General features: G+C 39.3%; 6 protein-coding genes across 14 annotated transcripts; 3 read left to right on the top strand and 3 right to left on the bottom strand.

Moving 5' to 3' along the window:
- The first annotated feature begins 36,676 nt into the window (after window positions 1-36,676).
- gpr146 (G protein-coupled receptor 146) lies at window positions 36,677-48,469 on the top strand. 2 transcript variants are annotated; one of them, XM_086289653.1, is made up of 2 exons: window positions 36,677-36,975; window positions 44,361-48,468. In XM_086289653.1, exon 2 carries the CDS (start codon window positions 44,402-44,404, stop codon window positions 45,401-45,403), a length of 1,002 nt encoding a protein of 333 aa, XP_086145779.1. In that variant the 5' UTR covers window positions 36,677-36,975; window positions 44,361-44,401; the 3' UTR covers window positions 45,404-48,468. The 2 variants fall into 2 exon arrangements, with proteins under 2 accessions (XP_086145779.1, XP_086145780.1); XM_086289654.1 differs by lacking the exon at window positions 36,677-36,975 and adding an exon at window positions 37,300-37,405 and having other exon boundaries at window positions 44,361-48,469.
- A 9,138-nt stretch (window positions 48,470-57,607) lies between these two features.
- On the top strand, window positions 57,608-59,426 carry gper1 (G protein-coupled estrogen receptor 1). The gene has a single exon (XM_086290723.1). The coding sequence runs from the start codon at window positions 58,041-58,043 to the stop codon at window positions 59,103-59,105; it is 1,065 nt and encodes a 354-aa protein (XP_086146849.1). The 5' UTR covers window positions 57,608-58,040; the 3' UTR covers window positions 59,106-59,426.
- Window positions 59,427-66,026: 6,600 nt separating this feature from the next.
- On the top strand, window positions 66,027-82,764 carry unkl (unk like zinc finger). 5 transcript variants are annotated; one of them, XM_086289647.1, is made up of 16 exons: window positions 66,027-66,118; window positions 66,743-66,952; window positions 71,704-71,880; window positions 72,883-73,016; window positions 73,157-73,292; window positions 73,371-73,488; window positions 74,481-74,565; window positions 74,667-74,833; window positions 75,006-75,197; window positions 76,178-76,228; window positions 76,329-76,506; window positions 76,604-76,693; window positions 76,794-77,030; window positions 77,250-77,437; window positions 77,518-77,775; window positions 77,954-82,764. In XM_086289647.1, exons 1-16 carry the CDS (start codon window positions 66,054-66,056, stop codon window positions 78,107-78,109), a joined length of 2,442 nt encoding a protein of 813 aa, XP_086145773.1. In that variant the 5' UTR covers window positions 66,027-66,053; the 3' UTR covers window positions 78,110-82,764. The 5 variants fall into 5 exon arrangements, with proteins under 5 accessions (XP_086145773.1, XP_086145774.1, XP_086145772.1 ...); XM_086289648.1 differs by having other exon boundaries at window positions 76,583-76,693; window positions 77,319-77,437; XM_086289646.1 differs by having other exon boundaries at window positions 76,583-76,693.
- An 807-nt stretch (window positions 82,765-83,571) lies between these two features.
- On the bottom strand, window positions 83,572-92,609 carry LOC147332868 (dynein axonemal assembly factor 8). Of its 4 annotated transcripts, none has more exons than XM_086289643.1 (28): window positions 91,949-92,609; window positions 91,760-91,861; window positions 91,468-91,563; window positions 91,264-91,383; window positions 91,079-91,181; window positions 90,897-91,002; window positions 90,581-90,820; window positions 90,275-90,493; window positions 90,048-90,192; window positions 89,793-89,978; window positions 89,561-89,701; window positions 88,533-88,724; window positions 88,321-88,428; window positions 88,041-88,185; window positions 87,654-87,933; window positions 87,340-87,419; window positions 87,019-87,173; window positions 86,465-86,591; window positions 86,206-86,337; window positions 85,967-86,125; window positions 85,534-85,836; window positions 85,185-85,466; window positions 84,982-85,091; window positions 84,760-84,874; window positions 84,220-84,422; window positions 84,043-84,119; window positions 83,898-83,967; window positions 83,572-83,760 (listed from the first exon to the last, which is right to left on the bottom strand). In XM_086289643.1, the coding sequence occupies exons 1-28, from the start codon at window positions 92,033-92,035 to the stop codon at window positions 83,692-83,694; spliced, it is 4,152 nt and encodes a 1,383-aa protein (XP_086145769.1). In that variant the 5' UTR covers window positions 92,036-92,609; the 3' UTR covers window positions 83,572-83,691. The 4 variants fall into 4 exon arrangements, with proteins under 4 accessions (XP_086145769.1, XP_086145768.1, XP_086145770.1 ...); XM_086289642.1 differs by having other exon boundaries at window positions 87,340-87,422; window positions 91,949-92,607; XM_086289644.1 differs by having other exon boundaries at window positions 84,982-85,076; window positions 87,340-87,422; window positions 91,949-92,604.
- Window positions 92,610-93,146: 537 nt separating this feature from the next.
- On the bottom strand, window positions 93,147-95,592 carry igfals (insulin-like growth factor binding protein, acid labile subunit). The gene is made up of 2 exons (XM_086289651.1): window positions 95,517-95,592; window positions 93,147-95,379 (listed from the first exon to the last, which is right to left on the bottom strand). Exons 1-2 carry the CDS (start codon window positions 95,533-95,535, stop codon window positions 93,638-93,640), a joined length of 1,761 nt encoding a protein of 586 aa, XP_086145777.1. The 5' UTR covers window positions 95,536-95,592; the 3' UTR covers window positions 93,147-93,637.
- Window positions 95,593-110,237: 14,645 nt separating this feature from the next.
- shisa9b (shisa family member 9b) lies at window positions 110,238-131,962 on the bottom strand. The gene is made up of 4 exons (XM_086289641.1): window positions 131,145-131,962; window positions 128,859-128,965; window positions 116,367-116,498; window positions 110,238-114,760 (listed from the first exon to the last, which is right to left on the bottom strand). The coding sequence occupies exons 1-4, from the start codon at window positions 131,651-131,653 to the stop codon at window positions 114,381-114,383; spliced, it is 1,128 nt and encodes a 375-aa protein (XP_086145767.1). The 5' UTR covers window positions 131,654-131,962; the 3' UTR covers window positions 110,238-114,380.
- Between the last annotated feature and the right edge of the window lie 705 nt (window positions 131,963-132,667).

Raw genomic sequence — 132,667 nt, 5'->3', positions numbered from 1 at the left:
TTTATCCTTTTAAGGTTCTTCCTCTATCGAAAGGACTAGACAGCCTTCAGCTGGTGACGCTGGGTGTTGGGGCATGCATGCATGTTTTCAGACATACAGACATAAGCGCCTGCTGCTGTGACTAGTGATTTGATTCAGTCAAAACATAAAAAGCAAGTGTAATAATTGTGGGAAAATGCATGTTATTATTTCTTATCGTCATGTTTGTGTGGCAAATCTTAAATAAATCTTAATGGACCAAACAGAGAGACAGAAATGAGAGAAATAATGTTGCTCTTTGAGCTTTAGTGGTGTAGAAGTACATGAAGTACTAACAATGTAACAAATTGCTACAAAAAACCCAGGACGTTTTCTAAAATAATCTGCTATACTGCAAGATTGGTGGCCTTTATGGTAAAAGAAAATAAGAGCAAACTACTGTACTTTTTTAAAATACAATATATGTAGACTTTGTTGTGGAAGTGTGATGCAGTTTGCACTGTTTGTGTGACCAAGAGCAGTGTTAAAGTATAGCTGCCAATGTGAATGACATTTGCAATGAATACATTCAGACTTCTGTCCCCTTGCAATGCAAGTAATGGGCAACAGTTGCTGAGTACAGGGGGAGGGTGTGCAATTATATTTTACAGTAATAAACTTTGTGGAGATTACATCAATACACTTAATACCAACCAAACAGACAGCATCATAAAGTATAGTCCATATTCATTCATAGAATAGGCCTATAATACCATTTTTGTGATGTGTTTTCCTGCCAGTATTGTTCTTTATCAGGGGCATTTTTTACAGTGTAAGTATTTTCCATCAACAGAGTTTAGTTTTTTATTTTTGGACAGTAACCTGATTTAAAACAAAGCAATAGAGACATAAGAAGACAGTTTAGTGTGCTGGAAGCTCCAGTGAGCTCCATCTATCAGGTTTTCTTTAACTTCTGGCTGTGGAGGAGAGAGGTGGGAGCATTTAGCTCGTGTTGATCCCCAGGAATGTTGGCAGAGTCACTGCATTGCTGTAGCTCCTCTGCTGGCTCTGGCAGATACATTTAACAGCGCACTGATCCCACAATCTCTTATCTTCCCTCAAACAACCCTCCAACTCCACACAGTAATGTTACGCTGCAGAGGCCGTCTCCTCCCACTGCAGCAGGTCAGCCTGGATCCCCCACACAGACACTTTTGTTTTGTTTGTCTGAGATGTAAAATTTCACACCTGCAGATTTCCAGACATGGCACTGTATGGCTTTCTTAGACTGATATCACAGGTTTAGTTTTGTAGCTTGATACATGTGCTGAAGGAGGAGAGGGAGGTTATTAATTCAGCTTAACCAATCTGTCATGTATATCAGCATGCACTCGCTTGCTTGAGTTACTTAAAAAAATCTTTAAAAACTTCCACTTCAAACAATGAAAAGAATTCACATCTGAATCGCTTCCAGAGAAAGATCCACCTTTGAGGCTTCACGGAAAATGTGAATATATATAGACACAGCACACTGGCAGGACCTCAGAAGCTTTCCTCAGAATAAAGGAAGGCTCCTCGCAGGCTGAGGACAAAAACACCTGTTGACTGCAGGTGCATCCTTTGGTGTGGCGTCAGCATTATTAGAGAGGAGAGTCTGTCTGGACTCTCCTCTCCGGCAAATATGATGTGGGAAGAAGCCAACACAGCAAGTCCTTTGTGGTTTCAGGGGCCTGTGATGGAGTGAGTAGAGATAATATTGGACAGCTTGCCTATGAGGAATGCAAATAGGACAGTGTTTGGGCCAAAGCCAGTGAGCTTTTTAATGAGACCCATCGCAGAATCATCTTCACACAAAGTTGTATCGACTGATCTCTATAGAGTGAGAAGGCGAGTCTATTCCTGGTCCATCAATATAGACACATGGGTTTTGACATAGACATTACCTTTAACCCAATGTTCAAGCAATAAGTGCTTGAGGTCTCTCTGAAGTCTACAGTCCCACCAACACTTTTTAAAAGAATTACTGTGGAACTGTATATAGTATTATACTGCTAGCAGGTAGGGCTGTGCGATATGACCAAAATCTCATATCCCGATATAAAACATCTATCATCCGATAATGATATAAATCACAAAAATTTAACATTTTCTGTAAATTCTGTGAATTCTCGGGTAGCTGAAGTGTTTCCAGTGTGCACCTGGAGTCGAGTGTTTTATTGATGCACGAAACTACACATTTTTAGACATAGGTTGTAACGGCCGCCGTTTTCTTTGTGAGTATTTATTACGCGTGCTGCGGGGAAAAACCTGTTCTAACGTTTGAGTCTAAGGTTTATTTTTTAGCACCTGGCGGCTCTTTTTTGCTTCTCATGCATAAACTCTTTGCATACTATTTCACGCGATTCAGTTTATTTTGAAAAGTCTCAACAGGATCTTGAGCTTTATTGTGAAAGGCTTATGTGGAAAATAAACACGCAGGCACATGATGGTTTTACCATCGTTGTTGCTAACGACAACACATAAAAACAGGCGCTTGTCTGTTGGTAGTGTGGTTATATTAAATATAAGAGAAAGAGAGAACTTTAAGAAATTAATAGAGCCACTACAGTGACCATCAAAACGATGAAAAAATATTGCCGTAAACAGTTTCTTTTGCAACACCACAAAACAAGCGATAGCGTAAAATGAAACGATAGACGTTTTTATATCATCATCCGATACATATCGTTATATCGAACAGCCCTACTAGCAGGCCCCTTTGTAACTGCAGGAGCAAGTAGTTACAACATAAAACAGCATTATAGGAAAGAGTTCAGAAGCAGCATTACAGGAGTGGGTGAAAAGGGCAGCACTAACTGCCGTCTAACACATCTTGATAAGTATAGATCAAAAAAGTAGAACTAGGTAGAAAGCTTAGCTTATTTAGAGACCCTACATGCAGCACCCACGTGCATAGAAAATGAGGGCGTGCAGAGAAGGAGAGATGAATTCATGTAAGACTGTAAAAGGAAAAGATAAGAATGTTAAAGGAAGGAGGAGATGTTTTGATCAAAACTGTGTATGAAGGGTACAGGAACACAGAGTACTAAATAACAGGAAAAGTAGGCACTGAATGAGGAACTTTGAAAAAGTATAAATGTAACAGATCGAGGGACTTCGCGCTGTGCACATCTCCCCTTCATGGGTGAATAAAGAAGTTCTTGAACTGAGAAGTCCGCCTCGAGTCATGTGTTTCCACCAGGTCAGAATCCAAGAATCGGGAGCGACAGCTGGTCGGGACATTACCCATGATTCATAGCGTTATTAAATTATTAAAATGAACAACAAGGGAAACCCAAAGCCTGGATTTGACCCCAGATTTGGAAAGAACAAGTTTAGGCCTACAAGAATATAGCCAGGCACCATTGCAGTGAGTTCATCCAATAATAGCAAATTTCTAATGTTTATAGATGATCTCAGCCAATAACAATATGGCTTTATTATTATCCCCCCTTTTAGTAACACTCATTTAATGAGATACAAAACATGAGCCTCACTTCCCTGACCACAGAAATGCCTGTGCTCCGGTCACTATGAAGAGCAATATGCTATTTTGAGCTATTATCCTCATGCATTCATGTTATCCTGTCCGTGACGTTAGTGCAAGCATGTAGGTCACCACTCGTGGCAAAGGGTGACAAGTGCCAACCACCGTGGCTGACCAGCAAAACCAGCAAAGTTCATATACATTCCATTAAATACAGATTTTCTAAACTATTAAAGCTGTGCTATATTGTTTGATTACCAGTTTCTTGTGGCCTCACCTCAAACAAGTGAACTACCTTGAAACAACTACCAAGATACATCACTGTTCATTTCATTTCCCAAGAAACAGTGTTTTTAGAAAGTGAAAGAGATCCACACACATTTATTAATTCAGGTTTATTTTGCACAGGCTAAATACCCTCATTTCCTGAGAGGTTGCCACAATGGATGGATTTGCATGTTTGATTTGGCACAGACTTTTGCTCTGGATCAGAATCAGAATCAGAATCAGAATACTTTATTGATCCCTGGGGGAAATTATTTTTCCTTGCTCTTCTTGACGCAACCCCCAGGCTACATAATAAAACAGAAATATTTCAAAAGCTAGCGCGCATGTATTTACATAAATACAAATTACTACCGGTAGTGTTGCCACATCAGCCTCAGAGTACTGAGGTGATGACATATTTCCTTGATGTGTACTTGTCAGGGATGCATCCGGACCTATTCAAATTTAGACTGCAAATAATTAAGTAATCAAATGTGACCCAGATTGCTTCACAAGGGGTAAGTAAACTGTGTGGCGCTCGGCCCCCTGATGGGTCGCGAAGGTACTGCTGACATCATTTGAAATAAATAAATATAATAAAACTTGTTTGCTCAACAGTGATAAAAAATTTATTTTAAAAGAATGAAAACTATTGAAAGTTGTTTTTTTTAAATTACATTAAATTTTGTGCTTTTAAAAAAAGATATGTTTAATTGTCATAGAACTAAATCGATGGTGCTCGAAGAACAGTCATTAAAGTAGAATAGACTTTAAGAGGTAAATTATTTTTAGAATAAAATGAATTTTAAAAAAACCCCAAAGACTTTATTTTGGGTTTGCTTGATGATCAGAGGTGTTATCAAAGGTTTGGGTGGCCTGCAGAAGGTTTTTCAGATTAAAAGGAGCGTTGGGGCCTTAAAATTGTGAATGGCTGGTTGTCAATTTTCATCTAGCATTCAAAGTTTAAACCAGGTAACTGTTTGTTTGTTTTTTGTCCTGCTAAATTTCTCAGCCCTAGCAATGCAGAGCATTTAGATATTTATTCCTCTGAGACATTTGTGAGAGAGCAGGAAGGAATTTGCAATAAGTTACCTATGAATTTGAAAGATATTAAAATGCCAGTGGTTTGTTAAAGTTGCTCCCAAGTGGCCAGAAAATTCTTCAATTCAGTTACAAAAAGAAGTCAGAATATCAGTAACCTACACAACACTATTTGACACTTCAATACATTTGTGTTTAACCCTGTGTCTACACAATGCACTCGCACGCCACTGAACTCCCTTCTTCTCTCTGTGTTGTGCATTATGTTGTTGTTTTCTTTGTCCACAATTGCTCCACATGACATGACTCCCGGGTTGCAATAATAATTAACTTTTCCTCATTCTTCACTTGAAGGAGTGACAGTTGGAAGTAGTTTAAAGAACAAACTAATCAAGGAGACACCCCGCTGTCTCGCTCCTCCCCTGCTGGTGCCCTTGCAGAGTCTGCCTCAAAGCCTTCACTCCATCTTTCTGTTCATGCTCTTGTTCAAATGTCTCCATTGTGTTCACACAGTAATTGTGCTGTAAGCTTTGAAGAGCTGTAAATAATTAGTTATGACAGCTAAACAATAGATCGTATACACAAAAAATGTGCAGTGCCTCAGCACACATTCAGCATTCTGGCCTTTTTTGACTTATGATATCTGTAAAAGGTTATCAGAGGATTTTTTTCTAGTCATACTCCAGGAATTACTAGACAGCTTGCATGTGAATGACTCCTTTGCTGGTAGACTATGGACTGAGGAGGTCAGCTGCACAAACCCAGAACCTAAAAAGCAGAGACAGGAGCTCACAGTTGAGGCAGGCCAGCTCTGCGCTTTGATGTCGGTGAAGGATGTTCATTTTGGGACTTAAATAAAAACAGAACGGTTTTCTTTCTTCTTTCTGTGAAGAAGTCATTATTGTGGCAGGGCATGTCCACATGAATCCTCTGTTTATCCACTCAGTGCGGGGAGCACACTAACCGCAGTTCACTCAGTTGGTCTCAAACACGCACATCTATCCCCAGCTATTTCTGCAACATTATAAAAGACTTATACTTCCACAGCAGTATGTACTTACACAAAGCTCCCAAACAAATCACAACGCTGGAAGAAAAACATGTTGGCACAGTAATTATATGACTGAAAGTGAGCATTAAACATTGTTATCTCCCCCTGGTATTCTTTGTCTACAGTATGGGCATTCATGCTTGATTTTCTCTTGGCAGTGCGTCTTAATGGAGAGACTAACTGTTCCTAACTTTGCTTGTAGTCTTAAAATAAGCCCGTAGTTTAACAGGAGGCCAACATAATTTGCTGCTTGGCAGGACTTTACATGCAAGGCTGGCCTCAAGCTGCTGATTTCTTCGAGTCTTCATCAGTAAGATGCCGCTAAAATTTAACGTTCATCAGCGAACATATGGTTCAGAGCAGATGTAAAATGGTAAATGACGGAAAGTTTGAGATTAAAAACCTGAGCTAGACGCTAGACTGTGCACAACTCGCCACAATATAGCGCTTGGTAGAAAAACACATACCATAAATGGTCATTTCAGTTGAATGTGTGTGATTTTAATTTTGGATGTAAATGCAGGTTGTATTTAAGGTTTTGAATACATGAGAAAACATATCTCACCACAAGGATGTTTTTATTTTCTTAGTTTCATTTACAATCAGGGGGACTTGTTTATAGAGATGGACCGATCCGATATTACGTATCGGTATCGGTCCGATACTGACCTAAATTACTGGATCGGATATCGGAGAAAAATAAAAAATGTAATCCGATCCATTAAATATCACGAAAGCACCTCACAAAACTTGCAACACGCCGTAACTCACCTCAGAACGTTAGCACGTCGGAGCAGTATGCATCACGTGATAGAGCGGCTGTGGCATGCGGGACCTGTCGGTGGTCTGGATAGCATGTGGAGCTTCGCTAGCAACCCGGCATTTCATCTCTGACAAAGTTACCCCGAGAGAAGTAAAGCAAGTGTGTAAGTCCATCTCTGAATGTTTGTAAAGCATTCCTGCGTTAAGCTTAACGAGCGACTGCCTCTCGCTCTCCGGCTGCTACTTCAATCATGAAACTGCTTAATGATCAGCTGATCGGCTTTTCTGTCGCGAGTCCGTGTCTCTTGTTTGTTTTTGGCCCACTTTGCACCAGAAAGAGGAAACCAGCGGCTGAACAACAGCAGCACGTTTAAGCTTGATAAGCTGTTGTTAGAATTTATTTAATATTACTTTCTACACCAGGATCTTTTTCTACGTAGCTGACGCTGGTAACTGTGCAGGGGCGGATCTAGCAAAGTTTAGCCAGGGGGGCCGATAGGGCATGAACAGGGAAAAGGGGGCACAAAGACATACTTTTCTTTCTTATTCTCATTTAAAATGTCGAGCTTTTAATTATTTAATATTTATCTGAATCTTACACCCAAAGTTTTAATCTGATGTAAAATGTATAGAAGTCCATTATTGTATATAGTAACTGTTAAGTCTAATATATATACCCTAGTAAGCTATAGTACTTTTTCCTTTGGGAAGGTACCATCTGTGCAGTCTGCAATTTTGTTGAAGAAAGATGTTGAATCTATTTAATATTTCTTGAAAAATAATTGATTTCTGTGCATTTTTTTTCACACTGCATCAAATTAAGGTTGATTACGTCGATTAAGCATCATGAGGTGGAGCGTGAGGGGTGGTTCCCTATTTTTTATTTATTTATTTTTGTTGTTGCTGGGAGTTGGAACCCTATTAGTTAGGTTGCTTAATATTTATGCTAAGTACTCTTTAAAATACCAGAATAGGGAGGATGGTGCAGGTTTGAGTTTATTAGATTGATCAGTATTGCTGAACTATGAAATATTTTTTTTTGCATACAGGTATAACAGAATAGCTTTAGTGTAGTTGTTGTTTTAAACTTGAGTATGAACTTATACAAAATGCAGCAAGATATTTAAAAAACAGTTTTGTTGATTAAAAAACACTATATTGGATTCATATTGGTATCGGCAGATATCCAAATTTATGATATCGGTATCGGTATCGGACATAAAAAAGTGGTATCGTGCCATCTCTACTTGTTTATACTTCTGGTCTGCTTATTATAAGAGCAAAGCGAAATAAACGACTTTTTAATTGTTGCGTGTTTCCCTAATAGCTTTCGATACCTCACTCCTTATATGCAGTCAATAGCATTAATTAGAAAAACACACTATTTCAACACAATGTGCACTTATTCATGCTGTTTGCTTTGGCACTGAGAGAGAACATTGGCAGGCTTTAAGGAGAACTGAATTTAGGGATCGTGCCAGCAATCTGGCATTGATAAAACAGTTCAAAGTGAATAATTTTTATCCAGCACTAAATCTATTTTTCATCACATTAGTCATACGATGTGACGCAGCCTTACTTTTACTACAACTGCACAAGCAAACCTAAACCTTTCCTCTTTCTGGCTCATGCTGGCTGTGTTGATGGATGCAATGAAAGTTATTTCACTTCCTTTAAAAAATGGGGAAGAAAAAAAAATGCGCTCACTCTAATTTCACGAGAGAGCAAGAAGGTCACAAAAGGTGGGGACCGCATCCAAAAGAATGGATCTGTATCTCATGCATATCGAAGAATGCAAACCATTGCACCAATGCCTGGGGTGACATTAAAGATGACATTTTGACCAGAGTTGTTTAGACCTCTTGTTATTCATTCGTTGTCACCGCTGCCCTTTTCACAGGCAAGAAATAACAGAACCAAAGTCTGAATTCTTCAAAGTAGCCGCCGTGCCACCCAAAGTCAGGATTAATTGAATCTGAAGGACCACCACCCTAGTATTTATCTCTGAGTGCCCGGTGTATTCTTCTCGCTTCTTGTTGCAAAGGCTAATATCCTCTGGTGTAAAGCCTCTTTTTATCCCCTGACTGATTGTAGGCAGACTAATCTTCAGTTCATTTCCTATCACAGCTCTCCACGAGCAGGGCATCTGAGGGTCAAGTGGTCAGTCTTAAAGCCAAAGTGCCCACAGCTCCATCTTTGAAGTCTTTGAAGGTGACTAACTAATAAAGACAACTGTATCCATGGCCACCAGTGGTGAAAGAGGGAGAATGTGACCAGTCACTGCAGTTGAAATCTCCCAGTTCATTTCAAGGTCAGCAGACTTTTCACACTTCCCCAACTTTTTTTTGGACAAGATATAAATTGTGTACCAAACCTTTACCGCTCCTTTATAACTTTCATAGGCTTGTGATGATTCATACAGGAAACGCTGGCTGCCGAAGCAGACTCCACCACAATGTGTTTCCTCTCGCATCCCTTGGGGGCTTTTGTATGACTGCAAATTCATAAAGTATACGTGAGAGCTCTAAAGAGCTGTCTTGTTTTTCAGTGCCAGCTATTCCGTTTCCTTGGAAGATTTCCAGTCAGCTCACATGAAGGATCTCATGCCCTCTTTCACTGCATGCATTAGCAGGATGACTGAACAATGCAGTGTGCAAATGAAGTGTTGAAATATAACTGTATTGAACAGGGAAACGCATATCCTCAACAATTTCAGATGAAATAAAATAGCACACATTTCTTCGTGGACGATGAGGAGATTTGCAATAATGGGGGCTATTCCTGCAGCACTTCCTGAAAGTGCCATAAAGTCAAGGTTCACAAGGTAGAGGGTACAGCTGTAAACAGTGCCCCCCTTTCTCTTTCCTGACCGGACCTCTTGCATGGAGGCTGTGGGAATAGATTCAAAGAATCCTCCCAAAAGAGAATAAGGGTAAGAAACACAAATCTAACACAAATCTGCGGTTACTCGGCCTGTGGGTGTAGTGTATAAATGTCAGCCTCTCTCCCATGCCCCCAGACCTCCACATAAGCCAAATCAACTTTCCCTGGGTGGTGGAGAGTAGGTGGATGGGGTCTCAGTTATGGGGGTGTTGGCACTTTCAAATTGTGTGTTTTTTCATGGACGGGAGCAGCTGTTAAAATGTTATCCTAACACCCTGTCCAATCACACATATTTTACAGCCGGCTCAGCTGTCCCACGTTTTGTTTTGCAGTCTCCTGTGATCTTGACTTTAAACGCCTCTTAACAGATCATCAGAGCAGGTAGGAAATCTACCACGAAAGGCGGGAACAAAGGCACAGACCCTAGCTTGTCTTACTGGTGTTGAAACATGCAAATGATTTCACATGAGCCAAAGGGGAAAGCTGAGGCTGTCAGAAATAGTCCTGTTGTCTCCAAAACATTCTTCCAGCCATGCCATGTCTGCATAAATAAACAGCCTCAGTTAAACACAGTATGTGACCACAAAGCTGAAGAAATTCAAAAATTTAAAAAAGCTCTTTTCTCTGTATTGTAAGCAGTATATTATTTGAGTGTGTCACTGGAACAAAGATGCATACACAGAAGGAGACAAACGGCTCAAAGGTGACAGTTTAAGCAAACTATTTGGCCTCGACAAGTCAAAATGCTCTACAGTTAGACTTCAGCCAAAAACCCACATTCAGCCTATTTAGTTTGCTCAGAGCCCCAATGGATGCCATCATTGAGTCCCTGGGACCACCATGGCAGCTGCCAACACTCACAGTCTGCTCTCATCAGCTCCCACGCAGTTAAAAAACTCTGTGGCCACTGTGGGTAAGCAGTGCTCCGTATTTTCATATCATGTGGACATCATGTGGTGAGATTTAGAAAGAAAAAATTGCCATCCTGTATTCCAGTGGAAATGTAGCTCGGGCATCCCTCTCATGCTCAGTAGTATGCAGTTCTTTATGCTAATGTACTTGTTTGTTCTTGCTGGCATGCTTGACAAAGACCATTTGCCCCTAAATTCCCCTAAATCCTAAAGTAACATGCAAACAAATTTGTAGACTTTGTTCTTACCCAAAATGCCAGTAAAGGTTACAATCAGCACTCAAAGGTTCGCAATAAAGTGGACAGAAACAGAAAGACAATGCTGTTAATCAGTCACCACCAGCTTTTTACTGTAAATGAAGCTTCCCCTACCCTGATCACAGAGGCGTGTACGGCACTCACTTTCCTTACATGTTATTAAAACTGGCCTTTGGACAAGCATGCGTGAAATGTGTGCATATAAGTGAGAGGGCTGCCCCTCTGGTTCTAATCAGCGTTGCTTGTTTGGCGAGCACCATCTGCTGAGGACCAGGCCTCAGCGTGATGAAACTCAATCCAGATGCCTGCTATTTGGCAACACCAGCACTGTCTCATCCTATACCCCTGAGTGGATTCCACTAACAACATGGCTGATTCCTCACATAGCAGCGGAGCTTTGCTTTAACAGCAAATTTATCCAAAATCAGACAAAAACGTGAGCAGGTCTTCCACTTTTTCAAAGCTTAGTAATTGTCAGTAAATTGTCAGGATTCTCTATCAAAATAAGACAAAAAAAGAACAACGTATTATGTCATGAAATAACATTTATATAAGCTGAACAATTGACGTGAATGTAAACCGAGGTTATCCAGTCTTCGTTTATATGCACATCTCCCAAAGCTTCAATGGAAAATACCAAACAGCCTCGGTAATCAGTGCATGAGCAGACAGACTGTACTTTATCAGATCAAGTGCATACAAACATCCACACGCTCACACATATCAACCCAGCCAGCCAGACGCACGCACATACGCACACACACACACATACAGCTTCCCTTTCACTCAGATCCTAGAAACACCCCATGGTTGTTACACAACAGTAAAATCCTGCAGTTTGCCCCAGAATGCACTGCTCTCTTTGAAGTGAGGAGAGTGGGGAGTGGTTGTTTTTTTATCATCTGAGGATGAAACCCTACTGTAAAACCCTGCTCTGTCTGTTCATCTAACATTTATCTCGCCGTTATTGCAGGAGCAGATGTCTGAATGGAGATAACAAACAGGTTAGTCTGGCTTTGTGTTAATCTACATCTTCAGTTACCCAGGTGGATAGAGCACACAAAAAGTAGAAACCATTAAATGTTCAATGTTCTCAGTGAATTGAATTCAAAATAGTTCACGAGCCTCACGTACACATAGTTACCCCTCAGTTTAAAATCTTTTTTTTTGTCTTGTATGCACACACTTAGACAATAATCGGTGTCATAAATCTCTGTCCCGGCTAAACTGCAGTGTAGTGCACAACATTTAAAGAACCATACATCACACTCTTCGTCGAGCCAAAACTAGTAAACAAGCCATTAGACTTAATGAAATATTACTTAAGGAAAACTGAATGCTGCAAAAATAAACGCCAGCATAATGACATCAGATATTAATGGGATGGAAATACTTCATGATGACTTCATCCATCAGCAAAACTCGGGAGGTGTGTTACCGTAAACGGAAAAAGATTTACAGTTTTAACAGCAATTTGTGATGAAAGCTGGTTGACAACATAAGTGTGACTTTTGATTTGATGGACAGAAGATTTAGATGCAATGTATGAAAATCAGGAAGCAGGAGTCTAAAGGAAAAAGTTAGAACCTGCAATTATATGCAGACATTACCTAATAAGAAATTCTGACTAAAAAGAAAGATGTACTTTCTAGATACGAAAAGATGTTTTATGTTAATTTAGTTTTATTCTTTATTTGTTAGGGATTATGCACAAAAATATTGATCTCATGAGAAAAAAAATTTCTCATTCCAGATTTAGCTGCTAGTTAATTTCCATCTGTATTCCCTGCAGGTACACAAAATAGTAAAGTGATAAAACACAGGATACAAGATCGAAGTAATAAAGTGAACATATGGTAAAAATAACATAATCAAATGTGCAAGTGATCCTTATACTTTTACTGTAAAGTTGACTGCGCAGCAGGCTTGTTAAAGGCTGGATTGTGAGTGTTGCTGCTGACCCTTTCCATCCCTTCATGAACGCAGTGTACTCATCTTCTGATGGCTACCAGCGGGATAACGCACCACGTCAAAAAGTAATCTCAAACTGCTTTCACTTTCAAAATGTTTCGACTGCCTTGTTATTTCTAAATCATGAAACACTAAGGTAGTTCATAAGGAAAAAGGGGGTCCAGCCCAATGCTAGTGATATGTACCTAATCAAATTGCCAGATTATATTTCATCCTTTTCTTTGTGATTAAGAGATCCTAAAAGTCTTGGCAGGTAAGACTACATCTACCACAGAAATGTAAATGATCTTTTTTTTTACTTGTGCAGCATATTTTCTTTGAATTTAATGTAGCCAGGTGTCGGAAATTCAGAAATGCCCTAGAGGGCTTTGAATATAATGATAGTACTTCTCCCTGTGTCCCAGCAAAGAACATTAACCCCTTGTATCTCCAGCTGAATGCTACAGTGCAAAGCTCAAGATGAATTCGAACTTACATGTGCTGTCTGATGCAGTTTCTCAGACACACGAAAGGGAATCGTTATTGAAAGGTGAACAAAACATAAAATGTTGTACGTATATAATAATTATGTAAGTGCAGCTAAATTAAACTTTAAGTTGGTTATTTAATATGCAGATGCAGTACTGTCTCTCTGGAGTTTATATGGCATTTAATGCCACGTACAGCTGGGTGGCCCATTATCTACAGTAGATGTAGGCTCTAATCGCATCATCTTTCTGTGTGATCCAGTTAGGCACAAGCAGATAAAGCCTTTTGCATCTTAAAAACAGCACACATCTAACACTCCCAGTGAAATAGGGGCCACAGCTACGGAGGGAAGACAAAAGCCGTCTTGTGTAGCAGCACAGGAATGCTCAGAGACTTACTCTTATCTGATTGAAAGCACATGGAGGCCCATGCATTTATTCAGGCTTTCTTGTACAAGTCATTTAAGCTTGAAGTCTGCCTCTCCTGCACAGCTGCTCTGGAGTAACTCAAGTTCAAGATGTCACCCTGGAAAACCCAGGACTTTGGGAAGTCAAACTTTGCGGTGAGGGCAGTCAGTCTGCCTTTGAGTTTCTGGACAGAGCGGAGACATGCTCTTTGTTTGCACTACAGTCATGTGTTTTGGGGTGTGAAGGATATGTGGCTGATGTAAGCAAAACTGTGTAATGACACCCTTGCGGTTCAGTGGTCCTAGTCGCACCTATATAGCTTTACTTTCCCAACACGACTTTCCGGTCTTGCAGCTTAAGCATATAAATAATAAGAATTTTACAAACATGGGAACAATCCCTTATGTACCTGCATCGTGTAGATTCTAACTCTGCGTGCAGACAGAGAGGTAAGTCTGTCATCTGCTAAACTCTGCATGTCTCTAGAAAATCCTGTGCGGTGAACGCAGACCTCCCATAAAACAAACCTTCCAGACAAGGGCGGGCAGCCTTAACTCTACCTCCACACAAGCCTCCCACAATGCACTAAAAGGGCCAATAAAAGGGGCTGCTGGCAGGCAAAGGGTGGAGAATGTCCTGAGAGTGAGGAAAACTTGGTAAATGTGATGGATGCAGACAAATATGTCCTGCAGATTTGTCAACTAATTAGCTGTGTTTAATGTTATATTTGTTATTGCAGCTTTCGGGAGCCAGGCAGTTAGTGCGCAACGGGGGGAGAATTTGAGATGTTTATAAATAGGACAGTTGGAGCCTGTACAGATGATAAGAGAAAGCCTCAAACAAAGCACCAAACAGATGAACAATAGCGAGTAGGAGGGTTTTGGAGGGGAAGGAGGCCCAGAGAGGGGCAACTGAAAAGGCCCACAGTGTAGCCAGACAGAGAGAGACACACACACACAGCACCACTCTGAAAACAGCATAGCTAATGTGTTTTGCTTGCACTATTTCACAGATCAGCAACTACATTTCGTAACTCAGATACCAAAACCGGCCAATATTCCAACCGTAAGATCAGCTGATGAAAGGAACTGGTTTTAGGGAATGACTCTGGAGCTTGGAATAAATTAAAATACAAAGTTTGATGGGGTTTTTTTTTAAGTCTGTCATGTCATCATGTCACTAACATGGAGGCAACAGACTAGTACTGGGTGTATGTGTGTGTGTTGAGCAGACCTCTCATTAAAAAGGGGCTTTTGTGGAAGAATTTAAACAGTTATGTAGAAAAGAAATGTATTAACAGTTAAACTGAAACTGTAATATGTTTTGGGAAGAAAGGATGACATTTTCTAACTTAATTCATCAAGTAATTGTTAAGTTATTGCATCTTGCAGTACAATTACTTTTGTGGTGACTGCAACCCTCACAGCCTTGAGGTCAGGTTGGCAAAATATTGAAGTCTACACAAATAAAGTTTACAGTGACCTGAGAGACGATGTGTTTATTTCATTTAAACCGCATCTTTTCTCAACACCAACCAAGGTTAGATTCAAATACTGTGTGCGTTTCTTTTCTCTAGGAGACAAGAGTACTACTGAAAAGAGTCCATTTTATTTTCCATTTCAAATGATCTTCTAATTGAAGATTTTTTACCAAATGGGTACAAGATACAGACAGACCAACAGCTTATTGCACGGGTCAGTTCTATAGTGATCCAGCTAAAGTCAAAATAAGAAAGAGGTTGGATGAAAAGATTAATAGCATTCTTTTGCATGCTAAGAAGCATTTTGATTTAACTCCCTCTCAAGAAAACAACATCTGCCTACAAGCACATCTGGAAGCTCAGTGTGCACATTGATTAGTTTTTGCTGAAAACACAATTGGTTTTATTGGCTGTTCTTCAGAACAACCACAACCAAGGTTGTAGTTGACTCAGGTGGACTATTGGTGTATTTATTTTATTTTTCACTGTACAACTGAATAAGCTAGCTCAGACTTGTCTGTGAGAAACTTGGAAAAGTTCTCCTTTTTATACCAGCAGGCCACTTTATAAGGCAGACATAGCCACCTGACCTGCTGAATCAAAATAGGCTTAAAGATTAATTTAAGTGACTTTGAATGTGCCATGTGTGTTGCTGAAAATGCTGATCTGCTGGAATTTACAGAGAAAAACAGGAAATATCCAGTGAGCAAAAGGTCTTTGGGTGAAAATCCTTTGTTGATGCCAGGGGTCAGAGGAGAATGGTCAGACTGCTTTGAGATGTCAAGAAGGCAACTGTAACTCAAACAACCACGGGCTACAGCCAACATGAGTATCTCTGAAAATCCTGAAGCAGATGGCCAAGAGCAGTAGAAAACAACACTGGGTGTCACTCGTCTCAGAGTAAACTGAGGCTACAGCTCGAACAGGCTCATCAAAACTGTACAACAGAAGAAAGGGAAAAGCTGCTTTGGTATGATGAGTCTCGAGTTCTGCTGCAACATCTACATGGTATGATCAGAACTTCGGCGTTATCAGTATGATGGCATGTGTCCAGCCAGCCATGTTTCATTAGTTCAGGCTAGTAATAGTGGTGTAAGGTGTGGGGAACACTTTTTTGGTCCACTTCATCATGCTATGATGTTAATATGGACTAAAATATCTGAAAATATCTCGTTGAATGTATGCAACAAAGAATTAAGGCAGTTTAAAAGCAAAAGAGGGTCCAAACAAGTCCTAGAAAGCTGTAGTGAGTGTGTGTGTGTGTGTGTTTCTAAACAAGAAAAAAGGCACATTTCAAATTGTACAGCTTCAGCCCAGCCTTTACACGCCCAACTCTACTCATTATGACATCACTTATGAACTTGATTTTTTTTTTATAACAAAAATTATAGTGTTTTCTCAGGGCATCTGTGTAACATTAGTAAAACAACAGCAAGCTGCAAGATTTCACTTCCAGTTATATCATGTTTGCCAGCAGAATTTTAAAACAAAGGCAAGAACAGTACATGTTTACAGTGAATCTAAGACATGTTTCTGGCATTATGCACAAAACACAGCTGTTTTAGTCATTTACATGTTTGTAACTTGACGGCTTTGCTTCACAGTATTAAAGTGCCTATTACCACACAATACAGAAATATGACAGGTTTGAGTTATGATAATAGCCTTCAGATTTATTGCCTTTTCTCAACCACGCTATGTTGGGTAACTTTGTCCAGACCTCCCTAACTGTGGCTTGAGCCATGGTAACCAAAGATTTCCCTACAGTCAAGAAGATGTTTTAATCGTACAACTTAGTGTGCCAGAAAGGCTGATATTGTTTAACCTTCCTTTTTATCCCCACATGAGTCAAAGCAGAAATGTGTATTTTGTAAGGAAGCTAATGATTAATCTTTCGGGGGCTATTTCAACATGAACCCACCTCGTCTCTGATGAATACACTGTTTTTGCGCATGTTTTCACATCCATTCGCTTTCCTTCCTCTCCTTTAACAAAAGCATTCCCCTGCTTGGAAAAGCTCAAGTTGAGAAAAATAGACAAAAATAATACAAAATCAACTTTTGTGCAAGTGTAACCTGATCTGTATCTGCACTATTCATCAAGCTGGAACAGGTGCTACAGCCACTTAAACATCATGCACACAGCAGATGTTTTAATTTGGGTGCGCTAGCTTTTAACACTAAGAGATCTCATGGAGCCAGTCATCCATATAATGAGCATCAGCGCGAGATCAATGGACTTCATGCGTATGTAGTTTCATATAATTTGAGCTCTGAGAGAAAAAGCACTCTTTGAACTTGAATCCAGGAATGTGGATTATCAGCGTTTGAAGCTGGTTGTGCAAAAATGACAGCTGTATGTTTTGTGGCTTTAGAAATTTTAACAACTTGAAAAGAAGCTTAGGATAATGAATTCAGAATTTAAATAGTCCCACCTCATACACTGACTGTACTATCAGGTATATGGGGCTGAAAAACTGAAACACAAGTATAGGCAAGTGACACTAAGAGTGCTTTCATCTAGAAGTCTAGGCCTAACAGCTGAGGGTGATGAAAAGGAGGAAGCCGCATAAATAATGAATTTAAGGCTGGATTGCATTCATCTGCTAGCACAGTCAACTTCTCCCTGAAGTATATTATTACACAGTACATGTTCCCCATGTAGAAATCATTATTTGAGCTGTTTCATTCAAACACTTGCGAGCCAGCATGTACCTTATGGGACTGTGCATGAAACATGTGGTCTGATTCTGCGGCTTTTTTCCCAAAAAATGCATGGTTAATGTTAGATCACCCGCTGGTGGCTGTTTGGCACACCACAACGGTGTGAAAAGAGAAACGTCTTACAAATTATGGTTTCAGCCTGATCTCGTGTTAAAGCTACAACATTTGCCACAACCACAGCATGAAGTCATAAAACGTCTTGCTTTTTGGTTATTGTTATTAAATTACACAATAGAGCATATCTTTGCATGCAGAAATCACTAAGTAGTTAAAAAAAACTGGCAGGTTGATGAAACTAGTAGAAGGGTGAGATTACTTGTGTATTTGACTTTAGAATTTTATGAAATATGTGCCATTCTATCGCTTACTAGCTTACCCTAATATAGCTATAGTAGCTATGTTAACCCTAGACAGGGTGACGGTGTGACATGACATGTTTAGGAATGACACTAAACAGGTCACGTCTTGTTTGTTTAATTTGTACAAAAAAAGTGACTGCTATGGTATGTATGTTAAGCTAACTGGCTCCAGGAAGTAAAGCTTTTTTATTTCAGGCAGTAAATCATTCTTCTTTGGGAAAGGTATTTCTCACAGCTCTTAAACTTTATTTGACTTATTTATGCAGTTTGCAAATTAACACTAACATTTTCCAACACTATACAACAGTTGTAGCACAATCGCCTAAGCTACTGAAGAGGCTTTAAAGCTAATGTATGAACTAGAACCAGTTCTTTCCAAAGGAACTAATTGTGCAAAGAAGAAGCAAGTTCCAGCCGAGGAAGTGACTGTTGTTTAAATATTATGTTTTAGTAGTACTTATAATTTGACCATAAAGCCATTGGTGGTGCATCAGCAAGAAAGTTAGTACTATGTTTTTGAAGAAGTTCAAAATCAGTTGTATCTCTTCACCACTAATGGCGGCATAAGAGGCATAAGACTTATGCCACCATTAGTGGCACAGGCCTAGTGACCAATCAGCAGATTACCAGTGGTGGCCTTAACTTGCACGGAAGAGTAAGTAAAAACACTCACCAACTAACATTGGTGTCTTGCCAATGAAACCAACAAGTTTCAAAAGGCACATTTACTCTGAAGGCAAACTGTTTCTGGGGGTTTTTGTCACACTTTTCACCATTTGTTTACTACTTGGCAAGCAATTGGTGAGTGTGCACGAATAACCTATTTTCCTAGCATCTGGTGGATGACAAGCAGTCACCCACTGGTCTCTAGGCCTGTGTTACTGAGGCCTTGTAGAATTGGCACCAAGGAGTGTGCATACTGTGAAGTGTCCTACTAGTCTTCCCTTACCTTATTAAATAGTAAACCAGAGGTCAATAACTGGGATATACCAGAATGATCAATAATGTTACAACAAATGACACACACAGATGTAGTCGAAAGGTGACACATCAACGTTAGTAAGTCATTCATAGATTGAAAGTTGGGAAGTTGGGAAACTATTTTAAGACAGGAGGTGTTGCGAAATATGATGCTCAGAAGAACAGAAATGATCTAGAGTCAACAGCATGTCCTGGCAAAGAGCTTTTCAACTTCTGTGTTTTGTCATCTCTGCTTCACTAAAAAGCCAAAATGCCTTTTGACGTCATTCTTCCCCTGACACTCACTCAGTGGAACTAAATCACAGCAAAGTTTATTGTTTATTGCCCCATAAAGATCATTAGCATTTCCTCCCCTGCCATCATCCAGTCCCTTGTACAAATACCCACACCAATTCAATTCTTCACACTCAGAGAGGCTGCCCTGAGTCACAGCCAAAAGCTCATACAGCCAAGCAGCAGAGACAAACTCCTCATGCCGATCAAAAGTCATAAACACAGAGGTCCTCGATTGGACAAGATCCCGATCACTTTTTCTCGCTTCCAATCAGTCCTTGCAAAGTTCCTGTCTGTCTCTGCTTTAGTTATTCTAACAATGACTTCAGGGGGAACCCACCCTGGCATGCCCTAGGGCATTACATATTCACAATAAAAAGACACTTCTGTTTTAAAACAATGCATGTCCCTGTCAACAGGATTCCACACAGAAAATTTAAAAGCAGAAGTATGCGGTTTCATAAATCAATCCACTTGTGCTCAAATGGAACTTTTTCTTAGTTGCATGTTTACATAACACTTTAGTCATCATGAGGCCAATCCATTGTTGAAGTCTAGGCAGTGGAAAGCGGTGTATACTGAGATATGGCATAAAATATCAATAAAAACTGATTTATGCGTTGCACTCTCAAGTGGCACCACAATTTGTAGGCAGAATGAAACTGAACGCTGATAGAGAAAGCAAAGATGTTTGGGCTGATCACAGTTGGCGACTTCCCCCTCAGACAGATGAAGGTAGACTTGTGTATATATGAAAGACACTCAGTTTCCTAAATTTGTTATGTCAGTCCTGAATTTGCTATGACACAAAAAGAATTCAAATTAACATTTCTGTCCGACTACAACTTTGTAGATTTATAGATGTAAAAATGCTGTATGGGAAAGTTCATTAAACCTTGCAGGGATACTTTCTAGTTTGAGATATTGTTTATCAATTGCCACTTTATATTGCAATCGGTAGAAAATGCATAATTTAACTAAAAAAAAAAAATCCAAAACATGTCAAATGACAAAAGTTTAATTTTGGCAAGGAAACAGCACTAGAACTAATTCTAACACTGCCGTCTCATTGGCTGGTGACTTGTGATTGACAAGGCCTCAACCAACGAACCTTTTTTAAGTTCGTTGGTTCGTTGGTCAGCAGGGCAGCTGAGGGTTATTGTCCCCGTAGACATCGACAAATCTTGCTCACCACCTACAAGCTATTAGAAAGAGCTTTAAGACACTTCAGCACTTGGTCCACTTTTCAGACCTGGAAGCTGCGTCACATTTTTACACTGTCATTGCAATTAAAACATCTTTGAAAGGATGTCTAACCATCTGCTCAAACTGGTCTTAAAATAGGTTCTCCCTCAACATAAAACTAGGGTTCATTCAAAAATAGTTTGCAGACAATCATTTATAATAAATGATTGATTTACATCAGATAAAAAATATAAATAATACCATACTATAACGTTTGTGGCACATGTAAGTATCTATATCTCTATTTTGCCTCTCCCCCTTAACTGGTGGACCAACGTACATCATCCCAATCCAATCCAATTTTATTTATAAAGAACTTTAAAATACCCAGCACAGGACCAAAATGCTGTACAGAAAATAAGTTAAAAACAATAGAATAACAGAAAACAGCAAAAATAAATAAATAAATAAAACACATAATACGTAAACATTAAAACAGCCCTATATTAAAAAGAAAACACGATAAAACAGCATAAAATCAACTAAAAACAACTTTAAAAAAAATAAAAACCAACATCTCACGTGTTGCCAAAGGCCAGGGTAAAGAGGTGGGTTTTCAGGAGTGACTTAAAAACATGCAGAGAAGAGGCCTGTCTAATCTCTAAAGGTAGATCGTTCCACAGTTTGGGAGCTGCTACAGCAAAAGCACGATCTCCCCTAAGTTTACGCTCAGTCCTGGGTGCATTCAGGAGCAGCTGATCAGCTGACCTGAGAGAGCAGGTGGGTATATAAGGCTGCAGCAGATCAGAGAGATAAGATGGGGCTAGGCCATGGAGAGCTTTAAAAGCAAATAAAAGAATCAGTGGGGCTATCAAAAACCATCCCCTCAGTCTTTTTATCATTGAATTTTAAAAAGTTAAGAGACTATGTTTTTGAAGAAGTTCAAAATCAGTTGTATCTCTTCACCACTAATGGCGGCATAAGACTCATGCCACCATTAGTGGCACAGGCCTAGTGACCAATCAGCAGATTACCAGACTACACAGATGTAGTCGAAAGGTGACACATCAATGTTAGTAAGTCATTCATAGATTGAAAGTTGGGAAGTTGGGAAACTATTTTTAGACAGTAGGTGTTGCGAAATATGATGCTCAGAAGAACAGAAATGATCTATAGTCAACAGCATGTCCTGGCAAAGAGCTTTTCAACTTCTGTGTTTTGTCATCTCTGCTTCACTAAAAAGCCAAAATGCCTTTTGACGTCATTCTTCCCCTGACACTCACTCAGTGGAACTAAATCACAGCAAAGTTTATTGTTTATTGCCCCATAAAGATCATTAGCATTTCCTCCCCTGCCATCATCCAGTCCCTTGTACAAATACCCACACCAATTCAATTCTTCACACTCAGAGAGGCTGCCCTGATTCACAGCCAAAAGCTCATACAGCCGAGCAGCAGAGACAAACTCCTCATGCCGATCAAAAGTCATAAACACAGAGGTCCTCGATTGGACAAGATCCCGATCACTTTTTCTCTCTTCCAAATAAAAGAATCAGTGGGGCTATCAAAAACCATCCCCTCAGTCTTTTTATCATTGAATTTTAAAAAGTTAAGAGACATTCAGGCCTTAATGTCATGGCTGTGTGGAATATTTGCCTTGTTTCTTTAGAAAGGCACATATTCCGTACATAATTAACATTTCTTTGCAAGCTCCTTTGACTACATAATTAACAGTTACCACATTTTGCATTTGTGACAGAATTTTGTCACTTAAATTGTAAGAAATCAGTGCATGAACTATGTCTCTTAAAAGCCTGGTTAAGGCATACATTTTTTTCGTAATAATCACCAGCCATATCAACATTACAGTATTCTGCATAGACAGCAAACCCATTTTAAAGGTTGGGGGGTTTTTTGTCTTTAAAACTGAACGGATTTCTACGTGCCTTGACTATGCAGCTTGCAAAGACATTGAATAAATATATTTATGTGTATATTATCCTATATATATAAATTACTTCGCTTTTAAATGTTTATAAACAAACAAAGGTTTTGTTCATCTCACTGTGTACAGCTGTCTAACACAAATATTTGAAAAATAAGAACATGAGTTAACCACATCATGAAGTCATACAAGACAACAACCCACTCTGCAGGCAGTTCATGTTAGCATAAATAATGATATATTGGACAACGTTACTATTTCTTCCACAGTTACAAAGTTTGCATTTAGTAACGAATAAACAAGCTGTTCTTAGCACGAGTCATCATTTCCTATAAGTCAAAGTCTTTCTGTTTCTGCTTCTATTTAAGAATACATTTGGAATGGTATGTCTGCTGTTTAAGGAACTAAGGAAGTGTGACTAAAGTTAGTTTCCTGAAAAACTAAACGAAGAGCACTCTTAACCCTCTCGAGGCAGGCGTTGCCGATTTGCAACAGTTAAAAACTAACAACCTGATTACCCCACATACATATTTTATGAGGTTGTTTTTACTCAGAAGTACCACTGCAGGACTTGGTTGTGCATTAGCAACACAAAGTTGAATTTGAGCCTGAGAGGGTTAACAAGAGAGAATAGGCTCTGCACCTAAATGAGCAGTCTGCTCCGAGTCTGACCATGATTAAAGATGATGGATATCATTAAAAAGTAATGAGCATGTTCTATGTACACTCCTCATCCTCCCAATAATAGGATTATGAGATGACTGCAATACACTGCAACTAAATGATGAGCAGAGCTGGAAAAACATCAGCTGACTTGGGATTGGTTGTTGGGTGCTTGGCTGACAGCCAGGGGCTCTTCTTTATGGTTCACCTCCTCTGCTGGCTGAATAAGTGTGTTTTGCAGCAAGTACATACAGCATATAGGAGTGACAGTTTATTGTGAAATTTACAGTAGTGGTGCACAAGAAGAAATACTGTGTATACACACACACACACACACACACACACACATAGGCACACACACAAAGCAGGCAGTTGTTGTAGTGGATGGTAGACCACAGGGTGTAGGCAGACAGCCAGTGAGTCAAAATGAGGCCCAGAGTAACCACTCTGAAATGAACACTTTAGAGGACAGCCAAACCACGACATCAAACACACAGACACACACAGAGAGTGAGAGGAGAGACACACTGAATCCAAAAAATTGTTAGCAATGTTGTGTGCAGACCGAAGCCTTCTAGAAAAAGCTTAGAAGGACAGCATTTTCTCCTGACCACTCCACTTTCCAATTTATAGGGAAAGTCTTTGAGAAACAATGCAGGAATACAGCCTGTGTCAACAACACAAACTGTGGATCAGACACCTTTGAACCAGTGTTTCTTCTGGATATTGTTTCTAGGGCTGGTAAGGTCAGGTTGTGTCTTCCAAAAACTCTTAAACACACCCAGTTTTTCCGTTTCACATACCACAAATGTAAGAACACAGTTTTTTTCTCCAAAAGTGAAACCAATGTTTCTTTTTTGTGTCATGACACAACTTATTTGGAAAATGGTGGTCTCCAAAGCCCATGATAAATGTAAAACTGTGTTTAATATATTTTTCCACATCAGTGCGTTGTAGCTGTTTTTTTTCCCCAAAGACATTTATCATCTGACTCTTTTTTTTCTACGGGGATCGTTTTCTGAAAATAAAAGATGTCAGCTAACAGGGGCTGCTACAGGGAGGTGAAATATGACTATAGCAGCCAAAAGGATATAAAGTCACCCTTTTTTTCCTAAGACTACCAGCAAGGGTATCAGTTGGCAACCACTGGTCACTTGGAAAACTGACTGATTGGCGGGTGGATGCAAGTGGTTGGCAGCAGCTGCTAGGTGACATCCCAGTTTGCAGAACCCCTATTTGTCTGCAAACACTTGCCAACTACTTGCCGAATGGAAACTCTTTGCAATCAAAGCAAAAGTTCTTCCTTAATGCTGTAACCAGGAGCTTTTGAAGGCAAATGAAGGAATTTGAAGGCAATCAGTCTTCATCCTGCAAACATGGCAATTATTTGCAGACAAATCGATATTTTTCATGTGTGCAATGGAGGACTGCTGCGATCTGCTACTAACCAAAGAAATTACAAAGACACTTTTGGTATGCCACCTTCTTTGTTACCAGTTTCACCTGGTAACAGCCAGCAACCACTCACCAGTCAGTAAAAGTGTGTATGAATAAGCCCGTTTGCTTCCCCCCCCCCATTCACCCATAAGGCAGCTAATGGGCAGATGGATGTGCTAATGCAGAACTTACATAACTCAAGTTACTTAATAGTTTGATTCCTAACTCTGATGTGATTACTGAGTTTAGGAACAGTAATGTGCTTCTTAATGCATGCATTGCATTATCCTAAATGCTGTTTACATGTCTCCCCAAGATACTGCATTCTGAATATTTTTCATTTTAAATGCATGAGATGTTTTTACACAACACTATATAAATTTCTAGCAGTTGTGGCCATTAAAAAAAAAAAGAGACAACGCTGTCAGATGATGGTGTTTGTCTGAGCACTTCTCTCCCACAATACCTCAGGGAGAGTCTTGTTTCTCTAAAAGCTTTCATGCTGTTCCAGAAATTTAGGAGTTCCTGCTGTCTGCAGTCCGAGAGTTCCCTGAACTGTGAGGTCAGCGGGAGGGAGAAGTGGTTCAGGGTTGGAACCAAAGCCAGAGACAGACCAGAGGCCAGAGCATTATGAAACACAAAAATACACAGCTGTGTGTGGACAGCCTCCCAGTGTTCAACAGCTCACTAATCCCTCTTAGATCTGCTCATCAGCGCCAGACAGTGCCCATCCAGTTGTGCTGCTACATCTGGTGGAACCAAACAGTGCAATAATCTTGGCTTACGGCCACATCAGAGCAGGGGAGCCCAAGAGGCAGACGTCCTGGTCTCCTTCACTGAATCCCATTTTTGATCCTCTTTGTCATATGATGAAACCAAGGATAAAACTCACACATAGGTCTAAAAAGGCTTTCAGTTGATTTTTCCCTGTTTCGAAGGCATGTGGTCATAGGTAGAATCACATCAAACCATTAAGCAACTTAGCTATGTAAATTATTGTTTACCCAATTCTAATTATTCTCTCAAATTCAGCTAATTACTTCATTGAAGACACTGTAGTGCATTCCTAAATGTTATTTTCCTTAAATAAGCAACAAAAAGCTGTTGAAAACAAGGCTGTTGCACAATTAAAGTGTTTAAACCCAATAAATTCTTAACTAGATTAGGTGCAAGAGGATTTGCATGGCCTCCCCAGACTCAGCAGCTCTAATAAAAACAAACATCTGAAAACTACTTGCACTTCAATATGACATAACCCAAGCATATTGCATGCACACACTAATGACATTATTGGTTTGATTATTATTATTCTAAGAATTGATTCTGACTTGCAGTTTCAGAGTTATCCATTTAAATTTCCTTATCGCTATAGTTTTGCCCATGTTTTCAGAATATCTCAGCAATACCTGCTTGACACATCTTTTTTGTGTGTGTGTTCATCCACCCGTTTTTGTATTGTTTTCTCAGTATGACCTTAATGCAAGTTAATCTGGCAAGTTGTAAATAGGTCTTTTATGCTGGTGCCAAACAGCACCACCAGGGAGATGCTTAAGTACCACTAATAACCTATAAGCAATCCAAAACATGGCTGTTCATCCACATTACACCAAAAGAAGTGAATCGAAAACATAATGAATACATATCGAGGGGACATTTAAATGTGCTGCGCAGCAAAAGCTTGTGCAATAATGAATCTGCCAGCAAGAGAAAGTACATAATCAAGACCTATTTAATCACTCACATTCCTCATGGAGGTCACCCAAATCTTCTGGATTTTATTACCACTAAAAGCCTCACACAAGCTGGCCTCATTTGAACTGCTATACTGTGACAAAAGGCAACAATTAAATTTCCCATGAGATACAAGGAAAATTCAAGGAACGTGCCATAAAACTACCGCTAAAGCATACAGCTGAGGTGGATGTTATTGAAAAGGATAGATTACAAGGTTGATCTGAGGTCAGTACTCATTCTGTCACTGGGACAAGGTAACAGGAGAGCAGTGTATGGAAGCAGCTGTCTGTTTTCCTCCCTGAGCTCGAGCACCTCCTCGGTTACTCTGTAGTTTCTTCTCGAATACGCCCAGTCCCAAAACATCAGTCCTATTTAGTTACTCCAGGAATGTTAGGCCATGCAGCCATGTACTGTGCAATTTCACTACAACAGCACATTTAAAACAAAGGTATAACAAGTATTTCTGTTTAAAACTAAGTCAAGTGTGTATCAGATTACAAGCAATCAGTATTTGTTTATTTACATAGCTCAAAAAGCCGAGTATCAACGGAAAATGTGGAAAAAAAACAAACCAAAGAAGGAAATTGCATTTAACGGTTTCCTTTCATTGCTTCAAAGCAGATGTGTGCCTCAGCAGTTGAATTGTGAAATTCCCTGAAGAATGTCTTAAGAGGCTGTGTAAATATCTTTCAGTTCAAGAAAATGTGCAAAGAAAGAATTATTAGACTATATGAAACTGCCCAAAAAAAATGTTGCCTCAACTGATGATAAAATATTGGGCATTGTTTGATTGTCTTTGTACTTGCTATGTAACTGTGAGCAACACATCGTATATCTATTCTTGATTTTGTATCTAGAGTTAAAGTCAGTCAGATTAACTCTTTCCTTTGCCCTGTTCCTTATTGAAATATATGCAAACAGTCTTGAATTTTAATCTCTTTGTTATGCAGTTTTGCATTTCCTCAAGCACAACAAATTAAGAATTGACAATTGTATCGGTTCGAGTAAGCAAAAATGTCAAGCTAAGCTCCAATCCCAGCAGATCAGCTCTCTGTGTGCCAGCCTGTATCAGCTGACCGATCAGCTGATAATCTTCTATGCAGCTGATTGCCTAATCTAAAACAGGGCATGCTGTTTAAGCTTTTTCAGCCTGCATGCTGCAAGCCACTGAGCAACCCACCTCCACCTTAGCTCCTCATTTCATCGATGCCTCCCTGTTCCATTCCGAGAAACAGCTATCTGACTTTGATTATAATCATCCTGAATTAAACCAAATTAAATAGTTAATATGACTGCTGAATTGAAAAATAAATGGATGGACAGTATGTTGATATATATATGTAATAATGTCTCCCTACATTATACATGATTCATTTTACATGAGGAATATCTCCAAATGCATGGAGACATTGACTTTATTTTATAGGTTTAATTAGGAGATTTCCTGGTGAGTTATTATATCTTCCTAAAAACTCTCGGAGCAACTATGCTGCAACTATGTACTCACATACATATGTTATGTGGGTTGATATTCCTGTGCTGTGTAAACTTGATGGTTTGGATATAAATACATCAAATTTGCATGTGGCACAAGGCCGCAGTATAGCTCACCATGCTAATGTGTATCTCTGGTCCTGCCGTTATTAACGTGAACCGTTGGGTGACCTAGTGATATTACACAGGTGCTGAAAGTACACACACAAGGTTGATTATTTCTTTTTTATTGCAGATGCTGGGAACATGGGCAGCACAGGAATAGCACATAATTATTTTTTTTTCTGCTGCCGGTTGCAAAGTGTTCAGCTCCCTATCAGACAGTTACGTCTTTCCTGTTATAAAATATGACTCACTGCATGTGAAAAGTCGCACATAGTGGGTCATGGTCATGGTTAGCACAAATACAGTTTTTCTATGGCGTGAGAGGGAACAAATATATTGCGCCAATTTTGGAAACAGCTTTTATTGGACAAAAAGGAACATCAGATGTATTAGCCTTAATTAATTAGTCAGCTAATCAGTCCATTACTGGTATAACTAGTTAGTCTAATTAATAGCTGGTTATTGACTACACAACAGTTATTATATATGGTAAGAATATGGTGAGGGAAGTGTGAAGACATAAAAACAAACAAATGGATCCCAATAAGAAACCCGGAACTACAATTTATTAAGGCTTTCACAGCACAACTGTACATAGTATAATGAGTATAAACTTAGAGACAGTGTTGTACTGTTATACATATGAGCTACATGTCTTTAAAATATTCATGTCCATCCATCCATCTTCATCCGCTTTATCCGGGGCTGGGTCGCGGGGGCAGCAGCCTAAGCAAAGAGGCCCAGACCTCCCTCTCCCCAGCCACCTCCTCCAGCTTATCCGGGGGAATACCAAGGCGTTCCCAGGCCAGTCGAGAGATATAATCTCTCCAGCGTGTCCTGGGTCTGCCAGGACATGCCTAGAACACCTCACCCAGGAGGCGCCCAGGGGGCGTCCTTGTCAGATGCCCGAACCACCTCAGCTGGCTCCTTTCAATGTGGAGCAGCAGCTGCTCTACTCTGAGCCCCTCCCGGATGGCCAAACTTCTCACCCTATCTCTAAGGGAGAGGCCAGCCACCCTTCGGAGGAAGCTCATTTCTGCCGCTTGTATCCGCGATCTCGTTCTTTCGGTCACTACCCACAGCTCGTGGCCATAGGTGAGGGTAGGGACGTAGATCGACCGGTAAATTGAGAGCTTCGCTTTTACACTCAGCTCCCTCTTCACCACGACGGACCGGTGCAGCGTCCGCATCACTGCAGCTGCAGCCCCAATCCGTCTGTCGATCTCCGGCTCCCTTCTCCCATCACTCGAGAACAAGACCCCGAGATACTTGAACTCCTCCACTTGGGGCAGGAACTCATCCCCGACCCGGAGTGGGCACTCCACCCTTTTCCGGCTGAGAACCATGGCCTCAGATTTGGAGGTGCTGATCCTCATTCCCGCTGCTTCACACTCGGCTGCGAACCGTTCCAGTGCGAGCTGGAGGCCCTCACCCGATGAAGCCAACAGAACCACATCATCTGCAAAAATCAGAGATGAGATTCTGAGGCCACCAAAGCGAAAGCCCTCCGCCACTTGGCTGCGCCTAGAAATCCTGTCCATAAAAATTATGAACAGAACCGGAGACAAAGGGCAGCCCTGGCGAAGCCCATCACCCACCGGGAACGAGTCCGACTTATTGCCGGCAATGCGAACCAAGCTCTTGCAACGGCTATGTAGGGATCGAATGGCCTACACTGAAATCAGTCATGATGCATGTGTGCTCAGTCATTTAAGTACATGTACACACACTTTACGGGACTGTACATAAATTATAGTGCCTGACTTCTTCTCAAAGTGTTCTGTTATGGCCATTATACCTTTATCAGCACTGATTAGAGTAAGATGTTTCTTCAGACTGACAGATGTGCTATTTGCCATCTCCCTCCAAGGCATACTGCTCATTTCAGCATAAATATGAGGATGAGCCAGGACAACAAAAATATCACCGCTGCTCGTGACATTATTTGGCTCACAAAGCCCAAATGTTAATGAATCTTTGGAGAAAAATGGATGACACAAACAGATGGGAAGGGAGTACCAAAAAGTGACAGCAAAAATCTTTCCAAAGCATAATTTGTCCCAGCAGGGAAACACACGCAGACACCAGCTTAAAGGGATAAGCTTATGTCTTGTCATATTAATCCATTCTCCATTGGGATTCCTTCCTTTCGAGAAACACCATTGGTTATATGTATTCATCTATACCTGGTCCACCATTAAATATTTTAATACTGTATTTACATTCATATTTCTAGTAAGAAAACCCTGGCACACAGACACACACATACACAGAAACACAGGCAACGCTTCTATTAGTAAAAACTGTTGACACAAATGCATATTACCATATTAAAAGTCTTTTTCCAGGAAACTGTCTGACAAGATAACAGACCTCAGTGTGTTGCAAAACAAAAACAAGCTGCACAGAACATACTGTTGTTTAAATTATGAACTTGTCATGTTTTATGATGAGAGCTTGCTCTGTCCTCTGCCAGTAAATGTAAATATTATGCAAAGCTTTGCTCTAGTTTGTTCTTGGTGGTATGTTGTGTGCGACCATATTATACTTTTCCTCTATTAAGAAGTAAGAGCGTGTTTCTATTTTCTTGCTCTCTAATTGTATGTAATACAATACGGTTAGCCCTTTGTCTGAAACGGAAGTGTCAATAGTGAATAAGAAGAGCTCCTCCACTCTTTCCCCTGGCCTTTAAAAATGAGGAGATGTCCAAGCTGCTGGACAGCGCTGCCTGGTCTGCAGTAAACCATAATCTCCGCCACAGACTTAATGAGCTTAATGTGCACTCCCAGGCCTCTGAGCTTAAAAGGAGTGTGCACAACATAGTGCTATGCAGTTTGCCTCAATGTGTTTGTGAGGAGGCAGTTTCTCACATAAATATTTTTGTAAGTCAAATAAGTATTTAGCTGTGTCTGCTCCTGTGAAATATCTCAAATTTCTTTGAGCAACCTAATCATTGATTATTTAGGCAATTGTTCTGTGTAAAAGGACACAAAGTAAGACTAAAATCTGCTGAAATGCTTCATACTTTCAGAGTGTCCACAGACACTGTGTTTTTTCATTATCATTAGACTCACATTACGTGTCTGAGACCATCTGGTGCCAAAGTGACTGTGCAAACAGATGCATCCAGGGCTGAATGAAGCTGAGTGTAGATGAGCATTTGTAAACAACCCCTATGTCGTCATGCAGCCTAACATATTTAGGGGAAAGTAAATTCAGTCCAGAACCTTACAGTGGATTGAGGCTTCCAAGAAGAACAGATTTTTTTTTTAGCGTGATTAGGGATAAACTGTGTTTAGTCCTCAGACTCACGACACACTGTGCCCCTAACACTCACTTTCTCCCTGCTGGAGTAAATGCCAGCATCACATGCACTGCCACGCAAACAACGTTTTCCTTGTTTAAACCTGCCATTAAGACTTTAAAAGAATTCACTTTATTCTGATGACGCTCATTAATCTAAAATTGAAAAGGTGTTAGACTATACCTCTGATCTTTAACTGATATAAACACGGGAAATATGAGGTGTAAATTCAAGGTTTAAATTCTTGGTTAGAGTAACAGTGGTATGTAAAAGTGTCTGCCTCTTCCTGATTTCCTATTTGGTCATATGTTTGTCACATTTAAATGTTTCAGATCATCAAACAAATTCAAATACTAGACAAAGATAACATAAGTAAACACAAAATGCAGGTGTTTGTTATTAGGGGAAAAAAATCCAAACCTATTTCCTGTGTGAAAAAGGGATTGCCCCCTAAACCTAGTAACCGGTTGGGCCACTCTTAGCAGCAACAAGTGAAATCAAGTGTTTGCGATAACTGGCAATGAGTCTTTTGCTGCACTGTGGAGGAATTTTGGCCTACTCATCTTTGCAGAACTGTTGTAATTTAGCCACACTGGAGAGTTTTCGAGCATGAACCGCCTTTTTAAGGTCATGCCACAGCATCTCAATCCGATTCAGATCAGGACTTTGACTAGGCCACTCCAAAGTCTTTGTTTTGTTTTTCTTAAGCCATTCAGGGGTTGACTTGCTGGTTTGGTTTGGATAATTGTCCTGCTGCAGAACTCCAGTGCACTTCAACTTATGGTCACGAACAAATGGCTAGACATTCTCCTTCAGGATGTTTTGGTAGACAGCAGAATTCACAGTTCCATTTCCATTTCTTCCAGGTCCCCAGGTAGCAAAGCAGCCCCAGACCATCACACTACCACCATATTTTACTGTTGGTACAATGTTTCTTTCCTGAAATGCTGCGTTTGTTTCACGTCACATGTAACAGGACTCAAACCTTCCAAAAGGTTCCGCTTTAGTCTCATCATTCCACAGAATAAATTCCCAGAATATGTTATGTCTTGGGGATCATCAAGCTGTTTTTTGGCAAATGTGAGACAAGCCTTTGTGTACTTTTTGGTCAGCAATTGTTTTCTCCTTGAACTCTCCCATGGGTGGCATTTTTTCACAGTCTTTTTATTCTTCTCTTCTTCTTATTGTTGAATAATGAACTCTGACCTTAACTGAGGCAAGGGAGGCCTGCAGTTCTTTGGGTGTTGTTCTGGGGGTTTTTGTGACCTCTTGGATGAGTCATCGCTGCACGTTTGGGGTAATTTTGGTCAGCCGGCCACTCCTGGGAAGGTTCTCCACTGTTCCATGTTTTCGCCATTTGTCGATAATGTTTCTCATTGTAGTTTGCTGGAGTCCCAAAACTTTAGAAATTAGTTTGTGAAATTATGTTGTGATGCAGATATGGATGATGGAGAACATTCAACCAGGGTATGTGATAGTTTAAAATAAATTTTTGACAAGAGATTGTGTCTTGATTAGCTACAACAGATGTGCAGCATAGGTGAACCTGAAATATCTAAGCTGTCAGAATTGTTCATCCAACCTGGATAGCCTGTGCAGACCCAAGTTTACATGACAAAATGGTAAGTATAATACATAAAATCTCATTCTGTTTGTTTCTTTATCTGCAAACTCCTCTTAACACCATAGCAACCAAACCTTACCTGGCTAAAATGACCCATTTTTAAAAAACATTTATACACTTGTAAAATGTTACAGATGTATCAGATCATTTTTATTTTGCAACAGTGACATCAAATTTATAACCACAAAAACTGAATTGATATGATGATGCATTACGATGCAATCACTTTGCCTGCCAACATTCTAGCAACAGGCTAAAATTATTTTGACCTTTTTGCACCCATCACATCTTATAAAAGCATTCTAGTTTTAAAATACCTGGTTGCTTCTCATTTATGGTGATAACATTTTCATTATAACTGCCTAGCAACCATCTAGCAACATGTTAAAGCGACCTAATATTAGCACATAAATAACACCTACCACACATTTTCCCCCTCCAGTGTGATCAAGAAACACACAAATAGGCCAAACAATACTGTAGCATGGACATGTGGTAGTTAAATAAATAAAACTGGTTTCCTAGTAGCAGGTATCTGTTTTCTAGATCTCTGTGCATTAAAGGAAATGTGGGGGATTTGTTTTTTGTTTTTTTTTGCTTTTTAATGATCAATCATTTAAGTATATGATTCAGTGAATACCTGTGGGGTTGAACGTGCCCCTGCTTTTAATTGTTCCTTACTTAAAGTTCGCCTCAATGGCCTTAAACAATTGAATGCAATTTCATGATATAAAACAGACTGTCAATCTGCGAGACAGCGGGCTGTGAGATTAACGTAATACTGAAATTCACTGATTGTAAAGAAAACCAATCGTTCATGAATTTGATCAGTTTTTTTCAGAAGCAGAGGGGGTGGTTGCATGAATGAGCACTTTGTGTTCCAAGGACAATGTGACAAATTCTGAATGTCTTACCGGACAAAGGAACACAGTCAACGGTGTAATCACTGGAACAACATCTCTGTCTCTAGGGCAATGCTTTCACAAGAAGTGCAGCGAGTGTGTGCTGTTCTACTGCAGCACCTCAATTAGCTGAAAAGCAATGATAAAAGACTGAGACAAGCAGGAACAAGGAAAATAAACACTTTACAAGAACTCTGGGGATTGAAGTTATACTTAATTTACAGAGTGGCCACTTTCAATCTAGTTGTGAAACGGAACTACAACTGCTTCTGTTTTGTAAAGGTTAGACTCTTTTTCGTGATGCCTTTATGTTGCTAGATAGTTGTACTATTGTTGACATTTTTCTGCTTGGTCCAAGCCTTTTGTAACACTGACTAATAAACTAACACACTCATGCGATACTCAGTATCCCTGCCTTTTGCATGTATAGCACAGAGTTTTCAGTTCTTATTAGCTGACAGAGTCAATGATAACAAAGGAAATAGTGTAGCATACAGTTTCCTGTATTATGACTACTTATCTGATTAAACTTAATGTTCTTGAACATCACAGTTCTCAGTATCTTTGACTGGCTGTAAGTAACCACCAGAAATTGTGCCGATGTAGCTACTTTGTTTCTTTGAAAGTGGAACAAGAGACTAATGTTCAGCACTCTTAAAGGGCAGGAATACTAACTGAGACGACGAAGCACAAAAAGCACAGGTACTGTACTTCTACTTCTCTTAGATATTAATGAAGTATATGTTTTATGTCCTTGAATACTGTGTTTTACTTTGTTACTGTATTCCTCCTTCCCTCAGGTAAGCAGTAAATTCACACTCTATGTATGACTCCTGTATGGGCAAAAAGGTTTTTGTTGTAGGGTAATTTAAATACTTAAGATCACTGAGCTCCAGTTCAGCTATAAAATGATGATATCCCAATAATTGCATATTTCTTCTTGAAACACCATTGCTTTTAAATAAATGAGTTTCTAACTTGGCCCATTATCTTGTAACAATGTAATGTTTGGCAAAATGAGCTATTAGTTGCAATAATCCTATAGTGTTACTTTTTATGTTACTGACATGTCTCATAATCCGGATTTCTGCTTTAAACTGTAAACAATTTGCATTATAATGCTTAAGCTCCTTAACCAAACTCCCGCTGCTTTTTCAGAGTCCATTCAGCAGGACAATGCAAACGATTTTTATTGTACTGCATTTATTGTAATGTTTCCTCGAGCTAATTACAAGCTTTGTTATATTCCAATTTCTTCCTCGTGCGTGTAACAAAGTAGAAATCCACCAGTACGCTACGTTTGGGGTTATGAATGTAACCTTTGTTTTCTTTCTTTCTGAGAGACGGGAACATTGCATTTCATCTTCATTAAAGAAAACAGAAACGGAACGTTATCATTACTTTCTCATTTAATTTTCTCTTTAGTTTATAAAAATGTGTCAAAATGCATTAAAACACAATATTTTTCTCAGGAATCATACAAAGCCACAGCAGAAATTGTATATACAGGCATCTGTCTTCACCTCTATCAAGACTTCAATTGTTTCTGGTGTTGCTCTCAACAGTTACTGTTTAATCAGCTGGAGAAACACCAAAGCTACTTTGAACTTTGCAGGTGTTATGAAGGTCAGTAATGGGTTGAAAGCCAAATTCAAATTTCTGATCAGTTCTGATTGAAATGAATTGAGCAAGAGCGCCTAAAAATGTTGCATGTTAAACTCTTATTGAATCACAATAAGAGTTTAAGAGTAAAGCAAGTCATACAACTTGCAACATTAAGTTGGAAAGGAGGTTTGGAAACTTTCTTTGTACCCCAGAGTTTCAGCAATACAAACTCAGCTTTTGCCCTATTCTTTCACAACCTGATGTCTTTGACAGATTATACACTGATCCCAGACCAATCGACTTACCATCACTGGGTTGTCTGAACCCAACATTAAATTAGGTTATGGTTAGGGGTCCTTTGGCCTTTAAAAAAACGCATCTTTTAAAACAATGAGCTGGATTGTTTTAGATTGTGATGAGACAATAAACCAAACTGTGAAATACAGCTTAAGTAACAGACCCATGCATTTAAAGTTCAAAAATACTTTGCTCAGACAGGATACTACATCTCAGAAAAACATAACATTGGTAGCTGTTTTGTCTTTCACCCCAAAAACGAATCTAAAAATAATGCCGCCCAGTGATCCTGTTACAAACTGTGTGGAATGTAGAGGAGGAGGAATGCATGCCTATTTTGTGTGTGCATCATCATAAAAGCACTTTGTCTGTCCTGTGACAAAACTTTAGGTTACCTGTATATTTTTTTTCATGTTGTTTTGAACAGGTAAGTAAATTAAGGTAGAGGTTAGGTAAGTTAGGGACAACTAGTTATGTTGGGAATAGGTTTAGGTAGGATTAGGTTGATTGGATGGTTAAAATTAAGCATTGCATAAAAGGGTTAAGTTCCTGGTTGGAGTTAAGCAAAACAAAATTGGGGGACAGACTGCTACAAAAATGTTCTGTTTATTCATGATGAATGTTTTGAGATTTCGCCATTCACAGAGAAGTCCATAACAAATCGGGCTGTGTATTATGCCATTCTTCTGATGAATTACTATGTATATTTTGCACCATGATGTCCTGGAGATTCATTGGACTCCTTTTTGGGGGGTATACAAAATTAAGTCCACCAAACGTTCGTAACTGATTTTAGTATGAAGGCTTAGCTTGAGGTTTGGATAAGGTTTGGATTAAGTTGAACGTTAAGACAGGACTCCAGGAAACAAACATAAATCAAAGTAATGTCCTCTAAAGTGATGAAAACACGAGTTTGTGTGTGTGTTCGTGTGTGTGTGTGTGGGGGGGGGTGTCCCTCGCGCCCCACCTCCCTGTCCTCCATCCAATCAGAGCACAGAACGGCCACTCGGGCCTCGCGACCATGGAGCGGCAGCAGCAGCAGCGGGGAGCGGAGTGAGGAGACAGTGGGGGAGGGTCACGTGTGTACACACTGTAGAGCTCAGCAGCACTCCAGCAGTAGTAATGCCTGTAACGGTCGGCCCCCTTTCAGATCCAGCCTCGTCCGAAAAGTTGATAGATGCGAAGCGAAACAACTGAAATCCACTAAAACGTGATTTTTCCCTTCCCGCTGTTTTACTTTTCACGAGCGCAAGTCTTTTTTTTCCATACCCAAATGAAACGACTGAGAAATGCCAGTGGAAATGCTACATCAAAACCCAATGCCTCCCTAGGGTTGTCACCGATCCAAGCCTATACGTTTGTGGTGAGTTCTCTTCTCGTTTCCATTGTTTCATCTCGACAAATGCGAAAGGTATCGGTCTCTGGCTTTCACCTGAAAGTGGGAAGAAGTGAATTTGCACCGCTGGGGATGACTAGATGCGAGAGTGAGTAGTCGCAGTTGTGCCAACAAAGAAGGGGGTGTAATAAATAATGGTAAAGTCGTGACAGCTATCCTCGCTTTCATCTGCCTGGTCAAGTGTAATGACACGGCGTGAAGAAAAATAAATAAACCCCCCCTCCAACTCCATTAGCTGGTGTTTTCTTAGCTTTGTTCAGCTTCAGAAGTTCCACAATTTTAGCGACGGGCTTGTATTTGGAAAACAACACCTGACGAGGAGGTTTCTCACGGGATCAGCTTTCTGAGGTGCAGGGGAGAAAAAAAGTTGTATCATTTTGATCAAAAGGCCTCTCAGGTAATCTGCTCTTTATATGAATAATCATTTCCAATCTGTTGTTGATACCTTCTGTTGGGAGCTAAAACTAGTGGCTCTGTTAACTGTGAGGAATATGTATGTTATGACAAGCTGCAACATGAGCACAGCTTTGTTACCTAGGTCTGAATGCGCTCCCTTATATCCATGCCTACACATATACAGTCTTGTAGTGCTAAACCATTAAGATACACACAAAAAATAGTCTTAATCTTAATTTTAATGAGGTTTTACACCCAACTTTCGGTTTGTTTTGACAGATCGTGTGTCTTTGCTTTACCTACTTCAGTCCTTTTTTTACTTCATCATTGCTTTTAGCAGATGCAGGAAGGTTATTACTGGTAATTACTATATTTTATCATTCATTTTGAAATGGGTGCCACTTCATTGCGAAGTAGCTCTAGCCACTAGTCAGTGGTGCTTGTCACCCAAATGAAATGCTTCTTAAGACTCGGTCTTTGCACTTGTTGTCATCAACTTCATCCATGTGACCGGAGGGCAACTGGGCGTGTGTGGCTGTGGCTTAATGACAGTAAGCCTGCTTTGTGCTGACCATTGAACTCTTCACTTTGTTGAAGCCGCTGACAGTTCAGCAAGTTGCCGGAAAAGAAGCCGGGAAGTCTGCTGAGACTCAGACCGACCTATGTTTGACCAGACTCTGTTACACTAGAACTCAATAAGAGGAACTACTGTTTCCTCAAAGATAATCAGATGATGTTTGACACCCCTTTTGAAGTAGATAATCCATTAAAGCATCAGTGATGCGCTCATTAATCAAGGAAGCAGATCTCTATCGTTTGCAGGAAAATGTGCCGTTTAAAAGCTTTCAGACTCAAGCTATTTTGCCTCCACTGTACAAAAACTGATAACAATTTGTACAATTTGTGCATAGAACCTTTCCCCAGGGCTTGAATTGGAATGCAATGAGTTACTTTGTAGATTTGAGGGTTATTAAAGAAACGCATGTGCTGTATTGTGTCACCTGTCACGTCTGATGTTGCTGCATAGCAACAGTATCTGAGGCGAGTCTACTGGGGTGATGGCCACCCCTCAGAGTGTGGGTTATTTTGAATATAAAGATTGTACTTAATGTACCATTTTATATCAATGCTGTAGTTATACAATACATACATAACAATAAACCAATGTCCACATTAATAAATCAGTAGTTATGATTCAATAATATCCTATATATGATGATAAGAATAACGCTTGCTTTAATTTTAGATACTTGAAGCATATTTCTTTATATATTTTTAACAGTCTAAATATTGGAAAACAAATAGTCCATGCAAAAACAATCTTCAGTGTCCAATATATTCAAAGCCAATTTTCTACACTGTTTATTTCTAATCAAATATTATGATTTCCGTCCCGTGGACAGCCGTTTGAAAAAGCCCCGGAAACACCCTTGCACAAAAACGTGCAAAAACGAGTGGCGTAATCTTATTTTCTGGCTGTAGTACATTCTGCTGCTGCTGTGTTGCTGTAGACATGGCTACAGAATCATGTGACATCACTCGCAGCTTTCTGAGAAGGGCCTGTAAATTCCAGTAAGGCTATACGAGGGGTGTGCGCCCAGTATGTCACACTGCTCCCATCAGGCGGTGATATCTGGCTTCAGAACGCTGAGACGTCAAGCACGTGGGCGTCACTGTTACACGATCGTGTTTGGTGGGGCCGAAGCATGCCGAAGCAGGGCTGCCCCCTCTGGGGATAATAAACTTAACCACTTTTCACATGGCGTAGTGCAAAAAGTTCAGACAAGGTTTAACCAAGTGTACAACTGCAGTCAAAGTCACGTTCAAGAGTTTTCAGCTTAGGCTATAGAGCTCTCTCCTGGTTTGCATGCTTGTAGCAGTAGATGTAAATGAATGAATAGTTATATCTCCTGTTAGCACAGCTCATAATTAATGTAGCATAAAAGAAGGGAACCGTGATGGGCATGTTCTCTAAGGAACGGTCCTTGAAAGACTTTATTCAACAACCGTATGAAAGGAAAATAAAGTGACAAGTTACCATTCTCCTTGGAAATTAATAAAAGATAATATGCATACTTCAATGACTGCATGAGCTTAGCCCTGACCACAACTGCTCTGACAGCGCTCGTGCCGTAATAACAGCTGGGTGTAGTGTCTCTCTCTGACCTTCACTCAACCCCAACAACGTCACCTCCAGCTGTAGCCTTGACAGGCTCCAAAATGGGATAGAAAATGAAATGGCCCTCATTACACTGAATCAAAACAGACGTGGATCATGCAGCATGAAGCTGTTCTGCCTCCGAGTCAGGGGTGGACGTTTTCTTACACCCCGCTTGTTTTTCCCTCAGCTGAGTAGAAAACTAGTGATTTCATTATCGTGGGCTGCTGGCAAAACGCGCAGAGCTAAAGTGCACTGACTTTCACGACATGAGTGGTTGTTGCCTAGAGTGAATGAATGCTTTTGGTAAACAGCGAGCAGTCCACAAGGATTATACAAAAACATTCATTAGAATGTGGGCTTTTCCAATTTTACATAGCAGGTCATTTAAAGATTAATCTTTGCAAAAATAATATTAATAATGCAACTCTGATATACTCTGCACTGCATTGGTTGTTTGTAAGATTGGATTGGTAATTAAGACAATGCATGTCTTTTGGTCATATTTTTTAATGCATAATATTGTCTGAGAAAATCGGCAATGGTTGTTTTACTATGCATTTTCAGTGTGATCCCTCTAAAGCTTTGTTTATGGTCAGAGCATTGGTTTTTGTGCACTCCACAAGTCTCCACAGCCTCACAACTATTTGACACCGGCATTTGAGGTGTGCAGTCGTCGTGTCAGAGCTCAGAAAAAACAAACAAACCTCAGCATCAATGCTGGAAAAAGTCAAAACAGGAAGCAAAGGAGTTTTCTCCAGAAAGTCTAATTTTTTTCCAAACTGTTGCAGTGTCTCTCTGTGTATATCATCTGTGACTTTGTGTACTGATATATCACAGAAATGGCGGTTAAGACCAACACGATCGTGAAATCGTGTCTCCAACATGGTCACGCCAATCGCACCACAATGGCAAAAAGGCTGTTACTGTTGTCATTCACGAAGGCGATGACAGCAAGCATGAACGCTCCCGTTATTTTTCCTCTCGCATGACGTACAGCCTTTTTCCTACTGTTCAAAAAGAATAGAAGCAGAGAGAAAATGCGACCTTTAAGTGGAGAAAAATATCAATACGCCAGCATTGCTTCCTCTCGCAATGCAATTATTGATATGCCGCTGTCAGATATCGATATTTTAGTCAAATTACAGATTACAGATTCTGTAAGTGGATTTCCACAACAACAGCAGACAGCTCCTATTAACTCTGCTTTGGAGGGTTACAACAATACGGCTCCGATTCCCTATGGAGATTATTAATGGGGCTTTTTCTTCTGGAGTTGTTGAGCATCACTGCATCCTGAGTGACTTTGTGATTCCCACCATCTATGTGCCCGCAACAGGAAAGCACAACTTTGTCCTCATGGGGGGAGTACTGTCCAGAAGGTCACTAAATTTGTTCCTGAAAAGCAAACTAAGATCTGTTTTTGGCCCGATGAGCACTCCTTTGGATGGGAAGAGTGTCAGGGGAATAAACTGAGATGCGTATCAGGGATTTTCCTGAGGGTTTTTGGCATCCCACAGATGGTTTTAAGGGAAATGGAAAGAAAACTCACCAGCAGTGTTACAGAATTACACTTTTAACCTGTTTTCTTAACTTGGGATTCACATTCTCAAGCATAATAGACTTTTTTTAATAAGATAATTAGATAGAAATAAATTAGAAACCTACACAAAGTGCAAATGTTCGAGTCATACATACGAGAGAAAACAGTTGCCCTCTTTTTTTAACAACTCCTGCAGCTATCAGAAGCTGTAGAGTGAGCCAATGTGTTAATGACAGGGAGTTAGAAATGTCCGTATACAGCAGGTGCTAATTAATGAGGACTGCCAGCCACATTGCAGTGAGTCCTCTTTAATAATCACGAACTTCCCCTTAAGTCATTTTCTCTGTAAGTGATGAAAGGTTGTGGGAGGAAGTAAAGAGTGAATAAGCTTACTGTACTTCTTAGTATATGGAAGCATTGTGGTGGTGGTGGTGGTGGTGAGGGGGGTTTAGCACGAATCGATGAAAAGAGGAGCACTGGTTATAGTGTGCTTTTTTTTCAAGGTCTGCTTTCGTCAATGAGTCACCAAGCTGCCGGTGTTTGAGAGCAGTGTTTACAAGTGGGCTGACCAGTGCTCCCAACTCGGTGAAGATTGCCCTCCTCCCGATCCACTTCTTGTCCGTCTCTGTGCTCCAGCCCCCACTACAGCCCCGTTGCAGCCAATTGGAGCAGCACAGAGGAGAGACTGAGTGTATCTGTGTGTGTGTGAGAGGCTTAAGGCTAAAACAGCCTCTCTGTAGTGGTGTTACGTAAGCACACAGAAGAATGTTTCTCCTTTACTGGCATCGTTACTCATTCTCTGAAAACAAAACTGCCTTCCTACACTTTGTTTCAGGGTGTTCTCGGGGAGAAAATTTCCAGAAAATTCTGCACAGATTAGCGGGCGTACTGTTTCCATGTAAAAATGTTATCGTCCCTTCCCAAAAGCAGTTTTGCATGTGGAAACATATCTGTCAATTTAGTTCTGAGGAAAGGAAATATTGTGGGACCTGAGTTATTTACTTTAGCTTATAATAATAATCTTCCTAAGAATGACCCCAGTTAATTATGTAAGGAAACATCTAAATCATCCAGCCCCATCAGCTTCACTCCTAAATGTTCCTGACATCTACGCTGTCTCCCCCTTTCCTTTGTTTTTTGACCTTGTCCTGAACTCCAACCTACACCTCGTCCTTCGCTGACCCTTCACCAAAGCCTGCTTCACATTTCACTCTTTATAAATCTACCCATCGCCGCCTGCCCAGCCCCCAGGCAGCTTGGCAGTAACTTTGAACGGAAGATAAATGCTTTTGACTGGGCACCAAAGCTGTCTGTGAAATGTTCTTCTTTATCACGCTGCGTGTGAATGAAAAATATAAGGGCAGCTCTGCACAGTCAGCGGCGCTCTTGCATGCAACTGTAGGAGGGAGAACGAGGAGGCCGAGGCAGAGCGAGGGAGAGACGCCAAGGTGTCAAACAAATGCAGTTTTGTATTCTTCCACCAGAACAAAGGCCTCATTTGCTCTGGCCAGTGAGGAGCAACGGTGGGTTTTTGAGGCTGAGCTAGCAAATCAAACATATTGTGAGGCGTTTGTATTCAGTCAGTCAGATGCAGTGAAGTGAAATTAACAGTGTTACCCGTGGCATAATAGGCGAGACGTGGTGGACGTGTTTTTGTGTCGCGGCCTTGCTTAAAAAACTAATCATTTTAATAATATCAAGCAGGATAAACTCAGAGACCTTTTCATAAAAGCCATAAATATGACATAAAATAAAGATAGTTTTGGGTGATGTTAAAAATAAGTTTTAAAATGTTTTACAGTCATATATACTGCTGTACACGCATAGATGACAAATTAAAGGAAAAGCCTGAACTCAGTGGCTCCCTTAAGCTGTTGAGCGTATTTCGTTGTGCACATTGTTTAGGTGCACTTGTTCCCTAAAGCCCAGTCCGCATATAAAGGGATTTACCTCTGACGGTTGCCTAGGTAATCCACTAATGTATTTAGTCATATGTCAACAGCTGTATCCTTTACTTCCACGGATTGTTGCTTCAGTCTCTCACCTAAAGGTGAGGTACATTTACCTCAATATTCGCCCCCTTTGTGTCACCAGTGGTTATTTTTCCCCACCGTCACCACAAGTTGCTGAATTCATTGACATGTTATGGTCACTGCTAGGCTCTTCCTATGTCTGTGCCCCTTAAGAGGGAAATCCCTTTGCAAGACAAAATACAGTGACTGTTTTTATCCTATAATGAAACATTTCTGTCACGATGGTCGTCATCAAAGCCCCTCTAAAAGAAAGTCTGGCGACTTGACTGTTATTTTGACTCATGTCTGGGTTGTTATTTTAAAGCCCTTATCTAAATGAATGGGGAAACGAGAATGACTCACTTTAACGTAAAAATTAAATGTTTATAATCAACAGTCACATCCCAGGAAGAAAAGGTTTTAAAAGCTTCTTCCTCTTGAAAGCTGTATGCATCACGAGTGAGAAGGAGTTACTGTTCTTCTTCTACTGTAACCCTTCTACTCCAACAGGATTGGCTAATATGTTTCCTGTTTAAGCTGTTAATTGGCTCACCACTTATGCCCTCATTGGTGGCCACCATCATTAGCATTTCAGAGGTCCTTCACTGTTCCCTGTGTGTCACTAGAGTCGTCTTTTTTCAGGATTTCAATGCCCTGATTCAAAGGGCGCAAGAAGCCACTTAATGATTTGCTCTGTCTGAAAATGATGGAGAGTTCAAATAGCAAACGTGCTATTCAGCTTTCTCTGGTAACCGTTCGATTGTTATTCGAAGCTCGCATTCAGTCCTAAACCGCTCTCTGATGACTCTGCATAGTTGTGGTACATTTATGGCACGCTTTATCTTTATCTGTTCTAATTTGCACTGCACCGTGTTTGGATTTATTATTCAAAGGAATTCCAAACATTACTCTTTAACAGTTATTAACCTCAGACTTTGCGCGTTTGTCCTGTTTGTACAGTGGCACTTGGCAAAAGGCGTGTAGGTGCATTACCTCCAGCTTCTGACAGTGGAAGCACGTGATGAGGGAAATTCATATATGTTAAACAAACAAAAAGAAAACAAAAGCCACACAAACTTTAGGATGTTGTGAACTTTATGGTTTTTGAGAAGAATGGTAAACTAATCCTTATAGCAAAGCTTAAGAGTTTAATGAATCTACCAGGAATTCTATGTTATTTTTACCTTTATCATACACATATCTCATTAATGACTAATTCTTTTCTCCTTGACTCTGTCCACAGTCGACCTGTTGAGAGTGCTTGATCCGTGTCAGAGCCCAGCGATGTGGATCTGCATGGTTTACAATGAGACGGACACCAGCGTGGACTTCCGGCTCTGCCGGGACTTTGGCCTCATCCTGTCAATCCTCTCCCTCATCTACCTCCTGGTGTGTTTCCCACTGGGCCTGTGCTACAATATGCTGCTGGTCGTGGTCAACCTCTCAAACAAGGTGTCCATGACCATGCCTGATGTCTATTTTGTCAACATGGCCATTGCGGGTCTCGTGCTCAACCTGGTGGCGCCCGTGGAGCTGCTGAGCTCCACCTTCACCCGCTGGCATGTGTGGGAGTATAACAATGAGGTTTACATCACCCTACTCATCCTCTTCAACATCTCATCTCTGGTTATCATGTATTCCACCACGCTGCTCAGTCTGGACTACTACATAGAGCGCGCGCTGCCTCGCACGTACATGTCGAGTGTGTATAACACCAAACACGTGTGCGGGTTTATCTGGGGCGGCGCAGTGCTCACGAGCTTCTCCTCGCTGCTCTTCTATGTGTGCAACCACATCTCCACCAAGATGGTCGAATGCTCCAAAATGCAGAACAAGGAGGCAGCGGACTCGATCATGATGTTCATCGGCTACGTGGTGCCCGCCCTGGCTGTGCTTTATGCTTTTGTGCTCATTCTGCGCATCAGGAAGGAATCTACACCATTGGATCAGGACTCTGCTCGCTTGGACCCTTCCATACACAGGTTGCTGCTAGCTTCAGTCTGTGTGCAGTTCGTACTGTGGACTCCGTACTACATGACTCTTTTAGTACATACTGTAGTTGTTGCACCAGGATACATTAGCAGTGCACGTTACTTACCTATCTATTATTTCTTGAGATGCGTATCTAAACTGTTGGCGTTCTCCAGCAGCTTTGCAATGCCTCTTATGTACAGGCAGATGAACAAAAACTTCTCCAACAAGCTCCAGCGGCTGCTCAGGAGGCTGCATTGCAGAGACCAGTCCTGCCCTCGTGAACGCTCAACAGTGCAGCAAGTGGTGACGTGAGATCCCCCGCCCCCCTTGCTTGCATTTTCCACTTCTCGGCCTAGCCAGCACTTATCTCCCCTCTATAGCGCCAGTATCTGACGGGGATCTCTCACAACCCCGGACTGTTTTGAGAGCGACGTAGCTAACTCTGGAATTTCCTGTCACCTTCCCGGATTTTAATCTGTTCTATCTAGGTCTGCAATGAGGGGACAATGCAAACAAAAACCACTAAGTGCTGGGTTTTTTTTTGTTTGTTTGTTTATTTTTAATACATTTCTCCACCAAGAAACTCAGGCTTCTAGTTTAAGGGTAGTAAATTGGGAACAATCATCCAATAACTACCGAGGACAGAGTTTCACAACAAAAAAATCCCGTTTTTCCGCGTCCTCCTTTGGGAGTGGGTGTGGTTTTTGTGCCTACATTTCACCTCTAACACACAAGCAGATCCAATAAGCTATAAAAGTTTAATTATCAAATGCAGCCAAGTTACTTAGTTTTTTAACAGAACCCTCTCCACCCCTGCAATGATGGTGGCTGGTATACCCATAAGCAACCACCACTAATGAACGGTGTGCGTGCCAGTGGAAATCACTGTTTACCGCCCTCAAACTATAAGCCTCGGCCACTTCTTTTTTTTTTATTTGAACTCAGTTTTCCTTCTGCTTTAATTTGTTTTGATTATCAGATTAAATAATCTTCACATGTTGAAGCTGGAGTACAATATTAAGTTTGTCTTGGACACCAATACTACCCTGTGGCTAGAACTAAGTACTGATATTAAGATATGTTCCCATTTTAATTTCAAAGATTGTATTCTGAAGTTTTGATCCACTCAAACATACAAAGAGATTATTTTTACGTCTGTCAAGCTCCACTATATATATATACAGACACACACACACATCTACACCACTTTGAAATCACACAGAACTAAATGGAACACTCACGTAAAGCTTGTATTCAGGGTTCAGACATAACCAGTATACCTCGTGTGATCTCTGCTGATTATAACCTTACCTGATAACCACAAACAGTTTGAAATCCCCTCATTAAGCTGAGCTGACAGCCAGTGTTCTGTTAACTTTTGATCTATTTCTGCAGGAATTATCCACCCAGTGGATCAGTGAACCCCCACACAGGGTCACAGAGAGAGCCCTGAGGGGTTGTCATGCACAGGCCACAAGACTCATGACTGGCTGTGAAGTTTTTGCACACTAACAGTATCAAAAACCTTCTTAAACATATGAAAAGCCCACTTGATAAGCACCTAGAAGCAGTGTGTACAATACAGAAGAGTTTGAACTTTAATGCTGCTCACATGCACATTATTATCAAAGCTGCTTTGCTTCCTTGCCTGCCATGGTAAACAGTGAACATAACAATCTGATGGCGACGAATCCCAGCTATCAGAACTAAAAACACGTTCTAGCATTCGGTCTGCTGCTTCACCGCATTAGTTTGCATATTGAATTAAAAGGCCAGTTTGTTAATCAGCCTGTGAAATGATACACCAGCAAGGTGGGGCGTCCACTCGAAGTTAAATGGAGACGGGCGCGCTCTGATATGAATCGTATGTTTGTATTCAGTTTTCATTTACACCTTCAAGCACACATTAACTCTGTTAATGACCCAAAGCTGAGCTGAAATGTTTGAAGTATTTGAGCGAGTGCTCTTTTGCTGTAAAATGTGAAGGAATGCCAGATGTACTAACAGGTTTGACCCTTTTTTTCTGTCAAGATTATAACAAAGTCACATACACACTCTCTCTATTTTTCCAAGCATTTCATGCGCTGCCCTCGTTACATGCATATGGATTCGGTCACTGGGAAATAGTATTCACCTAAAATGCATCATGTGCTGCCCCACAAAATCCTTGAATGGATGGTTTTTGGCACAGTTAATCATTATTTGCTCTCAGTTCAGTGTCCTAATGTGAACTGAGCATTTAGGAATGAAGAGCAAACACTGGACTGAATTTCTAAAAGTCCTTTTATTTTGTTAAATGTAGCATAGAAATTGCTACGTTTTGTAATTATAAGTTCATTCCTCCGAAAAACGTACTTAAATTGATTTTATGCAGTTCATGTGATACACTACCAACTGCATGTAAGTGTTATGAAAAGATATCCAAACAGAGGGTGCTCATAATTAATCTTTTTTAGCATAAGTCCTGAAGCTGCACCAAACGACACTAAGAGAGTGACAATCATGTAGAGATTCCAGTAGCTAAATAACTGCACTGTTTTGCTTCAAAATACCATCGAGTTTTTCTGAATTGCTTGAAGATGATGTGTGCATGTGCTGCCTAACTTTGCCTGATCACTTTTCTTTAACCACTGCTGCAATTTCATCCATTAGTCTGTTTTTTTAAAAATGTTTTTTAACTATCCAACCCCAATCCCTTGGCAGAATTAATGATCAGCGGTCACTACATGGAGTGATAGCGTGATGTTCACATCTAGAAACTAAAGCGTGATCAAAGCTCAAATCACACCTAACTCAGATGGCTGCTCGTGTCTGAGAATGGTTTATTATTTCAGAGGTGGCCAAAACCTCGCGTCGGCGCAAAGAAACAGCCCTAAGAGGTCTTGTATGTTGAACGAGTACAGATACATTTTAGTTATTTGAACAACCAAACCTCAAACATCCAGATGAATCCACATTCAGATGTTATGCTTTTGTGACTGTGTATACAAATGTATATGTATAGTACAAAATGATTTGTATATATTGTATGTAAAAATCTTGCAGGAGGACACCGTGCTCTTTGAAAAAATACAGTATTATTTTCTGAGAGATATATTTAGATTCTGTAAGTACTCTACTGTCAGCTGAGTCAAAGACTGATTAAACAATAAACTAAAATGGATATAACCGCTCCTTCCTGTCTCAGTGAAATCTTACCATTCGTGTGGTCATGTGAACAATGTTTCTGTTTGTCAGATGTTTGTATTATTTTTAAATAGTGTACATGTTTGTGTTTTGAATCCATAGATCTGAGCTTACGTGGATGTTGGCTAAGTTAAAGTCATCTTGAGATGTTGGTTATTGGTGGACTGGTGGTGCATATGTGAGCTGTTCATTAGTGACACTAATCTCAGTAGTACCCCTGATTAGATGATGGGATGAGTGAATCAGCTCTGATGTAGGCATTTATATACTCACTGGCCACTTTATTAATTACACTTTGCTTGTACCACCACAATCTGCCTTCATTCTTGACAGTAAAGATTCAACGAGATGTTTTCATGTTGTTTATGTCACATTTTTAAACTACCATCTTAATGTTACAGCAAAGATAGAGGCTCGTCTTATTTTCGTGAGCCTGTGTAAAAGCCTCAGTGCACTTTTATAGCTGACCAGACTGACACCTGGGATGGTCTTCCCCTGTAGCCCATTATGTGGGACAACATGTTGTGCATTCAGATTCTTTTTTTTTTTTTTTACCTTCCTGTCTGGATAGCTTGTTTTTTTTTTCCAGATCAGTTTCTATAAACCCGAGAGATGTTTTTACTGGAAAATCCCAGTAAATCATTCGTCTCCATTCGGATGCTCAGTGTGGACTTCAGCAGGTTGTTTTCACCACTTCCACATACCTTAATGCACTGAGTTGCTGTCATATGATTGGCTGATTATTGGTTAATACTTGCAGTAACAGTTGAACATGTGTATCCAGATGAAGCGGCTGGTGAGTGTAAAGTAGAATGCTTAAAAACTACACGTTTTAATGATGAAGGCTGCATAGAGTGAAAAGCATTGTTTTTTGTTTTCTTTTTTAAGGAAGACTGAGTGCATGTCTGCAACTTAATCCCACAGACTAGGGCTGGGCCATATTATACCGTTCACGGTAATACCGGTATAATGTTAGGCAACGATAGGAAAATGAAATATCGCGATAGAATATGAGTAAAACGCGCATGCGCAGTGCCTTTGTTTTCATACGCACATGGCCGATTGTTGAGTGAAACAGATGAACCAGAATTGGTTTGTAAAAATGGTGCAACTTCAGTGATGTGGAACTGGTTTGGTGTTTGTCCGTCAGATACACAACAAAGCACATTTTTTTGCAGAACATGCAAGCGGCCGTCGTTATTGTTGTATTTGTCGGACTAAGATGCTCTTAAATCTGGGAGTAATCTGGGTCCTAAACTCAGTACACTTCAGGTCAAACAAACACTGCAGCATCACTGAGAGTTAACTGTCTAAATTCTTTCATCTTTAATAAAACGATCAGCATTGCTGCTTTACCAGGTGTAACAATTCAGTTTAACTTCCAGGCATCCATGAAAACAAAATGTATTACATTTAACGGAGTTAGAAGTTAGCAGGAAGCTAGCGGAAGTTAGCTCGCTAGTTTCGCTAGTTACCTAAGCATGATATAGCATGTTCTGACTGAGAGATTTCTGAAAAAATTCAAACGTACAGCTCTGCTATCACTTCCAACATAAATGAAGACAGGAAACTAAACAGCAGTGACGTTTGTAGGGTTACTGAAGTTGGGCTAGCTGGTATATAATGATGTGCTACGTGATCGCTAGCGACACAGCTATGTTAGCATAACATAAACAGTGAAGCTGGAGGACGAACACTAAGGTTCCTCATGGTTAGAGACAAATGCAATCGCATGGCAGGATGCTGTAAACGGACCAAACGTCAGTCAGGAGAACAACTGAGATAATCCATCCACAATACAAGGCTAGTCATTAATATACTGCAACAACATGGGAATAGAGCAGCTGCCAGAGAATTCAACATCAATGAATCAATGGTACAGAAGTGGAGGAAGCAAGAAGAATGAGTTTAATAAAGTTTGATTTATCTAACTGCTTTGTTTAGCTCAATGTGCCTTATGGTCCAAAAAATACGTACTGCACACTACAGTTTAATGTTGCAAAGCACCTCTTTTTAACTTCAGTGGATATTATATATGGTTATGCTCAGGATATGTCAGCCCATTTCTACTGGAAATGCCTTTTGGTTAAACTTTCAGCAAGGAATTTGCATTTGCACTGTTACATTTTTATAAAGCTTTAATGTACATAAAAACCAGCTTCTTGTTTAAGTGAAAATTAATGGAAGGTTGTCTTTTTGCGCTAGTAATGTTGTGGAGTATTTTGTCTCGCATCAATTATATCGTCAGTTATATCGTTATCGCAAATTTTCAAATGTATATCGTGATAAATATTTTTGGCCATATCGCCCTGCTCTACCACAGACCTTTATCAGATCTGGGAGGGAACTGTGAAAGTTGTGTAGGTTGTCCTGTATTTCTAAGCTGCAGTGAAAGCGATTGTGAACAATGCCACAGCTCCCTTCCTGCTTACCACATGGCTAACACATCTTTTGTGGAGGGACCCTTTAACCAGGACACACAGGCTGGGGAAAATAGCAGCATTCCCAACATTCTGTGGGTCTGACAGTCCGAGGCTGCTGCTATTCTCTGTCACAAAACAATGTTGTGTAGGCATCTAATAACAATGCCCTACACACTAGAGCTGCGCCAATGTCTGCAAGTAAGAGCTTGAAGTGTGTGAGTTAGCAGGATCACACTATAAACAGCCAACTTTTCAGTTAAATCTGAACAGGCTGAAGTAATCGGTTATGATGTTCATATTACAGTTAGGAAGCAGTTACACTGTATTGCACAACAGTGTGTGGATTAATAATACCTGAGAGACCAAAATATAGAGGCAAACATAAGATCTCCAGTGGGAAGAGGGGGGGGGTCTTGAATCATGTGCACTGCATCTGGAAATGATATGATAATGAAGTGAAAAAACATGGTTGTCATGGCTGCTGTTTCCATCTCTGAGGATTGAACTTTCTCGGAGCTTTTTAACTCAAAAAGCACAAACCATCACTCATCAGTTACTGAGTTTGTCAGTTGTTTGTCACTCTTAAAGAGCAGGAAACTTGTCATGCACGCAGGGATTATTATTCATATGTGTTGCTGATTACAATTGGGTAATTGGACATGTTTACAAGCCCACATGATTATGTCCAAAGAAACATACAAACCGCGTACAACCCAAACAACTGCACACCAACTAAAAGCCCTCAAGGAACTATGCAGCAACATGTTGCACTTGATACCAACTCCCCCAGGCCTGCAGGTGCATTAAGGAAAGCATATAGAAGATCTTTTCCAATAATGTCAAACGACTTTTTTTGCCATATACTGTAAAGTTACACATACACATTATCTGGTATGGATTATCTGCTTGGAATAAAAGCAAAGCGTGAAGTGTGAAGTGTGTCAGGTTACAAGTTTCACACTTTCGTCCTTATTTTGCTAAGTGCACCAGGAAAAGCTCTTAAGTGTACCAGCATGTGTCTGGAAATGGAGTAATGCTGACATAGCACAGATTTCGTAATGTGCTACATTAGTCTTAATGTTGTTTTTCTCCTTTAAAGGTTCAGCCAGACCAGAAGTATGAGGGTCGGCTTCGGTCTTACACACAGTATCAGAGACCACCTATGAAGATGGAGAATTTGGCTTGCCGTTTGAAATGTTTTATCTGGCACTCATCCACATTTCACACACAAACCTTAACCCACCGCTGTTTTTTTCTTAATGTGGATGAAAACTGGGCTATATAATGTAAAGGCAGGAGCAAGACCAAACAGGTTACAGTTCTCACGCAGGTATCTCACGCTGGGATCAGAAAAAGGGGAAGAAGTGGCGTCAAATCCTGAATTCCTAGAGCAACCAAGCCACAAGAAAGAGAGAGCGAAAGTGTCTGACTGCAGGCAAGGAAAACCCTCCACATGATAGTAAAAGAATAAGAATTAATACATTAAATAGGGCAAAGGAAGTGAAAAGGCAGGAGCACAGCAAAAAGATAGCAGTTGTACAAAAGAAAAAACAAATCTAAAGATTGCAATTTATCAAGAACATGGTGAACATGTTCTTGATAAATGGCAGAATAACAGGGCTACGGTTCCTTTCACATGGTGGAAGGTCTGGCCTTGACACGTTTGAAATCTCCCACCATAATAAATTCAGAACAGACCAGAAAGCTTCAGGAAGGAACCTTCATGTTCAGCCCATCGCATCGCTTCAGCTCTGGGGAAACATGTGCACCAGGGCAGATGCTTTGATTTCAACCCACCCTTCCTCCATTGCCAAACCTGTTCTTTTTGCTTCTCATCTCCAGAAACGAAAAAAAAAAAAAAAAAAAAAAAATAGACTAACAATAAAAATCCCAGCATCAGCTAAATATCAAACATAGGCCTGGAAGCAGTGCAGAGGAGCTGGACTCAGGCAGGATGTTCCATTCAGAGTTTGTGGTTGTGGCTGTGGGAGATGCTGAATAGAGCCAGCAGCACATCAGACCGGTAAGTGGAGGCAGATGAGGGTGCTGTACCCTCCCTCCTCCAGACCTCCCACTTTCACTCCCCCAACCACAAGCAGTTAAACCCCAAAACTTCCCATTAACACTGGTTGTACTGATAGTATTGCTTCCATATTTAGCCTAGTTCTTAAAGAGGAGTTATAACAATACTATGTTTTGTAGTTATGACAGAATTTTATGGCTCAATTTTTAAAAAATGAGACCAAAAGAAATGTTTGATTCATCGTGCATTTATCCATCAGTTTCATCAGTTGACCTGCTGTGTATTTTTAGAATAAAAACATCAACATCTGACCTGCTTTAATACTTTGAAACACTCAGACACTTTCATAAATCATCGTAAACACCACAGAAGACTTTTACCGGATTCCTGTAACCCACTGCTCATCCCACTCCAACATCAATCACTGTTAATGCCAGTGGGCCATCCAGTGGACATAAGCATGAACTGCAACCTTTCTGACAACATTGAGCATATACTGTAAGTCCAGTTGAAACGCCTCAAGACAGAAATATATATTTGAAGCACAGTATGGAAATTCTATGTTATGCAGATCATGAAAAAGGCAAAAACTGGTATAATGATTTGTTTTTTATCTGTATAATAAAGAGCAAAATATGGAAAACAGAGATTTCCTGCAGCATTTTTAAGTAAGTTTTAAAAAGTGTCTTGCTCAATATCTTTTCAGCCGTGCAAGATCTTGCTGGAACAAAAAACAAAAAACCTTATCCAGATGAGGCCCAGACTTTATGTAACCTTTAGCCTGATTTGTTTCTCAGAAGTGTTTTATACTGCAGAGAAATCCAACAATCGGTCAGTGCCCTACCTTTTCTTTTTCAGCTTTTTATCGTGCTTTGGTGGGGAATGGCATATGTGAGGTATTTGTTCTCTACTAAAACAAATACAACTAAGTGTGCTTCAGCAGTCATCATGAATTTGGTTTTGTTGACTTGCACATTTGACCACTACATCCCCGCTTTCCCCTTATCTGTGTGAAGTCACGCAGACTGAATAACTCAGATTTCAGGTAGCTGGGGAAAAAACAATCACACCAATCTGGCTGACTGCATGACCTCTCGGACCTGCTGCTCTCGTCTTTCTTCATGTGTGCTGCTGTGCTGACCTTCTACCGCAGCTAAAATCCTCTTTTATGTAACCCACAGAAACAGCTCTCTGTTGTCCACTCTCCTGTCAAAACCCCAAAGTTGTTTGCACCAGCAGGGCTTCCAGCTGCTGTATTGACCCTGTCTGCTCCCTCAGACTGCTACTGTTGCTCTGCTGTACCATATCCTCACTGCCAAAACACAGCTCCTTGACGACATGAAGCTCTGCGACATATTGCTGTTGCATGCTGCTGTTGTCCCTTAAAAGTCCCTTCAATAATACTGCTATGTCTTTTACATTATTAAAACACAGTAAAGATCGTAATGCTTTACAGTGGGGCAAAAAAGTATTTAGTCAGCCACCGATTGTGCAAGTTCCCCCACCTAAAATGATGACAGAGGTCAGTAATTTGCACCAGAGGTACACTTCAACTGTGAGAGACAGAATGTGAAAAAAAAATCCATGAATCCACATGGTAGGATTTGTAAAGAATTTATTCGTAAATCAGGGTGGAAAATAAGTATTTGGTTAATAACAAAAATACAACTCAATACTTTGTAACATAACCTTTGTTGGCAATAACAGAGGTCAAACGTTTACTATAGGTCTTTACCAGGTTTGCACACACAGTAGCTGGTATTTTGGCCCATTCCTCCATGCAGATCTTCTCGAGAGCAGTGATGTTTTGGGGCTGTCACCGAGCAACACGGACTTTCAACTCCCGCCACAGATTTCCTATGGGGTTGAGGTCTGGAGACTGGCTAGGCCACTCCAGGACTTTCAAATGCTTCTTACGGAGCCACTCCTTTGTTGCCCGGGCGGTGTGTTTTGGATCATTGTCATGTTGGAAGACCCAGCCTCGTTTCATCTTCAAAGTTCTCACTGATGGAAGGAGGTTTTGGCTCAAAATCTCACGATACATGGCCCCATTCATTCTGTCCTTAACACTGATCAGTCGTCCTGTCCCCTTGGCAGAAAAACAGCCCCATAGCATGATGTTTCCACCCCCATGCTTCACAGTAGGTATGGTGTTCTTGGGATGCAACTCAGTATTCTTCTTCCTCCAAACACGACGAGTTGAGTTTATACCAAAAAGTTCTACTTTGGTTTCATCTGACCACATGACATTCTCCCAATCCTCTGCTGTATCATCCATGTGCTCTCTGGCAAACTTCAGACGGGCCTGGACATGCACTGGCTTCAGCAGCGGAACACGTCTGGCACTGCGGGATTTGATTCCCTGCCGTTGTAGTGTGTTACTGATGGTGACCTTTGTTACTTTGGTCCCAGCTCTCTGCAGGTCATTCACCAGGTCCCCCCGTGTGGTTCTGGGATCTTTGCTCACCGTTCTCATGATCATTTTGACCCCACGGGATGAGATCTTGCGTGGAGCCCCAGATCGAGGGAGATTATCAGTGGTCTTGTATGTCTTCCATTTTCTGATGATTGCTCCCACAGTTGATTTTTTTCACACCAAGCTGCTTGCCTATTGTAGATTCACTCTTCCCAGTCTGGTGCAGGTCTACAATACTTTTCCTGGTGTCCTTCGAAAGCTCTTTGGTCTTGGCCATGGCGGAGTTTGGAGTCTGACTGTTTGAGGCTGTGGACAGGTGTCTTTTATACAGATGATGAGTTCAAACAGGTGCCATTCATACAGGTAACGAGTGGGGGACAGAAAAGCTTCTTACAGAAGACGTTACAGGTCTGTGAGAGCCAGAGATTTTCCTTGTTTGAGGTGACCAAATACTTATTTTCCACCCTGATTTACGAATAAATTCTTTACAAATCCTACCATGTGGATTCATGGATTTTTTTTTCACATTCTGTCTCTCACAGTTGAAGTGTACCTCTGGTGCAAATTACTGACCTCTGTCATCATTTTAAGTGGGGGAACTTGCACAATCGGTGGCTGACTAAATACTTTTTTGCCCCACTGTAGGCTTAGGGCATCAATAATTATACTGGGATAGTTTAATCTATTATATTTTCAAGCATAATTTAATTTCACATTGATGTCTTCTCAGTAAATAGCTCTGTTTTAGCACATGGTTATTGTATGTCTGGAATAATTGTAGGTATCTGTGGCTAATCCATCTGAGTGTTCAGGAAGATGCCAAATCAGCCAACACTACATCCAACAGCTCTCCATAGTCTCAGGTGTAATAGAAATGAGCACAAATTATACTGATGTTAAACCCTGGCCAGTAGCAAAATGCCTGTTTTGTTTCCCACTTATTGAAAGTGACACCTCACAGCGTTTTAAAGATTTATCTGGGTGTAATTGTCGTATTGACCATGGGCATTGAATAAGCAACCGTCACTGTTTTTTGTTGTACATAAAAAATCAATTCTTTACTTATTATACAAGCATACTAATGAAAAAGCAAGGTAATGCCTGGTATTTTTCCACTGGCCCTAGGACTAAATGCTAGGCTACCCAGGTGAACAAATACTTAAAACAATATGTGGTTTCTATAACAACACAAGCTGGTTGTGTCCAGGTAAATACCACGCTGCATCTAATTGTTGCCAGAACTTTTCTTTGATTTAAAGTTTAGCACGCATCCTGTTCAATTCTGTGATTTTAGGATTTAGATGTTTGTCAGATCCTTGGAATCACTAAGTCGGAGGAGAAAGAGTAAGATAATGAAATGAAGCATGTTGACAAACTATGCGTGACAGATCATCTCTTGCCTCCCGCCCTCCCCTCATTTCCAGGCAGGGTTGGGCCAAACAGCAGGTGGTGCAGAGGAGAAGCCTGGACATGGGATATACAAATCTCTGGCTCCCTGACTTCTACACCAGGCAAGCAAGAAGGAGCAATAAATGCTAGATTTATATGTAAGTGTATTTTTTTTTATCACCAAATTCTTTGTACTGGTTGGAGATTTATGTATTTCATGTGTTTTGTCTTAAAAAGACAGAAAATAGCACATCACGTGTGGGTGTTACGCTATGTACTCAGTTAATTTCACTGTGAATGGGGCTTTCTCTTGTGTGAATGCAGTTACGTAAGTTATGTATCATGGTCTTCAACTTGAGTAATCACTCAGAAAGCTGTAATATATTACATTTCTTAGATGTCAGATGATTTTTACTGAAATTCTCCACCCTGATTAATTGATTGTTGAAAAAATATAGGAATAAAGTGAATTGTTGATCAATGCTGCCATCAGATTTCAGGGTTTGCACTGCCTTTAAATGTTTAATAGAAAAGTCTAATTAGCAGCACAATCATGACGTGCAATGCATTTAAAGAGCAGAGACATTTAAAGTAAAGATAAAAAAATACTGTACACATATTGCTTTGTGAGATTCATAGTCTACACATTAATTTATGATATTTGCCTCCCAAGAGTGCATTAATATTGCAGAGGGGTTTACTCTGATGGGAATAAAACCCTGGGAGCTGAGAATTTTTGTTAAAGGTCAAGTTTGCCATACAGAATACACTCTGCGTTTCACCAGGGAGGGTGTTCGGATTGGTTGAGGATTTTAAAGAAGGATTTCAATGCATCTGTTTAAGTCTAAAGCTTGAATGTTAATGTGCACATTTGGTTGTTGCTATTCATTTATTCCCCTAAATGTTCTGTTTAAGGTGTATAATTTTCATGTTTTATCTTTGATAGTATTTTTAAGTAACTGTTATGTACCTGATATATCTCATTTGTATCATGATTATAATGATTTGTGTTGTTTTTCCAAGATTTTACCCCTAATTGTCTTTCATGTTGTTGTTTTTGGAGGGGCGTTTTTGTTCAGACAGCTCAGGTGTCACAGCAATAACATCTTGGGTCAAAGCCTGCTGAATAGAGATACACGTGGACTTGAAGAGACAAATCAGGACTCAGATCAGATGACTCAAAAGAGGAGAAAAAAAAGCCACCCTTTAATCTCAGGACTGCAGTTGTGATGTGAATTGGAGAAGCTGAGGGCCAATGGCCATTTTAAGACATGGAGGCGCTCCTGTTCGGCTTCAAAAATCTTTTGGTAGATGAAACTTGATGTAAGCATGGGGTCAAAGAAGCCATAAAAGATTCTCTCCACTCACCTGACTTCTGCCAGCATGCCGTCACAGCATAGATGATTCACCCTTTGAAGAGGCGAAGCTGGGAACTACTGTGGTGTAATGATGTAGCAGCTACAGGTGACTTACACTTGGCTTATGATTTAGGACAGGCCGACCACAGACAGTATGGAAGGGCAGACAATCTCTTGGGTCTGGATATATGTAAACAGTACGGAACAACTGAACACTTCATATCCATACAATGCTACAGACTTAAGCGAAAACTCAGACAAATACCAGTCATACATCGTTGGTCTCTTCCTTTCCTGCCTGTATACCATCCTCCTTTTTCCTATTGGATTTATTGGTAACATCTTAATCCTGGTGGTGAACCTGAACCACAGAGAGAAGATGACCATCCCCGATCTTTACTTTGTTAACCTGGCTGTAGCTGACCTCATCCTGGTGGCAGATTCCCTCATTGAGGTCTTTAATCTGAATGAAAAGTATTACGACTACGCCGTCCTCTGCACCTTCATGTCACTTTTCCTGCAGGTCAATATGTACAGCAGCATCTTTTTTCTCACGTGGATGAGCTTTGACAGGTACATCGCCTTGGCTAGCTCCATGAGCAGCAACCCACTGAGGACTATGCAGCACGCCAAGCTCAGCTGTGGCCTCATTTGGATGGCCTCCATCCTGGCCACGCTTCTCCCCTTCACCATTGTGCAGACCCAGCACAGAGGTGAGGTGCACTTCTGTTTCGCCAATGTCTTTGAGATTCAGTGGCTGGAGGTAACCATTGGCTTTTTGGTGCCCTTCTCCATCATTGGTCTATGCTACTCTCTGATTGGGCGAATTCTCATGAGGGCCCAGAAGCACCGTGGACTGTGGCCACGGCGGCAGAAGGCTCTGCGCATGATTGTGGTGGTGGTTCTGGTATTCTTCATCTGCTGGCTGCCAGAGAACGTCTTCATCAGCATTCAGCTACTGCAGGGCACAGCTGACCCATCGCAGAGGACTGCTACCACCCTGTGGCACGACTACCCGCTCACAGGCCACATTGTTAATCTGGCAGCTTTCTCCAACAGCTGCCTCAACCCCATTATCTACAGCTTTCTAGGAGAGACCTTCAGGGACAAGCTGCGTCTCTTCATTAAGCAGAAGGCCAGCTGGTCGGCCGTGAACCGCTTTTGCCACCATGGTCTTGATTTACACCTCCCTGTCAGGGGTGAGGTGTCAGAGGTGTGAAGAGAGACAGTTACTAAAGTTACACAAACTTGCGTCAAATCAAAGTTACGTATCAGTTTTCTTCAACTGTTATTTAGCTTTGCCTCATACAGTAGCTGTGCCAGTGTCTCAGTTAATCTGCTCACTTTCTGAACAAAAAAATTAAGGATTTACACCATGAGAAGGAAAACAAGGTGTTTAGTAAATATCAAACACACAAATACAGTATATAAAATCTATTTCATGCTAATCTCCAAATTTACTTTTCCTTAAGTTCTCTGTGTGGCATCAGAAAATGAATGACAAGCAAGATGTTGGTATGTGCTATTTAAAGTCTGGCAAAGTGAGATTAATAATAATAATAATATAATATATATAATAAATATATCACCCTGTGTGATTGATATATATATATATATATATATATATATATATATATATAGCATAAGGACGCCTACACATCCACACCATCATGTGGCCTCATTTGGAACTAAATTAGCAACCGTCTTTGCTCTCTTCCTGTCTAAGACAATGCAGTGCCTATTTATTTCTGCTTTTAAGTTTTTTCTTTACTTTTGTTGAAATGTTGCCATGTTTAGTGAAAGTGGACCTATTAAACTTATTTAAAACTCCAGATTTTTATGTTTTTACTCTACTGGAGTGACTTTGCATGATTCACAGCTCCAAATAATCCATATTTATCTCATACTGGGGGTCATTCAGCCCCTCAGTTCAGCTCCCTGCAAAAAAAGACGTAGCTCCTTCTTTATTAGCTGCCCCTCGCAAGCAAAAGATTTGCAGATCTATCTCTGACAGCCATATTTGGTATAACCAGCCTCATAAAGAGCTATAAGTGGATGAAAATCTACATTTCTTTTACATGGATTTAGCAACCTGAAATGTTGGCCATGTTTAACATGACAGAAAACAAAGAAAAGCATAATAGGTCCACTTTAAACATTCACTGGAGCATGCAAACACATGTTCACAAACTTACTTTATTGTTATAAATAAAGAAGATGTCCCACTTTTCCATGAACTGAAAGTCAAAGTTATTGATAGCATCAATAAACCAGTTTTAAATATTGAGATTATTTTGTAGATCTTTCAGGAAATAGAAGTTAACACACAATCTCTATTTCTTAATTGATAAGCAGAACATTTGTGCTCATATTTATATTGAATCCAATGTCAGAATCGGGATCAGGGCTCAGTTTAAAGATGGCTGCAGTTATTACCTCACTTGTCAGTTCCTGTTAGCATGACGGTAAAGCAAAGAGGCAGGTGTTGTTTTTGCCAGAAGAGCAGGAGACTGAGTAAACATATCATTCAATGCTAACAACATAAAGCTGCTGCTTCATTCAGGCTTTCTTTAACATATATTCTTAATTTCTAAGTACGAGGCTTTGACAGACAACATTTCATCTTCTCATACTGCATCCACATATTTTATTTACAAGGTAAAAACTTCTCTTTTTTAGGTAGAATCAAACAACTAATGACAGTAACACAATTTGGCCAGTCAGACATGTGTTTGTTCCAGATTCACTGTGTTCCCAGAGGCCATCACTGCGATATAGCTGCCTGTAAATTGACAAAATGATTTTGACAGAACATTATAAACATTAAGATAATGACCACAAAGGTTAATTTAATTCAAATGAGCAGGTGCAGTGTACAAATTTTCAACTGTATGGTCCCTGAGGCGTTGCATGAAACCTGTCATAATTTGTTTGTTGATCTGTAATCAACGTCGTAAATTCTTGTGTAGTACTGCACTTCCTTCTTAATTTCACAAGTGCTTCTAGTCATATATTTTATCATTTATTATAACATGGTTCAAAGCATATTAACAGTGTTATTTACATTTTTACAAAAGCAAACATTTTACAGTATCATGCATTATGAATACTGGATACAGGAATTGCCATCACAACCAGGTTATCTTTATACACAATCTGTGTATTGCCAGCCTGCAGGCCGTGTGTGTGTGTGTGTGTGTGTGTGTGTGTGTGCGTGTGTGCGTGTGTGTGTGTGTGTGTGCATTAGGCGACCAAAGATAATGGCGTAACTGGGAAAAACAGGAGTCCAAACCACAAACTGTTATTCCAGCTGTAACGGGCCCTCAGCCTGGGAAAGCTACTCTCAGTATTGCTTCAGTGATTGTTTATTAGACATCCGCAAAAAATGCTAAACTTTTTGCAGTGCACGATGCTAAAAATTCTCTCGACTAGTGTTTCCATTACGCTAATTTTGGTTTTTTGTTTTGCACTTTCCCCATTCAACAAGCTCTGCTTTTCACACCTGTCCATAAATCTGTTAATCTTAACAAAGATTAAGCACAGATTGTATATTTGGAAAATTTATATGAACGTAGACATTATCTGAAGATTTATAATGTTCTGTAAACGGCACACGGCTATAACAGTGCCGTGAGGGCACAGAAACAGGAAGACAGGCAAGTAATAATGCAATGAGGACTGTCAAGTTCATTGATATAAACAAGCAACACCTAGACTCCAGAGGCAAGACCCTCTTTGTTAAGCCCTGAAGGAGAGGCAAAACCCCCCATCTGTACACATATAAACACACACAACTGTGAGAAGAGCTTTTCAGTGAACTATGTGAACAGCTGAGACTACTGAGGAAGGTTAAAGGGTTGTGGTGGCTGACGTCACAGAAGGGAAAAGGGTGCGACTTTTCCACTGCCTAAATTCAGTCCTTCCTCTTGATAATTCTGACTTGCACAATAAGCAAGAACCATTTGATAAAAGCACAAAATGAAATACTATTGACTTATCCAATGTTTGAATTTTTGGTCATTCCTTAAGACGGAGATCTGCTTTATTTCTTCATAGTTTGCTTCCAAGGAAAAACAATCGATTGTAATTGTTTAAAGTGGTCTTCAGCAACAGTTCTTCGCTCTTTCTGGAGGGTTTTAACAGTTCTTCTTCTTTCCCACGTCATTTGAATCCAGTGCTTTTACCGGACCATTTTCAGAACAATGTTTTTGTTTGTCAGAGGGCTCGGTGGCGCCAGTGTCCGGCAGCCTCGCCTCTGTCAGTGCGCCCCAGGGTGGCTGTGGCTACAATGTAGCTTGCCATCACCAGTGTATGAATGTGTGTGAATGGGTGGATGACTGGATGTGTAAACCGCTTTGGGGTCCTTAGGGACTAGTAAAGTGCTATACAAATACAGGCCATTTACCATAACATAGACTTGTGAATCATTCAAAGCAGCTAATTCAAAAGTTAGCTAACTGAAGGGATGAACCAATTATGTGTCTTCAGTCTGAACAGTCTCTCAAAGTATTGTCCTTAAGAATTAAGAGGAAATTCAGCAGACACCTGACAGAGGACCTGAGAGATGCATCTGACCCTTCAGTTGATCCATCTGTTGTTTGCCAAAGCCTCAGACAAGTAAGGGTGGCTGTCAAGAAGCCATTATCAAGGAAGAGAAACAGATAGAAAAGGCTGAGGTATGCCAGGTATTACACAAGAACTGAACTGAAAAATAGTGGCAACAGGTCTCATGGAATGATAATTCCAAATTCAAAATGTTTGTTTTTTTCATCAGCATGTATGGAGAAGATTGAGAAAGAGGTGTTGACAGCCATCTGTAAAGCACAGTGGAGGCTCTGTCATGGTTTGAGGCTGAATTCTAGCCATTGGTGTTTGACATTGTGCCAAAAGTGATGGAAATATGAACACAGAAAGGTACAGTCAGAGTTTGATCAACCATGCAATGCCATCTAGAAAATATCTGACTTGCAATGGCTTTATTTTTCAAGGATGACAATGATCCCAAACATACTGATAATCCAGTAAAAGCATGGAACGATTGAACAATATCAGTCATGGATTGGCCTCCAGAGTGCAGACTACAACACTGAAGCAGTGTGGGATCATCTTGACAGAAAAGAGAACAAAGGGCAGCCAACATCTAAAGAAGAGCATTACATTCAATTCAACTCAATTGAATTTTATTTATATACCACAAAAGCAGTCTCCTCAAGGTATGTTATATTGTAATATATTGCATAATAACAATGTCCTTCAAGAAGCCTGGAGACCTATTTCTGAAGACTGCTTAAAGAAACTACAAGAAAGCTTGTCTAAGAAAGTTCCAGCTATGTTGAAGAATAAAGGTGGTCATACCAGACACTGACTTTTAAGCTCAAAATATTTCTATTAACTCCATTTTAGCTTTATGTACAGTATTTCCATGCGTGTTTGCACATTTCAATAAAGCTGTGCACTAGGGCTGCTCAATTAATCGAATTTTAATCACGATTACAATCTGGGCTTTCAACGATCATTAAAAATGACTGAGCCGATTATTAGCCCCTCCCTCATTTATCCGCGACACCTTAAAGGCCAGTCCGTGAAAATATTGTCGGGCATAAACCGGTCCGTGGCGCAAAAAAGGTTGGAGACCGCTGATTAAGAGGACCCGAGGGAAGCTCGGAAAGCTAAGCAGAAGTTATTTGGAGAGGAGAGTGACTGCTGTTGGTTGAAAAGAGAGGTAAAAAAAAAAAACTTCAGTGGTGTTGCACACTATTTTATATTATTTTTTAAAGTCATTGAAGCCGGTCAGAGCAGCACACTCCGTTTTGTGTAACTATTTTTAAATCCCTGTAGAACCTGGACCGTGTAAGCTAGCGCAATAATTTTTTTTGCATATGAAACCGGAGGAGTTGTACTTACATCTGATGCCATCAGCTTGTCCTCGGTCACGGTTTCCTTCCACATAAAGCTTTGCAAAAACTGCATAGAAAGCGCTTGCAGGAACAAAAACATAATATTCCAGAAACACGCTTTGCCGATCCGATCAGCTGTTCGTAACACTTCCCACATGTCGGCCATTTCCTCCCCGAAACCGGAAGTGACGTCATTTTCGCGGAAATGTAGTTTTTTACTTGTAGGCCTTAAAAGCCTATACTGGTCATGTTTGACTTTTCTGAATAGTTTCTGGGATGCTTAGAACTCAAATTGCACTGCTGGAAATCGTTTATTTTGATGCACCTGCTGTTTTCTTTGCAAATTTGCATCATAGGATTGTTTTTTCGTTTTTCCTGCAGTGTATATAAAAATTGGTGTATTTCCAAAATAAAACTATGAAGACACTCAAAATAAATTTCCTGTTGTTGTAAACTATTTTTTGCAACTTTTTTGTATTTAAAGTTTTGAGGGATAAACCTCTTAAATTTCTCCAAGTAGAAATATATGTAAAAAAACAAAACAAAACCGATTTTCAATTTTTTTGTAGTTTATTGCAACTTTTTTGCAATTTATGTAGTTACTATGGACATAATGCATACATATTATTAAAATATGGGCTATAACAGTTGTATAGCAACTTGAAATGCTCCCACAAATGGCACTACAACATGTAAAAAAATAATATAAGCTCTGGCGGACTTGGTTCTATGGTAGGTCTTAAAGGGTTAAATAAATATTGTCAAATAATCGAGATCTCAATTTCAGTGAAAATAATCGTGATTATCATTTTTGCCATAATCGAGCAGCCCTACTGTGCACCTATTTCTCATTTTCCTAATAAAATATAAAAGAAAGGTTGGGTGGCTCAAGACTTTTGCACATTACTGTATGTTGAAGGATTCGTATTGCTGAAATCTAAAAAGAATCTATCCTCTGCTATGAACATGAGCTGCTTAAAGCATACCAAAAATAATGCTTGAAAAATATGATTCCGCTCCTTAAATGTTATTTTTACATAACAAACATTCCCAACATTGTCTAACTGTAAGCTTAGCATAGGTGGGGCATGTCAATGTAATTACAACGGGATGCTCTGGAGCTTATGCATAAATATAAGGCAGTGCACTCGGTGCACCTGAGCAGCTGAATAATGGATGAGCTGTATAATTGCATTTGTACATTAAAATCCCAGGAAAAAAAGAACTTGAACAGTGCAGATTATATTCCCAGATACAGGAGTAAAGACCCCTGAAACTACCTGATGTCAATTTAATGTGGAATTCTGGTAAGCTGAGAAAGATGCAAAAAGCAAAACAACTACTCCTTTAGATTTTTCAACAATAAAGAAACAGAAAAAACAATCTGATATATCACCATCTCATAACATAACTTACTACATCAAAGCTTACTTACTACAAACTACATCACATTGATTTTTATCTGTCATTCCAGATAATTCATCATTCAAGCATATTTTTTAAATCCTGTGACATAACAGAAAGTTGGCCTGAAATCGGTTAGATTTAATGAACACTCAGCACATAACATGAAAAACAACTGATTCTAAGATGAAGCTTGGTTTTCTGGCCCTCTCTGACTGGAGCTTTAAACTCCACTTGTTGCTCAGTGATGGCTTGATAATCCTTTAAAAGGTTTAATTGGATGAGAGACCATTTATTTATACTACTCACAAGCAGTAAGGTGCATTTGACTAAACAAAGTCACTTTTTTCAAGTAACACTGAGGGTTTTACAGGTTTTAACACGACAAGCTTAATGATTGCAACTATTTAAAAACAAACAGACAGAAAAAGGTAAATAAAGGCAGAGAAATTATTTAACACAAAAGCTTTTTTTTTACTTTTGTGTTTAAGCCAAATATTAAACACAACCTATAGCAAAACAGCTATTCAGACTATTAAAAATAAATACAAAAGAAAAAGAAAGAACGCCATATCCATAGGTAAAAACTACAAAAAGAATGACTGAAATATCATGAAATCTCTAAACGAATGAAAATCTAAGTACAATACAAACAAATACAGGTATATTGGTATGAGGCGTAACAAAGGCATGTGAATAAGATATAAACAGTGTGTGAAGTGAGTCATCGTTCCGTGATTACAGTGCCCCCATACTCCCCCCGTGCGGTCGCGTTTGGTGTTTGCAGTGCGCTGGCGTGCAGGCGAACATGCATTCACGGGAGCAACAGATCCGAGCGCATGCGCAATTCATTGTTTTGACTGAAAATGCCGTCGGTTTCGAAAACGGCGGCCAATGCGTCTCCTCAAACCGAGAAACCTACCCACTATACGTGAGTAAAGCTGCTGCAAAGAAACAACAAAATCGTTCGCTGCTGAAAATGCTCTTTTGAACGCGCACCTTTGCGCGCGTGCATTTCCAGCATTCCTCAACTCCTGTGCGTGCGTTAAAAACATGGTGCTTTTCCTGGCTTTGTGACTACCTAACGTTACATAGCAGACAGCGACTGTACGCTAAAGACATCTGCGTCAATACAGGAAACTCTAGGATCTTAAATCACCAAACTGGTTAGCCAACCGTTAGCGGGATCGTTTTGAAGTGTTTCGTGCTGTTGATGAAAGGGTTTTGATGGGTCTGGTTAATATTACACCGTCAACTTGGTTCGCTAAATGATTAGCCAGGAACTCGCTAACCAGTCCGCTTGTAAATAGCTCGGCCTTATTTTGAGTTCCCTCTTGCTACGCACATTTATAGACGTACGCTCAGGTGCTCTGTACGAGCTTTACGACGAAAAACATACGTAGTCTTCACTCAGCATAGCAAGCTAACTCTACTGACCCAAAATGTATAGTAGGCTACAACACGACTCCCTGCTAAACTTTTCCCTTGGCTAAGCTCTTACTTGCTAGCGGATAGCCGTTTAAATCCCGCTTCGTGTTTGCCCTGCTTGTTTCAGATACTTGAAGGAGTTCAGGACAGAGCAGTGCCCGTTGTTCCTCCAGCACAAGTGTACGCAGCACAGACCCTTTACGTGCTTTCACTGGCATTTTCTCAACCAGCGACGAAGGCGACCCATACGAAGAAGGGACGGGACTTTCAACTACAGCCCCGACGTTTACTGCACCAAGTACGACGAGACCACAGGCATCTGCCCAGATGGCGATGAGTAAGTCCCGCAACTTCAGTCAGGGCAGCTACATGAGTGTGTCACTGCGTCCTGGCAGCTGTTGACGTTTGAAGCATGTTTGTTTGATCTCAGTTTACTCTTTTCATGTCATGTTTTACATTTTTCAGGCTGTATGACCAAAATAGCTTTCCTGAAAGGTTTTAAAGAATTTTAGTTGTTTATGTATAATGAACATGTCTTTGTCTCGCACATAAAATGAAATTAATAACAAGTAAAAAAGCAAATAAGAAAAAAATGATGCCAGCATTAGGTAACATATTTTGTGTTTAATTTTAACATCAGTATTGCTTAGAATTGTCCATCAAAAAATGACTCAGTGTTTTGTGTTTCTGATATACGGCTGCACATTTAATCGAATATTAATCTCAATCGTGATTTTGATTTTCCACAATAAAATGATGATGATTAATTGATATTGTAAATCCGTCCTTCGCCAATAGAACATAAAGCAAGAGCAAATCAGACACTCCCTGACGACATGCCTGCCTGTGCCAATCATAGCTGTTACCTGCAGCACACTACACAGCCTCAGGGCTCCTAAATGCACTGGACCGCAGTGATGACATACTGTAGATAAGTGAAAGAGAAAGTGAAGAGCTCATTCCTAGAAGTTGGATCATCATCATTTGTTGTTTAGAAATGCTTTGGATTTAGGGCAGGTGATGTTAATAAATGCAACAAGCCTGCAGCATTTTTTCTAGATGTGTTGCGCCACAAAACAGCACAACTACTCAGTGTTCCATCCGCTTTACAAAGCAATCACATTCTTTTTGGCCAACGATGTGCCTCCATGAAAATGGACTTCAGGTTCATCATGCAGGTACAATGAATTGCATAAAAGGCTTTATATTGTGCTTCAAAAGGTGCACTTCGGTCTGGTGTATATCACAACACCTCAGAATTTTTAAATGAATAGCAATGGAGCACAATGTAAGAGTAAAAGCTGTACTTATTTTGGGGCTTTTTTTCCCCAATATTTTTCTTCTAAAAGCTTCACTGAATGAGGACCAGTTTTATTTGAATACAAATTTTTTTACATAGTTTTGTCATGCAATATGAATATAAAAACAGCTTTATATCTTTTTTGTTAGTTTTTTTTTTAAATCACAAAAATGAATCAATCATTTTGTTAAATATTCACAATCCCAGTATAGAACCAAGCAACTGTGATAAGCATTTTGGCCATAATTGTACAGTTCAAGTTTGATAGTGATAATTAGGGGGGGGGACATTTCCATTATGTATGTATGTATGTATGTTTTGTTGTTGTTGTTTGTTTTTTTTAACAATCTTTTTAACAATTTTGTATGAAGGCATTGCATGACTTCACACCAGTGTTGCATGCATTGTGCAGATAGGTGCAGGTCAGACATAAACATTCCTGCATATCTTTACTGCGCCATTATTAACTCATAAATTGGCTGCATCTACCATTTAGATCCCTTTTGTAAAGGAGAAATTTTGCCACAGATGTTGTCAGCACATTACAGATGTAGCATTGCACTGGCGATGTATCACCTTGCCTTTTGGTGTCTCATACACTTACTACGTATAATATAAAAAATATGCAATTAATGTAATATTTAGAGATACACTGATGCTGGAATTGTGGTCTACTGTTGATGTTCACTGGAACAGTGTGAGTTCTTTCTTATGAATAAATAATGGAGCTATTTCAGAGACTTTTAGCTCTTTATGACTGTCTGAAAATGTAGCTACTGCAAAATCATGGGACACAACAGATAAATCAAATATTGGCCACATCTTCATTTACTGATGTTGATAAAAATCTACAAGTCTGAAATCACCATTTTTTTTGACAGGATTTGCCCTTTATGTGTAGTATGAGAGCAAACCCTCTTGTCCTTGAAGTGGGCTATTTGGCTACGTTCACACTGCAGGTCTTAATGTTCAATTCCAATTTTTTGATCAAATCCGATTTTTTTTTCTCTGCTTGTTCACACTACAAATAAAGTGTGACAGCAAACACGCTCTAGTGTGAACCCTCAAAGCGGCCCGCATGCGCAAAAGAAGACGTCACACACAACGCGCTCTGTTTAGACCCAGACCAAACAATATTGTTTGACTGATGGCCCTTAATATAAAGACTTGTGTCAGACTTTACGTTTCCCAATTTTTCTTTAAGTTGTAAAGTTATTTTGTTATTTACATATGGCCTAACAATGATCCATATTGCTGTTTTAGAGAGGAGCGGTGCTTCAAAGGATAGTTGCAGATTTCTGTCAGAATCTGCAGATTATACAGTACAAATAAAATATTCACGTTTCTTCAACGTTGTCTTCCCAACAGTTTCACTGGATGGCCAGGAAGTGTTCGCGATGTTTTATCTGGCGCTTCACCGGCGCTGATAATTGCCGTCTGTCTTGTGTCAGTGACGTAAAAGACGGATTTAATGCGACATGACCGTTCAAACAGCAGTCGCTTTCTAAAACATCAGATATGTATCGGATTCAGTACCACATACGAAAGTGACCCAGATCGGATTTGAAAATTATCGGATTTGTGCCGTTCACACTGTCATACCATGATCGGACATGGGTCGCATAGGGTCAAAAAAGTTGGATTTGATGCGCTTTCGCCTGCAGTGTGAATGTAGCCTTTGAGAGGCTGACTCTGCCCCCCAGCATTATATTTACTGCTTCTGCTATTACCTCTGTCTAAAGGCTGTGTAATTTGACACACAACCATTTATTTATATTCCAGGCGTCATATTTTCGAAATATCCATTTACCACAGTGCCCCATTTATAGTTTAATATGTGATTACTGATTATGGAACATCTGTAGTTTTGTGTGTTGGGTATTTTGTGGGCTGTCCCTGGGGGGAAATGGTTTCGCTAAAGGGCTGCGCTTCTCGGTGAGGTGGAAGTTTAATTATCGAGCTGCTAAAGGGTTGCAGTGACATTCCTAATACTAATGCAATAATTTGCGCCGAGTAGTTTAAACAGACAGCAGCCTCTCGGTGTGACAGGAAATTGTGATGGCGCATTTAATCGAGTGCCTGATAGAAATGATTTAAAAAAAAAAATGAAATGATTAAAGTATTCAATCCTTACAATTCCTCCTCTACTAATGGATGCTATTTTTGTATGACCTTATGTGTTGCTATAGCAACTGCTCAAGAAAGGAAAATTTGGTTTATTCAAGAGGCTTATTTGCTCTACATATCTTGAGGCATTGGTAGTGTGTTAGCCCTGCATTGTGGTAACAGAATAAAGCGTTTTAGCGCAACTTCACCTATTTCCAACATGTATGGAGGAAAACAAAGTCTGAAGCAATTAAAGCTCAAGCAACATGCATATAAAGAACAAGTTTAACATTGACTGATTCAGCTTGTGGCCTTCAGGATCATTATAAAACGTGCTGCAGGCAACATTTTAATGTGTGCAGACTAAATAAATAAGTAAAAACATGTCTATATGGCCAACATACATATCCATGAAAGAGGCAACAGCACAGATGGCTGGGTGTATGGTCATGTGGCTTAAAGCCAATCATTGTCCCTGAAAATGGGGTGTGCCCAATAGAAAACCAGGGTGGTACTTAATGTGGCACTTAGACAGGAAGAGTGTAAATAACTGGGGTTATTTAAAAAAAGAAATCCCCATCTAGTATCACACACATATCCACTACAAGGGGCACTTTAAAACAACAGGAAGAAAAGTACAGTGGGTAAATAAAATGACGTATGCATGTAAATGCTTTTCACAAAAAGAAAAAGTGCTTTCAAAGGGATATGTCATCCAAATAAAATGGTGTAAACTATTTAAAAAATGCTCTGAAATCATAAAAAGAAAAAAATACACATATTTTGGAACCACGGGGAAAATCATATTAATTAAACATTCTTTGATATTATTAGGTTAGGGTCTTTTTTAAAATAAAAAATCAATAAATATAAGAGATATTATTGTCTGATATAGGATTATGTTCAACATTCCTGTGTCTTCCTTGTTGTACTTTTTTATTTCACGGTGCAACAAATGTTTTGAGATGGTGAAAGGTCTGAATTACCAGCAGGCCAGTTCAGCACCTTGGGCTCTTTGGATGAGAAACCATGCTGCTGTAACAGATGAAGTTTGAGGTTTAGTATGCCCTACAGAAATATTCAATCCCTTCCCTGAAAAAGTTTGTGATTTGGATCAGAATATATGTTGCTCTGAAGCCAGTATATCTTTTTAGCTTTGATGCTGCCTTTGCAATCTTGCAAATCCATAGGTACTAATGCACCCGTTATACCCCATATCATACGGGTCAGAGATGCAGGCTTTTGAACTGAGCACTGATAACTGCAGAGCTGCTTTTAAGTTTGAAAACATTTGCTCGGAAGAGTGTGTTGCAACTTGTGTGGTTGGTACACAGATTGCAACATTTACATCAAGGTTAAAAGTGTCAATCACTGGCCTGCAAAGTTACCATTTTAAAACTCTAGATTTCCAGAGTCCTGCACTTACAGCAGAATCTTAAAATATGTACAGCTATAAGAATTCCTTTATAGTCCTTATGGATTTATAGTGAATTGTTATAGCATTAACATTAATAATCGAAGAAGGATGAAGCATTTTAAAATAATTGTACTTGTGCTATATGTTTAGTTTTTGGACATTTTATGTTGCATATTATTTCATTGCCTTGTCAGATTGTTTCTGTTCGGATATCCTATTTGGATCAACTGGTGAAAGTTGTGAATGTTTTCTTTGTTTTTCTTAGCTGTCCTTATTTACACCGGACCACTGGTGACACAGAGCGCAAGTACCATCTACGATATTACAAGACTGGCACTTGTATCCATGAGACAGATGCTCGAGGGCATTGTGTGAAGAATGGCCTCCACTGTGCTTTTGCTCATGGGCCACATGATCTCCGACCTCCAGTCTATGATATCAGGTGACATGCAAAGCAAATAGTGGCCTCTTTTATGCCTGCCAGACTTTTCACTCAGAGCTTACAATGCATTTAGCAAATGAGCTACATTAAACCCCTGCAGTGCAGAGTAGCTATTTTGTATGTGTGGATTTGGTTTATAGAGACTTTTTTTTCCTGAACAAGTTATAATATATAAATATGTTTTAATGAGCTTAAGGAGTCTGTTTAAATCAGTGCATACACTCATAAGTAATGGTCATGTACTGCTCTGCTGACTTTCATGTGAGCTGGACAAGTAAAACACATCAATGACAACCTGTTAAAAAGAAACGCCTCCAAATTTGTCTTTATTTCTCATGTCTCAAGACAGTCTGACAACATTAACAATTAGCTAGTCATTTATAAAACAAGTTACAGCCAAATTAAGAAAAAGAAGACATCATGTCTTGGTTTTTCCAGCATGGACTACACTCACATTACAAAGAAATGCTACTATTGAAGATGAAAGAAGGGTGTGGGCACAGGGTCTTGGTTTTCACGCTGTCTGTCTTTGTGAAAGTGACAATGGTTCAGACTCAGATGAAATTACCAGCTCACACTACTACTTTAATGACATCATTGTCAGTGTTTCTGCTGTAACTTCTCCAAAATCCCTTAAAAGTTTTACTCTCAAAAACCATTACAGTGGGCCCTGTTGGATCCTTTAGTGGTCCAATTCCAGCCCACAGGCCGTAGGTTTGCAGTTTCCTTTGGATGTACTATATACATCTAATCCATGATATGGTGTCTCTTTATATTTATTTGTGTAGTATTTTGAGTTTCAAAGTAAGCAAATATCATTAGATTGAAACTTGTTTTTGACTGGTTATGAGAGTAGGCTTGGAGATTTCCCCTTCAGAGTGTTTTTCAGTTTCCTTTAAAAGTGTTTTTTGGTGTTGTTGTTGTTGCTTTGTTTTTGTTTTTGTTTTGTTTGTTTTTTTAAGGTACACTGAGTTAAAAATGTTTTTAACTCTTTATGCACAGAGAAATCCAAGCACAAGAGGCCCTCCAAAATGGACAGTTGGGATCTGGGGAAGGGATTCCTGATTTGCAGCCTGGTGTGCTAGCCAGCCAAGCTATGATTGAAAAAACTCTGACAGAAGATCCCCGGTGGCAAGGTTAGAAACTCCAACTTGCATGCCGTTTGTTGTATTGAATGCTAATCAAATCAATGTTCTTTATTTATTCGTTTTGTTTATTTATTTATTTTTCATTGTAATAGGGATAAGAAAGTAAACTGCGATGCCTCTTTTTGCAGATACCACTTTTGTTTTAGCCAATTATAAAACAGATCAGTGTACTAAGCCACCCAGACTATGCAGACAGGGCTATGCTTGCCCCCACTACCACAACAGTAGAGATCGGAGGAGAAATCCTCGAAAGTTCAAGTACAGGTGAGTTTTCATTCTGTATAAGTTAAAATATGAAGGCTTCTAATTCTAAAATGTTAAAGCTGCCTCTTCTGAATGCAGGTCAACTCCTTGCCCTAATGTGAAGCACGGTGATGAATGGGGCGAGCCCTCAAAGTGTGAAAGTGGAGACAGTTGCCAGTATTGCCATTCTCGTACCGAACAGCAGTTTCATCCAGAGGTGAGTTAAGTTTGTTTTAGTCACGATGCGAGTTTTTCAAGCTTAGAGTGAAAATACAATGGCCATAATGCATAATATGATGTATTTTTGAGCATTAGTTGTGCCTAGAAGTAGTGTGAAATGTCAACAAAATGTTCATAGAGATGCTTATAAGCAAAAAACTCTTTCACTCACATAATTATAACCATTTTGTGTTAATGCTACATTTAAAAAAAAATAAAAAATTTGTAATAGTAAGATTATTTAAAAAAATAAGATTATTATTATAATCTTAATTTTAAAATTAAGATTATAATAATAAAGATTATTGCACATTTTCATTACTAGTACATGTCCATGGTACTGTATTTCTTGTCCTGTTCATCTTCTTGCCAGACAGATACATGTATCATTGAGAAAAATTACAAGTGCTCGGTGGATGTTGTTTATATGGAAAAACAGAGTAATTTTAGCCTTGTTACTAGGCATGTACAGTTAAATTTTTGTGATGGAAGTTGTTGTTGTGAAATTAAAACAATAGGAAGCTTTCATAAGGTGCTGAAGGAAAGGCTAAAAATGGATTGTCACCCATTGATAGGTGGTTTCCAGGCAACATGATGGCATTAGATCCTGCGTAATTCAACTTCTGTGGATATAGATTCAATTCAGTTTTATTTATCTAGCAGTAGTTTATAACAACGGCCACCTCAAGATGCTTTATATTTATTTTGTTTATTGTAAGTAAAAAGCCTACAATATCAGTGGTATAGAATGAGAGGCCCCCCCAGGAGCCTAAGCCTGTAGCATAACCATTGGCTGGTTCAGGGTCACCTGAACAGACAGATTTCATGTATTACAGTCATATTACTGTGACTACATCACTCATCTCCTCGGTCTCTAATGTATGAACCATAATATTGTTTTGTTGATGAGACTGACGCTGTGGTTAGTTTTCTATAGTGAGACACATTTTCATCTTATTTCTTTATAATCCTGATTTTCTGTCTCCCAAGATCTACAGATCCACCAAATGCAATGACATGCGCCAGACTGGATACTGTCCCAGAGGACCATTTTGTGCATTTGCACATGTAGAAAGTAAGTGCATGTTTGCCTTAATACTATCTGAGTACAGTGAAAAGGATTTGAGGGTGTTTTGAGACTTAACATATACATATGTTATGTTTATATGTTTTTAGGAATTCCTTCTACAGAAGAGACCATGAGCTCATTGCTAACAGCGATACAGTCGAGTTCTCAGTCCCAGCTGAGCTCTCAGCAGTATTCAGAGTGTCCAGTCACTGAGTGGAACAGTGGAGGAAACTCCACCAACAGCACAGCCAGTAGCAATGGACAAATAGGAAGTGTAGGTTGTCTCCATTTCTCACTCACACGAGACACAATTTTAAACAGTTTGATTTCAAACGTCTGAGAACTCTGTCATCACTTTCATAGCTCATCCATTGTGATGTTTTTATTTCGTGTCATTTTTTTGTATTCATCGTTTTTATAAGACCATGTGCACTTGTCTTTCTCAGGTTTCATGTTCTAATAGCTCAACTGTAACGTCAAGCTCAGGAAGCGACACTTTGTTATCCCCAATGGGATCCATCAGCAGCAGGCTCAAATCCTTAAATAATAATAATTCATGTTCAGAGTCCACCACATCCAGTGTCTCATCTCTGACGTCTAACTATCCCAAAGCTCCGGGCTTTGAACGTGAAGATCAGGTACACAGACTGCTCTCTCTAACCTCGGGAAAACCAAACCCCACACACAGCTTAGGGCTTTACACTTTTATCGCAGCCATTTGTCACTCGTTTATTGTTTGCCATGCCATTTTAATTTGACCACTTCAAGCCCTTTTCCTCGTATTTCATTGTTTGCTTGTCATGTCATTGATTTCTTTAAAATATCCCATTACGTACATGCACTATATGTATGTGATGATGACTTGTTAAATGTTAAACACCTGTCGAATATTACAGGACACTTTTCAATTGCTTTAAAATGACTTTAAAAGAGCTAAAATTTTGTTTTTGTGACACTACACTAAGGCCCAGTATAAGATGAAATAACTAGAACTGTGAATCATGGAAAGCTGCTTTATTAGAGCCCTAGAATAAAAATATGGCATAAAAATGGTCTCCACCGCTCCCCTGCAGCTGAGCCACAAACCACATCCTGGACTTTAAAATGAACATAATATGCTCACTTTATGGCATTTCTGTTTGTCTAAAGAAATGTCAAATCTTCTGAAGTGTAGCATTGTCTTATGATCAAGCTGACCAGCAAATAGTTTCGGTTCTTAAACTGCATTTGTGGTTTTATAGTTCCTTGCTAAGAATTCCCCTAAAGGGAATTTTTAAATGTTTTCTGGCTTTATAGAAGACTTCCACTCACAGTAAAATGTTACTGTCTCCTGCACTCACGATTTGCTAGTGCTACAAGATGAAGGCAGAATGAAGTAACGTGATCGGTTTAATTACAGTCTGCAGTCAGTCTGAAGAAAGGTGCTCCATAAATGTTAATCATCAGAATGACAAGAGCCGTGAGCGCTGCGAAGCCTAAGTGCAGGGACGGTGAAAAATGGTTAAGATAAAATGTGTTAGTCCAGGGCAGGTGCAATAAAACTATTTTGATTAATACTGGCTTGATGTAAAGGATATGGCACTGAAATAGACTGTCTTTGCCATTTGATCATTTCCAGATTAAGAACAAGGGACAGGTGGATCAAAAAATGATGGACCAAGAAAAACAGGTTTGTTTTTAGTGAGTCATTTAGATAATGTGTTTATTTTATTATGAAACTTGTAATTGAGAACATAGGAATTAAACGCTTTACTGTGCTTTGCTTTTAGACACAAAATACTGTATTCTCTGTGGTGAACCCATTGGCATCAAGCTTTACCTCCAGTATAACATCAAGCTTGGCCTCTAGTATTGGTTCAGACAGTTCTTCACCCACCACCTTATCAACGATGAATGCAAAAGCCACTCCTTTCTATCCAGGGAGCAACACAGTGGAGTCTGTCATTGGTAAGTGTATGCAAAACAAAGGGAAAACAGCTTGAACTGACTGTCACTCTGCAGTTTGTTGTCAAATTTCAGTCAGATTTGTTTTGTTTCCCGTCAGGATCCGCACTGGACCTCAACTTTAGTGACATTAATGTTGCATCGCTTGATAAGGAGTTAGAGGATCAAGATAACAGTGTGGGAATGGCAGGTAAGGTCACTTCATATGTTTCAAGCACTTATTCATCACAAATCCTTCCATTAGGATTTGTGTGTTTCTAAAGAACACCTGTATATGCTTTGTCCTTCAGGTCAAAGGGTGCTAAGTGGATCTGCTCCTGTCAACATTCCTGGCTCATTGGCACGATCATCTTCTTTTAATTCTTCATCATCGCTCTCCACCTCCCCTCTAAGTTCTCTCTCCCAGTCGCTGTCACAGTCCCTGCTGTCTGGGACAGTATCTCAGCAAAATCAACCTTCAAACATGCTAGCCAAGCAAGAGCACGGCCTTCTGGGAACACCCACCTCCTCTTCCCAGAACTCTCTGGGTAAGCTGATCGCATTTTCCCCCGAGCAAGCTGGAAAGCATTTGCTTTCATCAGCCCCTTCCTTCAGCTTCCCTTCGGTGTTTAATCTAGTTCTGTGTGCAGTAGTGAAGCTGAAAGTATGACTAATAGAGATGGATCGTGTAAAAAGTGACACAAGTTAGTGCAACCAAGATTTTGTTTAATCTAAATCGCTCTTATCTTAACACGTCGCTCACCTAGGCTTGAACGGAGGAGCTAGCAGCATTTGGGACTTTGTAAGTGGCAGCTTTTCACCCAGTCCATCTCCAGTTTTCAGCAGCCTAACCTCCACAACCACCAGTGCTGATGTGGCCCGCCTTTTCAGAGAGCTGGATGAGGCCAAAAGGAAGATCAAACAATTTGAGGAGGCCTGGCATCAGGTGAAGCAAGTAAGTATACACACTGACTGTGTGCCAGTTATTTCCCTTTTTATACTTTTTTTTTAATTCAACCCTCACCTTTGTTCCAGGCCTGTGAAGCTTGCCAGAAAGACGCTCATGAAGCAAAGGAGCAAGCAAAGACAGCAGAGGCAGAGCGGCAGCTGGCAGAACAGAAATGGGAAGAAACGGAGCGCAAGCTGAAAGAGCTCCAGGGGGACTTTGATGCGCTTTGTCGCACCCCTGGAACACCTCTTCTACGTAGCTATGGAGAGCTGGACCAGCTTCCCTTGTCTAAGCTTCACTCCATCCAGAGTCAGCTGCGTAATGACCTAGACCTTATAGATGGGGTAAGAAAGCCCAGAGCACACACAGCATTTCATTTGTAGCATCGGTTTAGTTTTAAAACAGTTTGTCAGACTGTCATTCAGATCCATGTTTGTCATCAAGCATGTTTATTTGAAAAGTCTGCATGAACTGCATTTCCCTAAGTTGCAGCTGATCTCAATTCTCTTCTTCCCCCAACAGGTAATATATCAGCTTCAGTCAAAGAAATGTATAGTTTGCCAAAAGCATGATCGTTGCATTGTTCTGCAGCCTTGCCAACATTATGTACTCTGTGAGAACTGTGCACCTAGTAAAACAGAATGTCCCTACTGTAGAACAAAAATATTGAAGTGGTGATGTACAGTTACTTAAGGTACTATTTAATCAATTAGCCCTTTGAAAAACTACTAATAAATATTACAATTTTCTACACAGCAGTGTCTGTTAGGATGAAATGGTGTTTGACTGACCAAACAAATAGTATTATCAATCAGATTGCATACAGGGGATTCAATCGTTGTGGTTTTTGCTCATTTTATGTTCACTTGACATCAAATAGCCAAGCACTTTCTATATGAAAACCAGGCACTTAGTTAATGAATAATATGGAATCATGATTAAAACATTGTACAGGACATAAAATCAGGTCCTCCTAGCACACAGCCACCTGTCTACTATCCCACCTAGGCAAGAGTACATACAAAATTATACATTAGAAGTCTGCTACTAAGCTTACTTAAAAATTCCGTACATAAGGACTGAGTTTGTATCTAAATGCAATGCTTATAACTTACAATTATGAACTGCTTTAATGTGAATAAACATTAAAGCATTGAACCATAAGGATGTTAGGGTGACATCTCAAAAATTGGCAAATGTTGGGAACATGGTGGCCATCCAAAGCTGAGGTTATTCTGCTGATGGTAAAGCTAAAGTGAGCAAAACTCAAAGCAGATATGTCTTTAATTACAGAGGAACTCATCCGGATCAAAAAATAACAATTTGGAAACCATTCAAGAAACCAGACATCCTAGCACCAAGTGACTGATGTCTAATCCAGGAATCACATATTTGTTTTAAGCTCAATTAGTCTGATCAGGAAAACAATATGTGCACTGGTGGTGTATGTGATGGAGAACCACAAAGCAGGTCCGTGTCAAGCTGAATTAGTATACATTTCATTATTAAACACAGCGCTACGAGAACTGTTTATGTGATGAAAACCACATTTTCATTGTAGTAAAAAAACAGATTCATAAAATACTAAAGATCCAGTAAGGTTTGTCATCTTTAAATCAAGAGAAAATCTCAAAACACCATTTAAAGCAGTCCTCTTTAATTAAAGTCATATTTTCTTTAAACCCTCCAAAATAAAATTTCACCAACTTTCTTTTTTAAATGCAAAACAGTCAAGCATCATTATTTTGACCAACTTTCTGAAGAAGTTTTTCTTATTAAAAGCACTTTGTTGACCTGGGACTTTATTCAAGGGTATATATAAATATATATAAATATAGAAATTTGCTTTAAGCTGCTTTGTAGGTATTCTTTTGTGTCTTTATTTTTTAGATTTATACATTTGTTTTCTACATAATAAGCTACACAATGTCTGAAGCTTTTGTGTGTACTGTGAAACATAATTGAATATTTCATGTTTCCTATTGTTAGATCATAGCATGGTTCTACATATTAAGATTTCATTAAAAAAAAAAAGTACTTAATAGTTTCTACTTTCATAACTAGATTTATAAAAATTTCAATCAAATAAGTGCAAATTTAAACTGCACTTTAGGCATAACCAGCAGCTGTAATATCAGTAAGGCACATGCTACATGTTAAGGCTGTTTTTCAATCAGTTTTGTTTTGTAGAAATTTATATAGCCTATCCATTAGAGAAGCATGTATTGTATTTGCTATAAGCCTGAAACTGGGATTTTTTTTTTTCTTTCCTTTTTTCCCACTTTTTATTTTATTTTTTCCTCTTATTTTTTGTAGGAATCTAGCCTCTTGACCTTGTCTAGAACATATCGGCCTCTAACTCTAAAGTGCCTTGCCTTAGTTCAAAAGGTTATGTGTAGAATTGTCAACGCAAACACAAGTAGTCAAAGCTTGTGCACGCGTTTTCTGCAAAATGTGTATTTTAATTCTGCAGAGGCATTGACATGTTTATGACTATATGTGTGTAAATATAAATATATGCCAGTGTATTTGGCCAAATTCCATTAAGTATTTCTGCAGAAGATGATTGAATATGAAAATTGTCAGTGCCTGTGTCCTGACTTTGCCCTTAGAAATGAACCTTCCCCTCCACCTACCCACTCACCCACTCATTCCTTGGTTGTGGTGCTCTTTTGGTGCAGCTTCAGTCTTTGAATTTAGATTTCCAGTTTAAGATTTGGGAGTATGCAAAGTTAGGCCACATGAATTTATACGGCAACATACAAAATGCTTTTTTTAAACAGTTCAGTAGGGTTTGTTGTAATGATTCTGCAGTGAATGAAGATTTCCACAGTAATTTTCTGCGTTGGGTTTGTGCTTAGATTCCCGTAATTCAGATGACCTTCTACTGTGTTTAAAAAAACAAACTAAAAAAACCCTTTTTATTCTTGCTTTAAAACCAGTAGAAAGTCATGCATCTCCAGGTACACTTTTTGCTACTTATAAATGGGAAAATGCATTGTTTACATTTACACAGATGACAATTAAGAAACTCAGAGGAAAAATATCAAGAAAGGTTAATGGTATTTTAGGATTTTCATGATTATATTAAAGCATAAAAGGCAGGCTAAACATTTCATGTATTGCATGTTATGCGATATATTAACCAGCTACACAAAAGGAGAAAAAAGAAAAAAAAAATGTTCGCACTGTGTCACACTGCCAGAATATTTGTACTTATTTTAGTGTAGTTAAGGCTTAATAACTTCTGCAAGCTTCGCTGCTACTGGAAAAGGTATTAATGTAGTTTCTTGTAAACATTTAGATGTTTGAATGTTGTTGTGCATCCACAGCTCAGATTTCAGATCCTGGAATAATGTCTTCTGCATCTAACTTGACTTAATCTTTTTTTCTTGTTTCAAATTGAATTCTTCATTTGTAAATTCATTTCAGTCTAAGTTTCAGTACTTTTGTAAATCCTTAAAATGATGTCAAGGACCTGCACTACAGTAGATGGTCCCTTTTTTGTTTATTTGTATTTGAATTGATTGAAGGTTGGCTTTGTTTCCTCACCCCCCTATACACTGGATAGCAGTGTACAGTGCAGCTAATTCACAGTATCCTTTTGTTCTGTTTTGTTTTGCCTGTGAAGCCAACAAAATTAATGATGTCTAGTGGGGAAAATCTAAAAATGAACCAAAGCGGTGGTCTAGTAGCTGTCCAATTATGTATTGTGAGGGGAAAATTTACCCTTGAACAGAATTCAGACAAGTACTCGAGTATTGGGCAGATCACCCTGTAGCTGTCAGCATAGCTCGGTCTTTCCCGAATCTCTAGGTGAGACAGCGTTGTGAGTGGCAGGAATTCTATTTTTAGATGGATTTATTGTAATTTGTTTTGCATTAATATTTCATTCAGTATATCCTGAGTCAATAACAGGACTTTGCCAGTGGCTTTCGCTTACAACAGTAACAGACTTGAGCCCATGTTTTGTAGTTTTACCAAAGACCTGTATTGTTATTTCTTTTCTACTACATTTCATCATTTGTCTTCATTAATGAAAAGTGAAATTGATTTTAAAAAGTAAATCACCTAGTACCTTAAATAGTTAATGTTCATTAACAGTAATCTTTTTTTTCCCCTTTTTTCTATCTAAAGCTTGTCATAGTGAGTGGCAGATGATTATAAATGCATGGGTCAGATCCTTACAAAATGTGTATTCGTACATTTGATTTTTGTATTAAGTATACATTGACGTTTATGGCACATTGTGCAGTACTGGCAAGCACATGCTGACCTTAAGCGCGGATTCAGTGTAAGTTTAATTGTTGTCTACAGTGAAGGAATGTCAAAGGTGAATGACATTTGTGCTTCTGAAGTGGCCATATAAACTTCACTACTGTTGTGAAGTCAATTTTGTTTGTTGATTTTTGCTTATCTACATAAAAATCAGTTTGGAAATGAATAGCATTGTGTACTGTTATGCTAGGCCTGTAAGGTGCTTTCTTTTTATCCGACTCTGTTTTCTGTTTCTTAAAGCCGTGGTCCAAATTAGTTGTTGTTTTCCCGGGGACAGATGACAATTGTGACGCATCAATTGCAGATACAGACATAATTCCACTTAATTTGTTGCTGACCCTCAGTCTCTCTAGAGACTAGTCTACCTGCCAAAAATTTCTAGAAGAAATGAAACGTTCTCTTTGGAAGCACAGCTTGGTTTTTCTTTACATTTCTTCAGATTTCTTTAATTGTTTCTCTCGGACCAATTACGCTTTCAAATGTGTCTGTGCCTTTTAATAATTCTGTAATGTGGATTAATTGAAGAGACAAAATATAACTTGCTCAATTGGAATCAAAAGTTCAGTGCCTTACAGTATTTTGTGGACCATAATGTGATCGCTAAATGTCTCATACATTCAGCCTACTTCAGCTGAAAGGAAAAAGGCTAATCTAATGAGGTTTGCTTCACCAGTTTAAGAGGATGAAGCAGATTTTTTTTTTTTTTAACTGACTGATAATCGTCTGTATTTGCCATGCACTTCAAGAAAACACAGCAACGCCCGACCACTGAACACACAGATCTGATGTGGATTTGTCATTTGATATCAGAAACCCAACAGTTTGCAAAGAAAAGCACCAAACAGGGAGAATCTTGTATATGAACTGTAATAGATGTATCATTATGCTCTGCATTGGAATAGTTTAATCTATTTTGCATTATTGTTAGTTGTTGTGTCTTCTTTGTTGTATTTTGTTTGTTTGTTTGTTTGTTTTTAACATTATAAAAATGGAGCCAGAAGATTTATGCAATCTTGTACATGTATGGAGCTGTTCAAATTAAGTAAAAAAAGAAATATTAGTGTAAAGTCAAAAGTAAATGATCTTAATGTGGAGCCGGTTGTTCCATGTACTTTAGAAAATTTCAGTAAAAATGTTATTTTAACATTGAAACCCTGAAATATTGAATGTATTGCTCTAAATTAGAATTTCAATGAATAGGTCACTGGATATTATGGAGCGCAGTTAATTGATTATGATGTAGCATCTAGTTGTGAACTTCTATTCAATAAAATTTATTAGAACTTAAACAAATGCAAGTTTTCAAGTTTCTATTTGTTAGCATAATCATAAAATAACTATAAAGAAAGAAATGTATTTTTCTCAGGGTAAAACAGTGATTTGTTAGAGAATGTTAAATCTGAGGAAACTGCATTTCATGGATCTATTTACTTAATGTAAGTGGGTTTAGACATTATAGATTAAAACATATGTCCCTTATTTTGTGATGAGCTGTATGGATATGTAGGAAATTCTATACTGATAATTGTAGAAATTATTCTGTTGGTATATATTGATATTTTTGTGTTGTGAACACAAAAACAGGTGCAAGTCTTAGAATACTAGATGTTTCTTTTCTACATTGAGGATTGTGTACCGCATATTTACTGTAGTGTATTACTAGTTTGTTAACACTTGTTAAATTGTTACACTACAGTTATGCAATGGTTTACAGAGTTCACAAAATTATTTTTATCATCTTGAGAATTAAAATAATTTTTCATCTGAAAAGTGTGACTAATTTTTGTCTCAAACACAACTGACAGAAAAAGATTTTGCGCCTTAAAGAGGAAGTGGACTAGCAGAGGAGGCAAAATGCTGTTTTTGAATAAATATTTATTGAACAATATCTAAAAAGTAAAACAAGTGAAAGCTATAAATTTCTATGCACTTTTTGGAGCAACCTTTGGAAAATATGCTTATACGTGCACACATTTGAATGTTTATGGCACAGTGACATCACAGCTCTCAGAAGACAAGGTATCAAATAGGTAGCATATCAGCAGCATAGCCTGGAAAACAATATAAAATGAACAAACTTCAAATGTATATTAACACATTGTTAGGGTTATTAAGCTGCTGAGGATGTGGTTTATTTAAATATATTAAGAATAAAAAAGAATCAAAAGTTGATATTTTTCAGGTGTACCTCTTTTTCATTTTCTGGGAAGACAATGCTTTTCCCTACTTGCTCCAGGTCTGGCCTTTCCTTGTAAATCCTGTTGCAATAATGCAGAATTTAAAAAAATAAATAAACAAAGTCTACGTTTATCAAGTTTGTTTTTCCTCCATACCTTTTAAGAATCAGGCCAAACTCAGTTGCGATATTTTCTCTTCGGAGAGCCACGATGAGACAAGGAGTTGAGTTGATCTTTTGAGAGCATAAGAAAACAGCCAAAGTCAGCATCTGACTGCACTGTCTGCATGAATTTATGGTCCAAATAAACCTGTATCAAGGTCCCATTCCTCACCTTCTCCCTTATGCTTGACGCTTTAAGTGTCTCTGATATATGTTTTTGCTGCTCATCATCTAGGATGCTCATCCTTCCTGCCATTAGATGGCAGTCTGATCCCAGCACCTGCTCCACTATCTCCAGTTGGGAAGGCACTTGGCTGCCTGGTGTAGCGTTCAAGGGTATCAGCAGACAGGTTGTTTGCCTGTGCTTCAGGGACCCTAGTACCAACAAACAAGCAAAACAGAACATTTGTTTGCATACAGCTTACAAAGGTTACCTGGAACTGAGTCATATTTCAACATCCTTTCCAAGAGAACCTCTGCCAAAAAGATAAATCATTTAAAGGGACATATTTGCTTAAAAATAACTAGTGAACCCTGCAATGTTCACTGTTGTCAATTAAACTGAGTCATATTTAATAATGGGGAGATGTGGATTCATTAATATGAGTACATGGCTAATGCGTTATGATTAAAAGGCATAGGTGCTCATAGCTCTGTTTTGTCAGCAACAATACCGTATAATTAAATAAAATATTAAAGAAAACACCAGAACCTCCATTTGGTCGTGACTCAGAGGAGACTGAAAGACTTTCCTGAGCTGCTTGAGTCAGTGTGCAGCTCCGCTGACGCTCTACGGAGGCTAATGGGTCTGAACATAAGCTGAGTATCTGGGGAAAACAAATCATCTGTTTTTTAGCCAAAATTACAACCCTTGTATTCAACATAGGATGGCTTTGAAGTCTGGTTACCCATGTCCCGTGTTTAACAAGCATACCTGCTCCTGTCTCATTGTGTTGGTCTCAGTACAGCAGAGCCCCTCAGGAAAAAACCTCCTTACATCCATAATTGCTTGCTGATACGATCCTGATCCTGTAACGTTGGTTACTGACATTTTAAACATAATACTTACATGGTAATCCTGTTCTCGTGTACGAGTATACAGGGTAGTGATCACAGAAGCTTATAAGTAGGTCGTACCATGACAGGTCATCCACATTGAAGAGTCCTCTTGGCTCAGCATGTCCAGCAGCCTCTTCACAGCATTTTCTCCCTGAAGGCAGAGAGCCAGCGAGGGGCCAGAGCACAGGTTGTGCCCACTTTCTGCACGCAGCAGTGAAGTAGCACCACTTTTGTCATGGGTCACTACCTGTATGCCCACCAACGTGAGGCCACTCTGCTGAAGTTTGCTGACTATTTTAGTGAGACTGTGATTCCAAGCTCGTGGTTTCAACAGGCACACGGTGAGCAGCATCTGTGGGTCTGAACAGAAAGTTAGCAGCTCTGATGTATCACTGAGAGCACCTTTCATAGAGAACAACAAACTTACCGGGAATCATTTCATGCTCGAAGAAAAAAAGGGAGGCTTGTCTGAGGGCCACTTCAGGTGTGGGAGACATGAGGACACTCAGGCTTTGAGGACAGTCATGCGGTAGGAGCTTCCTCAACGAAGAAAAATCAGCAAATCCTCTCAAAGCACACACTAGAGCTGGAGAAGACATCAGCGTTTCCATGCTGGTGTAGCAGAGCGGATCTCCCACCTCATACGGGCTCAGCTCCTGGGCTTGAAGTCGAGTCAGCACAGGAAGCCACTTCAGGCTGAGGAGCCTAAATCTAGCATGTTGTTCATCACCTATAACATTAAAAAAAAGTATTGCAATCAATTAGAAACAATAAAGGTAATTAAAAGAATTGTGATGAGGCCAAAAAAAATCACTCAGAATGAGGTTTGTTTAGCTAGTTGTGCTCTCAGATACTTCTACCTTCTTCTATCAGCACTCTGTTTAGGAGGCTGAGGCCTTGGGTCAAGTCCTTCCCACACAGAGTCAAAACTACTACCTGCTCCATGTCAGGTCTGAATGAACACCTGTGATGAGACAGGATCACACTGGAGGGATTTGGCACTGCCCACATGCAACTAACTACAAAGAAAACATATATAAGTAGAGAGTTACAGCACGGGATCGTCTTCTCGTATCTGTACTGACCATAAACTGCTTACCAAAGTTTTGGAATAAGTTCTTGTTGATCGGTACAGTGTGGAAACACAAGCTTGGCTCTGATGTGTGAACACCATCCTTTCCTGAGTGAATGTAACCCAGAAGCTTTTGAGCTTTGAATTCTTTCATTAGCACTGAAACATATGACAGTTGGACGAGATTATGTTGACAGCAAAGACTTCCAGCATTATACGACACACATTTTGACATTTCACGTTACAGAGATGAATTATGTTATAGGGTTGAGACAGATTTTGAGACCTGATGGTAGACCGACACTGTGACGCGATGCATTTTCTTTTCTCAGCAGTAACACGAGACAGTGAGAGGGCAGCTCTAGCTCTTTTTGATCTGGAGTGGAAGCAGGTGGACTGCAGAACACAGATGCCTACCAACAAATTATATATTATTATATGTTTTACTGATTAACTTGTACCTATGAGTAAAAATAAAGTCATATTATATTTCTCTTCTATTATTATTGTTAGCATTTTTATTATTATTATTAACCCTTATTTAACCACGAAAAAGAATAACTCAAAGGACAGCAGTACAATAATAATGACTAATTATTCAGGTTATTCAAGCAAAACATTTGAAACCTGAACTGCCTTAAATTCATTTGATTCCAGCAGGAAAGAGCTGCATTTGAATGCTCTTTTTCCAAATTCAGTATGAACCTTTGAGACAGATAGAAGGAATAATTCTTGAGACCTAAGACAATCACTTTCAAAACCTTTTTTGCTTAGATTTGATTGATTAGAGCTTCTCTCTCTAAGACTCTGTGTACTGAGCGAGTGTCTTGGTTCTTCTACCTGGAAGCTGCTGAGGCCCAGGAGGGAGGCCCCGTGGCTATGAACCTGCAGTCTCTGCAGCCCTCTAAGACTGAAGCCTCTGCGTTCACATACAGCCAGCACTTGGCCATAGCAGCATGGAGGAACAACAGGTGACACCAAGAGGAGGAAATCAGCTACACAAATTAGGGAGAGAAAGAAGAGGAGCTCCACTCAAGTAGAATGTTTTTATCCTTGATACAAACAAGGACTTTGACTCAGGATGATAAAAGTTAAAAATGAAAGGTAAGCACTGACAAATTTTCCCTACTGTGACAGTTTGGACTTGCTGAATTATCATACCTTTAGTTGTGGCACACAGGAAAGAAGATGATCTGCTTGGATTGGACAGGATGGCTCCAGCTCTGTCATCTGAAGGCACACTTCTAAAAAGAAAATGTTAGGTAGCTGATTCTAAAAACATCACACTGTAACACTTTAAAATAAGCTCCAGTCATCCCCACAGGATTACACCAACACCCATCAGTTAATGGCATCAATTAAATGTAATAAATACCCTGGAATTTGTCCAGGGTGGTGGAAAATGTGCAATAATCAGTTATTTGATAAAAAAAAAAAAACTTCATGGACATAGTTCAAGAACATTTTCCACACACCTGTTGTGATCCTGTGCACTTCCTCCCTGCAGTCTTCCTGAAAACCACAGGCACAGCTCACTGTGGACCTGACTGGCCAGTTGGGGTGAATAGATGAATGGTGGTTCTTGATCTCTGCAGTGTAGACCATCGCTGGAAGTGGTTTCTGCCTTTTTGGGCCGCAGAGAATCTAAGGAGCTAGTTATGTCCTTCAACAAGGAGTGGGCATAAGGACCTCGGACTGCTAGAGTAACAACGGGATGACAGGGCTCATGGTCTCTCAGACTACCCGCTGTTCTACCTGAATGAGAGGAGACGTTTTCAAAGGCTTTTTTTAATCAGTAAAAAAACAAGCATCCAGGCCAAGTGGAGTAACTTTAAGCACAGATGGTATTAGTTATGTCCTACCAAAGCGCTCACTCAGAAGCTCCTGTGGTGGATAAAGCAGCCGGAGACCACACACATCGAGTCCTGAGTCTAGGACCAGCTGGAGGGTGTAGTGTGTTAGAAGAGGATGTTGAAAGAAGCCACTGCACCCCAGAACAACTGACACCTACAACAAAGTCGAGTAAAAATAAATTTAGTCCCTGCTGTTCCTCTGACTCTGTGCTTCCTGCAATCAAAAGAAAGCCGTTAAAGAAAGCACAATTACTCCTGCAGATAGCACTTTTAAAGACACCCCGCTCACCTCTGTGTGCACCTCCTGTGTGGTCTCTTTCCCCTTAAAAGCACGATCCCGAGTTTCCACTGTCTGCCAGTAAAAACCTGGACTTAGACCAAATGTCCTCTCTATGACCTAAAAAACAAAAAACAAAAAACAAAATACAGTGAGCAGGAAGGAAAAACATCTGAGTGCTCTGATGTTGGGAGTCTTAAAGCAACCTTCCTGCAGCAACCCACCGTTTGGTTGGAGGTGGCAGAGATAAAACAATTTAAACAAGATGAAGGGAGGTGGATGGGAGAGGTGCAGGGTCGCTGGTCCAACAGGTTTTTAAGGTGAGGCAGCCAGCTGGTAATTGCAGTGAGTGAGGTCTCAGAGAGGAACCTGCAGACATTATTATAGAAAGGTGCATAGACGTCTGTGTCCCGTTTCTAGAAAACAAATATGAGATCTGCGTCACTGTCAAATTCATGAGACAAAGGCTACATTCACACTGCATGCCTTAGCACTCAAATCTGAGCCACGGTTTACATCCCTTTGTTTGTTTGCCCATTCAGTAACAAAGCTTTCACATACTGTTTCTGATGCAGTGGCTATTACTTCTGTATTAGGTGTCAGGATGCCGTTAAAGGAAGGAGAATCTTGACTCTGACAATAAAATTCCTTCCAAAAAGATAGCTAAAAAATGTTTTAATGTGAAAAGATAATCACAACGAGTTTATATCCAAAACATCAGACCACTTTGTTGAAGCGATAGCCTGTGCAGCTGAACTAGAGCCAGGCCATACTTTCATGTCATGCCAAGTACCATGTCACTTTATCCTTTATTTAAGCAGGCAAAGCATTAAAAAAAACTTCTACAAGCATTTTACAATGCCAATCTGGGAAAGGGTAGAGCCTCTTGAGGAACTAAGTTAGCTTCAAAGAAGTCTCAAAAGCAGTAAGAGTCGCTGGTAAAATTTTGCATCCTGGTGGTGAAAGTTTTAGCTAAAAGTTGCAGGGGGGTAATTACAAAAAAGGAACTGTGTCTGCCAGCACATCTCCACTCAACTCTCAGGTCAGGTTAGAGACCGGTGACATGAATTCTGATTTTACTGTTCAGTCTGAACTCATGATGTACCTACAATCTTTGCAAACTATATACAGACCTGTGTCTGATTTAGGCCACAGACTGAATTGGCTCAAATCAGAATTTAAAAGATCAGTTTTGTGCAGTTTAAATGTTTTTTTGTGTGTGTAATTTCTTCCTCTTTTGTTTTGCATGTACCCTTGCTGGATAACAGTGACGAGCCACAATTAAAACATGCAAAGCCAGTCCATCTTCTGTCCACAGCTGGTGAAGTCCTGCAACCCAGAATGGGACCTTTGCACTGATCTTGTCTTCACTGCTACGTGGCTCTGAACCGACCTGACAAAACATGAACACAGAGGGGAAAGAACTCAAAAAAACAAACTACAGTATGGCTAACATAAGAAGATAGAAGCCACTGTCCACTAACCAGAGACAGAAACCATGCCACTAAAGTGTTATAGATGTGCAATTTGGTTGCAGCTGGATATTTTCTCTTCCCATGTCCTCTGTCTTCTATCACACCGGGACTGCAGAGGTTGACTTTCAGCAGCAAGGAGCCCTTACTTTCAATACCTGCTGGTAGTGTGCTGATTGGCTCTTGATGAGATGCTTCCTGAAAAATGGGAAGTAGTAAGTGTAGGGAAATGCACTGTGCATTTACTCTGAATTAAGTGACACTTACAAACTCATAGAGAACATCAGTCATTTCGGCAGCTGGCTGCTTCCCGGACACAGATTTGGTTGGACAATGTTTTTCCAGCTGCCTAAGAGTTTCCTGGGCTTGTTCATGGTGAGACGCCTTCTTAACCCGTCGTCTCAGTTGGTCCCTAATAGTTCGTCATCATCGCGGTTAACATATTTGTTTATAAGAGTTAATACAAATAAAGGCAAACAAAACAAACTCCATACCTCTGCTGTTTTGGTTCTTTAACTAAACTTCCTAAAACAGTTTGTGGGCTTTCCACTTCAGGTTCGGATTGTTTATCTACCCACAGATGTTCTGACTTAACATCTGTGCTTGCTTCCACGCCGAGCTCTGGATGACGCATACGTTTATCAGGATATTTATTCTCATTTCTATTCATCTCCCTTACTTTTTTAAGCAACATACTCTTTCCAGTCTCTTCCCTGCAAGCACAGCAATGACAACATGAGCATGAAGAAAACAAGCACAACTGAAGTGTGACCAACGTTCCTGACGCAGGATGTATTTACCTGCCTCCCATATGCAATCCACGGTGCACTTTTAAATTGTTTTTCTTTGCAGGTGATGTTTTCTGGTGAGTGTTGTTGTGTTTGGCTGACGTCTCTGATGGAAGACTTGGGGATGTTCTTGCTGGTTTTACTGAGGGATCAGGGCAACGCAGGTCAATATAAACAGTGGAACATTCCCGGTGGCTTAACTGCAAATCTATTCCGCACTTTTCCACTGATCTGCTCGACATTCTATTTTCTCTGCAAGAAAAAGGTCGATTATTATAATAATATTATCTTTAAAGGCTCACGGATCCTGGGCAGTGATATGACTTACTTGTCGGAGTCTGGACTCACAGGTTCTAACACAGACGCAGTCTGATTCTTACAGAAAGCAGCTAATTTCTCCATTATATTCTCCTGCAACTTGTCTGTGCCACCACCTGCAAAACAAAGATTCAGTTCATAAACCTGTCATCGATCACTACAGCCTCAGTGAATCGTTTCATAATGACTTACCTTGATGCGTTTTCAGGGGTGCCACTGTTACATGGGGTTGCAAAGACAGCTTGTTCTCTTTTAGATTTTTAAGGGCATCATCCAAGTCCCACTGGTCAAGGCTCTGAATGTAAGTTTTTAGAGAATATTTACTTGCATTGTTTATAACTGCTTTCATATGATGTTTTTCTACTCTTCAAACTTACAGCAAGTGAGAGAACAGGGCAACCATCATAGGATTTCACATTTTCCAGGTCTGGTTTTAAAGAGGCCTTCAGCTTGACTCCTTTATTCAACACCTCAGAATTATCCTCACCAGCACCCGCCTTTAATGATAACAAGAAAACAAAGTACATTTAAAATGCTGTGGCTTTATGGTGCTGTGCTCTAACCAGACCAGTATATCCCACCTCAGCATCATCCACACAGGCTAATGTACTGCTTTCTACAGTTTCACTAACATCCATCGTTTTGCAAATCTCTTCAGATAATGGTTTTGGGAGCTCCTGATTGAGGGAAACGAGACAAATAAAAATAATAAAAATAAGAAATAACAATGATCATTCAGAATCAGAATCACAGAAACAGAGGGAAATTGAGTATTTATTATTATCATTCATGTCATCATAATCAGTCATTCGTTTGCTTGGGTTTCATGATTTTTCTATCATTAAGAATAAAAAAAAAAAAAAATTCACTGACCTCAAATTCAGCATCTACTGAAAAACTGTTGAAGTCCTCAGGAAGCTTCAGGGAAAGAGCAGCTGGTCTTTCATATATGGCGATGATTTCGTCTTTCTCTGGCTATACAACGTTAAAACGGCATTAATTGTGTAAATAAATAGTTATTAGCGGACGTTAGCAAGATTTAAGTTTAAAAACACAACTTACAGGTGAAAGGTCAAAGTCCATGGTAGGAATATTTGGTTTAACTTTCTCCAAAATTGAATTCCAACACGAAGAACGGTTAAAATCCATTTATAACAATGTATAAAAAGAAACTAATTTAAAGTAAGAACGTTTTTTGTGTTGTTGGTGTGTCTTTGAGCTGAATGTGTAATTGCTAGTCCCTGGGTACTTCTTGGTTACCATTGGAAACGAGAAGCTTCACAACAGTGTTGCCTTCATATGCTGCCAGTAATTCCCATACTGAAACGCGAAAGTTTCGCGAAAATGTGAAAGCAAACAAGTACTAAATTGGCATAGTGTTCCAAAGTTGCGTTGTGTGGGTGTTAGGGCAGGTAAGCTCACCAGGATGTAACTTTTCTAAATATAGGGAAATGTTCTTTTTATGCTGGCTAACACTCTTTTATGACCTTTTAAACAGGAATTTTCCTAGTTTGCTAGCTACCGTGCTAAAATTGCTTAAAGTTATAGTTTTCATACAGCTGAATAAACGTCAAACAGAAAACCGATTAAACAGAAGTCTGAGATGATCGAATATTTACGCCAGTGTCCTGTTATATTTTAGACAGAAAGGAGCAGACGGCTGAGTTTATTTAACTCCACCGAGACATCTGATGACGCAAAACTGAAGGCTAGACCGTCCAATTTCACAGCCGCTCACTTCCGGCCTACCGGGACTTCGGAGGACCCGGCCCACGTAGACCGCGAAGGCCGGGTCCTCAGGTGGATGCAGGGCAGGCTATGAATTTGGACACCCCTACAGGTGCTGTGCATAGCCATACTATACCTACTATTTCAAGGCCTTCATACGATTTTACAGGATTGCTTGATGTTTTTTTCTAATTTTAACTAACCAATACTCAGACATTTTTGATGCATTTGTTCCAAATTACAGATCCTGTTTCATTTTTGTGGTAAGCCAGGCCAGTGAAAATGCCAGGATTTAATCTGTGAAATGTTTTGAGTTATTCATGTTCAAACATTTCTTCAAATTTCAAAGGCCCATGATGATGATGATGATGATAATTATTAATATTATTATTTTACTTTGCTTGAAATTACTGCAATTAAAGTACTGTCGGGCCTTATCATAATCTTAATACGTTCTGTGCTAAAGTTAAGTTATCTGTGTTACAGATCATTTTATAACTATTTTAGCAAAAGTCAATGAACCACATTTGCACATTTGAAATGTTTTATTAAATATCTCAGGCAAACTCATATCCATATGAAGCACTTCAGCAAAGGTATTACAAATTGAGCTCTTCACATTCCATCATGCTCTCTAATACTAACATAAATTGATGTGTCACAAAGCATTGTGAAGTTGCTGCATCACATTTTGTTTTTCCTAGTGTTGACAATCTGCCAACTGTCATCACATTCAACCACAACCACATATTTAACATATCTAATGAAGCAAAAGGAATATTGGTTTTCATGGGATTTCCTTTGAAGAGAATCCAGATATGTTTAGAAACAAATAGCATTTTCTGTAAAAGCATGAGATGGCAGGAGCTTATCTGTTAATAGCTATATAAGAACATGAAACACATTTCAGTATTGCAGTTTTGATGTTCAAATCAAACTTAAGTAATTTACAATGTTGAAATGCTAATGCTGATAGCAGAATTTTAACCAACCAGCTCCATAAAACTGTCTTTGTAGTGCAGCTTAGCAGTTTTGGAAGTGTTCACCGTCCACATCCCGTAAGTCCTGACCTGCTAGGCGAGGTGGGCTGGTGCATGTGATGTTGTTGTATATGGTGATTGTCGTATCAGGCTCTTCACCTTCTGCGTGGGTCTCCACTAGCCGAGGAATCACCTGTGACTTCCTCAACGCGTAGTTTCTAAGTGGGAGGTTGCTGCAGTCACATTTCCACCTGTTTCCAGACAGTAATAGTTTTTCTATATTATCAGAGAAGTCTGGGGCCAAGCTTGTTAAGGCATTATCTCTCAAGTCTAGGTAGCGCAGCCTTGGAAGAATCTGCCTTGTGCCATTTTGCAAAAACTGTCTACACTCATTGTTGGACAACAGCAAGTACTCCAAATTCTTGAGGCCAGAGAATGTATGGGTGGTGAGAGCACCCAGCTTGTTGGAACTCAGATCAAGTCCCGATAAGCCTACCATATCCACAAAACTCTGGTGTTCCACAACAGAAATATTGTTGCGTTGCAGAAATAGCCTCCTTAAACCAGACAGTCCTCTGAAAGCTTGAGTTGTTATCTTAGTTAAGCAGCCTCTGTCCAGATGTAGGCTGTGAAGCCTTGGCAGACCTTTGAACATTTGGTCTGGAAGAGTGCGGAAGCAGCTTCCAGAAAGGTTAATGACAGCCACATGAGAGAGGCCTGTGAAAGCCCCCACGTGTGCTTCCTGCACTTGATTGTGTTCTAGTTCTAGGACCTCTAAATGGCCAAGATCTTCGAAGATCCTATCCCCCAGATTTCTAATCCTGTTGTAACTCAGTCTTAGTTCTTCTAGGTACTGCAGATCACGGAAAGTTCTAGGCCTAATTCCAGTGATAGAGTTGTGAGAAAGGCGAAGTACATGGAGATTGTGCAGGCCAAGGAAGGTGTCATCATGTAGAGAAGTCACTTTATTGTTTGTCAGATCCAGCCATCTAAGTGACTTCATGCCTGCAAAAGCTCTGGGGACCACTGTTAAAATCTGATTCTGTCCCAGGTAAAGCTTTTGCAGTTTAGTTAGTTTAAGAAACACGTTGGCTTTGATCACCTTCAGGTAATTTCCTGTCAAATCTAACTCTTTGAGCTCACCAAGGTTTTGAAAGAGCTGTGGCTGCAAGTAAGCAAGTCTGTTTCCTGCGAGTATCAGCTCTCGCAGACCTTGCAGGTCATGGAAAGCTGTCTCAGGTAAGACCGTTAATGAGTTCCAACCTAGGTTAAGAAGCCACATTTGTGAGAGTCCTGCAAACAGTCTTTCCTCAATGCGACTGAGTTGGTTGTTATGCAGACTAAGTGAAGCAAGGTTGGGTGTATTCTGGAAGACTGTACCTGGTAATACCCGGAGGCGATTCCGCTCAAGGTGCATATGTGCTAGTGACCCAAGGCCCTTGAAAGCCTGAGGGTCAATAGTCGTCAGCTGGCCATTCTGAAGATTTAAAAAGTCCAGGTTGGTCAAATCCCGAAAAGCTGCGGCTGGGAGCGTTGTAAACCGGTTGCCATCCAACCAGAGAGAATAAGTGGATGGTGGCATGTCAGTTGGTACTTGTGTGAAGTTGTGAAAACTGCAGTACATGTTGAGCTCCGAGATGAAATCATCGTATTGACAGGTGCACACCTTAGAGCAGGGAATGGGATCTTCAGCCACCTTCTCTGTAGCTGCTGTGTCTGGCTGTGGAAACACCAGTGATGTTCCCAATATCCAGACTACCATCAGAGCAGTGATTTGCATACTAGCTGTGGAGAGAATATTAACATGTAAATATAAAAATGTAATACATAAATTCATTATAGAATGCAAAATATGGTTAAGAAATAAGAAATAAACATTAAATTATAAAATTGTTAATAGTTAAAGGCCAGAAAAGATTTACCTTGAGTTTCAGAGGTCATGATTTAAGGCAGACAACCTGTGTAATAGTGAATGACTGATCCTTGTGCAACTGTATGTTGAATGAAAAGTCCACCAAGCCCCCAAGCTTCTTTTTTTTTTTTTGGTCAGGTCTACTTTTTCTGCACCATTAACCCATTCATTTCCGTCAGAGTTGTTAGTAAGTACATTTATTCATGTACTTTTTCTTAGAATTTTCAGTTGGGCTTTCTAAACCTTTCTTCCCAGCATCAATACTGATCATTTCAGTGTCATAATAATAGCATAATAATAACAAAGTCTGCAAAATGAGAATATTTTAGACTTTCCATTCCTCTCTGCGGTTTTTGCTGTGCTGAAATTTCTCTTTTTATGTATCTCATTTCTTTGTAAGCTTTCTAAAATATTGTCAGCCCAGGTGGCTGGCAGAGTCATGCCACTGAGTGCATTTACTGTAGATTTTAACTGAGATACAGTGTTAAAGAGATAAGATTACACAGTGCACTGAGCCATTGACTGAATTTATGACGTTTTTCAGGTTTTTTTTGTTTTTTTTCCTGCTTATAGGTAACTCATTATCAAAGGAACATTTGTCTAAGGATAAACTGACTGAACATATATTTCACTTCCAAACTTAAACTTGGAAGCATACATCATATGCATATTAAATATGCAATAACATTTTGTCATCTGTTATTGAACAATACTTTTGGAACAAAGCTGTTATATTTGAAAAAAATTAAGATGTATGTGTTTTGACAAAAGCTGCATGTGACATAGAAACTGACAGCAGTGTCAGAAATGCTTCATTCACAAAGTTCATAATGTAGGATGGGGTCAGTTCCAGAGGTCAATTTCCTTATCAATGGCTGTAATGACTAACTTTGTGTTTGCTCTTTTTCCTCATATCTGAGATCTTTAGAGAACCATGCTAAAGCTCTGAAGGCCAAGCAAATCTAGATAGTACTGTGTGCTTACTCATTCATTTGATTTAATTTAATTGGGTGATTTTCCAACACTGAATTTTTAACAATATGAAGACACATTATATTACATATATAGTGACTATTTGCTAAATATTGTCCACTGCTGCATTCCACAAATAGGCAAAATATTATCTGTTAAGAAGTGTACGTGATGTGCAGCACAGCCTTCTTCAGTTGTTGATAATTACATCTGGCAGATTTATATGTTAATATCAGTGATAGTTATGTTTATTCCAGCATTCATCTAAATCAGATGGAGCTTGGTGTGTGTATTGTAGTCTTATTTTATATTTGATCTAAAATACACATTTTTAAATGATCTTTAATAGACATTTGTATTGATTAATACATGTGGCACAAAGTTAGAGTTTACACATCGTTTTTTAGGTATATAATAATACTTTTATGTCCCACGCTGAAAAGAAATGCACTCCATATTTCTCATATGAAAGGATCATGTGTCCTGACTGAAACCTTTGTCATGCCTGCAACTCTGATAAAGGCTGCAGAGTGTACAGAGATAAACAGCATTAAAACGTTCTCTTGCCAGTAGAGAGCACTGCTGGTTTGCTGTTTTAATCTTGGTCAAACAGCACTGTCTTCATCTGTGGAAGCCTTTCCTATACTAACCAAAATGGTTAATGCTTAATAGAGTATGAGCAGCAGCGATAAGCAGATCTATGGATTTTGCTGTGTCTTTCTAGGCTTCACTAGATCAACCGTGGAAAGCAGCTTTCTCGTTCTGAAGTCAATTTCTTTCTTTTTTTTCTTTTAAATGACATGAAAAGAAAAAAAAACTTGGAGAATGGCTGCTGCAGCGAGCTGTTCTTTGATTTTTGCATCGCTGACAAACACCTCTGATTGGCTCCTTCTGTGGCATACACAGAGGTTTCCAGCTTGGTCGGTTGCTATGAGCTCACTTGGTGGAGGAGAGGCATCTTAATAGTGAGCGGGAAAGCCTGTCGCTGTGGTTGTAGTATTTTGACTGGGCTTTGTCTTGTTTAAGGAAGAATAATTTTCTCAAATAACTCTATATACATTTTTTTAATTGTTTAGCAGCAGATAAATTGGCTAGAAAGCAAGAAGTCAATCTAAATTAAGCAGCTGGATGCTGATCCGAGTTAAAACTAATATTAATTCTGCTACTCTGCCAATAATTGAGATTGCCAGTTAGAGAGATAAAGTATTAGAACACATACACTGTAGCTAATGAACACACAGGCTTATCCTGCTGCAGCTATGTTAGGCCTGTTTAACTTAGACTTTTGTCATTATCTGGATACAGAAATCATACAAGTTTAAACTGAACTGGGTTTTCAGGGATTTTTATTAGGTTTAACTGTTTTGGAAATATATACTATTCTACATTGCCTGTCCATCTATCTGTCTATTGTACATCATTAACAGTAAAACACATATATCTAGTCACTCTCATCCCATCCAATGACCTACACTTTTTCAACATCACAGTAAAAAACAATTAAACATGCCTATTTAGCAAGTGAAGATGAAAATTTGTTGCTGTGCTTGTTAAAGTGATTATGACTCAGACTTTAGTACTTTGTTTTTTCTCTGTGTTTTTTTTGTTTAATTGGCTGGTATTCAATTCACAGTCCAAGCTGATTCACCTTTGAAACCACACAACTTATCTTGTTGTCTTTTCAAACATAAAACGCTATGTGACAAGCCAACACTAAAAAGACTGTGTGCGGTATTAACTGCTTCATTTTAGAAAAGCAATGACAGACAAAAACCACCAGAATTCTAAAACGAGTCTAAGAGAAGTACATAAAAACCAGCTGAATGTAGTAACTTCGGTGAAGAAATAGCTCTATCAAAAGAAGAAGAAAAAAACAAGCTGTAAAACCAAAGATTACTCCTCCTGTGCTGCTGTAGTGGGCCTCAGGACATGAATAATGTTGGACCCTCCTGCTGCTCTCATCTGTTGCACATAACACAGTGGAAAACAGCCAAAAGGAGCACTTTCATTTCTGTGCTCTGTTGCTGTAACAGGGAAATAACTTTTTACTACTAAAGAAAGGTTAAATAACTGATCTCTTTTCTTATTCTTATAATCTGCGATTAGGGAAGTGGAGAGACTTTAGTGACCCAAATTGTTTGATTTGTCTCTGATTAAAGTTGGAGCGACACATAACGATAAACATATATAAGAGCTTCATATGGAGTGACAGTCAACACTGCCATCCTCTGGTCGATTGTTGCACTCCTCCCTTTACATTTTAAAAACAAATTAATAAAAGAGAAACGTGTTTTATCTGAGTTTAAATCATTGTTCAGTTGCCTTTGGTTCAGTACTGCTCTGAAAGCGCTGCCACCTCACCCTTTGACAGTAAAAAGACCCTCAACACCCCTGCAGTGGCTATTAATAACACCCAGGGCTCACAGTCAACTTGCTGCTTTCAAGGAGGAAAGAGAATTCAATGACTCAGTGTCCACATCTGGAATCTGCTGGAACTGGCCATTTTTTGGTAATTGACTGTGATGATGTGACCAAATCATGCAGCTGAGGACCCAGATTAGATTTCTATTGTAACATTGTAACCGTTGGATGTGTGCTGCCATAGCCAATCGAATGCCTATCTATGCTTTTTTACATGCCGCCTGTTACAAAAATATACTTTGTTCCCATATATTTAGTTTAAGATAACACACTCTGACATATATAAAATTGTATTTTTGCACCAACAAGGTGATTTCTAAAGAGCTATTTGCTGAAAAGTATCAGACCTAAATGAATGTGTACAGCAGATGAACAGTATCTGAAGATTATGTCCATAGAAATAGAAATGATCAAGCAAGAAACCAGACACATGACGTGAGAGATGAATCACAGGCTTTAGCTGATCCATCTAATGTCAAGGGTGGCTGTCAAGAAGCCATCCTTAAGGAAGGGAAATGAAACAAAAGTTGATGTATACCAGATTAGACGAGGCTTAGAGTGAAAATCAGGGGTAAGAGGTCTGATAGAGTCATGAATCCAAATGAGGTTTTTGGTTAGAACTGTTGTCAATATGTACAAGATGCGACAAGTATATTTTATCTAACATTATAATGAATGCCTTGCAGTAAACCTTGGCTAGCAGACCTCGAGTACTTAAAGATTTATTGCTGCAAAAGCTTTTATTTAAATGCTTTTTATTTTTATTTAAATGCTTTTTTTGTTGCTTTTTTTACACCTTTTATTTCTATTTATTAAAGAAAGAAAATGTTTTGCAGTGATAGACAAGAATCCTGACAAGGTGAAAAAATAGTTTGGCTACTTCAGGGTTAAATTGATTTATAGTAAACTGCTATCACACATGTCAATTTATATATCATCAAAGAAAAAGCTCTGAATTGAAATGAAACTCCATTGAAACGCTCTCATTTTTTTCCCCTCACTGTCATCCTGCCCATTTAGCTATGCTCAGGGGATCCAGGATGAAACTGAAACAGCTAGACAATGTCAGTTGAAGAAGACAGGTGAAAGAGACACAACCAAACACTAATGTCTGTGTGAATTAGGCAACTGGGAAGAGACCTGGATCTCATTGAGAGGAGGGAAGAAAAGCAGCTCCTGAATCCCTGTAGAAATGCAGATAATCTGAAGCTTCATTTAGGTCTCTCATTCATTTTTTTCTTCATTTATACCTTTTTTTTATCTTCACATGAGTAAATGCAACTTCATGTGACCAGCGTAACCCAAAAATGGAAATATAAAGGTATATTAGCTATTTTATATATTACTAATAAAGCTACATATCAAACATTATAAGGACTTTGTAATAACCTCCCTTTCAAATGCATTGGTGAATGCTGTTTGAAGGGTATGGATTTGATTTGCAGTGGGTTCACTTGTATTGTGGTCCAATTTTGGAGGCCTGTGGGCCAGACGCAGGTGGAGCAACATTAATAGTGACATATCATTGATCTCCTTTGTCTAATGTTAGTTGTCGGCTTGTCTGCAATTTCGGCATGCTTCCTAAAAGTTGGCTTTGAAAAGTTGCCGCAGACCCGATCTTGATTGTGTTTTTTTCCTACATGCTATTATTAATGGAGAGTGTCTTCTGGTAGTTCATGTTCATTTTTTTGAGGAGACATTTCCCTAAAAAATGCCAAAACTTTACCTTTACTCAGCAACTTTAGCAGCGTGTTTGTGCATGTCACATCAGTTCTCCAATTGACAGTGAAATTGGCGCCTTTCAAAGCTTTCTGCCAGAATCAAACAATTTCCTGTACTGCATCCTTGAAAAGAATTCTACATTCTTATCTTCATACTTCTTAACAACAAAAACTCTTTGCACTGTCTCTCTCGTTCAAGTCCTCATCGCTATTGTGACATTTACTATATCTTTGGACCTGTCACACTACAGTAAGAAACCTTCACGCGTGGCAGTTTCCTTCTTTCAGTTGGTCCTGCAAACTTTCCTGACATGCCTTTTATTTAATCTTCAACAACAATGTTGAGATGCTTCAGTGGTCGTCTTACAGTTTATAAACAATATATATTCCTGAAGTGGTAAAACACGTAAGATGCTTTTCTATCTACTCCTGTCTTTGTACGTAGGTCAAGTCAAAAATGTGTGTCAGGGCAAGACAATAGAACTGGTTTTGTGTTAGCAGTCTGTAGCCCGCAGCTCCTGCTCTACATTTAAGGCAGTAGAGTGTATAAATGTGGATAGAAGTGTAGGTCAATAATAAAAAAAATAACACTGTGCCTATGGGACAATGGAAATATTTTAATAGTTCCTTTTCTTAGACAGCTTATAGCACATAGATATCACTTTGGCTTTATCATACAGCCATGAGAGGGCTTTAAAGGGTAAAAGGCAAGATTCTACATTGTTTGCCAATCCATTGCAGAGCTAAAACAAAGAGAGGGGCAACCAGTTCACACTCACAACAGTGGACAACACCAATCACCAGTTAAACTAACCCCATTAACTGCATACTTTGGGACTGCAGGAAGAGTCTGGAGTACCCAGAGAGAAGCCATGCAGGCACAGTGAAGGCTCCAACAACCCAGTGCATTTGAACAGAAGACCTTCTTGTTGTGATACAGCTGTGCAGCATGCTAATCATTTCAGAGTGAATATACTCACTCTTAGTATGCCCTTCATATAAGGAAACGTAGTATGTCTTTATACTATTAACAAGCCCATAGACCATCCTTGAGGTCTTTCTTGAAACAAAGCAACCAAAACGGCCCATTGATTTGAACTTTTTTTCAGGCCCCAAAATAGTGGCACCTCATCAAATAAAGAGGTTAATTCCAAAACAATCCATTACTACTTTATTTAAAACTTTAATAACTGGGCCTCAGCAGTTGAATTGCCTAATGTCTGGATAAAGAGATGTTATTCTGGGATTACTGGGAAAAACTAAGAGCATCTCAAAGCAGTTTAGATTGGTAAAAACTCGCAACATGCGCTTCTTTTTCTTCAGATTTACTTTACAGTCAGAATTCCTTACAGACAGTGGATAAATGAATTATTAACTAGTCCAACAGTAGTTTCACTGCAGAAGAGCTCGTTTTTGCTGACAACATGGGTTCTGTTTCTGCCTTTTGAATTCTGCCAACTGCTATGCTCCTCTGGAGAAATATAAAGCTGCTTTTTCCCGTCTTGTTTTATTGGGGCTGTAATTTTCTAGCTTTGTTTCTCTCCTGAAAGAGAATTGTTACTGTAATGGGCTGCTGTCACTTATTGTTAATGAGCAGTGTAGGGACGCGGTTTTTCTCCTTCTTATTTCATATGCATGCAGTGAAATATCTTTGTTTTGTTTTCTTTAACTCTTAGAGCGAACTGTAGGGAATTAAAATATAAATTATCATCAAAATAAATTCCCTTTCTAAGTGTGTGGATCAATAGAAGTTGGCTGATATGTTATTTTGTTTGTTTGTTTTTTAATTTTGCTCTAAGGATGGCCTGCTACATTTCAAAATAAAGTCAAGAATTTTATAGTGCTGGGTCTATTATGTGACTTTGCTGCTTAACCATCACAGAGGACTTTTGTGAGGCTGCCAAAGCAAAGGTGAGAAACCTTTCATGGAACGGGTGTGAAAGAAAGAAATGAGATAAAGAGGTGAAGCCTGTCTCCGAGCACAAAAGGACCTAAAAATGATATGCCATGTCTGCAACCCGAATGAACTGCCACCAGTAAATGGAAAAAAGATCAGCTGACACAGAAATGAAGGAAATTAAATTAATACATCATATGACATTTTTAAGTCCATACTATTAAGCTGCAGAGGACTTTGCAGAAATGGGGTACATATCATTGCTAGCTTTGTCAGTGTGTTAAAGTGACGGCAGTATATCAGTTTAGACATAAATGACAAGGGTGGCTTTTGCATTACTGTAACTACCTGCTTCATTTAGGCATTCATTTACATTGTCATTAGATTGAACAGTACATGAAATGGCATTTAATTAATGAGGTTAGATATTTGAGAGGTATGATATTTTGTGAGCAACTCATAAAGACACACAAGATGTCTTTGCAGGTGACAGAAAAGCTTTGTAAGTAGATATATGTTAATGGGCCGCGTGCAATTCAGAATTGAGTTGTGTTGAAGGTAGTATGTCAAATTATTGGAAAGTTTGAATTTTAGTACAAGTGGAAAAGTAAACCATGAAATAAAACACAATAGCATGTAGCCTTGGCTGATTTTACAGAATTCGTGATGGCGTGTACTCCACCTCTTGCTCAGTGTTAGCTAAAAAAAAAGGTTCCAACCCCTCTACAACCCTCGTTGGAATAATGGTTAAGAAAATGGATCGATGAATGCCTTGATTGAGCTTGCAGAATAATTTGGGAGCCGGTTTAATTTTCTTGTGAACCAAAGGGTTCCCAAGCATTCATTTTCAAAGTCACTGATATTATTAAGCTGCAGAGGACTTTGAAATTCATCAGCTTGCTCTCAGTTGTCACTCCCCTCTCTGTGCCATTTCTTGATTAACTAAGCACTCCGCAGAGGATCAGACACATTTTCAAGTGCTCTAAGTTTATGTACATTTACATTTACTCTCATTTTACATAATTGCTAGATTCATAATTTGCAATTTATTATTAAGTATGCAATTAGGGTAGATTGCTTCCAAAGGACTTCATTTTGTTTTTTGTTTTTTAAGTGTCATGGGTACATTCAAGGAGAGATTTCAGAAATAAAATGGTTTCTGTAGATGCTTAAAAATTGCTGTGCTTACAGCTGAAGTACAAGAGGGTATTGTTAGACATGGCTGAACAGAAATAGAGGGACTTTTAAAGTCCAAGCTTCTTTTTGTGTCTCTTTTACCTTTACAGCAATGACTTGGCCCATTTAAAGTGCACCCAAACTGAGGAACAACTCAAGCTCAGAAGTAACAAACTATAAAAAAAATTATATGTTCTTTATATTGTAAGGTAGACCCTACAATAAAAGGAATCTGTCTGTAAAAGGATTCCAAAAGGACCTGGAGTGGTTTGGCAGTTCCTGGGTCCAAGGATAAGCAAGGTTTGAAGGACAGGTGGGGAAACAAACGATCAAATATAAATCTTAAAGCTGTAATATTTTTAAACTTACTTTCCTTAGAATTTCATATGTGACTTGGGACCAACACGCAAACAACACAGGAGGTCCAGGTGTACTTATCTCACAGTCACACGTATGCTTTTCTTTGGATTGACTGAAATCTCTTAGTAGATGACAAGCAAGAATACTGGAGTAGAATACTAAAATACTGGAGTAAAGAAAAAGCAATCTGGTCTTTGAGGATTAAAGAACTAAAATGGTTCATGTAAGTCTTGTAAGTCTCTGTAGGACAAACGAAGAAGGCTGATAGAAAACTGTATTTAAATCTTCATGAAAGCACAACACAAGTATGCATTTATAATACAGTTAATTCCATATTTAGTGAAATCTTAACTTTTAGGTAAATTAATGAATTTACAATTATTATGTTCACACTGATATCATTATGTTATCTTACTTTTATGCACAAAAAACATAAACAGCAGCACTCACCGTTATGATTGAATCAAATCTTCAGTGTGCAGGAATACAACACCCAAAATTTGGTAGAGGAGCTGAAATAAAGCAACTTTCATTAGTAAGGTAAAACACTATGAACCCAAGTTATCACAAACTCCAAAGGTTTTGCATTGCTTCTCTGAGGTAATCAGAGTATCTCAACTGTGCCTATCCCCAAAATAACACAATGACCTTTCTTTTGACTTGAGCTAGAGGAAAGACTTCCCTGTGTCTCTGTCTGCTGTCTAGGCATCTCTCAGAGGAGCTCCACATTCCTAATCTCTGTGTACCTCCCTTCAGAAAGTCTCAGATTGTGCTGTTTCATTTGCTCCACAACAATCTAGGCTAAGTTGCTTTGCAATTGGAAATTTCTTTCTCGTTTAACGTCTAGCTTGGCTGCAGCACAGCTGAATGTGTTGTGATCTTTTCTGGCCTTTCTCAATTAACATAGCTGCCTTTTCATTAGAAATGCTGCATGACTTCTTTGCATTAAGGAATTGTCATGAGAACAATACTCCAGTAAACATCTACTGGTATTGTAATGCTCTTTAAACTGAACCTATAAATACTTAACTATAGTGTAGCATATTTCAAAATGCCTCAGCCCTCCAGGTACATCAAACCAAAGAACACCTTCACTGTATTGCTGTTGCTTAAAAAACACCAATTGTATTCATTTAAATGCCACAAGTGCATTTTTCCTGTAAATACAGAAATCGCCCACATTTCCTCACTTTATGACTCATAAAAGGTAGTTATCAGCTGTTTTTTTTAATAAGCATCAGCTCATATTGAATGCATCTGCAGCAGAATATGCAGCCTGTTCACTTTGTCATGTCAGCGACTATGAAATCTCGACAGCTTGTCATCTGAAGCTTCTCACTGGGCTCCTATTTTTATTGCAGTCACAAGGGAAAAAAACTGGCACAGTTCCTCTCTGTTTACTGTGCGCATAAAAGATATGTATGACTGTATGTATGTCCTCATGCATGTAATTGTTATGGGAACCGATTCTGCAGTCAGAAGTCAAATCAACTGAGTAATTGAATAAGACATGTTAAACTTCCCTTTAGTCCAGCAATGCACATTTCATGAACCCCAAGAATTGTATCACTACTGGTGTGGAAGCAGAGAGGGCTTACACAATCCATTCATTGTATAATTGCATTCTTATAATTGCGTCTTTTGTCTGCTGCTGAAGCCACACAGAGCACCTGAGTAAGTCTGTTTCAAACCATCAGTCAACTGTTCTATTAGCCTGTTGTTGGTGAGCTTGATGATAAGGTTGAAAATTATCACATGAGAAGAGGGTCTTAGTCAAGATTCTGCGAATATGCTAGTGTGACCTTAGATACTAACAGTTACTAATCAGATAGTCTAAAAGTACTTATTCTGAACGTTGCCTGCTGATGTCACTATCCTGAACAGTAATATCGGATAAGCTTTTTTGATGCATTCATTGAGTCGCCACTGACTTTTTTTTAGGATACTGGTTAGGTTGTTGTCACGTGCTACACAAAGCTGAAGTTGCACGCATGCATTTGGCCTCATAGTTGTTTTGAGTTAACCCTCAGTAGATATGTAAAAAAAAACATGTGGATGTTAATCTAACCCTAAACAGGTTTTCATTATTTTGGTGATGGATGCTATAAAGTCAAAATGCTGCATGGTCAACATATAGTTTGGGCCATGAGTCTGTTCTTTCCTTTCCTATTAAAAGTGGTAAAAATCTATTTTTTATTACATTGCTGGTGATTTTTGATTAGAAAATCAGATAACAAATATGAAGTGAAACTAATTCAAATAAATATCATTTTATTGGGGGGAAAAACAAGATTTTTCTAATGTTAATGTGTTAAGGCCCCTCCTCTACAACACACTGGATACTTGTATTGCCAGCATTATGTTAAAGTGGATTTATAAAGGTTTCACTATACTGTGTGTTTAATGCACAGCTAACTTTTTTTATGCAGGATTATTTTCTTTATGAATTTATTTTTAGTCATTTTATATTCCACTAATACTTTTCTAAAATGTTTTGAGGAAGATCTGTTGAAGCTGTTGAAGCAAAGATTTGTTTTTCAGTGAATGTCTTATAGAGTAGTTAGCCTGCACAGCTGTATTTTAAATTACACAATCAAAGCAAAAAAGAAATCGATATGAACACCAGGGCTTTGGTGATGCTGATGACTTCTCTGAGGACATAGCCCAAAAGATGAAGTTCTGATAGCTGAGTAGTTTTTGTAAAGGACTGAAACATTGTTACCACTCATGTTGAAAATATGCACTCTACTCTGTGTGATTATAGCTAGAAGCTGGTGTACTGTTACTGTTATGAGTAATGATTGATAAAAATGATGGGAATTATTGAGTGAATTATTTTGGTTTCTCAGTTAGAGAATGCCAAAAAATGACTTTAAAATTAAGCAGATATTTAAGAAAAGACCTCTAAAATAAATTGAACTTAATGACATTTGAGTTGTATGTGAGATAATAAGCATTTTGTTTTTCACACCCACTTTTTTCGGTGAAGAAAGCTGAACATTTCTTTTATCTGCATACCACAAGAAAGATAAACCATACGCATCTATTTGTATTTCTGCTTGAGGTTTTATTCAACTCTGTCGCTGCCCAATTTTAATTCTTCCCAACATGTTTTTTTTTTTAAAGTAGATATTCTTCCCAACATGTGGGTTTGTGTAAGCAGAACTATAAAACTATGTTATAGTGGTTGACTTGTAGATGATTCTCTGAGTTAAAACCTTTGGCATACTTAATTTTTTACTCCAATGCATTTGCCTGTTTGCAAGTTCGAACTGAAACTTACTTTTCTCCCCTGTGGATGGACTGTTGTTGCATTATTTCATGTTTGAAAAAGCATGCAGTTTTTTTTCTTTTTATGTCATTGCTGAAGTTTTTTCTCACCATAGCTGTGCCCTTTTATCTGACTGAATTAGGTTATTGTGCTGATTTAATTTCCAGAGGGAATCACATTGGTGGAAGGAAACATGATTTGCTAATTAACAAATGTCTCCTGGCATTTTCAAGTAAATGACAGAGCTCCCAGAGGCTTGTTAACACTCAAGTTTTGATAGAAATGCAAACTGTAAACAGTAACTTGTGCAGGATGGATTGAATTAAGTGAAAAGAAGAGTGAACAGCAAAAGGATTTACTTTGTGGACTAAAATGCTGGGGCACTTATAATCCAGGAGGGGCCACCTTCTCCTCCTTGAGTTGCTCTGCGTTGTAAACCCAGGTTTAGAGCTCTCCTGCTATTGAGTCAGCAGAACGTTGGTGACTTTTACACAATGTATGCCTCCACACTTTACAACCCCAACTCTGGTCAAGCTGCTGTGGTTCCTAAACACTTCCACTTTGCAATAATACCATTTACAGTTGATCATCAAATATATGACAGTGGGACTGGAAGTCAAAGATTAAGAGGTGTAAGTGTGTACAGGGAGTGCAGAATTATTAGGCAAGTTGTATTTTTGAGGAATAATTTTATTATTGAACAACAACCATGTTCTCAATGAACCCAAAAAACTCATTAATATCAAAGCTGAATGTTTTTGGAAGTAGTTTTTAGTTTGTTTTTAGTTTTAGCTATTTTAGGGGGATATCTGTGTGTGCAGGTGACTATTACTGTGCATAATTATTAGGCAACTTAACAAAAAACAAATACATACCCATTTCAATTATTTATTTTTACCAGTGAAACCAATATAACATCTCCACATTCACAAATATACATTTCTGACATTCAAAAACAAAACAAAAACAAATCAGCGACCAATATAGCCACCTTTCTTTGCAAGGACACTCAAAAGCCTGCCATCCATGGATTCTGTCAGTGTTTTGATCTGTTCACCATCAACATTGCGTGCAGCAGCAACCACAGCCTCCCAGACACTGTTCAGAGAGGTGTACTGTTTTCCCTCCTTGTAAATCTCACATTTGATGATGGACCACAGGTTCTCAATGGGGTTCAGATCAGGTGAACAAGGAGGCCATGTCATTAGTTTTTCTTCTTTTATACCCTTTCTTGCCAGCCACGCTGTGGAGTACTTGGACGCGTGTGATGGAGCATTGTCCTGCATGGAAATCGTGTTTTTCTTGAAGGATGCAGACTTCTTCCTGTACCACTGCTTGAAGAAGGTGTCTTCCAGGAACTGGCAGTAGGACTGGGAGTTGAGCTTGACTCCATCCTCAACCCGATAAGGCCCCACAAGCTCATCTTTGATGATACCAGCCCAAACCAGTACTCCACCTCCACTGGCGTCTGAGTCGGACTGGAACTCTCTGCCCTTTACCAATCCAGCCACGGGCCCATCCATCTGGCCCATCAAGACTCACTCTCATTTCATCAGTCCATAAAACCTTAGAAAAACCAGTCTTGAGATATTTCTTGGCCCAGTCTTGACGTAGCAGCTTGTGTGTCTTGTTCAGTGGTGGTCGTCTTTCAGCCTTTCTTACCTTGGCCATGTCTCTGAGTATTGCACACCTTGTGCTTTTGGGCACTCCAGTGATGTTGCAGCTCTGAAATATGGCCAAACTGGTGGCAAGTGGCATCTTGGCAGCTGCACGCTTGACTTTTCTCAGTTCATGGGCAGTTATTTTGCGCCTTGGTTTTTCCACACGCTTCTTGCGACCCTGTTGACTATTTTGAATGAAACGCTTGATTGTTCGATGATCACGCTTCAGAAGCTTTGCAATTTTGAGACTGCTGCATCCCTCTGCAAGATATCTCACTATTTTTGACTTTTCTGAGCCTGTCAAGTCCTTCTTTTGACCCATTTTGCCAAAGGAAAGGACGTTGCCTAATAATTATGCACACCTGATATAGGGTGTTGATGTCATTAGACCACACCCCTTCTCATTACAGAGATGCACATCACCTAATATGCTTAATTGGTAGTAGGCTTTTGAGCCTATACAGCTTGGAGTAAGACAACATGCATCAAGAGGATGATGTGGACAAAATACTCATTTGCCTAATAATTCTGCACTCCCTGTATAAGGATATGTCTCCAATCAGCCCTCTATAGTTTGGGTACTTTGATGTGTTTTGGAGATGTTTTTCCAAAGACGTATGTTTTTTAATTTAAATGCAAAGTTATTACCAAACACATAAGAGAGGAAAAAACAACAAAATATTTTCTCTGTTAAGTTGTTCTGTCCTTTTATGCTATCATAAACATAACGCCCTGGGTCTTAGTTCTTTGCTGAATTGATTCATCTCCTTTACTTATCCAGGTTTTGAAAGATGAGCATGAGTGTGTCACATGAGCGTAGGAAAGGCCACAGTTAAAGAAATTTATTTGCACAGAGTGTAGAAATTGTGTGGCGTAAATGAGTTTACTTGTAGCAGATTGATATTATTGATATTATTTAGTTAATATACACACACACATTTTCATATCTTAGTGAGGACATCTCATTGACATAATGCTTTCCCTAGCAGCTTAACCTAACCATAACCATCAAAAATGAATGCCTAATCCTAAACCTCAGCCTAAATCTAATCATAACCTAATTGTAACCCTGACACTAAAACCACATTTTGAGTCTCAAAAATGCCTTCAAACTCATAGGGATCCAATGTCAGCATTATGTCTTAATGAATTGAGAGATACAGTTTCACTGGGAGCAAAAGTAGCAAATCATCTAGGTTTTAAGAATGTGTAAGCACAAGGCAGAGTTTAAATGAAACATTACTTTAATGTTGACACTATAATCACACTTCACTTCTGTACAGCTGGAGCGCATTTTTAACAGAAGGTCCCAAAAACTGCAATGTGTGTGATATCAAAGTGGTCTTTTGACATAGCTCAAAGGTTCTTCTGTGTTATGATACCATCTGGTGTGGTGTTTGAGAGGGGTGCGTGTGTGTGCGCGCGTGTGTGTGTGTGTGTGTGTAGAGAGGGGACAAGTATAAATTAGGAACAAAAAGACACAATGTGTGACAGTGTGTGCGTGTTTTTAAAGCACCAAAACTGCTACTGTCAACTGAGCGCTCTAGAAATGTTTCTGTGATTATGTGCTCGTCACTTTTAGTGCTGCCACAGTAGGCCCTACCATATGTCAGGTGACTGTCTTCCTATTGCAAAAGAAAAAGTCAATGAGAAAACAAGTTATAAAATGTTTAATGTGTAAATTTTATTACATTTGTTCCTGGAATGTTAGTGAAGTCTATTAAAGCCCCAGTCGAACAGGCCTAGAGTCCAGTCAATGACCCTCTGGCAACCTTCCATTGATAGGAAGGATAGCGCTCACTGGAGGTCGTTGAGAGTCGCTTTTGGTTGCTAGCAGTTTGCCGCGGTCACTCATAGTGTGGGAGGAAGATGTCAACTTATCTACAAATGTCTGTAAAAGTTGTGACTATTGGCTAAAACCGGTACAACTTTTACTTTGAAGGCAAAGTACTCCGTTTCAGTTTTTAATTTGCTGTGCACTTTTTCAAGTTTCATACAGTTTTTTGAGTAGTTGGCAAATATTTGCAGACTAGGCAGTCTTTGTAACCAATTTCACCTAGTGACTGTCAGAAACATCCAACAACCACTCACCAAATGGTCGGGGAATAAATATTTTCCTTCAGTAACAGCAGGTTGTCAGGTGGTCACTGACAGATCTCCAGGCGTGTGTGACTTAGGCTTAACTACAGGTGATTATTGTACATGTGTGCCTGTGCTGTCTTGTAGAAATCTTGTATGAACATTAGAGCAGTTGCACATACAAGGACACTGTCATGAACCTTGAACCACAGTGAAACATTACTGGATTCAAGGTTTTGCAGGGCACCAACAACATGGGAACTGCAGTTCACAACACAAAAATAACATATGGAAAACGTTCAACGAGTTGCTCAGAAACTTCCCAGTACATGTTAACCACTTCAAGAAAAAGTTCATTTTTTAAAAACAAAGTAACCCTGTACTGTACATAACACATGACAGATAAAAGATAAAATAGGTACTCAAATGCATCTTATGATAATGAAAAAACAGCGATCAAACAAATTGCAGTTATCATTGTGAACAACACTGTTCATAGGAGCGTTCTTTTAATCTTTACCAATGCTGCAGTCCAGATGTGTATTGGTCACATTATGCTTTAACTGGCAGTATAACAGTAGAGCTTCATGATTAAATGTGATGTGCTGTAGTTAAATATACAGTAAGTGATTTAAACAGTATTGACGAGGTAATAAAACATTCACGAAACAAGAATAGTCAAAGATTGTGACTACTCAGTATTGATTAAAAATCTCAACTGACCTTTGAATACTGTGATTATCAGATCAGGTGATTGCTGACACAGTTGATTAATAAGGTGACATGATAAGCTAGTTCAGCCCACTAGATATGTGTAATGGAAAATAGTGCATAAAGTTTGATTGGAAGTGTGTGACAATACGAACAACTACCAAAACACAACAATATGCATATTTTCTGGCCTTGTTATATTTTTTGTTTGGTAAGATGTGGACTCGAGAAGACATAAATATATCTTTACACTAGCAGTTCCCACTTCCCACTTGTGTGGCAGCTCTGAGAACATCCCTGTCCTCAGCTACCTCAAATAGTCAAATGCATGAGTAAGACTTGCATGGAGGCAGGCGTGAATGTCCTTTTGTATTGCTTGGCTGTGAATTCAGCGTAACAAATGATCAACGGCACCTGAAAACCCTGTTTATTAAAAACCTTTTGCCATGTACGGTAAAGAAAAAAAAAATTCAGTGTATGGCAAAAATGTTCCTATTGATTCAGACCTGACTTGGAATATTTCATTGTAGTTCAAAAACACCTTTGAATACCCACTTACATTGCTTCACAAGAATTTTACATTCATTCTGATTTATTATTGGCCTCTAACAGTCAACTAATATCACTTGTATTTAGACTATCCATACCACGTACATTCTTTAAATGTCAAAGTTGGGATTTAAGTCACAAAAATAACATGTTAAAAAACCCAAAAGGTTCAACTATAATGCAAACATTTAAATTACTTTTGTTGGGAGCATAATACATTACTAAGAATAAAACCAGTTTCCGCTCTAATGCTGGGTTTTCAAGTACAAGATTTTCTAGGATAATCACACATACTGATACCGCATGAGGGTCTATTACACCATGACAACACTGGTTTGATTACGCCACAGCTACTGAATGTTTCTCCAAGTTGTACGTCAGTATTGACATGGTTTTCTTTCAAAGTAAGACAACCACAACTTTAAAAAGGGAAACTACGTCAAATTTAAATGAGTCTTAAGTCATTTAAGTAAACATCAACACTTTTACAAACTGATTCATCTATGCTTTATCAACAAACACAGCTTTTGAAAATAGACGGGATTTTGGAAACAGATTGATTCTCCCCGTGAAGGGATCTAGTATGTAAGGTATGTTTGGCAGTCTGGCATCCACAATTTTCAAGATATCATGTTCAAATGGTGTTTGATAGCAGATACCAATAATAGCTCAAGCTAATTTAATTCTGGTGAAAATCAGATCAAGCTGGAGTTACGCTCTCTGAGTGCTCTTGTTTCTGATTGTTTTTCCTTTTAAATAAGTACAGCTATTATCTTGCCCCAGTCCCAAAGGGCTCCCACCGTTTGCTAGGGAAAAAGTTCTCCAGCTGGTTGGTGAGCGGTTGCTGGCAGTCACTATAAAATCAATTGCTAAAACCTCTTTCATGTAAGCCTTGAGATCAGACAGTGATCACCTGGCTACTAGGGAAAAGTTTGTATTTTGCGATGAGGAAATGAAGCTGCTAGAGGTTGCTAGCTGTTGCGAGTGTAGAATTTGCCACAAAGAAGTTTTTGATTTGGCACTAAAATCCTGTAGTTTGCACGGAAGATGCCGGCTTGTCTGTGAAACTGTGAAAAGAGCATTGCAAATTTTAAATGGAGACCCTTCGCATTTAAAGTAAAAGTTGCGCCTCTTGAAACACCTTTTTTTTTGCAGCAATTAGGTTCAACTTTGAAGGTTATTATCATCCGTTTCCAGTTTCAGACATTTTCAAATTTCACTACAGCTCAAAGTATAGTAATCGTTTCCAGGCAAGTCGGTGTATTTCATGCAAAATACGGGTAACTGCAACAATCGGCTAGAGGTCAAAGCATTTGCAGAGAGGTGTCCAGAGCAGCATCCTTTTTTGTGACCAATTTCACCAGTCAACAGCTGGTTGGGGAATTCACAGTTTTCTCTGGCACCCTCCAGCTGCCAGGGTTTCTGTGCCTGTGTGAATAAGTCCTTAAGTTGGACTTTAGAGATATTTAGTCTCATGTGAGGTTTTAGATTATCTCATATTCAGAGTATGGTACAGATTAGTATAGACTGAAAATACAAACCCTGGTCCCTGCAATTGGTCCAACTGCCACTGGATATTAATCCGTACTCTTAACACATGAACAGTTCCCAACATTTTTAAACACTATTCATTATCTAGTGAAGCATTTCATAAAGATCCCACCAACCACAGGCTATTCCACTCTGATTAGATAAACATAAACCTCTTTTTTTTTTTTTTTTCTTAATAGAAGTTACATAATACGCTTTTATTTTAAGGTCCTTTCAGTAGATACTGGCGATAGTACTTAATGTGTCACATCTCATCACTGTACTATAAGTTATGTAACTTTAGCAGTTTGATTATGTGAATATTAAACACAAAATATTCATTACAGTGCCCATCTGAGGCACGGTGTTAGATACAGAGTCCTGTCAAAGTACACTTCACCTCGTGACAGTGTCATAAATGTTATCCATTACAAAGACAGAGCCACATACTACAGTTCACACTGCTTTCCTGTAACTACATCTGGAGTCTGCAGACTCATTATAAGCCTGACGATTAGGCAGTCGTTCATACTGTCACTTCTGTCTTGCTGTTAGTGACATAGTATGGTTGTGGAGGCATGTAGCGAATGGTGTCCAGCTCCTTTTCTGTGATGCAGAGTTTCTTTGGGCCATAGCTCTGTCGGAGTCCCAGTGTGTCCTTGCTTTCCCAGGATCTTAGCACGCCTGGACTGGGAGCACTGCTGGCGCTGTAGTACAGTGACTGGGAGCTGTGGCTCTTGGAGCTTTTATACTTGTGTCCATTCTGCTTTGACAGCTGTCTGGGAGGGCTGTAAGGATTGCTCGGCTCTGGCTCCATATCCACACCTTCCATTGGAAGGCTACCTTTGGCTGTCATCTCAATCACTTGTCGACGGTTGTTGTGAAAGCTGTCATTAGCTTTCTCCGCTAATAAACACAAAAATAAACAAGAGATTTATTGTAGCAAAAAGTGTGTGCGTTTGTGTCATCATCATATATTAGACATTGTTTACTAAAACAATAAATATATACAGAAAGAAATCTTTGATTTGGCAAAAGTGATGCTGTAATTGGCACAGACACACACACAAGCATATCCTTGCACCAGTGAAACACAAATCATTGTTGGTATAGCTCATATATTCGGACCACAGAGCCTCTTGTGTGCACACAAGATGCATCACATCACCATCCCCTCATTCATTTTTGTTTTGATTGCTCTTGATTGTCTCCTGTTCCTGCTCTCATTTGCTAAGATTTGCTCCCTAATGATAAGTTCGTTTGACGGCACTTCAGTGGATTAGCGGCGAAGAAGCATCAGCTGCTTGTGCCATCACAAAGACTGCGAGCAGTGATTGGACCTCGTTTCACGCATGCTGATAGCTGTCATCTCTCCCATGCTCAGGTCCGTCAAACAGAGCCAATTGATTTCAATGGAATCTAAATAAAGCATTGCACTTCTGTGTTAATAGCATTATGCACAGATCTACAAATACCATCACTAGAGACTTGGATGTGATCGGGTCAAATTAGGACTATTTGTTTGGAATTATTTTTTCCTTCAGTAATCAATGTGATAAGTAGTTGGTTAACTATAGTTCATTCAGATTACTGATAAGGTTAATATAATACAGTGGGAACAATACATTTCAAAACTGAGGTTTTGAAGTTGGAGTTTATTGCTCTTGAGGATATATGAACACACCAATCGAACAATAAAAGATACTTGCTAAATACATACCACTACAATATTGTTACTTAAAGTGGAACTGAGAAGTGATTTTCTTTTCTTTACCCTGACATTAAAAGCATGTCAAAAGATATTTAAAAAGATATTTTTAGCCACGTTTCTAAGTAGTACTATTTTGACAGCTTCTATAATTTCTTGTTTAAAGTGCTGCTTGTCCAGGAACTGGCTGTAGACTTTCCAAAATTAGCCCATGAGAAGAACAACAAACTTGCTTCTATAAATAATCTTTCAGTTCCCCTCGCTGTTGGCATTGATGGACGGTGGATTAAATCACAAGGATTTCTGACAGCAAGAGACTTGATAGAGATTCAAACCAACTATTCTCCTTTATAATAACAAAAAAGCACTTGTAAAGTTTTACCGCTGTATTATGTAAGTAGTATCCTTGGCATGTAGATAATAATCAAATAAGAAAAGCTAGATGTATTAGATAAATTGTTGATGTTAAACTAAAAAGAGAGAGATGTCATCTTACTCTTTTCTGTCTGTTGATATGAGCAACTTTTAACACCAATTTTATTGAAATGCCAAAGAATATTTAATGAAGATTTTCATCCAAAATCTTTGCCTCATTAACTTCTGAACTTGCCCTCATGGTTACTCATATGACAGATTGTTTCAGCTCACTCACCCTGACACTCATTATAGATCCAGGGAAATCCTCATTAATTATGCAAATTGCATTTATATCTGATGTAAGATCCTACCTAATAAAATCAAACAATGAATTTCAAGTGCTTTTTCACCATATGTTTTTTTGGTTTGTGATAAACAACCTCTTACCCACAGCCTTGAGTGTGGTGTACTTGTTGAGATCCTTTGGGTCCTCATATGGGCTGATTATTGGTCCCACACCTGGATATGGCTGACTTACCAGAGTTGGTACATGAGCTGCATTGTTCATCTGGTTGCTCTCTAAAGAAGGGCAATCAATAGTTATTAATGCAGAAACTGAATTACAGTTTCCTCTTTAAGTGCATTTGTAAGCAAGATGTCAACAAATTTAAAATGAGTCATAATAACACAATAGCTTTATTACTGTAGCAGTTTTCAAAACACACAGTTTCATGGATGAAATAGACATTAAAAAAATGTACATTTCTACAAGCATGCAGTCGATCATGCGGCCTTCCATTTCTTCATTCTTCCATACATGCATTTGCTCTGAGCTATAGGCAAAAATTAATGCAATAATGGAACAGATTAAGGAAATACAAGCCTATCTATGTGAGCGCATTGCAGCCGTTTGAAACGAACTACTGATTCAGGTGAGCTGATTAGCTGAGAGGGGCTGATCTAAAGTTGAGGCGCTACAACCTCAAAAGTATGGTTGATCAGGTGTTTACAGAGGACCAACTGCTGGGAAAATAAAATTCCATAATGCCTTGCCTTGGATGTAATTTACATGTAAATAATAACATTTCAATATTGCCGTCAAATGAAATTTAGAATCAGTGTCGGGGAACAAAAACAGGAGTGATGTGCAGGTTTTTAAGTTTTTATTAGCAGCTTAGCTTTTGTGTTCTGTGCTAACTGAAGACGGGCTAGTGGCTAGGTTTGATCTTATCACTGATAATAAGTAACTTTGCTTTTGCTACACGCATTAGCTCTTTCGACATATTTTGACATAAATATGAAACAGAAATTACAAATGTTGGGTTTTTTTCAGAGTATGTTTAATTCAAGTGTACTAGTACTAGAAACTGCAATTCCTCTAGTGGCCATGCTATTAAATAAATAGCAAATTAGTCCTTACAGACAGACAGCTCAATCCAAAAGTGTTTTGTTTTGGTCTCTATGGATAGTCGAAGGAGCTTGGAAAGAAAAGTGTCTGGACTTCTTTAAGTTTCCTTGAAGACGTTTCACCTCTCATCCGAGAAGCTTCTTCAGTTCTAAGAGCAACAGGTGGAGAGCCCCAAAAGAGGAGTGAAAGAAGCCATCTATGTCCACTGTGAGCGACCATCTTTGAACAGAGGCGGTGGCTTACAACACCAACTGTCGGCCATCTATAATCCACTTATGAGATCCCTTCCCAGACGCCTTAACGCCCACTCACATCCTGGGCCATTTGACCTCAGTAAATCACATGATAGGGTGGGGCCAGGTTTCACCTGAAAACTTGGCTGATTGTGACCCACACCCGTTTTCGCGCCCTGGCTCGTGTGATTAGGTAGAGAATCAACAGGGGACACTCCCATAGGGTTTAAAATCTGGGACTCTCCACCAGTTGCTCTTAGAACTGAAGAAGCTTCTCAGATGAGAGGTCAAACGTCTTCAAGGAAACTTAAAGAAGTCCAGATGCTTTTCTTTCCAAGCCCCTTAGACTACAATGACCTGGTTGACTGAGAACCTTCACAGACACATCTCCATGGATAGCTTCTTAGATAGTGATTTTGATACTAGAGTTAGGGGCATGGCTACTTTAAAAGGTACTTGATCATGTTTCCGCAGTGCTTTTTTGAGCTTTATGGTTTGCAGTGTGGTATAGTCTGTGCACAAAGTTTATGCTTCAGGTTTTATGAATGAAATTTTTGTATTTTATTCACTTATTTAGTCGTGTCTCAGTCAGCTAGTGATGTTCAGTGATGTCAAACTTCCAAAAAACAAATCAACTGTCCAGATGTGAACATATAGGCTAAAACATGAAGTGTTTTCTTTGACCTGCTAGTGTCACTTTCCTTTAAGTAGCCTTTTCTTGGGGAGCCAGCTGTAGAGCTGAACTGCGCTTTGTAAAACCATCCTAATCGTATAGTAGACATCTGGTAAATTAAGGGGTGCACAGCAGATATACTGGCCCCCTGCCTACTGGCATGACAGAGCAAACAGATGTTCAGAGTGTCTACTCCTACTTTAGATTGGAGAACGTACCAATTCACAGCCGGCTGTTTGAGGACTGCGCTGTGTGCTGTGTTGAATCTGAGTAGAGATATCAACATGCTTATGGTTGTACATGTTGTGGACAGTTTTAATTAAATGTTTGTTTATTATATTTATTTAAGTTTACAAAGTTTAAAATGCAATGATTCCTTTAGCCCCATTGGTCTAGAATACATCTCATAAAAACAGATCATTAATACAGAAAATGGGTTAATTAGGCTCCTATTCCCCACTGGTCAGCAAGAAACTTTATTACTGTGCTAATTAATTCAGAAAGTCTCAAATTATCAATGCTGTCTCATGAAATGATGCAGAGGACAGCTGCAACAGATACTTCACCATAGACAAGGGGAGGGTATAATTAGTACGAACAGATTTGGGGATTTTAAATAGCAAAGGATTAGTGGTGCCACAGTGGTCGTTATATTATAAAAATATCTATATATCAAGCTTTCCTTTCCTGGGACTTAACTTATTCAGTTCAATAAAAACTAAAGATCATCTGTGATCAAGGACATTTTACAGTAGTTCACTAAAACAGAACTAAAAAATTAAAACTAGTTGTAAAAAAAGTTTTTAGTTAACTAAAAATATTCAAAAAGGCAAAAGGTAACAAAAAAATAATATTTTGTACTTGCAAAGCTAATTGAAACAGGAAACAGTTATATTTCCGTTTTTGTCTTTGTCAGTGTGGTCAAATTTTTCAACAAAATGAGCATCAGGATGACAGCATGACATAAGAGTCCAATAAAGTCAGTGGAAACAAATCAATACAAATCAATATGTGACCCTCAACCTATGAATTAGAGGTTTAAGGTCATGGTCTGAGCAGGAGACTTCAGTAGAGATGTGAGTTGACAGTCCAGTCCTTGTACCTGCTCATTTTCAAGTCACTGTTTTTACTGTTAGTGAAGCCAGTTAACACTGACTTATGAATCATTCAGGCATAAGAAAGACACCTAAGTCAAGAAATGACATGGTATTGAATGTGTCCATAGCAGATAACTTAGCAAAGAATTTTAAATGGTCTTTTCTTTCAGTCGTTTGGCACTTTTTTATCAGCAGCCTGTTGCAAGGAAGAAACAAGTAATTTCCTGTACAGTATGTCCTCAATATTTTTAAGGAAACTGAAAAAGTGGAGGTCAAAACATTAGTGGTGACAAGTCTAATAGAGTGATGAATCCAAATGTACCAATCTTCTCAAATTTGGGGTCATAGGAGGGCTAGAGCCTATGGATGGATATATGGGTTCCTGTTCCAAGCTGACATGACTTTGTTTTTTTCAAAGTGTACAAAACAAGTCAGGAGAGACGTACAACAGTGAGCGTCTGCAGCTGCGGTGGAGGCTCTGTCAAGGTTTAGCTGTTGGGGGATATGCTGGAATTATGAACGCAGAAAACTATCATCAGATTTTGATCCATCATATATTACCATTTGGAAAAGATCTGATGCAGTTTCTTCACTTTTCACCATGCCAATGACTCCAAACACACTGCTGGTGCAGTAAAACTGTCCCTGAATAGAAATACACAATGGAACATGATCAATCATGGACTGGTCCTGAAGACGTGAAAACGGAAAACATCAGTGTTGGTGGTGAGGGTGAGGATGTAGGTAGGAGGGAGGACTGCGAAGCTGTCGGCAGCCAACATTGTAGATGCCGTTAAAATGATCTTTTCTTGGTAAAAGAAAAAAGAAACCACTGTTCTGTGTGATGACTCAAATGACAGGCTCTCAAACACATCACAAAAGAGCACGAGGTCTCAAATACCATTGTCCAAGTGAAGACAACCATATTGACCATCTGTAAAATAAGGGGAGGAAGAAAAGGTTCTACAAGACAGAAACCTGGTCCTGTTTCAGTTATTCACTATCTCGGGCCAGCTTAACAACTAGCCTATTTTATTTTTACGGGATGTTCCTCTATTAATTCTGCTTATCAAATTCAGGGTCCTGGGGAGGAGCTGGTGGATGGATAGATGGATGCAGGAATGGATGGGTTCCTGTTTCAAGCTGACATGACTTTGTTTTTTGCACCTTAAAATCCTATGAGGCAGATTATTTATGTATGTATGCATTTATGTATTTATTTATATTTGTCTCCCCTACCTTGAAAACTGAAAACATCAGATGGTCCCATTTCAAGTTGTTTTAATAACCGGAATAAATTTTTCCCCCAAGGTGTTCTTTTTAAAAAAATGTTTTTTCATGGGCTTAGCAGGTATTATTACATCATGAGACCCTGGTGTTAAAGTAAAACTACAGTATAATGGCCATCCTGTAGTTTGTGTCTTGTTTTGTCTGTCCATATGCTTCATGTACATGCTTCATAATTCATAGTTGTCCATGTATGCAAATAAATATTCTCTCGGTCTCTATGGATCGATGGAGTATAAACGCTTTAAACGGACTGTGCCATGCTTCCTGCTACCTTTAACGTCACCAAGACCTGGTTTGGTCATGAAGAGAAAACAGTGAAACAGTGGAAGAAAGTCCAGCCACATAGTCACTGCTGGTAAAAATAGTCAAAACGTTAATACATTTAATCAAATCCCTACATTAAATCTGTCTGGTTTAAATTGCTGTCATACTTTTTTTCTGAGCTTATTGACCTGTTTCAGTTTCATACAGTTGTTGTAAGTGGGCCAGCCACAGAGGCTCTCATTCAGCCTGATCTTGTTAAATCTCATGGATTAGAACTTTTGCTTTCATACCCAGAAGTTACTTTACTTTTAATAAAAGCAATCGGTTTACTCTTTGACATACATGTTAAATGACATTCCTCAATTAAATATAGTTCCATGTAGTGCAATTTTCTTTTGGATAAGCTATTATCTGTGGAAAACTGTCCATGCCCTCATTTGTTGGGCCACAGTCTCAGGCAAGTTTGTAAGTGATACCATTTGAGCTGTTTCACCTGACTTCTGTTTATCTGATACTCCAGCCAAGGTCAAAGTCTAGGTATCTGCTTAAAGGCAGAGACCACTGAGAGTAAATATTTTAATTCCCATACTCTGAATGCTTTGGTAAAACTGTCATTTCAACATTTGTCATAAACATTTGATCTTTTCTGTGTCTGGAGGTCTCGAGTAAATCAAATTTCCTCTTGAAAAATGGACACTAAAATTGAAACTGGGAGCTGATTTTTTTTTTTAGCATCTGATGTCTTTTTCAGGATTCCAAACTCAGCATCATTAAACTGATGTACTGGTGTGTACTATTGATTATCTTCCTCTTTATTGCATATTTTACTCTGATTGAGTGCCATTTGAGCTTGCACTGTTGTTGTAGTCACGGCTTCTGTGTCAGCTGCTGGTGGAAAGTAGGCCACTTCTGAAGAGTTGTAAGGTTAAAGACTCAATGGTTGATGCGGGAAATAAGTGAGTTAACACTCCAGACACAGACACCTCCCTGGAACTCATAAAAGATTTAAGAGAGTATTTTGGGAGCTGTATGCCCCAGAATAAATGGTACAAGGAGAAGTTTTGCTCTTATTTACAGGCACCCTACTTTCAAGTTGGTAATGAAAATATTAATTTCTTTCTGATTGAATATCTTGACGTTTCTACCAGATTTATGAAAATTTGAATTACCAAACACATTTATATATTTATTTCAGTTTATGTATTTAAACATTTGTGTAAATTACTTGATCAAATTTGAGCAGCAGTTTTCATTTAGGCATGTAGACACTGTGAGTACAACCTGACCTCCAAATAGCAGCTCATATGCCAATCATTACAACCAAGATGCAGAAGAGCACTTCTGACCGCACAACACAAATGTTGAACATTGAAGTGGATAAGCTACAGCAGCAGAGAACCACACTGGAAATGGTCAGTTAAGAACAGGAAACTGAGGCTACAATTCACACAGGATCATCAAAACTGAACAACAGAAGATGGGAAAATGTTGCCTGATATGATGAATCTTGATTGCTATTGTGAGATTTGAATGGCAGGATCAGAATTTAGTGTAACTACCAGTCAAACATTGATTCACCATGCCTCATATCAATAGTTCAGTCTGCTGCTGGTGGAGTAATGGTATAGGACATATTTTCTTGGTGTAGTTTTGGCCCCTTAGTACCAACGGAACAACATGTAAATGCCACAGCCTATTTCAGTATTGCTGCTGACCGTGCCAATCCCTTTATGACCACCGTGTACCCATGTTCCAGCAGGATAATACTTCATATTACAAAGCTCAGATCACCTCAAACTGGTTTATTGAGCATGACAATGAGTTAACTGTACTTAACCAAATCTTTAAAAGAGCACCTTTGGGATATGATGGAGTGGGAGATTTGCATCATAAATATGCAGCTGACAAATTTGCAGCAACTGTGGGATGCCGTCATGTTAATATAGACCAGAATCACTGAGGAATGTTTCCAGCACCTTGTTGAGTATGTGCCAAGAAGAATAAAGCAGTTGTGAAGTCAAAAGGGGGTCCAATACTAAGAAGACTGACCTAATAAATTGGCCAACGAGTATGGTTTAGTCTGATAATTATTAAGTGAGGATTACTTAGTGTACAAAGCTTCATTGGTTTTTTTGTTTTGTTTTTTTAACTAAAGGCATTAAAAAACTTTGTACAAACTCAGATATTGAAAACATGGTGAAGTTAAAAGTTAGTTAACTTTTGTTAGTTTTCTTAACATTTAAGTACATATAGTGCTGTGCAAAAGGTTGAGGAAGTTTAGGTATCATATTATGTAATCAGAGAAACATTTTATTGGTCCCAACTGCATTTTGCATCAAGACAGCACCAACCACAAACCCACAGCCAAAATTATGAAGCTCTATATTCAGTGACGACAAGAACAAGGAGTGCTGCAGCAGATGGTATGGCCCACACAACGCCTGAGCTCAACATCATGGAATCAGTCTGGGATTACATCAAAAGACAAAAGCAATTAAGACAGCCTGGATACACACAGAGACTGATAAGTTCTAGAGTATACTTGGGACATCCTATCCACCAGTGTACCTGTGAAAACTGGTGATGTTTTACAACTGAAGTGTGTTCTAACATTAATTTAATTTAGGAATGGTTTTTGTATCTTAAAGAGATTTTTTATTTACAATAAAAGTTGTAAAACAAACTTTTTACAAAAAAAGTTTGCTTACTGTAAATTATAACCGCTCGTGTTTTTCAATGCTTCCTCGCTTATATTTTTTTATTAAATCTCCAACAATCAATTTGAATGTAATAATTTGTTATTTAAAAAAAAACTGAGCTCAGCAACATAAACAAGAGATTCACACAGAGACTGGTACGTAAGTAAGTAAGTAAGTGTGGAATCCTTTCCATTGTAAAGAAAAGACACAGCAAACAAGACTCACTATATTTGACTCTACTATAAAGAGATGACTTTATGAGTGCCAATACAGAGGACTCACCCCAGGTTGCAAGAACATTTCATAATTCTCAAGAAAATCCAGATTAAACTTAGTAAATAAAATGTGCATAAACATCTGCAAAACTCTGAAGCAACATTCTTAGGACAGATGCAGCAAAGATCAACCTGTACAGGAACTAGGGGAAAAATATGGAAAACGGACTACGTGATGCATGGCTATGTATAGTTTCCTATGCCAGTGAGTCACAGGTGTTTACTGATGCGATGGAAGACAGGTGCAGCTCCATGAATTTGGAAATGCTCTGAAAAGCTATTATTTTTGCCGGATGCAGTAAAGTTGACTGGAATGTGTGTCACAGTACGAATGAGGAACCCAAAATATACTGCAGAAGCAACCTGAAAGATTCAAGGCCAGGAAATGTAATATTTGTTAATGGTCTGCAGAGAAATCCAAAGTAAAATCCTTGAAAACAACATCAGATTTTATGCAATCACTGGCTGCAAAGGATTCATGATAAATTATTATATTATATAAAAACAATTATATAAATAAAGAAATAATTCCTCAACAGTTATTACAATATAATGGTTTACCCCATCATGTGTACTTTAGATTCTGCACTTTAAGATCATATTAAGCTCATATTAATCTCATAATGGCAACGCTCCTCAGAGTATTGGCCAGTCAGCTATAAGTGAGAATCCACAACTGAACTTTCTCTCACCATCCAAATAATTTTTCAGGTCACTATGTAGTCACATAGTAATCATCTTCTTTGAGCCTTCTCTACGAGTTTCAGAGTACAGCATGTGGCAGGCGGAAATATAACTATAGGTACACTCTACATTTGGTAGCTGTTTCTCAGCTGCTGTCATAAGTAATGCTGCTGAAATACATTTCTATCTGAAAATGAGGAAATGGGCTGTCATGCACCAGTGGAGTGTTGGCACTGAGTGGAGACTTTGTTCTCACTGGCTGACTGCCTGGAGTAAAAAGAGGCCACTCTTCACAATTACCCCCATGTACTCGGATGTCCAGCAGGACAAAGATATGATAGTCCCGGTAGCCAAAGAAGCCCTTGTCATAAAGACAGTGTTGCTGGTGTCTTAAGGAGAATAAGAGCTCATAGCCCAGTTTAACAGATTTCTATTATCTTTGACAGGCAGCAGATAAAGACGGGTATCCTACGGAGATTTACACCTCTATCTGTAAAATACAGTGGCTTGGGCATGCCACTAGAAACCACAGCTGTACAAGATGGGTACATGTGTCAAAAAATACCACCTCACCTCATGTAACCTTCCAGGGTTTGCTGTCAAGAAAACAATCATGACTCTTCTGTTGCCACCTCAATTACACAGAGTCCTTGTCATAAATTTCTAAGCTGCTGTGCTCTGAAATGGCATGTGCAAGGTCACAAAATAAAAGCTGCAACCGTCTTCTCCTCAATATAGTTAAAAAGTAGAGACTAACTGAATAAACACAAATCGTATTAGCACTTTTGTTGTTTCTTTGTTTTGCTTTGTTTGGTTGGTTAGTTATTTGTCCTGTGAATGCAGACATCTCACTTCAGTTTCAAAAATCCCCTTCTGCCTTGAAATTGTATGAATGCACTGATGTATAAAAATACACTTGTACGTGACACATCACGCACAGCGGTCTTGTGTTAGCAATATTAGCATGATTGGTGTGATTGCATAACATTTCTTCAGCCTTTTAATACACCTGATTGCTGCTATTATACTATATTTTAACTCTGTAATGCCAAGTGTATTATGTTTGATACATTAGTTTTTGTGTAAGTTTTTGCGATGTCTACAATCAACAATGTGATTTTTTTTCACAAAAAAATTAAATAAATTGCACAACACATTATAAAGCAATAAATTGCACAAAAATGCCATATGTAGCATATTATATTATATATTTTTTCATAAGGTTCAGTAAGCACTCTAGTTTAAAAAGGAGAATTTTCTGGCATTTATTTTGTAGTTGAGGCTTTACAGAGATTTAAAGAGATTTAACTCGTGCTTGTAAAGTCCTCCAGACCCTCTCTCTGTTTGTCATCTAAAAATGAATGAGAACATTTATTACTATTCATCACTCATCTGTGATCATCTTGGATTTATGTCTCAACATCTTAAAGTTGACAAGTATGTGCTAAGACCTAAAAGATTTTCTTTCTAATCACAGAATTCATGTTTTCACTAATTAGAAACCCTTGCAAAATAATAAGGGTGCACTTGCTGCGCCCGTAAATTCTACTGAGAAAGTGCAAGTGTCTGGGCCTCATTAATGATAAATTAACAAACTGGTGATTTTTATTTCCACCTGAATTTTTTTTTTTTAATTAAGAGAAACATTTACCATAAAATGGCAGAGCATCCCTCATTCTTTATTTGAATCAGAACCTAGCTTAAATCATGTTATTTCTTTTACCTCTAACTCATACTTCCCAGTATATACTGTATAATATTGGACCTAATCAGTATCATGTCAGTGTTTATCCTAAGTTAAGAGTTTGGAATTTACTTTTTAAAAGTCAGATGTCTGGCTGTAACAGCTTTTCAAAAATGAGTGCTGTTTGACTGTGTCTGTAAAACCTTTTTTATTACAATGGCATTTGCCATAATTATCCATCTCGTTGGGGCGTGGGGGTGCAAAGAGACCTTTACTGGCTGTAGCTGTTGAGGCAGAAAGTAGGTTGGCAGTAAGCAGGTTAGCATTAATAAGAACTCCTTTCTGTCTGCGTGCATTTGTGGGTGTGTGTAGGCGTTGGTGCTGACGAATGAAAGAATCACGGTGCAATATAATGGCCGTGGCATACAATATGTTTTGGCAATGGAAGAGCTCAAGGTTGTCAGTATGAGGGTATGACTAATATGTTCGCCAGGCTTGAGGATATGGGATTTTTTTTTCCCCCTGCTTCCGATACTTCCGGTTCCGCACATTTAGGCCAAAAAGAAAACAAAAAACATACAAAGCTCACAGTTTCATATTTGTATTTGAAACAGTTAAGACCTTCGAGGGTGAGCTTTGTGGTACAAAGCAATTAGTCGCTGAAAGTGGGAATTTACTAGAATTAAAAGCTTATGATGGCAACATGAGTTAACAGATATTACCCATCCATCCTGTGTGCTCAGATACTGACACTGACACAAGTTAAATTTTTTTTAACTGTTTACTGAAACATATTTCAATTATAGTATATAATGGACATGTACATAATTTGTAGACTCTTAGCTTTCCTTTGGAGGTATCCGCTTTTGAAATTGGATGAAGGTTTTAGGAGTTTTAGCTCCTTAACTTGTGCCACCCTCTTTTTACAGGGACCAAAGTATTTGGACAGTTGACTCAAAGGCTATTTCATAGGCAGGTGTGGGCAACTCCTTTTTTATGTCATTATCAATTGAGCAGATAAAAAGCCTGGAGTTGATTTGAGGTGTGGTGCTTGCATTTGGAAAATTTTGCTGTGAACAGACAAGATGCAGTCAAAGGAGCTCTCCATGCAAAGTGAGACAAGCCATCCTTGAGCTGCAAAAACAGAAAAAACCCATCTGACAAATTGCTACTGTATTAGGAGTGGACAAATCTAAGGTGCCGCACAGCAAGAAGGTCCTGAGTTCAATTCCACCATCAGGCCGGGGTCTCTCTGTGTGGAGTTTGCATGTTCTCCCCGTGTTTGCGTGGGTTCTCTCCGGGTACTCCGGCTTCAATTCAAATTGCCACTAGGTGTGAATGTGCGAGTGAATGCGAGTGTGAATGGTTGTCTGTCCCTGTGTGTTAGCCCTGCGACAGACTGGCGACCTGTCCAGGTTGTACCCCGCCTTTCGCCCTATGACAGCTGGGATAGGCTCCAGCGCCCCCCGCGACCCTGAAAAGGATAAGCGGAAGCGAATGGATGGATGGAAATCTAAGAGAGCACTGGTGAACTCAAAAGACCTGGACATCCACAGAAGACAACAATGGTAGATTGTTGTGAAGAGAAACTCCTTTACAACAGCCAACCAAGAGAACAACATTCTCCAGAGGATAGGCATATCGATATCCAAGTTTATCATGAACAGAAAATACAGGGGGTTTACTGTCAGGTAGAAGCCACTTATAAACCTCAAGAATAGAAAACCCAGATTGGACTTTCCTAAAAAAAAAATATTAAAAATTAAAATATTAAAAAATATATATATTAAAAATCCAGCACGGCTCTGGAAAAACATTCTTAGAAACCAAGATCAACCTCTACCAGAAGGATGGCAAGAAAAAAGTATGGAGAAGGTGTGGAAGAGTAAAATACTGCAGAGGCAGTGTGATGGTTTGGGCGTGCGTGGCTGCCAGTGGCACTGGGACACTAGTGTTTATTGATGATGTGACACAGGACAGAAGCAGCCAAATGAATTCTGAGGTGCTCAGAAACATACTGTCTGCTCAAATCCAACTAAATGCACTCAAATTGATTGGGTGGCATTTCATAATACAGATGGACTGACCCAAAACATACAGCCAAAGCAACCCGGGAGTTTTTTAAAGCAAAGAAGTGGAATATTCTTGAATATTCAAGTCAGTCACCTGATCTTAACCCAATGGAGCATGTGTTTCACTTGTTGAAGACTAAACTTTGGATAGAAAGCCCACAAACAAAGAGGAACTGAAAGCCACTACAGTAAAGGCCTGGCAGGGCCATGAGATCAAGACTTCAGGCTGTCATTGGCAACAAAGGGTTTTCAACCAAGTATTAGAAATGAACATTTTATTTTCAGTTGTTTAATTTGTCCAATTTCTTTTGAGCCCCTGAAAAGAAGGGATTGTGTTCAAAATCTTTTAGTTCCTCACATTTTTTATTTCATATCATCTTTTTGTTCAATACACTAAATAAAACTGAAAGAATGCCCTTCAACTACATCTGAGTTGTTTCATTTAAAATCCACTGAGGTAATGTGCAGAACCAAAATTAGAAAAACATTGTCTCTGTCCAAACATGTATGGTCCTATGATATGTATGTGCATGTAAGTAGATATGTATGCGGCTACTTACGGAAACTGTTAGTTGTGAGTCTGGTTTGTATGTTCTCATAGTGCAGACCGAGTCCAGCGTCGTCTGTATGTTCTGAGGCAGGATGGCGGATCACATGTGCAAGAGCTCTGAAAAGATGAAGAATGTGAATATGAACACATACATGAAATACGTGCAAAAATAAAATATAAGTAAAGATCTGTTTAACATGTTATATAATCCATAGCCAAATCTACTTGGGGTTAAAGTTGCAAAAATGGTTTTCATCAACTTTTCAGGAGACAATTCACAGTACTAAGGTCGCAGGCTTTGTTTCTGCAGTTTTAAGAAATATTGCAGCCAGTGATTGTTGCTCTTCTAAACATCTGCAACACTACTCTCAAGAGACAGACTGAAAAATAACTGAGGCTAAGTCATTCCAACTTTTAGTTCTTGAAGAGTTAAAACACTGGATCATATCTTGAAAGCAAATCTTTAGACCATGTTTGCTTCCTTAAAGCTTCCACACGTTACATCCCACATGCAGAATTTTTCTCTTTTAAGTCTTAGTCCTTGTTTGGCATAAACCAGATGTCATCAGGGCTTGGAGTTAGGTTGTCAACACTGCTTGTCAGAAGGTCGAATATCTTCACACACACACCTTTCCAGCAGTGTATTGGGGAGGGTTGCATCTAACTATTTCTGTAACATTCGCACTCATTTCACAGCGTGACCGCCCTGCTGTGCAGAGGTGAGAAAGGAGATGGGATTTGATCTTCTCTCTCTATCTTGATTTTTTTTTTCATTCTTGAAAATAACAGAACTATTTGTGTCATTTTATTGTAAACAAACACATGCTGCACTGATAGATGTGAGGGAGGTCTTAACAGAAAATATCTGCTGCTCTCCATTAAATTAAACTAAATGCACCTTACTCTCTACAGCTGTTGGCTTGGAGAATCGTTATACACCTAGTTTGATTTTAACTACAAACCTCTAAACCTTGATGATATTTATGGATGTGATGTTTTCACATCAGCAATTCTGTCCTCAAACACATCTCACACTTCTCACAACTCTTGTGGTAGTTCCTGCTGCAGTCTCCAGGACCATGTTTTGCCATGAATACACAAATAGACTCACAAAGTGAAAAGAATACTAGCGCTGCCTCTGTAGCTGTCAAACATACATGCAGAGGACAGGGTCTTTGCAGACAGATACACAAGCACACTTGTAGTGGGAGATGAAGTGAAGATTACGTTGTTGTTAAAAAAAAAATACTCGAGATTTTACGAGCTATACACATGCATGGATTTTGACTAATTGAGGCATTGAGGGTTTTTTTTCCTAATTTCTTTTAAATAGCTATTTGTCTGTGGTACTCATAAATGGAGTAACTATGTTTTTAGGGTGGTCTGCCTCTTGCAATTATGACGCATGAAAAAAATTGTGAATTGCATTAAATCTTACAGTAAAATCCACTTAGACTCATTCTCAATCAGAATTTAGTAAAGGTTACTATGACCTCACCTCTTTCCTATTGTTCTCTTTAAGGAAATTTCTACAAATTGGGTAGAAGGGTTGATTCAGTTGAGGCTTACAGATTACCTTGTAAGTCAAGAGTGTACTTCCAATAAAACATAGATTTAATGGGATACATTTGTGTTGAAAAGTCATCAACAAACATAGGTGTAAACAGACACAAGCGGTTCGCTGATGGTGATATCCTGGACTGCTCCTTAAGTCTCTCAGAAGGTCGTTCTTCCTTTAGTGCAAAATCACTGTGAGTATATATAGAGCATCAGCCCTGCATGTGTTTGTGTTTGATTGAAAAGCTGTAAATACTGCAAGCAAATAATGATGCAAGGCATAAGTCCCATTATAGGTCACCGGCTTGGTTTCAGTTGTAATGTACTGAAAATAGGCAGAGACCTAGTTTTCCAAACCCAATATAGATTATATCCATTTTTTTGTATTTACCATCTTCAATCTCGCTATAGATAAAGACCAAAAAGCTAACATTCAGCTTTATATTCTGCTTTATAACATTAACAGACTTAAGAATGAGGAAGATGTTTCTAAAGTCCGTGCGCTACCTCGGGTTGATAAGACTCATTTAGCGTGTATTTAAACAGAATCAATGTCCATATAAAAATAAAACAACCTGTTGCTTTGACTCGTTCTTGATATAAAGTTGGAACATTCTTTCCATACTGACGGAATTTGTCTAACTTGGGGGCTTTTAAATATTTAGACAGATTAAAAACAAAACAAAAAGTCAGAAACTGTAATCCAGCAGAACCAAAAGTTATTACATTTGTAGCTCACCTTGACATGTTTTCTCTGTGTGGACGCTGCGTCTTTTCCAAACCAAGCTTGGTGAAAATCCCTATCAGTGCCATAATGGCCACGACCCCGCATATGACATAAACAATGAGGTTGGTTTTATCCTTCGCGGACTCGAGCGCTACGTCCACTTTTGGCGGAGGTCGCCCTGTCATCATCCACGGTGGGGTGTCGTAGTTCTTACAGGTGGTCTGGTCCAGTCGGGAGCTTTTAAACGCGCAGCAGAACCTGAAGCCACAGGTGCCGCAGCAGTACAGGTAGCTGCCCGTCCTGCACACGAACGGCGGATCCCACTGGCCCATCACGTCGTAGTAGCCACGGCACTTGTCCTCCACGTGTGGGGTCTCCGTGACTCCAATCTCAGCCTCCATTGAGTCGTTAAATCCGGGTATAATATAGTCATCGATAGTTTGACCGGGTTCGCCCTCCGCATCGCACACCATAACTTTCACCAGAAAGTAACCGAGCAGCAGCTCAGTGCCCCGCATCATTGCTCACTTATTCCGCCCTGCTTGACGCCCTGGCGCGCTCTCACAAACTCGCAAGCATCTTCCAAGGAGATGAGATACAGCCATGCGTAATCGGGAAAAGGCTGATTCCAACCTCCATGCGTAAAAACAATATGCCACTCTGTACTTTTTTCTTTCCTTTAACAACAACAGCAAAACGATTGTTGTGGAAAAAGCAGTTCAGACACCCAAAGGGTCGCTTATAGTAGTAAATAGTTGGAGAGCATCACCGAAGCTGTGCCCCTGGCTGCGCTGGAGGGTGTCACACACCTCTGAGGCTGCTCCACTCCACAAAGCCGTCAGAGACAGAGAGAGTGGGAGAAAGACAACGCAAAGGACCCTATGAGCATGTGAATTGGGGGAGAGAGCGAGAGAAGGGAGAGAGCCAATGGGAGAAAGAGAGAGCGATGTGCAATAGCGCTAATTACAAGCCGTGACAGCCCATTATTATCGGGTTGTGTCGTAAAATCGTCTGTAGGCTACAATTCGTGATCCACATCAACCAAAAAAAACAGTCATTCCAAGCAGTCATTTCCAAGTTTAGTTGGCAGGGCTTTGATGTGTAGAAGCAAACGGTGTTATTATTGAGCAACTTAGTGATGTCTGCACAGCAGTGCAATGATTGATGGTTAATGAGAAATCATAAAGTAAATACGTTTTCAGGGAAGCTCAGCCAGTGTAAAAAATCTACACAATATTCTGTATATGAAAGAATTAAAACAAGTAGCTTTTCACAGTCAATTTTATTTTGTCCATAAAGATAAATGATACACAGAGTGTGTTACATTGTTTAGTCGACAGTTCTGATTAAAAAAGTGATGGCATCCATTCAAACCTCTTTCTTGTTTAGGCGTAAGGTCATGTTGAAACAGCCGTGACCTTTCAAGTTGCACCACGAAAAAAATGTCATTTGATCAATGACAAAAGAGTCCCAGAAATCATGCATGGGAAATTAGATTTAAATCATTTTCATCAACACACAAATGAGGTTCTAAT

Source organism: Aulonocara sp. 'chitande type north' Nkhata Bay, linkage group LG4 (assembly GCF_057382095.1).
Source record: "Aulonocara sp. 'chitande type north' Nkhata Bay isolate Kocher_YH1m ecotype deep benthic linkage group LG4, A_spYH_male_GT1.1, whole genome shotgun sequence".
NCBI lineage: Eukaryota > Metazoa > Chordata > Actinopteri > Cichliformes > Cichlidae > Aulonocara > Aulonocara sp. 'chitande type north' Nkhata Bay.
This window is presented reverse-complemented; position numbering and strand designations above follow the sequence as displayed.

Excerpts from the sequence above, each read along its gene's own strand:
- gpr146 (XM_086289654.1), top strand. The coding sequence starts at position 44,402 with ATGTGGATCTGCATGGTTTACAATGAGACGGACACCAGCGTGGACTTC.
- gper1 (XM_086290723.1), top strand. The coding sequence starts at position 58,041 with ATGGAAGGGCAGACAATCTCTTGGGTCTGGATATATGTAAACAGTACG.
- unkl (XM_086289646.1), top strand. The coding sequence starts at position 66,054 with ATGCCGTCGGTTTCGAAAACGGCGGCCAATGCGTCTCCTCAAACCGAG. Across the intron at positions 74,566-74,666 it reads TGCATTTGCACATGTAGAAA|GAATTCCTTCTACAGAAGAG; the intron begins GTAAGTGCATGT and ends ATATGTTTTTAG. Across the intron at positions 76,694-76,793 it reads TAACAGTGTGGGAATGGCAG|GTCAAAGGGTGCTAAGTGGA; the intron begins GTAAGGTCACTT and ends TTTGTCCTTCAG.
- LOC147332868 (XM_086289642.1), bottom strand. The coding sequence starts at position 92,035 with ATGGATTTTAACCGTTCTTCGTGTTGGAATTCAATTTTGGAGAAAGTT. Across the intron at positions 91,384-91,467 it reads CCTGTGTGGATGATGCTGAG|GCGGGTGCTGGTGAGGATAA; the intron begins GTGGGATATACT and ends TTATCATTAAAG. Across the intron at positions 91,003-91,078 it reads ACCCCTGAAAACGCATCAAG|GTGGTGGCACAGACAAGTTG; the intron begins GTAAGTCATTAT and ends TTTGTTTTGCAG.
- shisa9b (XM_086289641.1), bottom strand. The coding sequence starts at position 131,653 with ATGATGCGGGGCACTGAGCTGCTGCTCGGTTACTTTCTGGTGAAAGTT. Across the intron at positions 128,966-131,144 it reads CACAGAGAAAACATGTCAAG|AGCTCTTGCACATGTGATCC; the intron begins GTGAGCTACAAA and ends TCATCTTTTCAG. Across the intron at positions 116,499-128,858 it reads ACTCACAACTAACAGTTTCC|AGAGCAACCAGATGAACAAT; the intron begins GTAAGTAGCCGC and ends GCCCTTCTTTAG.